This window comes from Hypomesus nipponensis, chromosome 7 (assembly GCF_054491055.1).
Source record: "Hypomesus nipponensis isolate SF chromosome 7, ASM5449105v1, whole genome shotgun sequence".
Lineage (NCBI taxonomy): Eukaryota > Metazoa > Chordata > Actinopteri > Osmeriformes > Osmeridae > Hypomesus > Hypomesus nipponensis.
In genome coordinates, this window is record NC_140367.1 from 15,826,048 (window position 1) to 15,970,226 (window position 144,179).

The 144,179-nt window shown below is 39.2% G+C and overlaps 1 protein-coding gene and 1 pseudogene across 4 annotated transcripts; both read left to right on the forward strand.

The window, feature by feature from the left end:
- The first annotated feature begins 2,632 nt into the window (after positions 1 to 2,632).
- pwp1 (PWP1 homolog, endonuclein) lies at positions 2,633 to 113,219 on the forward strand. Of its 4 annotated transcripts, XM_084702011.1 has the most exons (15): positions 2,633 to 2,830; positions 31,557 to 31,615; positions 33,443 to 33,621; positions 33,907 to 33,992; positions 49,920 to 50,016; positions 50,123 to 50,227; positions 64,446 to 64,576; positions 64,712 to 64,779; positions 70,677 to 70,773; positions 75,272 to 75,333; positions 94,320 to 94,431; positions 94,542 to 94,632; positions 94,761 to 94,882; positions 112,449 to 112,554; positions 112,675 to 113,219. In XM_084702011.1, the coding sequence occupies exons 1-15, from the start codon at positions 2,765 to 2,767 to the stop codon at positions 112,767 to 112,769; spliced, it is 1,476 nt and encodes a 491-aa protein (XP_084558137.1). In that variant the 5' UTR covers positions 2,633 to 2,764; the 3' UTR covers positions 112,770 to 113,219. The 4 variants fall into 4 exon arrangements, with proteins under 4 accessions (XP_084558137.1, XP_084558139.1, XP_084558140.1 ...); XM_084702013.1 differs by lacking the exons at positions 112,449 to 112,554; positions 112,675 to 113,219 and adding an exon at positions 106,781 to 106,911; XM_084702012.1 differs by lacking the exons at positions 2,633 to 2,830; positions 31,557 to 31,615 and adding an exon at positions 32,865 to 32,890.
- On the forward strand, positions 109,622 to 109,734 carry LOC146277300 (U6 spliceosomal RNA; annotated as a pseudogene).
- Positions 113,220 to 144,179: the final 30,960 nt, after the last annotated feature.

Consider the following 144,179-nt stretch of genomic DNA (forward strand, 5'->3'; position numbering starts at 1 on the left):
AGATTTTACAATAGCATTGCTCCTTAGTAGTTACTTTATGTTACAACATTTTTTTTTACCTTCGATTGTCTAATATAGAAGGATTGGCAAGATATTTATGCGCTAGATAGCATTTTTGAAAATGTGTCGGCCATCTTGGAATTTCGAAAGTTTTGTTTCACTTAGAACAACTGGCCAATGGGTAGCAGTGTATGGGATGATGCAAAAGCGTCCACTAGAGTGGCTGATCTGCAACTAAACCACCAAAACCCATGCATATACAAGAAACAGAGTTTTGAATAGCTGTCCACTGTAGTGACCGCTATGCACCAGGGGGGTATTCGCCGTAGCTCGCTAAGCAGTTTAGCGAGCTAATTTTCAGGCTAAGATAAAACACGCCCCTATTTTTGGTTCGTGGAAGCAAGTTTAGATAAATCACCATAGTAACATATCAATTAGCACTAACCTGCTCGAGAGCAGGCTAACGTAAGTGTAGCTGGATAAGCTTGCCACACCCCCGGAAAATAATTGGCAGCTCCCTTTTTGATATCAGGTAAAATGGGCCATTTAAGGTTTGGGGGTCCCAGCCCTGACAAGTAACAGGGGATTTGATTGCATTATGGTTGCTATGGTGGACGGGCCAATAATTCAAACAAGACTGCACCAGAAAGCTGCATGGTAAGTAGCCTGGCATACCAAATCTTTTTTTTTACATGCACGTAAAAAAACTATGCATATCTGTCTTGATGGCATCAATCACATATAATGTTGTTAGTTTGGTATATGAACATATTTTTTGAAAAAGTGATGTTTTTCTTGGTGGTCCAATTTACCTTAACCCACTGAGGTAAAATGGGCAACATGGTTTCAGATAAAATGGGCCATCATCTGTGTCACTCACTAACACACATACACATGTGTTGGAGTGTGTGTGTGTGTGTGTGTGAGGGTGTGTGTGTGTGTGTCACACCATGACCCCCCCAACAGTAATAATGGTAGTAGATATTTTATGTACAGTGAGTATGGCGAAGGAGAAGGAAGCGAGAGGAGAGGAGAAAGGGAGAAGGAAAGAGAGAGAAAAGAGAGTAGGAGCAAGGACCAGAGAGGAAAGAAAGGATACAAAGATAAAACAGGGATGGAAAGGAAGGCCAAACAATTACAATCTGTGGAAAGAGGAGAGGATGAAGGGGGCCTTAGATGAATACATGGAGGGAGAGAAGAAAGGAATTACAGTGAGTGTGCACCTCTTATCAAGAGCATGGGGTGTGCCGCAATCAACACTGCAAAGACGCATCAGTGGAAAGGTGACTGGCAGTGAACATGTGTCAGGGCAGAAGCCCAACCTTCCACAGGAGGCAGAAAGGGAGTGTCCGGCAAGTGGCTTTTGATTTTGCAACCAAGAACAACATATCTGGTTTCTCCAAGACAGCAGGGAGGGCAGGATATTACTGGTTTAAGAACTTTCTAAAGCACAACCCAGAGCTTGGGATGTGCAAGCCAGAGGTCCTGTCAGCACGGGCTGCTCGATTCAACAAAGAGGTGGTTAGCCAGTGGTTTAACCAGTATGAGAGCTTTTTGGTCAAGCTGGGTATTGAGGGCACACCGTCACATATATATGGAACTGTGATGAGTCTGGGCTTCAGGATCGTAAAAAAAAAAAAAAATTATGGCACATATGAATATGTTTGTTTAATGCAGTTTAGATGTTTTGTGGCTGTATAAGCAACTGTGTTTTAAAATTAAAATTGATGATAAATTACTATTTCCCTTTGCTGTTTCACTGGCCCATTTTACCTGAAACTGCTTGTGCCAAAAAAGTTGGCACAGCTGATGTTTCAACATTTCACATTTAAAGAAATGTGATCTGATTGATTGGGGTGTAATAAGGCACTAAAGATGAGCCTATAGCCTACATTTACCAAAATACGCATTTAGTTTATCAGCAATTTTTTTTGCCAAGATGCCTGTCTTGCTCTGGCAGCGGTGGCGGTGTTTGTCTTGGCAAAGATAATATACTTATTGTCTTCGTAGAGACTCATTATAATAGTTTGCTCAGATGGCGAGAATATCACCGCTCTCTCTTTCGTCTTTTCCGCCATTATACCGTTAGAAAATCACGGTTTTGGTGATCGACCTTTGCTGCCTTTTGAAGTAGGGCGTGCTCGTGCACTTGCCCTGATAAGTTTAGCCTGATAGAAATTAACCACATGATTTTGATGCGGATCAGCCGTCGACGAACCGATATTTGCGGCTCTAAGTTAGCTCGCTAATGTTAACGGGCTAAAGGGACAAATGATTATCTTAGCTTCAACCCTTACGACGAACGGGCCCCAGAGGATTAATAAATAAATACAATAATATTTGATAAAAAATATCAGACAGTCCCTAGAAATAACTAGTGAATTCCACTAGATAATGCTATACTACATTTACTTGCAACTGAGTTTATAAAACAAACCCATTGCAGACTTTAATGCCGGGATTGACATAACATTAAAACTTAACTAGATTTGTGGCCAAAGACTGAATGATATGTTGGACATATCAACAGTGATAGCAAATAAATACGTTGGAAATGTTCTGTTTTCTGATCAGGCAAATGCTTTGTAAATTGTTCGATGACGTTATGACGATGCGACATCGCGTGGCTGCTACATCGAACTGGTAGGTCCCAAACACGTGGATGCATGCGGATGTTTTCACATCTCCAAGAATACCTTGTTTGTACATGGTGTAATTGTACATTGTATCGATTTGATTTGTTTTACGTGGAAACGGATCAAGAATGAGCTCCCAGATTACATGTGTTGGGTGGGTAATGCGAGGAGTGTCCAAAAACACACCAGATAAAGTAAGTTACAACAGTATTTTACTAGCTCAGCTATGCTAACATGTCAACAAGACACGCCGTTTTAAACAACAGCTTGTTAACTGTATGATGTCTCCAAGTGTTACATTACATATTCTTATACATTCTTACATTACATAAAAATAAATTGATTTCTAGATATCCTAAATTGAATTTTGTAACAACAAACAAATTTCGTTCTGTCAATAATCGATTAATATTTACCCAGCTAGAAATTGTACGGTCCCAGAACTTCCCCGCTGGTGTAAAGGACCCTTGCTTTGTACGTTCCCAGAACGTCCCCGGATGGTCCCAATGTGGAGTTCTTTAAAGCAGTGGTTCCCAACCCTGGTCCTCAGGACATCCCTGTCCTGCTTATGACCATTCATTTGAATCAAGCAGGGAAACATAAAAATAATGCAGGACAGGTGTGCCCTGGGGACCAGGGTTGGGAACCACTGCTTTAAAGGGTAGGGTGATTTGTGGGACTTTCAGGACGTTCTGGGATCTTTACGTATACAACTATTTGTATATACAACTATTTACTAGTTTTATAACTTTTGGCACAGTTCCTATCAGAACAAACCTCTCTCTTCCTCTTTCTGGGGGCTCCTGTCAACTTCTGTTTCATCTGCCTGGCCCTCATTGTGTGCCACTTGTCACTTGCCTGACAAAAATCTGTATAATTGAGACTGGCTGCTAGATTTCCTTTTCCAATTTAAGTAAGACACAGGTAAACTAAAGTAACAAATAGAGTTACGCTATAGTATTCACCTTATTCTCAGGGGGTCTACTGTAGAAATGATTACGGGTGCAACCTCCGGTTGCGGAAGTTGTGGTTTGTTGTACGTTAGTCCCAGCCAGCCGTCAACAATTATTCTTTCTAAATTAATTAGTGTGTTTGCTGCAAGCAAAAACACTATTGTTATTCTGCATACTTATTGTGAGAATGCTGTTCAGCATTGGTATCAAAACGTTCAGCTCCGTCAGGAGATGTGTGCTTTGACATTTCTCACTTTTATGCTTCTTAAAATAAGGTTTTTGTGCAAATTGTTCTCCCATTAAAAGTAATGGTAAATCCTTTCAAATCATTAAAAAAAATCTTCCTCCTCTTTCAAACTTAACTACTTCAGCATACTTTCAGCTAGAGACACCATTCAACCTTTAAAATGTTCACAAGACATTCCGCTATTCCCAAATGATTCAGCTTTTTCAAGTATTCAGCCAATTTTTAATGATGACAGTTTGAAATACATGAAAATGTTTGCTCCTTCTTGATTTTTATGCATGGGCAGCCAGCAGAGTGCCACTCTGCTGGCTGCTCTTTTTCTAATATTCAACTAAATAGTCAAACAAATTCCTCTACCGTTCACACTTCACCCTACTTGCCTCGGGGGGAATGTCCCTGTACTAACTGTAAGTCGCTCTGGATAAGAGCGTCTGCTAAATGACTAAATGCTTCAGGGAACACATTTCACCTTTTTACATTCTTTGCTCAGGTGGCCTTTGAATAAGCAACCAAAGCAGAGCCCATTTTTCTTCAAGAATGTCACTCTCTCTTTGTGTGGCTTCTCTCTAATTCTATGACATTCTTGAAGTGTGTGGTTCCTTTCACAAAATATGGATTTATAAAGGCACATTTGAATGACACATCAGTCTTTGACTTGATGTGTCATTCAAATCACCTTGATCATTACTATCTTCAACTTGTTCCACTTTAGTAGCAAAGCTACTTCCTTGCGTCACCTCTTTCCTGTACTTGCTTCCTTTTTGACTCTTCTTAGTGATTTTATTTTTGTTTACTGACAGGTTAAGATCTCCAAAAATGTAAATGTACTAAAGAGCTCAAATTTACAGATTTTCAGCTATGAGCCTTGAAGCGAGAGCAGCCTTTCAAATTCTCTCACTAACTTCAATGGAGAGGTGGGTAAAATTTGTCAGAAAAAGCCGAAAGGAACAAGATTTTGAAACTGCCGATAGTCATATTTCTGACCACACAGACATATAAAGGACATCTCTGGTTTCGGCAGAGTCTTGGGTCTTGGAAAATATCCTTATTTTTGGGATTGGACTTATAGTTTTGCGTCTAAGTTAACTTGTTTGAGGTGTGGATGCTAGGTACATTTCTGTTATTCTCGACGAACCAATAAAGTTCATCATTCATCAAACCCGATTATTAGCAATTGTCGGTTTATGCCAATAATACGATTACTCCGTTTACATGTGTAATTAGTTAAGGCCGATATATGCTTCTGCGTTTTTCGAAAAACGGAGACATGGGAACGCCCTCGTCTCCGTGGAACGCCCTCTACGAACTCTCCGTCAGCCCTCGGAGAGCCTCGGAGAGCTTGACGTGCACCTCCTGAATTTTCTAACTATCCATCGTAATTTCTGAGAGCTACGGAGACCCCCTTGGCTGTGATTGGTCAGTATTAAGAGCTGCTTGCGTCAGGGGTGGGGTTGCCGTGATAAACAGGACGAACAGAATTGACCGCCATTGCTGTACGTTTTTACAATTCATATTTCAGCTAAACGGTACATGTAAATCAGCATCTGAATTAAAATGTGACGAGAAAGGGGCAGTGAAGTTGCTGAAAATGTGCATATTTTATTGATTAAACGGCTAATTTGTAAATTTCCTCCGACTTCTTGGTAACCTATGTAAATAAACACTTGACGACATCTAACAAAAAAACGTTGCGCCACCTACTCTGCTGGCGGTGAATTGTTTTCAGCACCCACAGCCTACGGAGAACCATGAATGCTGTCTATCCGTGTAGCGTGTATGAAATGTGGGTAATATTGTCATGAATTCAGAACAGAAGACAGATTGAAGATAGACTATTTTGTTTAAAAGTTATGACCATTGAAGTGATGAGTGGGATAACGCAATTCCAAGCTAGCGCGATGCCTCTCCATAACTAAAAACGGTTCTGCTTTTTTCCACAATTGGCCAAACAAGGTATGTACATTGAGTTTAAAGTGTACATAATCTAGCTAGATAATTTTTCTTTAAGCAAGTTTCACAGAAATCTGAAAAAAATCGAGGCTCAACACTGTAATAGCTGACCGTCACGAACAGCCAAACGGGTTCACGAACAAATGCTTCGTAACTGAAAGGTTTTTACTTTTAATTGACGGTATTGAACACAGATGTTAAGAAACTTGTCTTTACTCTAAGTATCTTCTCAGTTTTCAATTTGAAGCAGCAAATCTTATACAGTAGGAATTCTCCCATGACATCCACTCGCTCCACTTGTTTTCTCAGTCCACCATACATTAGACAAGCTAATTTTTGAGCACTTTCAAGACAGGATACAGGCCATGTTAGAGTTGATAAAAATATACATAATTGTGTGGGCAATGTAGAACAGCAGACAGATTTGAAATATGATCTTTTGTTTTAAAGTTATGGCCATTCTTCTGATGAGTGCTTACGAGGCTAGCTACGACTGTCATCATAGCTGCCATAGAACGGTGAAACTAGCTATGTCTATCATTCATTACCTACAAACAAATGCTTCGTAACAGTATTGACTTTTTATCGGCGATAACGACAACTAGGGCTGTCCCCATTTAGTCGACTAGTCGATTTTCTGGTCGATATGCTCTTTGTCGACTACAATTTTTTTTATTCAAGCTGCCATATTGCAGTGTGAGATCTGATTCCCGCTTGTGTCATCATTGCTGAATTAACCAAATGCTCAACAGAAATTGTACATTATATTATATAAGACAAATAATCAAACTCTAAAAATATATAATTTAAAAGAAAAGGTGTTACTGTTTTCCCTTTCGTTAATCTACCAAAGTTTTGGTTTGGTATTTTGCACGAGCACAGAACTACAAACTCTGCCATAGCCTACTCTGTCAGTGTTATTAGTCAACATGGCAAAGTAATCTGTGGTATGGCAGCATTTCATTAAAGTACATTTACAAAGTATCGGGTGACTCGAAAAACGTTGAAGGCAAACTCTGCCAACAACGCTTTATTTTTCATAGTTCAACGTCGAATATGATGTAGCCTACCACCTGAAAAACGTAAGTTGGTCTAGCCCTACATTGCTCATGCTAACGCCCTGGGTTGAAAAAGGATTATGCCTATTAGAAGAATCACATCCAAATCGAATGACATTATCTTCTCCGGCCAAGACAACAACATTTTTCTCTGTTGCAACGTTCCCCACTCAGCTTCTACGTAAGTTCGCATGCTGCAAGTTCAGGCAGTGATAAGCGCGCTCTGATGATTTGCATGTGAAACAAGCAATATCTTTAATTTGTAGTACATTGTAAGAGATACTAAATACCATCGGCATTTGGTTACAACAGGACTGGTGATACGAGTCTTATTATTAGTAGGCTATTAGCGGCTGAATCTGCAATGTCCAGCAGCCATTGAGTCAGATCGCGAAAATGTTTATACGTTTTTTTTTTCTTAAGCGTTTTCAAAGTTCGATTAGTCGATTTTCAGTCGTTTTTGTCGAGTCTTGGTCGACCAAAGAAAATCTTAGTCGGGGACAGCCCTAATGACAACATAGGTTAAGGAACTTGTCTTTAATCAAAAGATCGTCTCCGTTTTCAAATTGAAGCAGTATCTAGCTTACTGTAGGAAATCTCCCATTGCATCCTCTCTCTAGCTTCTTTGGCTAAAGTCTGATGCCAGATGGACGACGATGACGATGCATGCTTTATTCACGCCTACGGTGTTACTGTAATACAGTCTGTAAAAATACCACTTTGACAAACTTACAAGAAATTATCCGCTGGTTAGATATAGCATGATCTTATTTACCACCCAGAATAGTTCCACTTTTTTTGCAGCATCATTCTGAGTTAGAGTTGCTAGCTTTTGCAGTTGCACAGCAAAGTCATGTAATGTGACGAGATTGAATTTAAAATGATAAACTCACCAGGGACAACGACAACATTGGAAACCCTGTACCACAGATTTTTTTTTTTATGTCATCTTTAAATTCAGTGTCTGAACAGGACTGGTGACAGTTTCTTCTCCACCTTGAACCTGAAACCTAGGTTCTAGGTTTGCTGACAATGACCAACCGTTGCTACGTTATAAGAAACAAGGAACCAATGCGATTGGCCAACGCTCTTCATCATTATATTTAAGAGCTAGAAACACTGTTCTATTGTTCAAACTGTATTTCTGTTTGTACATCTTTCAATTATTAATAGTTTTCAGTATCTGAATGGGTTTTATTCACCAAGAAACTTCAAACAGACGTGGAAGTAGAAGTGCACCATCATTGTCTTTGGCAGGTTGAATTTGTTCAGCTGCCGTAGGAAGTACATCCTCTGTTGTGCTTTCTTAGTGAGGGAGCTGATGTTCAGTTCCCAATCGTGGCAGAACTCCAGTGTTGACTGGGGTTGCACAGGGTAATGGGGGTGACTGTCTTTAGAGCATAACGTAACACTTTAACATTTATGAAATTAAATAAGATTTTCTTTCAAGATTTTTTTCATCACTCTTTTTTTCAACCGGTAGAAAAGATTGCAATGCATAACAATGACAGATATGCCTTTAACACTTTGTCTCACCATTTTGGTTTCAAAGCAACTTTTTTTTTCACTTTCATACTGCTGACGTACTTTTGTCTGCTATGATATCGGTGGGATCCAAGTGTTCATATAGGAATTTTTGTGGGTTAGTAGTGCCCTGGTCCAGCAACACATGAGCACCCAGCCGTTTGTATTTCCCCTGAAGATGAAACTAAAACCCAGGACCGGTGATGTGGGACTTTGAGACTCTGACTAGGCTGTATGTCTGCTATAAGGTAGACAAGGTTGTGTCCCAACTCCTTTATCAAAACGCGACCAACTTTATTGCTGTGGAGGTAGCTAGCTACTGATAAGACTCAGAGCTTTTCAGGTTATTCATCGCTTCACCGTCCGTAGCAACAGAGTTAATACAGTAGCTAACCTTGGCTAACCTTGGCTGACCTCAACTCCCTATGGGAGTTGAATCTGCGTGCGCGATGCCGTTTGTCTCAAAAACGTGGAGTGGAATTCTATTGCTATGGGTATTCTCCCTACTGATAAAGTGGAACGGATTTGATTGTAAAGCAATGGAAAGATCGCTGGACTAGTAGACCATTCATGCACTAATATTTTGATCGCAAAAGTGGGGGGGGGGCGTGACCCTAAGTTACATTGCGGCGACGCCCATGGGCATATTCATTTTTCAACCCAGCGCGTGAGCGAAGTAGGACTAGGCCAACTTACGTTTTTCAGGTGGTAGGCTACATCATATTCGACGTTGAACTATGAAAAATAAACCATTGTTGGCAGATTTTGCATTCAACATTTTTCGAATCACCCGGTACTATGTAAATGTACTTTAATGAAAGGCTGCCATACCACAGATTTTTTGCCATTTTGCCTAATAACACAGACAAAGTAGGTTATGGCAGAGTTTGTAGTTCGGCAGCCAATTGTGGTCGTGCCGTGTGCAAAATACCAAAACAAAGCACAGATTGACGAAAGGGAAAACAGTAGGGCTGCCACTAACGACTTTTTCTATTGATTAATCTGTAGACTAGTTTTTTATTTATTTTGAAAACAACAAACTGTATATCATCGACAAACAATCAAAGGCTTACCAATTAAAGTGCAAAACTGTAGGTTTAAACTATCAACTCCAAAGTTAAATATAGCTGCAAGCAGCGATGCGGGTTCCTCCGCAAAATCGCAAAATATTATAAACATATACACTGCAGAAGATCAAGACTTTGGACAACAAGAGAGCAAAACGACTTCATGTTTGGCCACCATTGATTGCAGATTCTCAGTCAACGCACAACTAACTGAAATCATGTGATCAACTGGGCAAGACAGCGTTCATATTCAGCTTCTTGCAAGAAGAGCTCGTAGCGGTTCAGCAGCCGACTCTCTAGTCCCATTAAACTATACAACATACACAATCAGGGTGACCAACAAGATTATATTAACTAACCAACATAAAAATTACAAACATCTAAATGAACAAACACAACAAGTGAAATCCCTCGCAAGGCTGTTGTAACCAAACTATTTTCCACAAGTCTTTGCATTTTTGGACATGCCGCACTGCATGCTGGGTACCCAAGGGTGCTGACGCTGATTATCTGGCTGTGCTCCGGACAAAGGTTAAGAAAAGTTTGACATTTCAAGGTGAAATTGCATGAAATTGTGCATGGTATTTCAGAATGATGTCTGCCTGTTTAACTAAACAAGTAATCAAAATTATGACAGGCCAAAAGACTGTGCCTGGATTCAAACCTGTGGCATTACGCTTTACAGTACAACGCTTCAACCCATTGAGCTACCCGCAAGGCTGAGAAATTCAGATAAGTTTCTGTCCCCCCCCAAAAAAGATGTATATCCTGTAGCATGGCTTGTTCGATTCGGCCAAGCTTAAACAGCTGTAATTCAATGATTTTTTGACATATCAAGGTCAAATTGCGCATGGTACTTCAGAACGATGTCATCTTGTTTAACTAAACATGTATTCAAATTTAAGACAGATCAGTGTTGCTGGATTTGAACCTACGACCTTGTACTTTGCAGGTCACCGTTCCAGCTCGTTGAGCTATTTTCAGTGTTGAGTATTGGCATGTTCAGTTACTGAACAAAAAAAAGCTGTTTCTCCAATGGCAAGCATTGTCAGATTTGGTCCAAGTTCAAACAGCTGTAATTCAGTCATATTTTGACATATCAAGGTGATATTGTCTATGGTACTTCATGGGCGTGTCACCTTAAAGCCTATTAGGTTTGAAAACCCATCATTCAAAATGAACTTTGATTTAGTGACACAAACATATTGAGGCAATGTGGAAATTTACATAAATACACCCCTTTCAGCTATTTAGTATTTTATTCAATTGCTATAAGTAACATTTTTAAATACGTCAATGATGCATATCTGTACAAAATCATATCTGTAAAAAAAAAAACATATCTGTAAAAGTTAATTAGACCTTTGGTTCAAGAGAAGAGGAATTTTGAAGGTTTTCCGAAATTATCACTGTATAGGAAAATCGATCAGGCGGACCTTACGGCTCCTTGAGGCTTTTTTGTTCGCCATGAGAAATAAGGCATGCACACCAAGTTTCAGAAGAATTTGAGCAATGGGGTGGAAATGCTATCACTTAGAAAATCGGACGTTTGGGCGTCGCCTGTGGTGCCCCCTATGATCTGATGTGGGCCAGTCTGTGTTTGGGCTGTAGTTGTGGCATGTATCAATATGCCAAATTTCAAAACTTTTTACCAATGTGTTCATGAGATAAATTACTAGAATAATAATAATAATACTAATACCAACAAACACAATAGGGTCCTCCTGACGGAGGAACCCTAATTAAAATATTTAGATAAGGTACATAACATCCCAACATACACAAACACACACCCCTTTTAAACCACAAACTCCAAGGTGCTGGTTCTGGGCTGGTGCTTATGCCAGTTCAGTAATGATTCGATATTGATACTCGCAGGGATGGGCAAAAATACATTAAAATGTATTTTGATACAAAATACCCCTCAAGTAAATGTATTAAAATTAAATACAAAATACTGGTGCCAGAAAATGTAACAGAATACAATACGTATTTTGTATTTAAAATATAGGAAATACTTTTTCTGGATTTTCCGTTTTCTAACAATTTGGTATAGCAGAGCTTTCAGGTTTGGGCTATATAATGTACACAAAGCTCTGGTAAACCCCACAAAAAGAAAGAACAGTCACAGAATGTCAGTGTTACTAAGCCAAGCTATTAAAAGACAACAACTTGATTGATTATGTTACATAATCAATACATACACATAGTTTATGTGTGTATATATATTTTTATTAATGGGACTTTACAGCCCATAAACGTACAAACGTTTATATATTTATTCATTCAATATTGTCTCAAAATGATCTCATAATGTCTTGTTATCTCATCTCATCTTGTGTGGTTTTTTAAAGCTTATAATGAAGAGTTGTTGAAAATTCAAAATTTTCTCTCAAGCTTTCGTCCATGCCAAAATCCATGTGTGTTTTCCCATAGGCATAGGGGAGTGTGTGTCTATGTTATCCACACTACCTGCCCCTCCAGAGGGATGCTAACACAATAGCAGTTAGGGCTGCACGATTAAGGCCAAAATGATAATCACGATTAATTTGATCAATATTGAGATCACGATTAATTATCACGATTATTTGTTGATTATAACCTACTCAAATTTTATTGTCACAATACATTGTACTTGCATAATGGATGTGTATAAAACTCATAATATATAATAAATAAAAAACAAATACGGCAGGGCTCAGCATTAAGGCTTGTCCGCTTGTCCGGGAAAAGTGGATTTTTTTGTAGGTTAAGTGGAAGAGAAATGTACTTGCCCCACTGGACAAGTTAAAACTCACACAAAATAAAATGCCACGTTACTTTATCTTTTGTTCCACTCATTACGTTTATTTTACCGATTTTATTTAACCGAATTCTGCATGAGCAAAACACAGATCTGTGTTCGCTCGAGTGGCATAGTCCCAAGATCTCTACAGACCTTGCAGCTAATTTAATGCTCAACAATTGAACGGGGGCTTATTACTTGAAAGAGGAATTATTTACTGTGTCGTCTCAGTTACACTGGGGCTTTGGAAAACTGTGCCAAGCTCAAATAGGCTAATGGCTAGTAGAACATAACATTTCAGAATAATTTCAGTAAATCAAGCAGTGCTGCAAGACCCAGTTAAAAGTTATGCAGCTAGCAAACGTTAGCTAGCATCGCTAACGACATTGGCTAACTCAACTTCGGTAGGCTATCCTCTGAATTTGCAAGCTATCTAAACTTATACTGTATCTAAAACAAGGCTTTAGGGATTAGCGAAGGCAGGTCACAGGTAGTTTTTTTTGTTTTCTTTGTTAAGATAGCAGCCTTATGACCGACTTCTATCTGGTGCGGAATTTTCCTCACGTTACTCTGTCTGTAACTGTCTACATCTAGAAATTGAGCTGTATGGTGCAGGGAACAACTATGACTGGCTCATGGAGGCACGTGAACAGACATTAGGTGTATTCGACTCCACGCAGCGCTGCAGACTGCAGATTGGAGAAAGAGTTTACCATAGCCCAATACATAAAATGACAAATTTTCCGACTTAAGGAGCCGTTTATAACTCCTCCCCGACAGCAAGCGGCAACTCTCGCTGGTCGTTTCATGCAGCCACAGCCGATGTCGAACGCAGCTATTGGTTTACGGAGCGCTAGATTGGCTTTGCAAAAAAAACGTTGATAGGGAGCGTTCTATGAACGGAATGACGCATTTTAAACATCGCTCTATCACACGAATTTGATAGTGGGAAGCCAAAATAGTGATCGTGATTAAAATTTGATTAATCGTGCAGCCCTAATAGCAGTGTTGCATAATTCCTTGATAAAGTCCACTACTGCACCTGGAGAGAGGACCCTCCACCTGACGAGTCACACAGACTCTCCCTCACACACACAAACACACACACACACACACACTGAGGCATCAGAGGATGAGTAGGCACTCACTCACTCACTCTCACACAAACACTCACACTCACACACTCACTCACTCACTCACTCACTCAACAGGTAACTTAACAAGTGAGTTGAGACCCAACCACTGAGTAGCCAGTTTAGTTGCCTTTAAGAACAACTACATTTACATTACATTTACATTTAGTCATTTAGCAGACGCTCTTATCCAGAGCGACTTACAGTAAGTACAGGGACATTCCCCCCGAGGCAAGTAGGGTGAAGTGCCTTGCCCAAGGACACAACGTCTTTTGGCACGGCGGGGAATCTATCCGGCAATCTTCTGATTACTAGCCCGACTCCCTCAGCCAACTGACTCCCTACTAACTAACTTTTCCAATATTTCTGGGGTTAACCGCCTCCTGTGTGGATTGAATATTATTCCTGCAAACGAGAACAGTCTCTCAACCGGAGCTGAAGAGGGGAGGATTGTGTCCAATCGAACAAAAAGGAGCTTGATAAGTGGGTACTGGTACTGCTGATGAGAGAGCAGGTCTTTTCTGGTGTCCTCCAGAAAACAAGGGTCTCTAACTCAGCTTTGATCTGAAGACTGAACTCGTGAACCGTTTTTTGATTAGTCGAGAAAGTATTTAGAGTATTTTAAATACAAAATTACTCCACTTTAAAGTATTTTGTTACAAATTACATTAGATTTGTATCGACCCTATCAAATACAAATTACAAAATACTCAAAAGTCTTGAAATGTGTATTTCAAATACAAATATAGCTGCAAGCAGCAATGTGGTGGCCAAGCAGTCAAATGACCCATAAAACACTTAAGAAATCCTCAGAACAGGGTTCCGAGTGCATGCAGCAAGTTTGGTGTGAATCCATCAAAGATTTGCTGAGATACGACCCAACTTCCTGGTGGCTGGCTTAATTGCACATTTTGACTGCCTGTACCGGGCAAACGGTCCTGAAAATCAAAAAAATCATGTGAAGCTCTTTGTGAGGCTTGGTCTGAAGATACTCTCTGCCAAATTTGGTGAAGATTGGACAACATGTGTAAGAGAAGTAAAGAAAAAACGTTTTTCAATTGATTCAAAATGGCGGCCGGATCAATTCGGCTATTATCACAAGTTATCATGTATCACATACGGGATGTCCCAAAATATCATGAGACAAAGGAATCACTTAATAAAAGCAAACAAATCAACAGTTATTGGCCAAAACACATTTTTACTTCCTGCGACCACGCCCAGTAATCACATGACACCAAATTGATTGGACAGCCTCAGAAGAGGGTTCCGAGTCATAATATTAAGTTTGGTGTTGATTTCTCAAAGATTAGCTGAGATATGACCCAACTTCCTGTTTGGTTGCTTTGTTGCCGATTTTGATTGGCTGTACCGGACAAACGGTTTTGAAAATCAAATATCCTTTGATAACTTCTGTGAGGGTTGGTCTGATGATAATGTGTGCCAATTCTGGGGAAGATTTGACAAAAATAGAAGTAGTTGAAGCGAAAAAACGTGTTTCCTTAAAATTCAAAATGGTGGAAAATCTATATAACCGGAAATTGACGTCATATGGTGTGTTGAACTCGTCTTGATCCAGGGAATCCAATGGTACCTCATTTTTGAAAATGGGACATACGGTTCAAAAGTTACGTGTGTAAACACAAGTCCAACTTTGACCAGTTGGTGGCGCTAGAGTGCTCCAATGAGAGACATGAAACTTGGTGAATATAAAGAGGGAACTGTGTTTAATAAGTGTGCCAAATTTCACAACTTTTTACCATACGGTTCTAGGGGCTGCCATAGACTCCAATGACAGAAGAAGTGTAATAATAAATATAGCTGCAAGCAGCAATGGAGGGGCCAAGCAGTCCAGAGCAGGACATGGCCTCCATAGCACTTGCGCAACAATTAAGTCACAACAACCTGTTGCACTCATGCAACACACCAAGTTTGGTTGAAATATCTGTTTGCGTTCCAAAGTACTGAGTGTTTAAAGTGTTTTTTTCTGGTATAACACCACAGGCCTCCTCTGCTCCTCTTGGGAACGATGGAACCCAAGTTCGGTGACAATCGCTAAAATGGTTGCTGAGTTACGCTCTAACGTGTCTTTTGTGGCTTCGCCGCCGCCTTTGATCGGCTCTACCGAACAAACGGTTTCGAAAATTTGAAAATCCATCAGACACCTTTGTGAAGCTTGGTCTGAAGATCATCTGTGCCAAATTTAGTAAACATTGGACAAAATTTGGGGCGTGTAAAAGGTTTTTACACTTTTCCATGAAATCCAAAATGGCGGCCGCGTCAATTCGGTTGTTATGAAATATTATCGATGGTCAAGCTTGATATCTCACAAGACATCAACAGATAAAGAAATTACTTTATTAAGGTAAACACTTCAACAGTTATTAGCCAAAACACGTTTATGCTTCCGGCCACGCCCCCTTTAAGTCACATGACACCATTTTTGGAGGACATCCTTAGAATAAAGTTCTGAGTAGGCCTACCAACTTTGGTGTCACTGCCTCAAAGAACTGCTGAGATATGGCTTCACTTCCTGCTTGGCGGCTTTTCTGCAGAATTTGATTGGCTGTACCGGACAAACGGTTTTGAAAATTAAATATCCTTCGATAAATTTTGTGAAGCTTGGTCTGAAGATCATGTCTGGGAGTTTTGAAGAAGATTTGACAAAATTTGTAGGAAGAGTAGGCTTTTAAAGGTTTTTGATAAAACCGGAAATAGCGGAAAATCTATATAACCGGAAATTGACGCCATGGTGTGCATTGCACTCGGCTTGATCCAGGGAATCCAATGGTACCTCATTTTTGAAAATGGGACATACGGTTCAAAAGTTGCGTGTGTAAACACAACTCCAACTTTGACCCGTTGGTGGCGCTAGAGTGCCGAAGCATGGGACATGAAACTTTGTGAATTGGACCAGGGGACTGTCCCCAATGAGTGTGCCAAATTTCAAAACTTTCGACCAAGCGCTTATGGGGGCTGCCATAGACACCCATGGCGGAAGAATAATAATAAATATAACTGCAAGCAGTAATGGCGGATTCCTCCAAACATTGCGAACCATTGAAAAATGTATATTCTTGACAAATTGTAACTGTATAGAAAAATCTATGCTGCAGAATTACCAATGGGATACCAAATCTGAAATGCAATACCATCAAGATCCACAAGGGCCTTTATTTCAAGCCAAGAAGTGAAGGGAGGGGGCTTGGTGAGCCTATCCATTCCAGAAAGCCTTGTATCTCTGTGCTTTAGGGCGTGGCCTGTAGCGCCACCTATGGGTAATGGTGGGCCATTTGTGGTGTGGTAGTTACTCTTGGCCTATACTATCAATGTTTCAGGAATTTTATAACTTTTTACCATTGCATACTAAATCGGAAATGCAATACCAACAAGATCCACATGGGCCTTTGCTAAAGACCAAGGAATGAGTGGGGGCTTGGTCAGCCCACACTCTCCTGAAATGTTGCGTGTGCGTCTTGGCCGTGCGTGTGTCAAGGGAAGGCTGAGTGTGTGTGAGATTTTGGAGCACGCGCGGGGAGGAGCAAGGGAGACATTCATTGGAAATTTGCCTAGAAATTAGCCAAGCAAGCATGTTTCAAATATTCACCAAAAATCGACCTTTCATCTTACAGTCAACTTTTTCACAGATTTGTGTTATGAACATTCTCAAGAGTTTTCATATGAACTTGTGATTGAATCAGAGTATCAGTTTTTGACTGGCTGATGTGTAAAGCATAATTTTAGCGTTAGCAATAAGTTCAATTTGATTTATATCAATCATTTTTAGAGATATGAATTTGCCTTTGCACATGGTAACATGTTGTAGTGTCTTCCTCCGATCTACCAAGTTTAGTGTTGATATCTCAAAGATTTGCTGAGACATGACTTCACATCCTGTTTGGCGGCTTTTCTGATGAATTTGATTGGCTGTACCGGACAGACGGTTATGAGGATCAAAATTCCTTTGATAACTTTTGTGAGGCTTGGTTTGAAGATCATCTCTGGTGATTTTGAAGAATATATGACAAAAATTGTAGGAGCAGTAGGCTTTCAAAGGTTTTTGATAAAACCGGAAATGGCGGGAAATCTATATAACCGGAAATTAACGCCATGGTGTGCGTTGAACTCGGCTTGATCCAGGGAATCCAATGGTACCTCATTTTTGAAAATGAGTCATACGGTTCAAAAGTTGCGTGTGTAAACACAAGTCCAACTTTGACCCATTGGTGGCGCTAGAGTGGTCTAATGGGAGACATGAAACTTGGTGTAGGTATAGAAGAAACTGTCCTTAATGAGTGTGCCAAATTTCACAAAAAGTTGTCGATGGGGTCTAGGGGCTGCCATTGACTCCCATGGTACAAGAATTACAAATAATAAAACCACCAATAACAATAGGTTTCCTCCTTACGGAGGAATCCTAAATATAACTGCAAGCAGTAATGGCGGATTCCTCCAAACACTGCGAACCATTGAAAAATGTTTATTTTTGACAAATTGTAACTGTATAGAAAAATGTATGCTGCAGAATTACCAATGGCATACCAAATCTGAAATGCAATACCATCAAGATCCACAAGGGCCTTTATTTCAAGCCAGTAAGTGAAGGAAGGGGGCTTGGTGAGCTTATCCATTCCAGAAAGCCTTGTATCTTTATGCATTAAGGCGTGGCCTGTAGCGCCACCTATGGGTAATGGTGGACCATTTGTGGTGTGGTAGTTACTCTTGGCCTATACTATTAATGTTTCAGGATTTTAAAAACTTTTTACCATTGCATATAAAATCGGAAATGCAATACCAACAGGATCCACATGGGCTTTGGGTAAAGTGTGGTAGTTACTCTTGGCCTGTACTGTCAATGTGTCAGGATTTGGAGACCTTTTTACTATTGCATACAAAGTAGGAAATGCAATGACACCAAGGTCCTCAAGGGCCTATGCTGATATTCAAGGAATGAGTGGGGGCTTGGTCAGCCCACACAGTCCTGATATGTTGCGTGTGTGTCTTGCCAAGCCCGCGCGTGTCAAGGGAAGAATGAGTGTCTGAGAATTTGGAGCATGCGCGGGGAGGAGCAGGGGACACATTTCATTGTAAATTTCCCTAGAAATTAGCCAAGCATGCATGTTTCAAAGATTCACCAAAAATCGACCTTTCATCTTAGAGTCAACTTTTTCTCAGATTTGTGTACTAAACATTCTCAAGAGTCTTCATATGAACTTGTTTGACTGGCTTACGTGTAAAGCATTGCGAACCATTGAAAAATGTATATTCTTGACAAATTGTAACTGTATAGAAAAATCAATGCTGCAGAATTTCCAATGGGATACCAAATCTGAAATGCAATAACATCAACATCCACAAGGGCCTTTATTTCAAGCCAAGAAGTGAAGCGCTTTAATCTTCACAAGAAGTGAAGTGCTTTGTGCTTTAGGGCGTGGCCTGTAGCGACACCTATTGGTAATGGTGGGCCATTTGTGGTGTGGTAGTTACTCTTGGCCTATACTATCAATGTTTCAGGATGTTTTTAACTTTTTACCATTGCATACAAAATCGGAAATGCAATACCAACAAGATCCACATGGGCTTTTGTTAAAGTGTTGTTGTTACTCTTGGCCTTTACTATCAATGTTTCAGGATTTGGATAACTTTTTACCATGGCAAACAAAATCTGAAATGCAATACCATCAAGATCCACATGGCCTTTGCAAAAGACCAAGGAACACTCTCCTGAAATGTTGCGTGTGCGTCTTGCCAAGCCCGCGCGTGTGTCAAGGGAAGACCTATGGGTAATAGTGGGCCATTTGTGGTGTGGTAGTTACTCTTGGTCTATACTATCAATGTTTCAGGATTTTTATAACTTTTTACCATTGTATACAAAATCGGAAAAGCAATACCAACAAGATCCACATGGGCTTTTTGTTAAAGTGTTTCTTTGCCTATACTATCTATGTTTCAGGATTTTGAGACCTTTTTACCATTGCATACAAAATCGGAAATGCAATACCATCAAGAGCCACATGGGCCTTTTTTTCAAGCCAATAAGTGAAGGGAGGGGGCTTGGTGAGCCTATCCATTCCAGAAAGCCTTGTATATTTGTGCTTTTTGGCGTGGCCTGTAGCGCCACCTATGGGTAATGGTGGGCCATTTGTGGTGTGGTAGTTACTCTTGGTCTATACTATCAATGTTTCAGGATTTTTATAACTTTTTACCATTGCATACAAAATCGGAAATGCAATACCAACAAGATCCACATGGGCTTTTGTTAAAGTGTTTCTCGGCCTACACTATCAATGTTTCAGGATTTGAGACCTTTTTACCATTGCATACAAAATCGGAAATGCAATACCATCAAGAGCCACATGGGCCTTTGCTAAAGACCAAGGAATGAGTGGGGGCTTGGTCAGCCCACACTCTCCTGAAATGTTGCGTGTGCGTCTTGGCCGCGCGTGTGTCAAGGGAAGGCTGAGTGTGTGTGAGATTTTGGAGCACGCGCGGGGAGGAGCAAGGGAGACATTCATTGGAAATTTGCCTAGAAATTAGCCAAGCAAGCATGTTTCAAATATTCACCAAAAATCGACCTTTCATCTTACAGTCAACTTTTTCACAGATTTGTGTTATGAACATTCTCAAGAGTTTTCATATGAACTTGTGATTGAATCAGAGTATCAGTTTTTGAATGGCTGATGTGTAAAGCATAATTTTAGCGTTAGCGATAAGTTCAATTTGCTTTATATCAATCATTTTTTGAGATATGAATTTGCCTTTGCACATGGTAACATGTTGTAGTGTCTTCCTCCGATCTACCAAGTTTAGTGTTGATATCTCAAAGATTTGCTGAGACATGACTTCACATCCTGTTTGGCGGCTTTTCTGATGAATTTGATTGGCTGTACCGGACAGACGGTTATGAGGATCAAAATTCCTTTGATAACTTTTGTGAGGCTTGGTCTGAAGATCATCTCTGGTGATTTTGAAGAAGATATGACAAAAATTGTAGGAGGAGTAGGCTTTCAAAGGTTTTTGATAAAACCGGAAATGGCGGGAAATCTATATAACCGGAAATTAACGCCATGGTGTGCGTTGAACTCGGCTTGATCCAGGGAATCCAATGGTACCTCATTTTTGAAAATGAGTCATACGGTTCAAAAGTTGCGTGTGTAAACACAAGTCCAACTTTGACCCATTGGTGGCGCTAGAGTGGTCTAATGGGAGACATGAAACTTGGTGTAGGTATAGAAGAAACTGTCCTTAATGAGTGTGCCAAATTTCACAAAAAGTTGTCGATGGGGTCTAGGGGCTGCCATTGACTCCCATGGTACAAGAATTACAAATAATAAAACCACCAATAACAATAGGTTTCCTCCTTACGGAGGAATCCTAATAATACTACCCATTACAATAGGTGCCTCGCAGCTTCGCTGCTTGGGCCCTAATAATACTACCAATTACAATAGGTGCCTCGCAGCTTCGCTGCTTGGCCCCTAATAATAATAATACTACCAATTACAATAGGTGCCTCGCAGCTTCGCTGCTTGGCCCCTAATAATAATACTACCAATTACAATAGGTGCCTCGCAGCTTCGCTGCTTGGCCCCTAATAATACTACCAATTACAATAGGTGCCTCGCAGCTTCGCTGCTTGGCCCCTAATAATAAGAAAAGGTAGAATCACTTATGTGGCTTCGCCGCTTCGCGGCTTGGCCACCAATAATAAGAAAAGGTAGAATCACTTATGCGGCTTGGCCGCTTCGCGGCTTGGCCACCAATTAATTTAAATACTGCCCATCTCTGGATACTCGCCAATTATCTAAGAACCAGGTAGTGTACATTTACCACACACTAGAGCCGGAGTAGGGCTAACGTCTTTAAATCACTTAATACGCCTCCATTGTCCTAGCAACGCGTCATGGTTACGGATAACAAGTTAGCTAAATAGCAAGAGCTAACCTAGAGAGCCATCCTATCAACCAATGTAGAATAAACCCAGATTCTAACCTACCTAAACATTTATTCAATGGAAACTCTAAGATAGCAGGCAGGCGACTTTATAGCTTTAATAATGCGTGTATTTAGCAGCTACAATGACAACATATATTAAAAAGGCTCTCCCTAATAAACATGAATTGACAACACCAGACAACGGTGGTTTTGCCTTTTCTGGCAGTCAATCATCCAGTATAGTACCTGTATGTATTCTTTTCAGGTGCTCGTGCATAGTGCAAGTGCTGCTGTGGTATGCCATTGCAACTTTGCACAGTGTACAAACCACCTTATTGTTTGGTGATAGCGTCAAAGTATTCCCATACTTTTGAAGCCTCGGGTATTTGGGGACTCGGGTTTTGGAACCAAGTCGGACTCTGCTGCAGCTGCCATGATATTTGAGCGTTGACTGGAGCCGACCAATTACATTTGTTACAATGAATTGAATGTTTTTTTTGTATTTTTTAATAATAATAATAAAAAAAGATGCTTGATTTAAAATATTGATGTCGACGCATTTTCAGAATCGCGGCAGCCCTAGAAAACAGTAACACCTTTTCTTTTAAATTATTTATTTTTAGAGTTGCTTTATTTGTCTTGAATAAGATAATCTACAATTTCTGTAGAACATTTAGTTAATTCAGCAATGATGACACAATCGGGAATCAGATCTCACACTGCCATAGGGCAGCTCAACTAAAAAAATCTTAGTCGACCAAGAGCATATCGTCCAGAAAATTGACTCGTCGACTGAGTGGGGACAGCCCTAGTGGATATGGAGTATATCTTACCTCTCCATCATCACGACCTCTGCTGTTATCTTCATTAATATCATGTCCTTGGTGCCGTTGTGTTCCAAGAAAGCCAGGTCTTAAAAACGTGGATCAAGTGCTGCAACATAGTAGAGGAGGTCTTGGAGATATGTGTAGCGACCATCAAAGTCCTGTCTGAATCGCACCTTCATCAGAGACATTACCAGTATATCGTTCTCATCTGGCTGGTAATTCCTCTGCAGGTTGGCCTGGATTGCGCAGATCATTGAGATGGTGGGAGGTTTTTCCTCACTGAGGAGTGTGATTGCACTTTCAGAGGGGACATCAATTTGATGACCTCTGGGATCAGTGTCATGTCTTCCTCTGTCAGGCTGGCTAATCCTTCTTCCCTCTTTATCTTCCTTGATAGTAGGGTGTTCAACCTAGCAGGCTGCTGCTCCCAAAAATGCTCCAACATGTCAAGGGAACTGTTCCATCTTGGACGTCATGGACTAGCTTGTGATTTGGCATGTGTAACCGGGCCTGCATTTCACATAGAACCTCAGTTGCTTGTGTGCTTCTGTGAAAAAAAGTAGTCATCTTCCTCACTTTCGCCAGAAGCTCTGACACCCTGTCCACCTTCATGGATATTTGTGAGGCCAGATCTAGTGTGTGTGAAATGCGTCGCACATGGGGGCCAGTATCATGTTTTTTGCATTATCCATGACCAATGCTGGGTTCCTGTCTTTGATCTGAGTAAAACTGCTAGATTATTCCCTGTGTGAGCCCCGTTGAACGTGGTTTTGCAACACCCACTCGTCATCAATGTAGTGTGCCGTGACTCTTATCTTGGTTTAACCAAGTTTCAGTTAAAAACAAAAACGGGTGGGGGCGGGGTTACCGTGACCCACAAGACACAAGCGGTTCTTACTTTAGACCGGAAATGTTCATGATAGTTTGTGCGATAGACTAATGCGTTAGTCGAGAAGGGAGAACAGAGTAACACGCAGGATTTCTTTTTTTTTTTTTTTTAAGGCGGCAGGCGTGTTGCTTAGCCTTAACTGAAAAGTACTGCGGGAAACCTTGGTCTTATTGAATTTCCCATCTTTCTTCGAAATTCCAACTTGGCATGAAACTTGGCTGAGAGACTTTATGAGAATCGGCCACTGACAGCAGTGGAGATGAGAGCGCGCAAAACAGTTGAAGAGGAGGAATCCATCTAAATATACAATTATTGGTCACATTTCTAAATACTGAAGGTGTTCGTCTACACATAATAAATCGTGTTATACCGATGCAAAGATGTTAGAAACGATGCATCGCAATTTCATCCCACATTGTATCCAGTGCACACTTTTGATCCTGGCAATTGCATCGTGAGCTTTTATGAACCGGTGAATCTTACCATCCCTAGAATATATTTTTCAAGGAGAAAAACTGCTATGTATTTTGTGTTATGAGCAAAAGCTACAGCTAAAAACAATGTTTTTACATTGTTACATCGTAGTTACAACTGGCCCTTTGAGGGCAACCATAATGTGGCCCTCGGTGAAAATGAGTTTGACACCCCTGCTCTAATACATTCATGCAAATGATTATGTAGCCTTTGTTTGTCTGCTGTTTCCTATGTTATCAAATGCATATGTTATGTTAATCAATATGTATCATATTGGTTCTGTCTTAAATTGTCTTACCACCACAAACATCTACACATTTTGTTCAAACATGAACAATGGTTGAGCCAGTTGTCATAATTGTAGGCCTAATTCACCATACAGCGCTTGCATGTACAGTTCTGCCTAGGGGTGTTTGCTATGTTTTCTTTAACATACCTTCAACATACCATACGATAACAGACCAAAGAAACTACATTTGTACGAACATTGTTCCTGTTTAAGTGAATTTGCTTTTAACCATTGTGTTATGTTCGGGTCATTCTGACCCATCAGTCATTGTGACCCACCGCCGTTGCCTACCTGCCAACCTGCACACATTTTGTGTACCAACTACGCAATTCTTGGTCAAAATACGCAGGTACGAAATGCTAGCTGAAACTACGCAAAACAAATCAATCAATATTCTCATCATAGCCTGACGTTGTCATACTCATAATTTTAGTCAGAATATGAGTCTGAAAACTCTCCGTTGGGCTGTGACTACGGGGCGTGTTTCAACCAAACTCGTAAAACAAATGCCTCTACGCTCAATTGGATAGACCTACAACCAGTCAGAGCAACGTAATATGTTGTTTGTTGAAAACGAATTTAACCCAAGGGCTCTTTCGTGACGTTGTTGATTACGTTACTGTAGATCATTTGTCCATCATCGTATAAAGCCCGTCCTGGCAATTTCATTGGTCCGCCCAGATCCTGGTTTTATGTAGTTGTTCCCAATACGAGACCCTCCAGACCCAACTTCCCAACCAAATTTTTTTGTGGGCGGGGAGAAGTTGGGATGGCAGCCAGGCTACTCTCATTACTGTCAATGTTACAAAAAGTTCTGTTGATTTTAATGGGCCACCCCAACGTTCGCAAGTCAGTAATTTTTTTGATTCACTGCTGCGAAAAAGTAATGACCGCTGTCATTGGCAACGGGTATTGTGCTTCTAATTGTGGTCGATTCACATATTTAATATCATTCCACAAGTAGTCCTGGGGCCGGTTGCACAAAGCACCTTAAGTTAAGATTTTCCTTAAAGACAGAGTTAAGGTTTCCTTAAAATATAATCGGTTGCACAAAGCACCCTTAAGTATTTTCCTTAAGGTTTCCTTACATGTTCCCTTAAGTATTTAAGGTTGTCTCCTTAACATCGTCTTATACTTAAGGAATCCCTTAAGGAGCGTTGCACGAAAGACCTTAGCAAACAAAGTAAGGAAGAAAACTTAAGGTACCTCTGACTTATTCTTTACTGCAACATGGCTGCGTTTATGGAGATAAATAAACCCATCCCACACCTATGGCACTCTGTTAAGCTACTGTGCTGCAGTCTAAACATGAATAGCTACTATTTATGCGTCGGCTACTGCTGTAAATAAAGTAGCTATAATATAAATATAGTATAGACTCACGCCGGTAAATGCAGTGTAACTGTTGATCTCATTTTACATTTACATTACATTTATTCATTTAGCAGACGCTTTTATCCAAAGCGACTTCCAAGAGAGAGCTTTACAAAAGAGCATAGGTCACTGAACATAACAACGAGATTGTCCCAAACATTGCAAGTAGCCAAAAAACATGAAGCATACATTGTGAAAAAGCTAAACAAGTGCCAAAAGGGAAGACCCATAAGAGCATGCAGTTATACAAGTTACAAATTAAAACAACATGAACCACAAAAGTGCAGGACTGTACCTGTAGAAGACAATCAACAGTAACATATTTCACAGCGAGTACAAGACTTAGCTTTGTTATATCTAACCTAAAAGAGCAATGAGTCACTTAATAAGAGTCATTGTGATCCTGGAGGAAACTAACTAACAAGTCCAGCCAAGCATTCTTAAGTGCCGTTGTACTCCCGGAACAAGTGCGTCTTGAGCCTTTTCTTGAAGGTGGGGAGACAGTCAGTGTCCCTGATGGAGGTGGGGAGCTGGTTCCACCATTGGGGGGCCAGGCAGGAGAAGAGCTTGTGTTGGGACGGGGCAGTCTTGAGCGGTGGGACCACCAGACGGTGGTCTGAAGAAGACTGTAGGTCTTTTTGATCTTTTTGATCTAGTTAGCTACCTAAGAAGTACTGTAGACTAGCGCTCACTTTTTAAAAACGTTAGGCTACTGAGTAGCAACAAGACCTATGCTATGAGTGAAGTTGATATCTCCTGTTTTATTGGACTCCCTCCTGAAATTGGTTATCTCATATTTGGACATAACAGTCAAGTTATCATAGCTAACTCTGGTATATATTTTTTATTTCTTGAACTGACCACTTCACCAAACTTGCTGGTTTATTTTTGATGCAATTTCGATGCAATTTTGTCCTACAATCGTACGTTTCCCAAAAAAGTTTTTTGTTTGCAGTTATTTGTGGATCCAATTTACGTTTTAGTATGCGCTTTCTTTTTTGTATCCCTGAAGAAGCACAATATTTTCCTCCTCTGACCAATTTGGTTTTCTTGCCTTCTTTTCGTAGGCCTATAAGCTAGCTACTAGCTACCTCTAGCTAAGAAGGTGATGCACTAGATACAACCAAACAACGCGGTCACCGTGGAAATGGTCGAATTTTACTGCTGTAAAATCACGTTAAATGTAGTAAATCCCTTAACGTTTCACCTTAGCTAAGGAAATCATTTAAGGGATTCTGTGCAACCCCCTTAAGAAAATCCCTTAGCTAAGGAGAAATTTACCCTTAAGTGTCATACTTAAGGAAAAAACGTAAGGTGTTTTGTGCAACCGGCCCCTGTCATTTAGCGCAACAGAAAGTCATTGGAACTTCAAGTAGGCTAACGCTGCATTGCTGAGGTACAGGTACAAGTGGGGGAGTAATAATCAATTACATAAATTTGACTGTAATGTTAAAATATACAATGTTAAAACGTATTCAATAACTTTGAGATGATCAATTTAATTAATTTCAATATCCTTATGAGATACATTGTGTTTATAAACAGTTAGCCGTCGTATCTACGATAGCTATCGTACGATGTGATTAGCCTTGTTACGAGACGGCTACGGTGAGAATAACTGATGGAGTAGGCTAATTTAAACAAAACGCTCCACGCTCTAACTTTGAATCGCTTTGTTGGAGCAAAGTCCCCATTACAAAAGTGTTTGACTACAGACTGCTAGCAAAGCTAATCATTTCTACTATTGCACCAGTCCACAGAACAGTCTTGCATGTTACCTCAGGTATAACATAATTATGACGTCAGATGACGAGAGCAGCCGATCAAAAAAGAAGCGAGTCCATGGCCCACAGAAGTTCCTGGCTAAATATCAGGAGCAATGGCTGTGCCTCCGCCCCTCAAAACTGCTGCACCATGCATTTTGCACATGTGCAATTATGATGTCGACATTAGCCACCAAGGAGCTTCAGGTCATATTTATTTCTACTTTTATGTGGATCCCTGTGCATGTAATTTCTTTGTGCACATAATTTCTTTGCTGTTAATCACTTTGAGCTGCAATTTTTTTATTGAATGTGCTATACAAATAAAGTTTATTATTATTATTCATAATAATAATTTCCAAACCTTTAGTTACAAAAGCTTACATTCTTAGATCATTTTTCAGTTGATACTTTCTTGTCATTATGCCTATATGATGTGTGCTTATATACTGTAAACTGATTCAATTAGGGTTTTTTTGCAGACTGTCGACGCCACGTGGGGGGGGGGGGGAAGATGCAGTCCGTATTATAAACTAATTCTTCCTGCAAGCACAATATTTTAGACCAATTCAGGCAGAAACTCTTATCACCTCATTCATTGTAGAACACAATTTGCCATTATCTGCTGCAGATCACGCCGGACCACTAATTCGGAAGATGTTTCGCGATTGTGAGATAGCCAAACAGTATGCCCCCCCCCCCCCACTAAAATGTTTTTAATCTCACCATGTCCAGTATTCTGAATTCAAAACATTTATTCAAAAATGTTTTGGCCAAGCGGAGCCAGCCAGTCCTGTGTACGTATAGTTAGCCATGTGTGCCAAACAGAAACGTTGAGAAGTCAAGGGCTCGCAAGCGAAAGCAGAGTGTATCATTCACACACTTTGGGTTCACATCCAAAAAGTTGGCATTCAGAGATGAAGAAGAGGCACCGAATGGCAATGCTGTTGCAGCTAGCACGGTGGGCCCACTCACTACCAGAACAGAGGATTCTCTCCCACCCAGTGATTCCGCAGAAGAACGTTTGGTTGAGGCCGAGTGCTCCGAATCGCATCGCATCAACCCCAAAATGTACATTCATTAGCAGGGCACTGTGGTGGCATATACGGGGGGCGGTTCTGGTGGGCCGGGCTGAATCAAAGTCCAGGGCCTATTTTTACTCCCAGTCCGTCCCTGCCTACTGCATAAAGAGCAAATTTAGATCGGTATTGCGCAACAGTCGCGAGATTGGGAAAAATATTGACAGGTATTTTGCACACAGAGGATGGCTGTGCCCGAACAAAGACAGCCTCCATAGTGAAAACGCTGGTCAGGAATGTCGATGAGTGCATTACAGAGGCAATGAAGCGGTCTCCATATAGCCTTGCTACAGATGGGAGCACAGATATGGAGGACATAAAACTGTACCCCATTGTTGTAAAGATTTTTGATGCCAGTCTTGGGAAGGTAGTTGTGATGTTGCTCAAAATTTGTGAATCCAGACAGTCTACTGGGAGAGCAATATTTGAATTGCTTGATGGTGAACATACCATGGTCAAATTGTGTCAGCTTTCCAGCTGACAATGCAGCAGTTATGCAAGGTTTGGGGAAAGGCTTAGCGGCTTTTTTGAAGGCACAAAATCCACACATCTACCTAGTTGGTTGTGCTTGTCACCCGATACACCTAGCTGCAGAGAGGGCATCCAGGCAGCTTAGTGTTAATATTGAAGACTTCCTCATCACCATTTATTATTCTATCTGGACAAAAGCAGCAAGAGAAAGTCAAGTCTACGTGACATACAGATCATGTGTGATACAGATGTGAGGAAAATCCTAAAGCTGTCCTCCACAAGATGGTTGTCTCTGGGGCAGTGTGTTAACCGTCTACAGCAATAGTGGGATCCGCTTACGGTTTTCTTTGAAAATGAGGTGGATACAGGAAAGAAAAAGAAGACAAAACCCTCAGTTTCCTCCAAGCAGCCCATGCCTCTATCTGGCCCTACCCAGAAGCCTTAATGCCCCACCCTCCACCAGCATGCCAGCTACAGAGTTTGACATGTCCAGATTCCTTTTCAAGCAAAATGAAATTGGAAAGAGAGCTGCAAAAGAAAAAACAAACCCCCAAAGAACCAAGAAAGAAGAGAAAAAGTATCTAACAAAACCTGAGAAGGTACTTCAGTTCCTCACCAACCCCTTGTCAAAGGTGTATTCACTCTCTCTGAAGAGCCATACCTATTTTTGACATCGGCAACCAAACACTTAAAAAAAAAAAGGAGCCATGCATTCAGATCCTGCTTCCAACTGCAACTGCAAAAGGTATTGCTTTCATTCTGTAAGGCTGAGCATGTCATCACTATGATTAAATAATTTGGTAAAGGTATCAAGCCATACCCTATACAGCCCAGGGGAAAATCAGGTGCCTGATGAGGAACTTTCAATTGGTCAGGACACCCAAACCTTCATCTAAAGCCAGGGTAACCTGGAGCTGAAGCCGTTCTTCAAAGATGTGAGAATTTTTTTCATCTGTAGCTGACTACATGGTTGCCAAATTTCCATTTGGCGACGAGCTGCTTATGCATGCTGTTGTGGCAGACATAGCTAACAGGCAGTGAAATTCCGTTCTCTCCAGTTTTTGTCAACCACTTTCCTACTATTCTGCCTGAAGAAGTCACTGTGGATGTATCAAACAACCAGCTTTGAGGAGAGCATCCTCAGCAAGCACACTGATGAGGCGAGACATTGACCTGTTGAAGAGAGGAGGCAAGGAGGTCTTCTCCAACCTGTCAGCAGTTATGCTTGGGATATTTGTTGTCTTCCATAGCAATGCTGATTGCGAGAGAATTTTCAGTCTGAGCACTGAAATGATAAGTGCCTTGGTGACCAGAAAGGTTAGCATGGCTGCAAAGGGGTATGTCTGTCACATGGAAGGCTTCAGCGATGCTCTGCTCAAAAAGGCCAAGTGAGCCAGCTATGAGGCAAAGCAGTCAAGATCAAGTGTCACTGCAACTAGATAGGGAATATACTTTAATGGGAGCTTTTTTTTCCATCCCAAGTTGAAATTCTAAATGTGCAAAATGTAAAGATCTCTATTCATTAAAGGAATTGTTGTCAAGAATGTATGATTGTATTGTTTTCTTCATAGCTGATTTATTATGTTGAATAACTGGATGATATGGCGGTGAGTAGAGAAATGACAGTGTGCAAACTGAAACTCTCCTGGTACTCAAACGTTGGGAGGTCTGGTATTGCGACAACTTAACTGCATACTTAAACAAAGTGAAGCATTTTCTTTTAACCGTTGGGTTGTTTCAGACCCCCCATATTGCGAAGGTGAAAAGAAAATGATTTTTATTAGTTTTTGTATTTGGTAAAATTGGGTAAACGCAACAATGGTTCGTTATGAAGCTAGGGTCATGTGACCCGAAGGCAGCACAAGGGTTAAATAACAGTAGGCTATAGGGTACCCTAGGGGTGGGCAATATGGCCAAAATCTTCTATAGCGGTATGAGTAATTTTTATCACGGTTACTGTATATATCACGGTATAGTAATTGTTCTGTAAATTCAATTAAGAAATGGTACAAAATAACCATATCATACTTCATTACAAACAAAAACAACTGCCTCACATGAGACAACACTTTAGTTAAAAACAAGACTCAAAAAAGTTACGAGTACGAGCGTTCCGATTGGCTGATGCGCAGTCATGCCATCCGCGTGGTGACCTACTCACAGCTCAATATGGATCCGTAATGCCCTCAGATGAAAATATCAAAATGAGCAAAAACGATCAAAGTTTTACTATTCACATCTAACTTCGGTTTTGGCGTATTAACCTTGTTAAAGCTCGGTCAATATGTTAAAGCCTCAGTTTGATATTTCCCTGCATGACCACACTCTCAGTTAGTAAGTAGTTAGCCTTCACTAGCCATCCTAGATCAACAATGCTAGCAACACCACGAGTGTAATTTTACAACAATAATATTACAGCAGGAGACATACAATTTGAACAACAAATCAAATTGGTTACCTGCAGAATGGGTCATCAAATATATAATAAATCAGCATCGGCATGAATGTGGTCCGCTTCGACTAAATAAACTCCACGTCTAAAATTCCGTCAGACCAACGCAAATGTGCTTCAAGAAGATAACAAAAATAGCAAATCAAGTAAAAGTTAAACTACAATGCTAAATATTGCAAGAATGCGATATATATGATGGCTTATATACAATATAACAACCAGACATTTCATTGACACATGTAATACAAAAATATAGTATAAAAGTATACCGCGGTTGAAACAGTATAGCCAAATCTCTCCCAGTAGGCACATTTCTACCGTTGCACGGTATAAACTGTCATACCGCCCAGCCCTAGGGTACCCAAAAACGTATTTATGAATTACCAATTGAAAGGTTGTTCAGCAAGTGATGATGCCTAAAGCAAACAAAAATCTCATCCTTGTCTTTTTAGGCGTTGTGACTTTGTGTAGTCCATGGCTCTGATGTCATCTACATGGCAACAGTTGTAGTTATATTTTGACATACCAAAATGTCATTTTTACTAGTGAAAACTGCATCGCCACTAGGCTTGCCATACAGTCTGTAATGATGCATTTTTTATTCATATCGGTCACTGTGTCAAACAACTAATGACACACTATTGTAACAGGTGGAGTTGAGCAAAGAGGAATTGCAACGCATCATAACTGAAGCAAAAGAACAGCTTGGGTATGTAGCTCTTATGTAAACAGTATATACACTCATCAGCCATAACATTATGACCACCGACATGGCATTAAAGTTAATATTTTGTCCTATAGTTGTGATAGAAACAGAAACAATGGGCAAACATAAGGAATTGAGTGATTTTGACAAGGGCTCAATTGTGATGGCTAGACGACTGGGTCAGAGCATCTCCAAAACTGCAATCTGCAGAGGTCAGTACCTATCAAAAGTGGTCCAAGGAAGGAAAAGCGGTGAACCGGCGATAGGGTCATGGGAGACCATGGCTCATTGATGCACATGAGGAGCGAAGGCTGGCTGGTGTCGTTCGATCCAACAGACGAGCTACTGTAGCTCACATGGCTGACAACGTTCATGCTGGTTCTGATAAAGGTGTCAGAACACACAGTGCATCAGAGCTCCGGCGTTGCTCTGTGAAGAGGAAAACCTTTCAGAAGGACAACCATCTCTCCAGCACTCCACCAATCAGGCCTGCATGGTAGAGTGGCCAGACGGAAGCCACTCCTCAGTAAAAGGCACATGACAGCCCACTTGGAGTTTGCCAAAAGTCAATTGAAGCACTCTCAGGACTCACAGGTCAGGATTGAGGGAAAGATGAATGAAAGGCAATTTACAAAGACATCCTTGATGTAAACCTGCTCCAGAGCGCTCTGGACCTCAAACTGGGGCAAAGGTTCATCTTCCAACAAGACAACAACCCTAAGCACACAGCCAAGATAACAAAGGAGTGGCTTCGGGACAACTCTGTGAATGTCCTTGAGTGGCCCAGCCAGAGCCCAGACGTGAACCCAATTAAACATCTCTGGAGAGGTCTGAAAATGGTGTGCACCGACAATCCCCATCAAACCCGATGGAGCTTGAGAGGTCCTGTAAAGAAGAATGGGAGAAACTGTCCAAAAATAGGTGTGCTAAGTAGTTATATTTTTGTTTGGAATTTTTGCAAATTATTAAATATTTAACAAACCTTTTTTATTTTGTCATTGTGGGGTATTGTGTGTAGAACTTTAAGGGGAAAAAGGTAATTTAATCCAATTTGGAATAAAGCTGTCACATAAAATGTGGAAAAAGTGAAGAGCTGTGAATCATTTCTGGATCTACTGTATGGGGCTGCTTACCCACTGCTGAAAGCGCCTACAATGGACATGCGAGTATCACCTGGTCTGACAAATCATGTTTTATTTTACATCATGTGGATGGCTGGGTGCCTGTGCGTCACATACCTGGAGAACACATGGTACAAGGATGGACTATGGGAAGAAGGTATACCAGCGGAGGCAGTGTGATGCTGTGTAATACATGCAATCCTGCAATACATGTGGATGTTACTGTACCTAAGCATTGTTGCAGACCATGTACACCCTTTCACGGAAACGGTATTCCCGAATGACAGTGGCATCTCTCAGCAGGATAATGCGCCCTGCCACTAAGCATAAAGAGTTCAATGTATTGACTTGGCCTTCCAAATTCCCCAGATCTCAATCCAATCAAGCATTTGTAGGATGGGCTGGACAAACAAGTGTGATCTATGTACGCCCCACCTTCAAAACTTACACGGCTTAAAGGATCTCTTCTAAACTCCTGGTGCCAGTACCACAGCACACCGAGGTCTAGTGGAGTCCATGTCTTGACGGGTCTGGGCTGTTTTGGCTGTGAAAGGGGGACCTACACAGTATTAGGCAGGTGGTCATGATGTTATGGCTGATAGGTGTATCTTCTCATGTAGTTCTTTTTGACTGAGTAAAACATCACTGTTAATTGTATTTACTCTTCACCTTATAACCTCAAATACATATGTACATTCTCTATTCTTAGTGAACGTAGGGATGAAGAAGAGGAGGAAGATGATGAGGGTATGGCCAGTGGGCAGGAGACGAGTGACGAGGCAGAGGCTGCCCGAAAACAGGAACCAGAACAGGATGAGAATGAAGCAGGAAGGGAAGAAGATGAGTTAGCGGAGTATGGCTTGGACAAATATGATGAGGAGGACACAGGTAAGAGTGGTTATAATATTATGGTCTGATTCTAGCCGGTAATGCAAAGAGTTTTTCTTTGCATTACAAGAAAGTGTACTTTCTGTCCCTCTGTCTTTTTTTATTTGAATTAATATATATTTTTAAAGACACCTTTGTGTCTTTAACACAAAACAAGCTATATTCTGTGTGCTATTGCTAATAGGTTGATAATTTATCAATATGCTAAGAGAAATTTGTCACACAGAACCCTGCATTGTTTGTATCATCTTATTGTACTCTGTATTTGATTTTAATATGGTACAGTTACTTCCAACCTGGGTGACAGTCTGGCTGGACTTACAGTGTTTAGCACAAATGAAGAGGACCCTTACATTACCATCAAAGACACGGTGAAAAAACGTTTTTGTCTTGTTTATAAGAATGCACCTAATAGTGTAAATCTTGGTCTGAAGCACTTGCGAATTAGCGGTATTTGCTAATACAAGGGGTATTTGTAAGAAATGTGGTAATACGCCTATAGATTAAAGGCTTTGGGTTATAGTAGTTATCGAGGCCAATTAACAGCATTGATATTGTTCTATTCAACTGACGGTGTAACCCACCAGTGGTCGCTCTTTATTCTAAAAACTGAAAATTTAATTGAATGATATGTTAAGTACCTTAATGTATTTGTTTAACGTAAACTTTTGAACGTTGAAAAAACCATGTCTAGGAAGCAAGTCTTTGTTATGCAACTTTCTCTGCGCCATTTTTTAAGCCCAAAGTCACTGGGTGTAGCTTCACTACTCCAGTAATCTTGATGACACAAGCAGTCAGATGGTTATCAATTTGATTTCGCTGGAAAGGGAGAACATTTTCTCTTTGGGGACCACAACGACATCTTGATTGATCTCGCCTTGGGTGCCAGATTTGTTATGCCAGGAGGTATATCTCAACCGCCCTGGGGACACAGTTCTTGAATTGCTCCAGTAGCATCAACTCTTTTAGTTGCTCAAAATCGTAGGTTTCTGTGGCCTTCAACCAGCCTTCGCACGCTACCCCTAATTTCCTACACAAATAAAGGTGAGACTCACGCTTCTTACGTCACACTGAGCGAAACTGCTGCCGGTCGGCCTCTGGAACGCCACCATAGGCAGTCAGAATAGCCTTTTCCAAGGTCTCATACTCCAACCGCAGGCGAGGATCCAAGGCTGCAAAAGCCACTTGTGCCTTGCCCTTCAACACACTGCACCAGCAGAGGCCATTTAGCTTCGGGCCAATCGCATTCCCGAGTCACAACTTCAAAAGCCACAAAAAAAGTGTCCACATCTTCCTCTGAGAACATTGGTACATGGGTAGGGCGGAGCGGACAACAAAACAGTGCTCCAAAGAGGCACCCCCCTTGTGGCCTTCTATCATCCCAACTCCAACTGGGCCAACAGCTCCCTAGATTCCTGCCCCTCCCTTTAAGCACAAAGGTCCCAGGCAGCAACCAGACCAATTCACACAGTCCAAGACTGAGTCCAGGATGTCAAGACATAAAACCTGGATAAATTATAACCTCCACTTCCAAGTACAGAGTAACTGCCGTCAAAAATACTCAAACTCAATCACCTTACCGGCTACTAACACTCATCTAGCATGACTTGCTCCTGACTTCACCACCTAGGTCCGCTACCAGGGATGTAGTGGGGGCTAAACGCACATAAACGCCGTTTACGCACCTCCCGAAATTCGGAAATAGCGTTTATCCATCTCTAAATTGCGGAAATTGCGTTTATCCACCTCTAAATAGCGTTTATGCGCATTTACGCACATGTAAGTTCCCTGCGCCTCGTATTCTGCCGTTGGAATAATCCAAAATAAATTTGGTGTAATTTGCAAACACCAAAGACTAAATTTAATATTGTTTAACATATAAACGCTGTAGTCTGAATAATTTCATCTGTGCTGTATATGGTCTGTGACCCTCCAATCAATGCGGTGCAGCTGCGGTGGCGACACCAATCAGGATCCACAAAGTATGAACACATACACACGTTGTGGATGTCTACCTCAGGGGTTTTCAACTGGTTTTGTCCTAGGGACCACCATTCTTACTAGAAAGTAATCCGCGGCCCACTGATGTGCATGCGCGCGCCTACGTGTGTGTGTGCGTGTGGATAGAAGGAAGTTTTAACAATTAACAACATTAATTAGCCATGGTTATCAGGCAATTTTTGAAGTGACCATCGAGTGCTCCCACTCCCACAGATGCCTGCAAAAGGCCTCAAGTACAGATTAATATCAATTCACGTTTGTAAACGTTGTTTTGGTTTGCTCAACATCGCTTTAAGACAGGGACAAACTGCTAGCCTGCTATTAATAATGTGCTTTGAAATACGATGATGCAGATACAAGCCAACATTACCGGTTCCATCTAGATAGGCCTAATGAAACGTAATAATAAATAAATAAACAGTGTTCTCATGCCTCTGTAAAGGGGCTGAAATGCGTCTGTCTCAAGGTCAATGCATGTCGTTTTTTGGCGACCGTACGTTCGCTACTTGGTAAGCAAAATAGATACGGACACACGTGAAAGCTCATCTCGGGGAGAGGGGGGCGTCTCTGGGAATCTCACTCCAAACTTGACGACCCTGTAAATAAATAAATAATACAATTTATAGTTTACCCACCTCTAATTTTAACATTACACCACTGTCCGCTACCTAGCAACAAGCCTGACAAAACAAACGGAGCTGTAGCAAAAAATGCTGTTCTAGTCATAATAAATAGCCTACCTGTTAGCTAATATAATTACCCAAACAGCTAGATAGCCATTGATGCGGGTGGCCTCTTGGTTACCTGAGGAGTGAGTTTCACCGATATACACCGGCTACATCTATGAACTATGAACTTGTTCTGAGCAGGTGTTGTCAGTGAACAGGCTGTAAAACTGTTGGTTAAGGGACTCGTGAAAAACTGATGCTAATTATCTGGGAAACATTTTAACAGCAGTCAAGTTGTCATTGTTTGTTTCAAACAAGTTGTGAATTTGTTGTAACATTTAAAACAGGATATCATGACTGTGCTCAAAGTGATGCTCGAGCTCCAGCGGTTTGCTTGTTAGGTGAACAAAACCTTCGGAAGACTTAGCAGAATCACGAAAAAATATCCTTTTTTTCCATTGGTTGCTGCATTAAATCTTACCCAGATATAATGGTGCTTTTTTCAATTGACTATTGTGTAGACCCTTTCTTTTTTTTGACTGGTTGATAAGTGGCAGGCTCGACTAAGAATTCCAGGGTAGACGCGTTTGACTGCCGGTTCCATAGTGAGAGTGGCGCGGACAGAGGAATTTTGGTTGGGTCCTGCGGCATATTAAATATATTATATAAAAAAAAAAAAAATCTGCGTGAGAAATACAATGTGTGGCGGGAGGGCGTGGCAAAAGACCGAAATGAGTGACTGTCACTCTCAATGCGTGACAGTTGAGAGCCCTGGATCAGTATATATGTACATAAAGCACGGCGTTACACAAGGACAGGTGGACAGGCAGTGGGGAAACAGAAACCCAGGAGACAACTGGTCGGCATTGATGGATTACATCTGTCCACAACAAACTGATGTTCCCCCGTCTTTGTCATCTGGGAGTTCGAAAGGGCTAAACACCTCCCCATGATTACTTGGGTTCCAATCAGGACACAGGGCGTAGTCCCATTCCCCTTTCCATCACCACCATGTGCAAGGCCGCCGCGCTACTTAAGTGTTACACTTAAAAGTTACTTCCGAGAAAGGAATATGAACCATCCCTCTAACACCCTGCCACTAGGTGTACACGTAACAATATTATGTGTACACAGTTAGAAGCACACTGGATCTTCAGATGTGCAATGACCTATGGAGCGATGGGCTCAGACTGCATATACTGTACAACAATCTTTTGAGTGTCCAATTAAAATATCAGGTAACATTTGTCACTTGAAAGCGTTGAGTCATTTAAATGATGAATCATAAGATGGCTAGTGTCTCCCTTTGTTTTCTTCCCCCCAAAAGCCATGCGGTCTCACATTAGCAGAACTCAAGTGCGCAGACATTGAGTCAACGCTGTCCAAGCAGAAATTATCTCCCGTGTTGTGGCTTCTTGGCCTCTGTTTTAATTCTCGCTTGCAGCTGACTTTGTACGCAAGGACTTTTTATAGAATTATAATTATATATTTACTGTAGGAATTATACATTATACAATCATGCACGAGTGGCAGTTATATCTGCATGTGTGAAATATAATTACTGTCCTTGCTATCAGTGAGGCATACTATTGTTATGTAATGTATATTTGTTATTACAATATATTACAATAGCGTTGCTATGACTTTGGAAAATGTTCAGTTGCTTGGTTTAGGAAATATTTTTCTGGCAGAAAATACTGCTAGCTTGCTATTGCCAGCATATGATGTCACAAAATAGTTTGTTGTTAGTAACGGTGCCGACAAGTCTGGTGGTTTATGGGGGGTGATAAGTGCCTTCGTACACCTGAACAGCATTCCATGTAGACAAGCTTTGCCCACAATGTCTGTGTCATCTCAGCCTTTTTATCAGTTCTTTTTTTCATTTCCTTTTTATTACCCCCAAGGGGGGTGATGGAGGGGACGTAGTGCGTGTGGGAACTTTGATAGCGCCAACATTACCTTTGTAAACATTGCATTAGCGCGTGTGACGGTGTGACCCGTCTGCAAAGCTAACAATCACTGCCACCTCTACGTCTGCAAAGCTAACAATCAATGCCACCGCTACGTCGCTATGTCTGCAATCACTGCCACCACTACACCAGACGTCTGCAAAGCAAACAATCACTGCCACCACTACGTGGCTATGTCTGCAATCACTGCCACCGCTACACCATACGTCTGCCATAATGTGGTATATTAGCTATAAACCGGTATCAAGTCGGCAACAGTAGGCTAAGTGGCTGGCTAGCTATTAATGGGGAAAATAATAACAGTTTGGCTATTTCATCGAGCTAGTGTTGGGCTGTAGGCTATTGGCAGAGACCTGAACAGCCAAACTTGTTTTGTCACTGACTGGTCATTGAAACAAGTCGGTTGTGGTTTGATTTAATATTGAAGATAGTGCTGTCAGTTAAACGCGTTATTAACGGCGTTAACGCCAACCCATTTTAACGGTGTCATTTTTTTTATTGAAAGATTAACGTTCTTTTTGGCCTAGCAAAGTTTGTCGTTGTTTTCACATGCTGTTGCAACAATTACTGACGTTAGAAAAAATACCACACCACAACAGATGTAGCTAGACCAGAAACAAAAAACAGGCACGCCGCACACACTTGTTTGGGCTTGCGAGCTGGCTAAGGAGTAGTTGGCTAACGTTACGTTTTGAGTGGATGGCGAGCGCGAGACGCCGAAATGTTTGCCAATAACATTCTGAATGAAAAGTTTACGCTTAAAAAGTTGCCAAATGGTTCCATTTAGGGCTGCAACAACGATTATTATAGTAATCAATTAATCTATCGATTCTTTTTTCGCTTAATTGATGAATCGGATAAAAACACAAAACTAAAATTAACAATTGACTTGAATTATGTTTCCTTTTCACTACACAAACAAAATCAACAAGCAACAGAGAAAAAAAATTTAAACAAACATCGTACACCATACAAAGCAGAGAAAAAAATGATAAATATAAATAAATATAAACACCCTCACACCATGACCGCCGTCCCACCACGAACCCCCTCCCTTCCCTTGCCATAACTGACCCGTCCCTCCCTAGGAGTGCATTTTATCCGGGTCTCAATTGGATTCTCTTTCGAGATGAGAGACCAAAGGCTGCCAAATTTTCTGAAAGTCTCTCAGCTTGTCTTTCCAAATGAATCTAATTCTCTCCAAATGCAAAGTATCTGTCAAGTCAGTCAGCCAGTGTTTGAAGAAAGGAGCGTCTTTCTCTTTCCAGAGAAGTAAGATATTTCTTTTGCAGTTGCAATAACGCCATATGCCAGAAGACGCTGTTGTGCTACATTTAGCTTCCTTAGCTCTGTAGATATTCCCAAAATTATTAAAATAGGGTCTGGCTCTATCTGAATCTCCAAGATTGAAGAGAAAAACTTAAATATTTTGCCCCAATAATCTTGAAGTTTGGGGCAAAAAGCATAACTATGTGGTAGCCTCCACTGACTAAAATTCATCACACAGGTGAAAACAAATTTGTCAGTTTTGTCGTGGAGGAGTGTAGCTTGTGCAGAATTTTAAATTGTATTAAACAGTGACAGCTAGCCTGAAGTTGTCATACTCATTATTCTAGTCAGAATATGAGGCTGAAACCTCTCTGTTGGGCTGTGAGTATGGGGTGTGTTTCAACCAAACTCGTAAATAAAAGCCTCTTCGCTCAATTGCATATACCTTCAACCAATGAGAGCAATGCAGTATGTTGTTTGTTGAAAACAAATTCAACCCAAGCGCTCTTTGGTGACGTGGTTGATTACGTTACTGTTGATCATCTGTCCATCATCGTATAAAGCCTGCCCTGACAATATTATTGGTTTGAACAGCTCCTGTTACACACACTGACAGTTTTTCCCAAAACAAGCAACCCCAGACCCAACCTCCCGACCAAATTTTTTGTGTGGGCGGGGCTAAGTTGGGCTGGCAGCCAGGCTAAGTGACGGCATTAATGGAACAGTCATGGATGAACTCCAAACTCATACGTCAGGAAGTATAACAGCCCCAATCTATTTTTCCCACTCCTCTTTTATTTTCATACAGTTGTAAAATTATGTAACGTGTTAGCAAACAGTTTAACTCTTAGATGCGTGAGTTCTAAATATTTCCTACGATCCCCACAGCGTGTTATTTTTCCGAAACAGAAGCTACCTTCTGTTACCTAGCAACCTAGCATAATACTCGTAGCAATCCTACTACCTGCTAATGTCACTTGATAGCCTCCTCATTGTACATTTTGAAGCCATACTACAGCTTTTGTCATATAGTTTTTGTCTATCAGAAAATTGTCAGTTGGAATGTTCAAAATCACACATGTGCGACGTTACATTGTGAGACTGTGAGGCATTTTAACGATCACATATGTGCGACGCTACTCAGTAATGGCTTAATAAAACTTGAGTTTGTCTGCCTCTGCCTTCTCAAGTTAGGAAGATGTGTTCTGACATTTGAATAACTGATTCTTTGGCGTGTTATATCTTTTGTGGAGTGGTTGGAAAGAAGCAAAAGTTCCTTTATGTACAGGTTGCCAAAATTACTAATTCCTATTTGCTTCCAGGTATTAAATGGCCCATCCAGAACAGAGGGAGTTAAGGAGGGGTTTGCTGCTATAGGTAGCAAAAAAATGAATAAACCCAGTTTGGTCAGGGTGTACCAGCTTACCCATAAAAGCATTACGTTTTCTGGCCAGTCTCTTGGCCAGAATTTTCTGATCTGTATTTAGCAGTTGGGACACTTGTGTTTGTCCCCGGCTGTGAAACAATTCTGTTAGATGTCAGGGAGATTGACTTGTCAATATCTGACTCCAATTTAGAAATGTGCAAGTACAATACTTCCTGGCACAATGATAGTTTATCATCTAAATAATAAGATAAATATAATGAAATATAATCAAATTAGGGCTGTCGAAATTAACGCGATCTCACTTTAACACAAAAAAACTGCAGGTTTCTTTTTGACCCTGGGAATCACCTGTCGTCACATGACTTTGACTGCCGACAGTAGCTGAATGATGGAGAGAGAGCTTTTAGATGGGAAGTTCCATTTCCATGAGAACTCATTCTGCACTTCACTCTTAGTATTTTGAGTTGTAAATGAGCAGCAACAAATGTATGCTTTTAAATCAATTTATAAATAATAAGTATGCATTTTTATATAAAATATACATAAATATCAGTTGTAAAAATGTCAGTAAAAAACTGCAAACACACCCTACAATTTCCCCAGAAATTGTACTCTGTAGTTTAAGATGTAGCAATGTAGTTTATCTTGTAAAGCAGATAATGTAACTAATAAAATCATTTTTGCATGTATTCAAACATGCGTCTAATGAATCATTAGCCGATAAAGTCACCAATGAGAATTGACAATGTATGTAAGGCGAATTAGTGGATACTCGAACTATAGTTTGCTATCAGTATGTCTATAGAAGGAGCTATTGAATTGTCTCAAACATTCAAGGGTCTGATAGATCCAGTTATCCTGGCAAAACAGTTATTATTCTTTATTTATTGACAGGGCACAGTCCAAGTATTGCAAAAATGAGTGTAGCCTATTAGTTTTGAACTTCTAAGCTAGAAGCTACAATCTCTGTTTGCTGTCCCGTTTATCAATCTCAAATATTTGCTCCCTGAACCAAAAATTGGACTGTGGCTTGTGTACATCAACACGAAATGGGGCTAAAACTCTATGCTAGTTTCTAATTAGACTACTGCTCATCACTGATGGAGTTTATGACTGTTGTGTTCACACAACTGAACTGTTGAGAACTGTTGAGACCAAATGCATTGATTCACTAGGCAATCGATCATGAGGGGGGATGGGATTGCATCTTTCAAAGATGCGTCCATGGGTTACCAGTTCCAAAAAGTCCTGTGAACAATGCAGTAGGCTAGCCAAGATTAGCCTATTTATTCTATTTAGTCAGATTAAATTTGGGGACAAAATTAGATGTAATGGGAACAAAACGTAGGCTATGATCTGTCAGGCTAGTTGTAGATAGGCCGCCTATTGATTAATCCAATGCAACTCTCATTTTACATGCGCAACTGCCCTTGCGTAACCCGCCACCTACACTTAAAACTGGAGTCCCAATGTTACAGTAATACAATAGCCTACATAAAACAAAAATACATATTCTCAACCAGTTTGATATTATTTCTGATCTATCATCCTCTGTGTCTTGTCATTCCGAAAGTTCAATTGAATAGGCTAACATCAAGTAAGCCCTATAGCCTAGAATTTCTAAACAATTCAGTCTAATTTTTACTGTGTTCTGACAATAAATGAAGAACATTACATGTTTTGCCAGTATAACTGGATCTAATTATACCATTGATGTGTTTGTTTATACTTTTGACTGGGGACAACAACTTGTTCTTGTCAGCCGACTATAAAATGTTGATATGTCGGGCTACAAGACCATTTACATTTACATTTTAGTCATTTAGCAGACGCTCTTATCCAGAGCGACTTACAGAAAGTACAGGGACATTCCCCCCGAGGCAAGTAGGGCCTTGGCCAAGGACACACTGTCATTTTGCTTAGCTGGGAATCGAACCAGCAACCTTCTGATTACGAGCCCGATTTCTTAACCGCTCAGCCATCTGACTCCCCGTCCAGACCAACTGCAGTCAAGCCTAACCCGCATTGTGTTAGACATTCTTTAGCCAATAAATAACATTTTGCTGAATGATTGAAGGGCTAGACAAGCGAACACTCCAATAAAATAATCACCAACTCAGGGTTCCCGCGGGGTCTTAAAAAGTCTTAAGTCTTAAATTCGGAACTTTAAATTTAAGGCCTCAAAACGTCCATATTTTCATCCGAGGTCTTAAATTGCATTTAGTCTGCTCTTAAAAAGGTTTTACCCTCATTAATTTCCAGAAACACAGGCTGCAGAAAGTTATTACAAGGTAGCAAAAAAGGATTGAGTCGTAGCCCACAAAGCAAGTTTTTTTCTACAAACAAAACCAGCATAACGCTGCCCTCAGAACGTTGGTTCGGTGTGTTGTATTTCTTTCTGGAGGATAAACTATTGGTGTTGGTACGTACTCGGTGATAAAACTACAAATCCTGTGAAATGTAATACCTGCATGCGAAATACATCTGCACTTCCTCAGAGTTTGTTAAAATTCGGCTATGTGAGGAAAATGCGTTCAACATGGACTGACTTCGTGCAGCGCCGCAGCCAGGTGCAGACGACGCCAGCGCTGCATGAAGTCGAACGCACCTATGGCTAGATCACAGCGATTTCCGCTGTGGGTCACAAGCAGTACCCAGCTCCAGGTACGAGGCTCGCTGTAAACTTTTCCCCTAAAATATTCAATTTGGTTACTAATGTGATTGCTTTATCTGTAAATTAAATGTATGCTTTTTTAATTTTTTTATTCCATTCGTAGAAATGACATGTTTTTTTCAGAATGTCTTTTGATTTAAATATTTTTTGGGTAATGCGTTGTGTAGGTCTTAAATTTCAATCTTTATGGTTAAAATGTCTTAAAAAGGTCTTATATTTGACTTACTTTCAATAATTAAATACAAGTCAAACTTGGAATAGTTTAGCCTTTTAGCTTTTTAAAACATCTTAGCTTTTTAAAACAGCCTACTAATACTTAACATTTTAGTAACATGTAACCTTCTTTACTCTTAGTTACCAAACAATATGTGCATAACACAAAAGCTTAACAAAGTTAAACATGACATCAAAGGATTCTAAAGTACGCAGCGGTAGCATGTCTTCCTGCAATCTAGTTTGCAATAATTTTTTTAAGCTCACCTTCAGACACTTTCTGCACTGGTGATGTAAGATCAAGTTTTGCCCGAGTAACAGGTGTTGCTGAGGTGTTATCTGTCGATGCCAAAGTAAATTCCTTGTCTGTGCAAACTTTCATGGCGATAAAAACCCTTTCTGATTCTGATGAACATGGATCACTCAAAAGTGTTTGCCAATGCTGCCTTGTGAGGTGCTTCAATACTTGTCCTAGCCGCAGCCGCATATCGTTTTTTCTCCCCAGGACATGGCTTGCACTTTACATTAATGTTCTTGTCAATCTCAACCTGTGACAAAAAGGTGAAGTACTTGGAATATTTCCATTTGGTAAAACAGCCAGAGCTACTTGCTTCGGCCGAGTCCGACATCTTCCACTTCAAAACGCTAGAGCCCGCGCTTATGCAGCAAAAACACACGTCTCCCGTGCAACTGCAGCTAGCTAACAACTTTAAAGAGGCAACTTTTACCCTAAGATGATAAATTTAGATTTTAATTCAATATTGATTTATACGGAACTGTTTGACTAATTTACAGTATGTAATGCAAGTACATTACAAGTAACTAATTAAATTACCTAAAAATGAACATTAATCCCATACTTTACTTTTTCAGTGGATAAGTAATTTAATTACAGTAATGCGTTACGTAGTATGCGTTACACCCAACACTGGTTATAATGTTAGGAAGGAAATAAGAAAAGGGGGACTTTGATTGTGAAGGAAGTTGTGGAGTACATGCATGGTGGTGTCTTTTGAAAGGTGACACTAAAGTTCTTTGAAATGGAAAGTTTTTATTTACGCTTAAATTTTGTTTTGCATACCGATGCCTGCAGATGACTGTAGAGTTTTTTTGGGGGGTACTTTTGTGCAACGTTCAATTGCTTTAAAGTATTGAAACCGATGTCACCAATACACTTTGTGGCCTTCTGTTGGAAAGTTACTGTTCAATGGCATAATTGTTTAAGGCCCCGTCACACCATAACGTTCTGGTCAAAGTTCTCTGAACGTTCTAATCGTTCAATTTCGAGCGTTCTAGGGCGAGGTGGACACATCTGGCGTGTGACGAGGTGGACACATCGTGTCATGCCGCCTAGATGACATAAGGGTGCGAGGGGGGCTTCTACTAGCGAGTGAGTTGTTCACTACAAAGCAAACGATGAATAACAACCAAGTAACGCTAGGATAACAACTGACTAACAATAGCTAAACGTGTGCAACGTTAGTCAAAGGTTCCACAAACGTTCTGTAGTGTTATCCAGTGTTTAAAATTAAACGTTGAAGAAAGCTGGTCGCCATGAGAACTTTTTTGCATGTTCAAAACTTTTTTTTGAGATCAGCATTCTCCGCCGATCACCGACGATTACCAGCGGCACCAGTGTCCACACAACGCTCTTCTGGCGCTATACCAGTGACCATGGATGATTACCAACGTTTCCTCTAACGTCATAGAACGTCGACCAGAACGTTACGGTGTGACGGGGCCTTTGCTTACAGCTTTAAGTTTTACTTCAGTTTTAAAACTAAAACTCTGTCAAGTATATCGCTGTCATAGAGTTGCTGTATTTATCTTAGCTGTAGCAGCTAGGGATGGGCGTGGTTAATCGAATATCCGGATATCCTAAAGTAAGTTAGTATTCGAATACTTTTTTCGAATACTTATGAGCGTAGTTTAATAAAAAAAAAATGTTTTTATGAAAAACCGTTGCGTCGTGTTGTGAATTCTAATAGTTGTGATGTTAGAAATGATGAAAACCATAAAAAAAGGTAGGCTACGCCTGCGTTCTGCTGCGAGTCTCCTTTCATTTCATTTGGCGTACAAGAAGCATTGTGTCCTGGCTAAGCAGTAGGATACCTCGCAGCAACCTCAGTTCATGCAGTTTTTTCTCCGCCGGCCTGCTCATAAATCGACTCATTTTCCTGAATAAAAATGCATATGGCTAATGCAGTTGTGGCTTATTTATTTTCTTACCACTAGCCATGTAGAGCTAGCGTAGAGCTGTTGCTCTTTGCGCTTTATCGCAGAGCATTTTCAATATGCAACGGGCGTGACAAGGGGTGAAAATGCTGTGCGACACAACGCAAAGCGGGACAGGTGGTAACCTTGGTGTCAAGGGGCAGGATGACTGTGAATTCAATCATATATTGACATACCAAGGTGAAATTGTTTATGGTACTTCACAGTGATGTTGTCAAAATTATATTAGATTTATTGACACAAACATATTGAGGCAATGTGGATATTTACATAAATACACTTCTTTCAGCCATTTTGTATAGAATTTCTTATTCAATTTGACCCTGTATAAAAACATGTATTCTACACATCTGGAACAAATTTCAAGTCGATTGGATCTTTGGTTCATAAGGAGAAGGGTTTTGAAGGTTGTAACAAATTTAGACAGTACAAGAAAATTCATTAGTCTGACAATATGGGTCCTTGAGGTTTTTCTGTTCCCCATGAGAAATAAGGCATGTATACCAATTTTCAGGCATTTTGGGGTAATGGGGCGCTGGGGAAATCACGTAGACTTTGGGCGTGTTTTATAGTGCAACCTATGGGCGCACATGGGCCACTAGCCGTCTGGGAGTAATGAATGACCTGTTGTATCATTGGGCCAAATTGGAAAAAATCGGGTCCAGGATTTTTTGAGCTATTGGGCCATTTAGCGGAGAAATATAATAATAAGAATACTAACAAAAACAATAAGAAGAATTATAACAAAAACAATAGGTTTCTTCCTACCGGAGGAACTTTAAAAAGAAGGATACTAACAAAAACAATAGGTTTCCTCCTACTGGAGGAACCCTATTAATAATAAGAATACTAACAAGGTTAGGGTTCCTTAAGGTTTAGGTTTCCTCCGGTAGGATAGTAAATAGTTATCAGCCTGGCTTCTTTGCTTGTGGTGTTTCTGCAGCTCTCTGCCATTTCAGGTAAAGCTCCCAGAAGTTAACAAACTATTAAACTAATGTTCCGCTATAGGTGTAGATCTGAATAGTCAAAAGATGCGGTTTCAATATAATTTATTTAGTTTTCACAAATTAAGAATTAACAGAGTACTCTGGACCCGTCATAGTAAAAAATGCAGATGTAACCTACAGGTCGTTCGAGAGAGTGGTGAAGAACAAGCCTTAAACCCTGCCTTATATTAACTTAGAACAAATGGTTATTCCAATGGTCAATCCATCAATATAGCCTCTGTGATTGGTCAGCACTGCTCAGTGACAGTTTGACTCCATACCAAGTGTCCCACAGTTCTTTGATGTCACAGCTCCCTCTCTCAATGAGGAGATGGTTAATGATACACAAACAGGATGTCTGACCTGGCCATCTCCTTGGCCAAAAGGTTAGGTCACCTCGCTCAACTGAGATAACAATCTGCCCCAACCCCCAGACCCAACTAAGAACCTCTGGGTCTTTAGTTAAGTATCATAAATACCTTAAGACAATCTGCTACATCCCTTCTACAGAGTAAACCACACCACAGATCCTCAGTTTCTTACATTCGACTGTCTATAACAAAGGAACTTACTTTTTACTGCTTAAAGAAACATAAATATTGTAACTGTCAAAAAATGCCATTACAAAACCTAAACCGTGCAACGGAACGTAAATCCCAATAGAAGCAACGCAATCGTGACCAAGACAAACATTTTGTCACCGACGTTGTCTATGTAGTCTAAATATTGAGGGATCCTTAGGGGTGGGAAAATAATTAGATATATGTGAGAGAACAAAGGTTGTGCCCTTGCCGAAGGCAAAGCATACCCAATAATAATATATGTGAGAGAGTTGTGCTTGCCAAAGGTGTGAGCACACCCAATAATGTAATTCCGACAATTACATGTAGCTTACAATATAGCGTGGTAGCTGACTTCACCACTGGCAAATTCGCCTTCATCAACCCCAAGTTCGCGAAGTGTAAGAATATTTCGGCATACTGCTCCAGATTTCTACACAATTTAGACACGCGCGGCTTCAATTTTTTACTAGGCTTTGTTTTTTATCTCCTTGTCTATTCTTTGTTTGTCAATGGCTGCACTAGGGGAAGAGGGGGAGGAGGGGGAGAGGGGGCTGGCATGAGTTTTTTGGATTAACGTGGTTAACTGATTAACGTTTGGCTCCACTTCAAATCCTCGCAAAAAGCACAGGACAGCTTTCAGGAGATGACGTGTCTCATCCAATAGTTTGACAGGATCTTTCTACTACCCAGATAGCACTACAGTCTACACTGTAGCATGGAGACAGGTAGAGAGGAAGACTGGGGCACAGACAGAGACAGACAGCCAGAGAGACAGTCGGGCAGGCAGGCAGGCAGAGACAGACATGCAGACAGACAGACATGCAGACAGACAGACAGACAGGCAGGCAGGCAGGCATGCAGACAGGCAGAGACAGACAGACAGTTATACAGACAGACAGACAGACAGTTATACAGACAGACAGGCAGACAGACAGAGCATAATGCAGCATGGCTGTGAGAGGGTTGACTGGCAGATCAATGTCCCAAGAGGGAGAGGGTTGGCATGAAAGGCCTCGTGGCACACACAAACACACACACTCTTTCCCTCTCCCACTGACACACACACACACACCACGGGCCTGTTGCAACCTAATACTATTCCGGAGGAGAAAGACAGAACTGTCAATCACCGCCAGAGGTGGAGTCATGTCTCATCTCCTACTCTCTCTCTCTCACACACAAACACACATAAACACAAACACACACATTTGTGAACACAATTGGTGGTGATGGCCCAGTACAGAAGAATCAGTAAGAGAGCGTGGCAATGATAGACATAGAGTGAGTGTGTGTTAAGTGTGTGTTAGCGTGTCTAGAATAGTGATCAAGCCCATTACTCACACATCCAGTGTGCCATCACTCATCTATAAGGAACAACTTGTTAAGGAACAACTTGTTTAGCATCCGCCACATCTGAGCATCTCAGCGTTGAGATCAAAGACAGCTTTGATTTGGCACAAGAACGCGCACACACGCATACACGCATACACACAAACACTCGTACACAGTCCAGACCAAGTCTTTGTTCACATCCATGGCTACACTGGAACTTTAGATTCAGATCTTCCAAAATATGGAGAGAGAAAAAACAATTATACGTGTGTATTTCGTTTATTTGTTTTGACTGCCAAGCAACAGAAACTTTCGGAAACTTTCGAGTGGAAACATCGGAGATTAATCATGCATGGGCCAGGAGTTAACAAACAAAAAAAGCAGTACTGTCAAAACTGGTCATGGTGGAAAAAAAATGTTTAGCAGACTGTTAGCAGGTAACAGACTGCCACTGTATTTATATGGACTAAATATCCATTTCAAAAAGAGCGAACACGTCTCATGCATATGTAACAAACCATGCTCGGGTTTCCACAACGATGGGAGTCTGACTGCAATTCTCTGAATCTCTCTTACTAATTAAACGCTTCCCTCGAATAAACGGCACCCTTGAATAAATGCTGCATAAAAAAATATCATTGTGTAATAAACACTGCAGTGTTTATTACAAAATGAAATACGGTATATTTTATTGTATATTTCATACTATTTTGTATATTTAGGAGGTTTATTATTTTATTTATATTCTATTTTAGTTTATCATAGATGTAATCTTTGTTCTTACTACTTATATGTTATGTTATGCCAGGTTGCTCTATTTAAATAGGCAGAATGACTCATTACAAGATTGGAGACTTGTGATACTAATTACATAGACTAATTTGGAAGTTTGTAAAACCACTATAATACAATAAATTATTATCTTTCTAAGGAGTACCAACACATATGTCCAGGCCATTTTGGAATATCTTGGTAAAATGAACAATTTTCTTTTTTTCAGGATCAGTATGAGCGAGAGGACTTTCAAATCAAGCCCAATGACAACCTGATTATTACAGGAAGGGCTGAGAAGGACTGCTGCAATCTGGAGGTTCATGGTAACTCAGGAAATTAATTAATTAATCTGCAACCTCTGATGTGCTTTGAATTGTAGGTAATGATGGAGTCAGAGAGTGATAATTGTGGAGTTTTGTTTTACTGCAGTGTATAACTCTGAAGAGGAATCACTATATGTCCATCATGACGTTCTTCTGCCAGCTTATCCACTCTGTGTGGAGTGGTTGAACTTTGACCCTAGTGACGGACCAGGTAAGGCCTTTATTTTTTACAAAGCTGTGATAGTGTCTTCCTCCCCTTTTATGGATTATAACTTTTTGCAAGCTTGCCTCCTAGAATCAAAATGTATTCTGTTGAAAAACCTGCATATTTGCATGTATAGCTTGGATCAGCGTTTTAAGATCTTAAGACTAGAAGCACCAAGCCATTTTTCCCTTTTCAATAACGCAGTGAGGGGTCAAATTGGCCCATGAGTCTACAGACAGGGACGTTGTTACTGACACATAATGGTCACTAGACGGCGCTTCTTGCATGGAGCGAGGCAAGTTTGTTTTCCGACCTTGCCTTTGTCAATCTGTCATCCGTGTTGTTAGTCGGTGAGTATTTAATTAGAACGTTTGTTGTGTAGCCCTTCAATTATTCAGCAACATTAAATTTATCATAAAGGATGTGACACAAGTTGCGGGTTAGACTGCAGTTGGTCAATAAATGTGCAGCCTGACATTGTCAGCCGACAATTGATAATAGGGCTGCAACGATTCGTCGACGTTATTGACAATGTTGACAATAAAAAAATGTTGACAATATTTCTGTTGTCGACAAATCGTTTGATCTCATAGGACCTATTTTAAGTGCCTGCAATAACGTGATTTGACCAGTGCGGCGCTGTAGCGCTAGACTAATGCAGCCCACCCTTATGCTATCCAATAGAAGAAAACAGCGGTAAACATTTTAGGGTGCAAACGGGCCTGAAAAAGTATTGTTGGAAAGTTTCACCAAAGATCCAACTATAAATACTGTAATATGTAATGTGTGCAAGGCGGAACTTGTTTTCCATGGTAGCACAACATGCATGCATGAACATTTTAAAATGAAAGCATCCCCGCACGAGAGATGGAAACGGCAGGGTGAGTGTGCTCAAGCTGGAAGGCTAGTTAGCTACACCAGTTGATAATAACAAATTACGCAGTATTTCACGGATACTAACACCGTAGCAACATGTCCACAGACAGCAGTTAGACAGTTCAGTGTATACGACCATTGTAATGAGAAACAAAAAGCCAGTCCAAAAATTACTGTTACTCACTGTTTTTCATTGAACAGAACCCTGTTGTCTTACAAGAGATATGTTTACATTCCTCCTTTTTTTTGTCTGTAATACAACTGACTTTTGAATTTTTGTTTATTTATCTTTTATATACTATAGCAACATGATTGAAACAATGCTTAGAGAGCATTTTTGATTTAGGTTGGACACAAAAAGAGACGTGATAGCCTGTTCAGTTGGCTCAAAGTGCAATACAAATATTTTTTTCCAAAGCTGAAGTGATTTATTGGTTTTATTTATTAGTTAGAATAACTATAACTCAATGTTTTAACAAATTGCAAAAGCTGAATAATTGTTCAAAGCATTCTGATTAATCAATGAAAAAATAGATGATTAGTCGAATAATCAATCTAATAATCGTTAGATTGGTCGATTATCAAAATAATCGTTTGTTGCAGCCCTAATTGATAATTCATTGTCTCTAGTCAAAAGTAGTAAAGCGACCCGGCCAAGGGAGTTCTGGGTTAGCAGGTCAGCCTGTCAGTAGCATATATTTACACACACAGGTACATCATAAACACTCAAGGGTCTGATAGATCCAGTTATCCTGGCAAAATAATTATTGTCCTTTATATATCGACAGGGCACGGTCCAAGTATTGCAAAAATTAGAGAAGTGTAGCCTATTAGTTTGGAACTTCTAAGGTAGAAGCTACAATCTTTGCTTGTTCTCCTGTTTATCCTGCTCTCAACTGTTTTCTCCCTGAACAATGAATTGGCTTTTTTTATGCCGCCTGATTAAAAAAAAATTCCTAGAGTCTATTTTCAAAATCTGCCAAAGGCTTCATTTCTAACCCTTTGCTGCACCCGACCGGAACCCGAAAAAAAAAATGATATAGAAAGTGGCATAACATTTGAGGGAAACAACATACAGAGACAATTGAACAAATTTTACCACACATTTCTGACCCATATTTTTGACATTTGACAACATATTGACCTAGCCTGGCTGCCAGTCCAATTTAGCCCCGCCCACAGAAAAAATTGGTTGGGAAGTTGGGTCTGGGGTCGCTAGTTTTGGGAAAAAGTATGTCCGAACAGGAGCTGTTCGAACAGGAGCTGTTCGAACCAATCAAATTGTCAGGGTGGGCTTTATACGATGATGGACAGACGATCAACAGGAACGTAATCAACCACATCACCAAAGAGCACTTGGGTTTAATTTATTTTCAACAAACAACATACTACATTGCTCTGATTGGTTGTAGGTATATCCAATTGAGCGAAGAGGCTTCTTGGTACGTGTTCGGTTGAAACACGCCCCATATACACAGCTCAACGGAGAGGTATCAGACTCATTATCTGAGTAGAATTATGAGTATGACAATGTCAGGCTAATATTCACCCTATTTCTGGACAAAAATTGCAAAAAAGGGCAAAAGAAGTGTAGAGGATCAACAATTTTTTTGTTTTCTCAAGCGCATAGTGATTTTTTTTCACACCCTGTTATTTCTTTTTCATTCGCATGTCTATTTTAAGATTAAATTGGGTACCAAGCTGAAATAAGGTCAAAAATGCTTTATTTTTAACCCTTTGCACCAAACCCAAAACATTTAAATATTATATAAAAATCAGAAGAGATCTTCAGTCTATTTCTTCCAGCACTTCATCCTCATCATTACGTTAATACTCTCCATCCTCTTCACCTACAGACAAGCTGTTGTTGTTGGAATCAGCTACCTTGTCAAGAGCTGCCTGCTGTTCTGACTCTGCTCCCTGAGCCAGTACCTCAACAAGAAAAGGAGGGAGGATGGGTCCAATTGACCTATTGATAAGCCCCGTCCCCCTTAGTTACTGTTGCTAACTCGGACAAGCTACCGCAGCTGACCAGAGTTTTAGCCGTAAAAAGGGTCTTCATTATGCAATGAATGGAGGGTTACGTTCAGAATTCAAAAGTAGATATGGTGGATGACAAACTTAAATTGGAGGCAAGAATTTACAGATCTCAATGCAAGAGGGAGAAGCTTCATCTCACTGACTTTCACGAATCGTATCCTGAATCGTGGATATCCAATGCTTGGCAAGACCAGCATTGTTGATGCACCGCAGGGTTAGATTAGCTACATTAATTTACATTCAGTTAATTTAACTAATCTGAATAGGCACTGAGATGTAAACCTGCGTTTATTCATTTATTTACTAGCATTACCCTGTCCCTGACAGGGCAGTGTCCTAACTTTCTAGCTAGTGGATAGCTAGCCAAATGTTATTAGCTAGTTTTAACCAGAGATAACTTGCCTAAGCCTAGCATAATATCAGTGGTGAAAGTAAGCCGGTACTGTCAATGACAATAATGTGATGACATCCTTGTTTATCTCCGTTACATTGAGTTGACTGTGTGGTCGGCCACACAGCTTTATCCACCAGAGACATTTGACCCTGTCTTGTTTTGGTTTGGGAAATGGGATGAAATATACCGTCTGCTCATGATACCTCGTATCAGTGTTGCATCTACCCCATGCACATTGTTTGACATTTGTTTTTACACTTAAATTACAACAAACCCGATAAAACAAGAAAATAATCCCTTTTCCTAATGCTACTCTATGGAGTTGTAAACTGAAGATGTCCGAGTGCAGCTGTTACTAAGCTGCCATTGGCCCGTTTGCGTTCGAGGGGCGGGGCTTGGCGATAGGTCAGTTGTCTAAACAGGTTCCAACACCACTTCCTCTCCTGTCTTCTCCCAGCCCATGCCTGGATCATATGTTTTGGCTTTATTATTGCCTCGTATGTGCCCTTATAGCAGGCAAGTCTGTAGTTTGCTCTCTGTACATGTGGGATGAGACAGACTTTGGGGGGTGGCAGGCGTTCCAGGTCTACTTTTGACAATGTGTCCAGGACTTTGTCAGCACCAACCATTTTTCTCAGCATCTTGGCTCGTACTGCGTCAACTAATGTCATCCGTGCTTGGCCACACATGATGCATGTGAAGCTCTCCATCTCCCGTTGAAGCTCATCTGTGACCAGCCAGTCTGCACCAAGCTGCCTGAAAGCATTTTGGAGTTTAGGATTCTGTTGTAGCTTCTTCAGGGGATTCACCTTTCCTTTTCCTTTTCAAAGCGCTGGTACAGTCCTCCCCAGTAAAGACATAGAATCCTAGCAGGGTGCTACAGTAGTCAGGGCCGATTGATTAATAAAATTCCGTCACATTTATGAGTATGCAATGTTTGCCAGAGCCGTGGTAAAGGTAGATTGAGAGGTTGATCTTGCTGGCATTGTAGAGGAGGATCATTAGAATGTCTGTCAGGTGTCCTCACCACAAAGGACTTGTACCCCCATTTGACAGCCTGGTGGAGGTACAGGACAATGCGGCTGTCTGTCTCCTCCTTGTTGGACCGCAGTACATGGATCTTAGAAGTCTGGACTTCTACAACAAATAAATCAACAAAATATTACTACATAATGTAACAATGAATACATAAGACAACAACTGCATGACTTCAAATGTTTAAGAGACAAAATAGGGTCTGCAATTGTAGGTGTGAAGTCGAGAATATTCTCAATTCCAGAGCCTTTTAATCTACCTATCATTGTAGAGCCAAACATTTTCAAGGAGTGTGTATAGGGTGACTGCTTAAGACCTCTGTCAACTTACCTTTCCATTTGTTGATGTTAGGTCATAGGATTTCCCGTTAACACTGACCACTGCTTTCATACTCTTCTCAATCCGGGATGCTGCCTCATTGCTCCCCCAGACCTTGAGAAGCAGGTCACATAGCTGCTTCTTGTTCATCTTCTTACCAACAGGTTTGTGGGAGGTTGGACATTCTGTGGAAGAGGGCATTGCATTGCCATCCTGTATGTAGTGGGCATCCTTGGGGTAAGGTACTTCTTCATCCCTGTCCTTCAGCAGATGAAGGATGGTGGCCTTATTTGTTTGTGCAAAATAGCCATCAGGAGAGCCAAGGGCATGAACAGGCGAGAGGGGATACCACATGAGTTCCTCAAGGTTGATGGGCATCTCCATAATCTGTGACTTTACAAGTAGCTGATAGGCGAGGTTATTTGGCTCCTGGTACACAAAGAGCTGTAATGCAAAGTAAAGAAATGAGGAAGGCATAAATACAACATACCTTAACAGAAAGTATTCTGCCCGCAACACCTCAACCTCTGGATCAATTGGAGCCCCAGATGCTAGGGAGTACAGTCGGCTTTTGTCAGTGATTCTCCTGGGGTTTGTGAAGCCCTTGATGGCAGCAATGACTCTCTGCACCGCCTCCTCAGACTTTTTTTATCTGGGCAGGCTCCAACTCACGGTGCTTGCCTGCCTTCAGCATACACATACACACATCTCCAGAGTAAGCTCATAGTGCTGAGCTCGGGCAGAGGTTATGCGGCACCACTTCTGGTATGCGCCGCTGTTGTTGAAAGGACCGGGTAGAACACATGCAATGTAGAGAGGGAGAAGTCTATAATGTTATCACAACAACCAACATGAGCTTGTCATTCAATATAGGTGATTATGTTTGTGTTCACACATTGACATACCTGAAGACTTCGCAAACTTCATGAATGTCTCCTCCATGGTCTTGTCCACTGCTGCAAAAGCCCCTGGGACAGGGCTCCAGACTAAACTTTTTTACCAGGAGCACAGTAGCCTCTGACTGAAAATTTTAGGAGCGCAAGCAGAACATTTAGGGGTACATCTTATATTGACCTGCAAGGAATTTATTAATGTAAATAGAGAGGGTACAATTCAATGGCAATTTTAGACCCTTTAGAGTGCTCAAGCAGTGATGCAGCTTGATGCTGGTAGTTCATGAAGAAAGGGACATCCTGAGTTTTTTCATTCAATATTTTACATAATAATACATAAATGTATTAATTGTTATCCAGTGAAATTTGGGATTTATATTAGCAAGGGGATTTACGTTTATCCACATTCTATGGGTAGCCAGCTAGGTAACCATATACAGTAAAGCAACATACAAAACTTGTGAAGTTGTGTCGGAGTTACATTAGCTTTTGTTTTCATTTGTACATCAAAACACTGAGCAACTGTTATGCTTCCTTCGTTTGCAAGCCATGATGTTTCTCGAGGAAAAAACTATATGTCACTCGCACGGTTGTAGCTCAGTTTCTTATGGGCGGGACAGATTCTCGGGACGGGCAAAGCAGAGAAAGGGGAGGTAACCCCCTATTGTAATGTCACAATAGAGGGATTTTCAAAACCGAGCGTTTGAGCTCTTATTTTCTCAAAGGCGGAGAAGAATACCCAGGGCTTGGTTTACACCGATCGAAATTTCTAGCCACTGGGGAAGGCAGGCTAGGGGAACCTCCTAAAGTGAAGTTTTCATGTCATGGGATCTTTAATGGAATCTGCTCACAAATATCCATCATGCTGTATGGTGAACTGGCTGCTTCACAGAGTCTTATATCTCGTATACTGTTTAGATATGATAGCTTCTCGCTCTGCCCCCCCTTGCATGCGTTGAGCGTGGTAAAATTACCATACTCTGAAAGAGTTGAGACATGTAAAATACATGTTAGGGAACAAATCCTCTTTGGAGGCACTTCAGCTGTGTTACAATGTTTAATTTTCCCCATGGTAAGTATGTATGAAATAAAACAAAAACTTAAGCTACCTACCAACTAAGCTACCAACACAGCTAGTCAAGAATACAGATTCGATTTCCGAAAGCCTGTGATTATAATCTGTTGAAAAATTACTTTAAGTTATGACTACAAAGGTATATCTTAACTATAGCTTCAAATACTTACTAAAATTGTTCCAAAAGAGAGAACAATGGGAGATGGCAATCTGCAGGTCCAACCATGACCACCAACTGCCTACTGCAAAGCCCCAAACTGGCAGTTGATGCTCAGTCAACGTTTTTGGTCTTTTGGATTTGTTTTCTGTTGTTTTGTTTACTTTAAAAGTAAAGCTATTTTCAATTTCTTCAGGATAGGTACTGTAAAAGTTTCAAATAAACCCCATTTCAGGCTGCTATTATTACAATAAAAAAAGTTGTCACATTAGCTTTTTTTGCTGTTTTTAACCATAGATGGTCAATAAGTTGTAAATATAACTAATAACGATTTCCATGGGTCAGAATTGTATAAGAAAGGTGTTCATTTGTCTCTAAGTTGTTTACATCAAAAGTTATGTCACTTTATATCATATTTAGATTTTTTGAGTTTGGTGCAAAAGGTAAAAAAATTAAGCATTTTGGACATTATTTCAGCTTGGTACCCAATTTAATCTTAAAATAGACACTTGAATGATAAAGAACTAACAGGTTGTGAAAAATAAAATCCTCTACACATCTTTCGCTATTCTTTGCTATTTTTGTCCAGAAATAGGGTCAATATGTTGTCAAATGTCAAAAATAACCATTCCATTAAATTCCTGGGGTCAGAATTGTATGGGAAATGTGTTCATTTGTCTCTGTATGTTGTTTACTTCAAATGTTATGCCACTTTCTATATAATTTTTTGGGATACGGTCGGGTGCAGCAAAGGGTTAAAAATGAAGCCTTTGAGACATTATTTCAGATTGGTACCTGGCAGATTCTGAAAATAAACACTTTAAGGATTTAAAAAAATGAGGTGGCATAAAAAAGCCCGGGGAGTGCGAGTGGACCCCTATTTCCATCTAGACTAAAAGTAAAGTTCCCTTCAAGAGGTTTCCCAATAGCTTTGTGAACATTGTTGGGTTGTTGAGGCGGGGGATGGGAGTCAATATGTGAAGCTTGTCTGAGAAACAAAGCCTATGTTGAGATAAGAGTTGCAGCTAAAACCCTCCATGTTGAAGGCTCTGAACAGCAGCTCTGGCTATCACAAATGCGATCGGCTTCTGGGAGCGACAAGGAGGTGCTTGACCACAAGGGTTTATTGGCACAGGTGTGTGTAGTGCTTCAACTGAAATGTAGTCATCACTAAGGAGATAGATGCAAGGAGACATGATTGGCTTAAAAAAAATTACCCATAAATGACTATATACAAAACATTTATTAATTAATTAATAAAATTAATAAATACATTTTACCATGAATGGTAGGCAGTATTTAATTAATAATATACATTACAAAACACACTAAGCATTTGAAACCAAGCTTCTGGAAAATATTGGACTAATGAGAGGCCTAAACTTACCTGCCTAAATGGCCTTACCTGAAACACCATAGGACACAAACAGCATTACAGAACACAAGAACATTTAAAAGCAAGCTTGTAAAGTTAGTTACAGTATCTTACAAAAGTGAGTACACCCCTCACATTTTTGTAAATATTGTATTATATATTTTCTAGTGCTGTCAGTTTAACGCGTTATTAACGGCGTTAACGCAAACCCAAATTAACGGCGTCAATTTTCTTATCGCGCAATTAACGCTCTTTTTGGCCTTGCAGACTTTGTGGTTTTTTTCACATGCTGTTGCAAAAATTACCGATTTTAGAAAAACTACAACACCACACCGGATCTAGCTAGACCGGAAACAAAACAACAGGCGCGCCTCAAACACAGCCGGCTAAAGTGAAACAAACACTTGTTTGGCTTGCGAGCCGGCTAAAGAGTAGTAGCAGAGCCCGTTTACGGATATTAGACATTCTCTTGTAGTAGGCTAACGTTACGTTTTGAGTGGATGGCGAGTGCGAGATGCCGAAATGGATGCCAATAAGATTCTGAATGGAGAGTTTACTTTTAAAAAGTTGCCAAATGGTTCCATTGACAAGACCAGTGATCTGTGTGTTTTGTCGTTGTAAACTGAGCTATCATAGCAGCACGTCCAGTCTGAAATACCACTTGATGGCCAAGCACTCAGCTGATGCGAATGCTCCGCCCCCTCATCAAAGCCAGGCGATTGCAATGTTGTTTTCAATAAAAAAAATATTGGCACGAAGCAATCCGAACCACTTTTCCATGTTGATAAGAGCATTAAAATTTGAAAAAAAGAATGTGACAAAAATAAATCAAGGGACATTGAGAATAGATTAAAATGTGCGATTAATTGTGATTAATCGCGAGTTAACTATGACATTAATGCGATTAATCGCGATTAAATATTTTAATCGTTTGACAGCACTAATATTTTCCCGTGACAACACTGAAAAAAATACACTTTGCTGCAATGTAAAGTAGTGAATGAACAGCTTGTATAACAGTGTAAATTTGATGTCCCCTCAAAATAACAGCACACAGCCATTAATGTCCCGCGGGCTTGAGTTTGACGTGTAGTTGAGGGTCATGGTTAAACTGCTTCAGTGATTAAAGCGAATCAATTCGTAATTGGTTGTTACAGCGTCATGTTAAAGTTAATAATCTACAATTCTGAATTAAAGTAGGCATGTATGTGAAGTAATCAGTAATGTAGTACTATTATCATTACATTTACATGTATTCATTTTGCAGACGCTTTTATCAAAAGCGTCTTCCAAGAGAGAGCTTTACAAAAGTGCGCAGGTCAATGATCATAAACAACAAGATAGCCTCAAAACATAGCGGGTGGCCAAAACATGAAGCATACATTGTGAAAAGCAAATAAGTGCAAATGGGAAGAAACATAAGAGCATGTTGTTAAACAAGTTACAATTTGACAACATGAACCTCAAAAAGTGCAAAAGTGTACCCGTAGGATCATACTAGTAGTACTAGTACTAGATACAGCGTCAGTTGACAACATTACGTTAGCTTCTGTACCTACCTGGCCTCTACTGTAGCTCTATCTAACTTAATTTTACAGTGGCTAGTTTAGTTTGTTGGGAACAATACCGCTAAAAGCTAGCTACTTTAAAGATAACAGGTAGTTTGGCAAACTTTTCCTGAGGCAACTGCTCAAGTTGTCTCAAATTGAATGGGTGCTTTCTCCAGACCGCAAGTTGTAGCTCTTTTCATAGATATTCGATAGGATTCAGAGAAGGACTCTTATAAGACCATTTCAGAACAGTCCAATGTTTTGTTCTTTGAGTTTTGGGTCATTTTCCTGTTGGAGGACCCATGCTCCAGAATGCCTTGATAGTTTTCATTGTGCCCTGCACAGATTCAAGGCACCCTGTGCCAGGCTCAGCAAAGCAGTCCCTAAACACAACCGAGCCTCCTCCATGTTTCATTTGTCAACATAAAGCTGATATGACTTGTCAATAAGCTCCAGTTTTGACTCATCTGTCCAAAGGACATTCTCCCAGAAGGATTGTGGCTTTTTGTTTGTGTGCATTTTTTTTTATTCTAGTCTGGCTTTTTCATGTTTTATTTTCAAAATTGAGTCCTCCTGGGTCATCTTCCATGGAGGCCACTTTTGCTCAAATAGCGACAGATGGTGCAATCAGAACTGACATTCCTTCATGTTGTAATTCAGCTTGCATGAATTTAGTACGTATCATTGGTTCAACCCTAATCTATGCGGCATTTGTGGACAAGCAACGTCAGTATGTTGCCATTCAAACCAAAACTAGCTTTAATAATACAGTTAGCACAGTATATGCAAGGAAGTAAATGCTATTGGCTAAATGCACACGACAGTGACAAGTCTTTCAGGGAAGAAATAGGCCAGAAACCTGTTCCATAAAGGCAGCTCAAAAAAGATGGACTTAAAGTCCCAAACTTGACTTGAATTAACCTAACAAGTCGGTTGGGGGTAAAACGGTTCCATGAAGGCCAATTCTAGTTCATGCAATCCGACTAATTCAGGTCAAATTCAATAATTGAAGGTGCACCCTCTTCTTAAGCAACCCGAGAGGTAGAACATGGATCATATCGATCCACCACGGCAAAACGCAAAGTTCACGCCATGTGACTTCTTCCCAAAAGAATGTTCTCTTTAAGCCGCATAATATGACAGCTCCCTCATCCACCACTACATCAAAATGACACTCCTAACTATTATGTAGCTATAATAATTATACTAGGATCATTTAGATTGAGATATATGTATATCAGCCTAAACGTTTGATATCAAAAACTACCATATAGCTATAAGTTTAGCGTTGGCTATGTAGGTTTGTATCATCGTTCATCATTCTTCATCATTGTTTAATGCATTACATTTTTGTATGTTTTATATGTTTTAATTATTTAAGTTGATTACATATTGAACTGATGGTGGTATTAAAAAGGCATCATGCCAGAAAGTCTGTAGTGAATTATTGTTTTCTCGTTGAGTCAGTGTTACAGGAACGTCTGGTTAAGTACCAACATGCGCTAAGCCTGACAGTTAGCCTGCCTCGGACCAGGCTAGTTTCACAACATAAATTTCCATGGTAACTGAGTTTGAACTAAATTGAACGTTAGTTTGCTAGCTAGTGATAGATATCTACATTTACTCTACATAGAATCCTATTCACAATCATGCCATGTTGGGAAGATCACCCAACCTTCTCATAAAAAAATTGCATTTTGTGTGAGAGAACTAACGTAACTGTTAGCTACCGGAAATTGTTGCCTGGCTTATGCAATATGTGGAAGTAATGTGTGCATATAGTGAATTCCCAGCACCACACAGAGCCTCTCCCAAGGAGCAAGAGGTGAATTTAGCAGATGTAGATCAAGTGTACTCATCGACAGGCAGGTGTTGATAACAAGGGCAATATTGAGGAAACTTATGTTGCAAAATATTTGAACTTTTTTCGTTTTGGGGCGGGTGGGTACGTCTGAGGCCCCGCACCTGAGGTCACTGTCTGTTTTGTTATTCTGATTGGCTGTTATATCAAATAAGCATCCAGTCTGGTTAATATTCATCACCCAACATGTTGCCCATCAAGTAGGCCTTGCTCAGAATTTCCAAACAGGCCTCTCATTTTTGTAATACTTGGACTGTGCTCTGACAGGTTTTGCCTGGATAACTGGATCTATCAGAAAATGTGTTTAAGATTCCCCTGTGGGTTTATACTTTTTGACTGGGGACAATGACGTGATCATTGTCAGACGACAATAGAATGCTGATAATGTCTGATTACGCATTTATAGATTAACTGCAGTTTGACCCGCAATATGTGTAACAAATATTATAATAAAAACAATTTTACTGAAAGATTGAAGGCAAGAGCATTTTCCAACCTTCCCCCCTATTTTGACAATCTGAAAGCAAGTATCAAAACGCAAAGGTAACTTTGTGGGCGTGACTTCAGCTTGGTTGTTATTTTGCTGGCGGGATAAATGACTTTGCTCCTGGCGCAAATCTAAAAAGGGTTGGTCTGAAGTAGCTACATTACTAATGGGTGTGGTTTGGGCATAACGTGCAATAAACCAATCAGAGCATCATCTCACATTCCCTTTAAGAGCAGCGCTTGTTCCATGGCGAATTGCTATTATAACGGCGGATTTGCCAGGCGCACGCCTGTGGTTCACAGCCGAGGAGACCGATGTTGTCGTCAGGGCAGTAAAAGATAGAGAAGTGACATTGTATGAGAAAGGCAGAGCAGTTTTCTCATTGCACTAAGTTGCCCACTCATGCTGCTTATTCAAATTATTATTCTTATTTTTACATATTATATATCTTTTTAATTGTTATATTTTTTGTAGTATTTTCAGTATATTTTTTCTAATTGTTTAGTTCTTAGAATTAGTTTAACTAATGTACTTTTGTACTTAATTTATACCCGTATATGTTTATTGTTTTCACCTTCTTGCCACAGTAAATCGCGTATTTGTGTAACATAAGCTTCATGGCGAATAAACCGAATTCTGATTCTGATGGACATGGGAGAAGAAACCTAACCAAATTAGCTTCGGTTAAACTGTCATGGGAGGAAATTGCCACAGTTGTTACAAAAAAAGTTCACATACATATACATTTCTTATGAAAATCTTTTTATAATCATTGAAGAAATGTAACAGCCATAAGTCAAAACAATGTAACGTAGCTTCGCAGAAAGAAGAACCTGGCCTCGCCAGCAGTGCGCACGGACCAAGCTTGCGCCCTTAAAATAGCATCAAAAGACTGTTCCCACCCATCCTTCATCCTCTTTACCCCGTTGCCTTCTGGCAGGCGCTACCGCAGCATCCGGTCGCGCACACGCAGACACTTTATACCCAAGGGCCATCAGGCTTCTGAATGGACACTGATATGGTTATTGATTTACTGCACACTAGTCACTTATACACCGTCACCTTCAGCTACTCTTTGCTCTATCAGTTACATTGCACTACTGTACCTCACTGTACCTTGCCACCAGGCTCCTGTATGGTCATTGACATAGTCACTGATCTGCAAATTTGCACTATTGCACTGTACTCCACTTAGGTTAGAATAGGTTATAGGGTTGAAACAGGTTTTTTTGTGCATTTAGGGTTAGTATAGTGTACTATTTATTGTTATCTGTAATTTAGGAAGTTTTAGTATTAGGGTTAGTATAGTCGATTATTTATTGTTCTGTATATTTAGGAAGTTTCACTTATTTAAGCTCAGCATAGATGTAAATTATGTTCCGTGTACTTATATGTTATGTTATGCCAGGTGCTTGCGTTGTCTTGTCTTAAGAATTTCAGTGCCCAGTCTAACCTTGTGTTGTTCTGTGTACCTGACAAATAAAAGACTAGGAATGACACTTGCGTCGTTGACTAAGTCAATTGCGCTGGGTGCAAGATAGGGCCCCTTGACTTTTGGTCTGTGCAAGAAGCGCCATCTAGCGATAATTACGTATCAGTAACAGCATCTGTCTGAAGATCTGTGTTAAGTCTGTAAGTAAGGAAAATCGTCTCGGTGCTCATTGTGTTAAAAGGTAGATTTTTGTCAGATAAACACCCATATTTTATTTTTTAATTGTTTACTTTATATTTAAAATCAACTAACGAAGTCTGTAACTATTTGTCTTCTACAGTAGGCACAAATAATCCATCTACATTTTTGGGAAGAAATGCATGGACAGACTGCCAGGCAGTCTTTTTTAGTGAACCATTTGCATACTTTGGCAAACATTATGTAGATATTATGATATTCTGGATGTATTTTTCAGCACTGGGTGCATGGTCATGCATTGTGGATCTGAATGGTAGCTCATAGATCAGATTACTATCCTAAAGAATTAAATGTGACTGCCAAAAATGTATCAGATTACAGGATCATGGGATGTTAGATTCTGTAAAATACTATAAAAACCAACCTTAGGATAACATCACTGTCATGGATTATTCTATTATTTTGAATGAATAGCCTTGTTTATTGTTCTTTTTGTGTCTGCTGGCCTCATTGTACCCTGTGGGTTTTTATAGGTAACTATGCTGCTGTTGGAAACATGACACCCCAAATAGATGTATGGGATCTAGATGTGGTGGATTGCCTAGAGCCTGCCTTTAGTCTTGGAAACCAAAAGGCTTCAAAGAAGAAAAAGAAAAACAAAAAGGTATTTTGTTACATATAACACTGAACACTGAGTTTTCCACTTTCATTTTCTATGGAACAGAATCAGAAGAGGTACATTTCCAGTAAAACATTCTTGACACAATAATAGAACACACTTTTATGCTGTCTATTTTAGTCTGCAGCAGAGCCAGTTGAGGGCCATGCAGATGCAGTACTTGACATATCCTGGAACAAACTGGTCAGGTGAGTCACTGCCTTCATCTTTATTGTATCTTCTCTAGGCTTTTGAAACCCCAAGGACAATCAATGCACTTTCATCAGGTTTGTCTATTTCAAAGAATAAGGTTTATTATAAAAAATAAAATACTCCTGATTGTCAGTAGTTTGTTTACTTAGTTTTATTTATTAGCAAACTCAATTAATTTGGTAAACTGGATCAATGTTAGATCTTGGTGGCTAGTTAATTTATAATTTTGCAATTAAATATTTTTTTTAAACGTGTTTTTGAAATGTTCATATTTGGCTACCCTTTGTGAAGTCCTGTCCAAAGAATATGGGGACCGTAGCACCCAGTTTCCAGCCGGCTGGACTACTGTAATGCACTTTTCGCTGGTCTTCCCAAGAAAACCACTGAAAGACTACAGCTCATTCAAAATTCTGCAGCTGGATTATTAACCAAAACTAAAAGGAGAGAACACATTAGTCCTGTCCTAGCTACTTTACACTGGCTCCCTGTTACCTTCAGAATTGACTTTAAGGTCCTATTCCTCACATACAAAGCTCTACACGGACAAGGACCTATCTACATTGCCAACTCTTATGAACTACACACCAGCTAGAACACTGCGATCATCAAATGCAGGCCTATTAGAGGTCACCGGAAGCAGTCATAAGAAGATTGGTGATGCAGCCTGTGCCAATTACGCCCCAAAACTATGGAACAAATTACCCATAAATATCAGGGAAGCAAATACGCTAGACATTCTTAAAAGACAGCTTAAAACCTATTTTTTTTCCTTTTTTCCAAAGCATTTAACAAATTTTTATCTCAGAATGGATTTACAACTTGTAGTAGTTATATTATTGTATTTATAGATTTGCTTTGTATTCCCGCAAAAATTGCGGCTTGTGCTTGACATGCACTATTGCTTATGTGTTACATTATATCTATTTTGTTGAGTTATTGTATTTTGCCACCTACTCTTCTGGCGGTGAATTGTTTTCAGCACCCACAGCCTATGGAGTCTATCCGTCCGTATCCGTGCGCCCGCCCATCCGTAAACGGAGACGCAGAAGCATATTTCGGCCTTTAGAGACCTTTGTGACCAATTTTAGGCAGTGGCATTGAAGTTCAGGTTGGTAGTCAGATAGTTTCACCTATTAAAAGACTTTTAATTTAAGTAAGGGCAGTGCTGAACATGTTCTGTCGCCATTTGGCTTCCGAAACAGCGTTTGGAGTAGTTTTTCTTACCAGTGTGTCTCGCGTACAGCGTTGCAGTTGGCAACACTGGTTTAAAACCACAGGTAATCATTTTTTCCCTAACAAATCGTTTACTTTTAATGTAAAATTAAGATTAGACTTTACGGACGGCATACTGTGTACATTTTCTTAGTATGAGTTTAAGTTAGTTTGTACAAACACAAGAAAATCTTAGTTTTGTCGAATGGCAATGACGTCACCATGTCACTTACATTAAAGACTGTCAGTAACAAATTAACGGAAACTTAAAACAGAACACCCTGCCCAAACAAGTCCAATGACTTAATAACTTTCTTGTAGGCCCATACTATAGCAGTTTGCAGACATACAACACAGATGAGATTCAGGAGTGAATTAGAGATAATGTTAGTGGGAGGGTGTTGCACTTTTCTGCTTCTCTTTTTTGCCACTCCTATGAAAAATGTCTGGGGTGCCAGTGCTTTTGCCTGTTTGCGCCTGCAGTTCTGGGAAGAAAATTGTGACAACAATAATGTTTAATGTAACGGGCATTTCTAACAGTACAACTGGCCCCAGCTTGCCCCCCCATGGTCTCCAACCTCCCCTTGCTGCATTGCAAATCAAGACAAGAGCCTTTTCATAAGGCCCAGAGGCAGACTCATGCTGTCTGAGGCCGTCAAATGTCAGCACTCCTGGAATGCCTCTTGTCCGAAAGTAGACCTACTTGGTTGTATGTGGACAAAGCCGCCCTCTTAAGTGTATTCACTCTTATTTCCATATCTATTGTGGTCTCAAACTAGCATGTGGCCTACACATACAGTTAATTGGAGGCATGGTTCAAAAGAAGATATTTGTACGTTTTTCAAAATGTTCATCGTACATGGCGAACTGTATGGGTCACCACTGTATGATTTCCCATGATAAATAAGGCATGTATAGTTTCCGACATTTTAGACTCATGGAGTGGAAATTAGAATTTGAGAACTGTTTACCATTGCATACAAAATCGGAAATGCAATTACACCAAGGTCCACAAGGGCCTATGCTAAAAACCAAGTAGTGAGGGTGGGGGCCTGGTCAGGCCACAATTTCCAGAAAGGATGTGTGTGCATCTCGCCAAGCTTGCTCGTGTGTTAAGGGGCAGGATGAGTCTGTGAGAATTTTGAGTGTATGCGCTGTGTAGTAATTCAATTTAATTCAATCATATTTTGACATATCAGGCCCACAGACTGTGGCTGGATTTGAACCTATGCACTTACACTTTGTAGGACATGATCCCAGCCCATTGAGCTATTCTCAGTGTCTCAGTGTCAGGAAGGTAACAAGGTCAGTTACTGTATTAATAACAATTAGGGCTGTCAAATAACGCATTAATAACGCGTTAACGCAATCTCATTTTAACGCGATAAGAAAAAAATTGTGCCGTTAACGCAGGTTTCTTTTTTACCCGAAAGTTCCTCTCCAAAAAGTTCTGAGACGGTTCGGTTGACAAAACTAAGGCTCTGTGTACTGATTGTCAGGCTGAGTTTAGTTATCACCGTAGTACTTCCAGCCTAAACTATCACATGCAAGCAAAGCACACAACTAACTGCAGCGTTAGCGGTAGCAGCAGCAGCGGTCTCTCCGGTAATATATGGCAGGCAATACTTGCAAAAGAAGCGAGCAGCTGACTGGGTTCAACAAGATAGAAACTGTATTGTTCAATATTAAGGTAAATCTGTGGTTGCTTAAGTATATGAAGTATGTTTGAGTGAGATTTGAGTATTATGGAGCAGGATATCGTAGGCTATGAGACAACATGTCTTAAGTGTATTTTATATTCCAGAATAAATCTCATTTTGTGGATGTTTATTATACAGCAGTATAGTTTGTGAGTGAATAAAACTCCCTCACAATTTAAGTTGTGTTCCATCTGAAACTGTTATATGGACATTATCATCCAATACATTTCTTCTGTAGCACGCATTGTTAGATTTGGACAAAGTTTAAACCGCTTTAATTCAGTAATCTATTGACATATGAAAGTGAAATTGCTCATGGTATTTCAGAATTATGTCATCTTGAAGCAAATAAGGTTAGAATTTGTTTTTGTCAAAATTATATTTGATTTATTGACGCAAAGATGGCAAAGATTGAGGCAATGTTTACATTTACATAAATACACCCATTTCAGCCATTTTGTATTGCATTTCTTATACTCCACACTGTATGAAGACATGTGTTCTACACATCTGTAACAAATTTCAAGTCTATTGGATCTATGGTTCATGAAGATAATGGTTTTGAAGGTCGTACCAAATTTGGACATCAACCCTTTATGGCCTGAGCCAAAATTCCATTTGCTGGTGAAATATGATATTCTGACTAGAATTAGTCAGGCTATGAGTCTGATACCGCTCCATTTGGCTGTGATTATGGGGCGTGTTTCAACCAAACTCGGAAAAAAAGCTCAATTGGATAGATCTACAACCACTTTTACAGAATCCCGTAGGAAGGACGGCAGAAAAACATTTTCGATCGACAAATGCCTTGATTGCGCTTCTCGGTTCCTCTTTCAAAATTAATGTTGACGTCTTCTAAAACAGACTCGATGGCAGAATCTGCACATCTCAGCTGTCCAGTGGCAGCCATGTTTGTTGAAAACAAATTCAACCCAAACGCTCTTTGGTGATATGGTTGATTACATTACTGTTGATCATCTGTCCATCATTGTATAAAGCCTGCCCTGACAATTTGGAGATTGTCAGGGCAGATTTGTACGAACAGCTCTTGTTCGGGCATAGTATTTCCCCAACGGAGCAAAGCCAGACCGAACTTCCCGACCCCAAAAAATTGTGGGCGGGGTTAAGTTCGGCTGGCACCCAGGCTAGAAATATGATATTCATATGCATATTCATAATTTAGGAATTCATATTGAATCATACACCTTAACTGTTTATACCATATTGAAGAGAAGAACTAGGGGATTTTTGATGTGGATAAATATATGATTACTTAAGGCAAATCATCCATTATCAAAGAGATTTTTTACAGAAATCTTCTCCGTCCACCATACTCCATCAGACAACTTTATTTTCAACCACTTACAAGATAGAGGAAAACTTTGCGCAATGTAGAACAGAAGACATATTAGAAATATCATATTTTGAGTAAAAGTTATGACCATTGTAGTGATTATTTAGCTAGCGCTATGGCTGGATACTCCTCTCCATAACTAAAACATGTTTTACTTTTTTCCACAATCGACCGAATTGGCCAAACAATGTATGTACATTTAGCTTAAAGTAATCCAGCTAGTTAATGTTGTTTTTGTAAGTTCCACACAAATCTGCTAAAATCGAGGCTAAACAGTGCTACTGCTGTCATAGCTGCCTGTCATGAACGGCCAAACCTGTCACACAACTCTTTCCTGAAATAACTCACGTTACTACTACAAACAAATTCTTCATAAGTAAAAAGTTTAGACTTTTAATTGACAATATTGACAACACATAAGAAACTTGTCTTTATTCATATCTCCAATTTCAATTTAAAGCAGTAAATCTAACACTGTAGGTAATCTACCATGGTATCCTCTGGATCTGCCCCGGCAAACAATGGCTGCCGTTGCTGACGATACGATTTATTTTTTTCCTGCCACTAAACCCTTAACAAATCATATGTGCTTTGAGCTTAGGTTGTCATGAGTATCTGGCAGTTTTCAGAAATATAATCGGTATAATCGAATACATTAAGCCGGAAACCATGGGAATTGTTTTCCCATATTTGAATGCTCAGGCAGGAAAGAGGCACAGCAAAATCTATCATGGCAGACCTTATGGGTCCTTGAGACTTTTTTCTTCCCCATGAGAAATAAAGCATGAATACCAATGTTCAGGCATTTTGGAGTAATGGGGGAAAACACGTACACCTTTGGGCGTGGCTTATAGCGCCACCTATGGGCGTATGTGGGCCATTACTGGTCTGGGAGTAGTGAGTGACCTGTTTTATCATTGGGCCAAATTTGAAAAAAATAAATAAATTAAGGACTTTTGAGCTATTGAATTATATCATTTCATGGAGAAATATAATAAGAATAAGAATACTAATGTATGCTACATGTTTGGCCACCCGCAATGTTTGGGGCTATCTCGTTGTTATGATCAGTGACCTATGAAATTTTATAAAACCTTCTTGGAAGTCGCTTTGGATAAAAGCTTCTGCTAAATGCGCAAATGTAAATGTACTAACAAAAACAATAGGTATCCTCCTCCCGGAGGAACCCTAATTAAAGGAATACTAACAAAAACAATAGGTTTCCTCCTACCGGAGGAACCCTAATAATACCACCAATAACAATAGGGTCCTCCTAATGGAGGAATCCTAATTATAACCTTGTGAGAATTTGACCGTGGTTTATAGGGAAACCTGTAACTTGTTCATGCCTATGAACTCAATTTTTACTCAATTGCAACCACATGACCTTTTATATTTGGATCCAATCACTGATTTTCAAATCTTAAAGTTTTGCCTTTCCAAAAACATTTGAAACTATTATATTATCAGTTATGACACTATTCTGGAAGTTGGGTATTTCATGGATTTCTAAATTGGGGCACAACATTTTTTTTTACTTGGAGTATAGCAAAAGGGATGTTGCTTACGATAGTCCAGTAAAAATGTACGTGTTTGTATTTAGCTTCATGCATTCTCTCCCTCTCAGGAATATATTAGCCAGTGGATCGGCTGATGACACAGTCATTCTGTGGGACTTGGCACAATGCAAGCCAGCCACAACTCTACGAAGGCATACTGATAAGGTAGGTGATGCAAGTAAAGCTTTTATGAATAGGGAGAGAACATTGAAACCATGTCAATTTTTGTAGCCCCATTAAGGCTCTCAATATCCTCAATCTAGTGTTGTCACAAAAAACGGTACCCTGGTACCAAGTTGGTACTCGGTACGATACCAAAATTCCTAAAGTACCGGGTTGCACAGTTGGATGCTGAAAAGCACAGTGTTGCCAAAAAAAAGTAGAGAAGTTGCTAAAAGTTGCTAAATCAGTAACCCTTCCTTTTACAGTCCCTTAAGTACTAGGTATTTACATAGAAAGTAAACGGTATGTTTTGTGTTTTATTGGGTATTACCGATTGGTACCAAGGTGGTAAATACCTAGATAATTCGAAGTATTTACCCATTAACTATTTACTAACGTGCTGGTTATTACTGGGTAATTTTCACTGGTCCTAATTAGGTAAAGACAGAAGACAAAACTTAGTATTTACCTGGATACTTATAAATATTACTATTTAAATACCGCTGGTAGTACGTTGGTATCTACAGGAGATATATATGGTAAATTATAATGTGTTATTGGGTAAATACCACTGCTACTAAGTAGGTAAAGACGGCCAAGCTCCAGCAGAATTACAAAAAAAATACTCTACTATTACCCTGCAGTTACCTAAGGTTAATGTCGGTAACAGTCCACATCTAATGAGAATATAAGATAGTACTTTCCAATAAAATACCTTTTCAGATACATTTATCAATGATGGCCTCATTTACTTGGCTGGTATACCTACCTCCGCGGGAAGACTTTTCCTCTACTATCATGATAAATCTTTTTGGATACTGGGTATGTTCCTCCGCATGTTTGGACTATTTACTCAGTAAATAATCTGAAACTGGACTGTAAAAGGAAGCCGTGTTTGTTTCCATGGTGTTACCAGGTTCTTACCATATTCTTTGTGAGCAAATACCACTTTGTCAATGTTACCCTTAGTATGAACTTGTACCTAAAGTTCCAAGGCGATACCAAGTAAAACATGGCTATGTACTCAGTAAGTAATCTAAAACTGGACTGTAAAAGGAAGCCGTGTTTATTACCATGGTGATACCAGGTTCTTACCATATTCTTTGTGAGCGTATACCACTTTGTCAATGTTACCCTTAGTATGAACTTGTACTATATGTTCCAAGGCGATACCAGGTAAAACATAGCTATGTACTCAGTAAGTAATCTGAAACTGGACTGTAAAAGGAAGCCGTGTTTGTTACCATGGTGTTACCGGGCTCTTACCGTACTCTTTGTGAGCGAATACCACTCTGTCAATGTTACCCTTCGTATGAACTTGTAATATACGTTCCAAGGCGATACAAGGTCAAACATGGCTATGTACTCAGTAAGTAATCTGAAACTGGACTGTAAAAGGAAGCCGTGTTTGTTTCCATGGCGTTACCAGTCTCTTACCATATTCTTTTCAACTGTTCATTACCTTTTCCATGCAATAAACACAAGCTTGGATTATGTTACTAAGAAAAACATGACACTTCACTCTGTAAATTGTAACATTATTTTAAATTAGAGCACTGTTTCCATGGCATGACATGAACAAATACAAAGGTTAAATCACAATTGCCCCAAGATGGCAGTCATTTAGTTTTCGGCAGAGGGTCATGCTCCTGGTGCACCGAACACGATAGCGGTGGATATCATCCTCTGGACTGTGAACTACAAGACAGATCATAAAAAGACATGTAAACATGTTAGCAACGTGGCCGAGCAACCAGGCAATGTCGACTGAGGTAGCTGTCTAGCAATGTGCTAACATTAGCTTAACTTTATTTTCAAAATACATGTTATTAGCACAAGATCAAAATACAATCATTTAATATGCATTTCTATACTTTTTCTTGACAAATAAATGATGTAATTAGGCTGTGTTATTTTGTGACTTACCTAGTAATGCAAGACTGCTGCTTGAGTTAGCTCACGAAACCAACCAACCTTCGAAACCACTTATCGATGACAGAAACCTTTCAGAATAAAACCCGGAACTTCCATATATTAGTTGGCAGGTGATTGGATGAACCATCGGTCTATTATCGTCCATTACCTACCAGTAGAACGATGATTGGTCCAGAACAGATTTTGAGGCCAAAATTCGCTTTTTTTAAATCTTTGCTAGCCATTTTAATCTCACAATGCGTGATATCTGCGTCCACGGTTTTTCTCGCTAAGAAAACGAAGTTACTATGTGCTAATACAACTTAAACTCATTGAACATCTGTTTTAGTAGTATGACATTTACAAAAGTATTACTTCAGAGGACGGCTCAAGGCGGTAAAAGCTTAATAAGAAGGTTCCAAAGGGAGAGGCTGCAGGCAAGGAAAAAATGATGCCCAGTGTGCAACAACTTCTAAAGAACCAAAACTACCGCACCCTTAGCTACCACACAGGATACACTCAGGTAAATGTTGCAATCGATTATTCTGTATTCTAAAATAAAATAGGTAGAATCTTAGATATTTGTATACTATGTTTTATGTTACAGGAGCTGTAGAAAGACAAACCATAGGGGCCAAACTAATACTGACGTGTTCTATGGTATATGAAGTTATTGAATTTTGAGTTTTTATATGGAGGTTTGTATAGATTTAACCTTAGTATTTGTTCCTGTTTGGTCAATAATGTTAAAATTTACAGAGTGAAGTGTCATGTTTTCCTTTGAAACATAATCCAAGTTTGTGTTTATTGCATGAAAAGGGAATTAACAGTTGAGAAGGATATGGTAAGAGCCTGGTAACACCATGGAAACAAACACAGCTTCCTTTTACAGTCCAGTTTCAGATTACTTACTGAGTACATAGCCATGTTTTACCTGGTATCACCTTGGAACTTATATTACAAGTTCATACTAAGGGTAACATTGACAAAGTGGTATTCGCTTACAAAGAGTACGGTAAGAGCCCGGTAACACCATGGTAACAAACACGGCTTCCTTTTACAGTCCAGTTTCAGATTACTTACTGAGTACATAGCCATGTTTTACCTGGTATCGCCTTGGAACATATAGTACAAGTTCATACTAAGGGTAACATTGACAAAGTAGTATTCGCTTACAAAGAATACGGTAAGAGGCCAGTAACACCATGGTAACAAACACGGCTTCCTTTTACAGTCCAGTTTCAGATTACTTACTGAGTACATAGCCATGTTTGACCTTGTATCGCCTTGGAACGTATAGTACAAGTTCATACTAAGGGTAACATTGACAAAGTGGTATACGCTCACAAAGAATATGGTAAGAACCTGGTATCACCATGGTAATAAACACGGCTTCCTTTTACAGTCCAGTTTTAGATTACTTACTTAGTGCATAGCCATGTTTTTCTTGGTATCGCCATGGAACTTTAAGTACAAGTTCATACTAAGGGTAACATTGACAAAGTGGTATTCGCTCACAAAGAATATGGTAAGAACCTGGTAACACCATGGAAACAAACACGGCTTCCTTTTACAGTCCAGTTTCAGATTACTTACTGAGTAAATAGTCCAAACATGCGCAGGAACATACCCAGTATCCAAGAAGATTTACCATGATAGTAGAGGAAAACTCTTCCCGCGGAGGTAGGTATACCAGCCAAGTAAATGAGGCCATCATCGATAAATGTATCCGGAAAGGTATTTTATTGGAAAGTACCATCTTATATTTTCATTAGACGTGGACTGTTACTGACATTAACCTTAGGTAACTGCAGGGTAATAGTAGAGTATTTTTTTTGTAATTCTGCTGGAGCTTGGCCGTCTTTACCTACTTAGTAGCAGTGGTATTTACCCAATAACACATTATAATTTACCATATATATCTCCTGTAGATACCAACTTACCACCAGCGATATTTAAATAGTAATATTTATAAGTTTCCAGGTAAATACATTTTGTAATTTAAGTTAATGTTAATCTAAGTTTTGTCTTCTGTCTTTACCTATTAGGACCAGTGAAAATTACCCAGTAATAACCAGCACGTTAGTTAATAGTTAATGGGTAAATACTTCAAATTATCGCTGTATTTACCACCTTGGTACCAATCGGTAATACCCAATAATACAGAAAACATACCCAGTAATTACCAGCACGTTAGTATTTAGTAATGGGTAAATACTTCGAATTATCTAGGTATTTACCACCTTGGTACCAATCGGTAATACCCAATAAAACACAAAACATACCCTTTACTTTCTATGTAAATACCTGGTACTTAAGGGACTGTAAAAGGAAGGGTTACCGCTAAATCTAGCGACAACGTTTTTAAGTTGGCAACACTAGACAAACGGCTAATGTTGCAGGGGCTACACCTTTATTTTGCCTTTAGGCCTACATCCATTGTGATGTTATTAATGCTCTGTTCTGCCGTGCAAAGGCAAAAGACCGTAACTTCAATTTTGTCAAATGATTTTTTTTTTCAGTTTTGGAACAAAATGTTGGTACCGTGACAACTCTACCTCAACCAGTAAACCCAAATCTCTTTCAGGTTCAGACATTGGTGTTTCACCCTTTTGAGGCGCAGACCTTGATTTCGGGATCATATGATAAGTATGTCTCATTGCACCATCCATTTGAATAACGACATGTCACAATTGGTTCTCAAGTTGTTTTCTATAATTGTGTAGAGTAACGTCTCCCAAACAGTTTTGTCTAGCGACAATATTTGAATATAAAAAAATGGCCCAAACTATAGTTGAAGCATTTTACTGTTTCTATTTTTGTTAAAAGCCAGGAAGCTTTTAAGTCAATTGGAAGATATTGAGTATGTAATTATGTTTACATTTACATTTAGTCATTTAGCAGATGTTCACTGTATAAATTATATTTTATAAATTATATTTTATTTATAAATATATGGTCCATACATCAGTGGACTCATTTTCCTAATATTCTGATTAAAGTTTCTGCAGTGGTATAAATGGACCGAATTGAACCTTCTGGTTCTCGAACAAGTAGTTCTGGGTAGTAAAAGTTCCTGTAACTTGCGGTGCAAAAGCAGCTCATTAAGGTTTTCTTCATCATTCTGTTACTTAGTGATTCAATCAGCAGTTTTCTCAGCGTTGTTTCAGATGCCATCCACTACAGATAAGAGAGTAAGAAATAATTGTCAGTAATGTCCCTATTGCAGCATTCCTTGTTATTAAAACTATACAATATAGACACAGGTTTCTTATACATTGGATTCACTCATGGGCATTAAATTAACTGTCAGGAAGTGGGAAAACGAGAGATTTTAAATACTTAATACTGAAATATAGCTGCAAGCAGCGATGCAGGTTCCTCTGCAAAATGGCAAAATATTATAAACATGTACACTGCAGAAGATCGAGACTTGGACAACAAGAGAGCAAAACGACTTCATGTTTGGCCAAAAACTATTCCAGACTCTCAGTCAATGCACAACTAACTAAAGTCATGTGGGCAACTGGCCTACGGCAGCGTTCATATTCAGCTCCTTGCAAGAATAGCCTGTAACGGTTTAGCAGCCGACTCTCTGGTCCCATTAAACTACACAACATACACAATCAGGGTGACCAACAAGATTATATTAACTAACCAACAATAACATTACAAACATCTAATTGAAATATAACTACAAGCAGTAATGGCGGATTCCTCCAAACATTGCGAACCAGAAGGTATCGAGTACACGCAGCAAGTTTGGTGTGAATCTATCAAAGATTTGCTGAAATATGACCCAACTTCCTGTTTGCTGGCTTAATGGCACATTTTGATTGCCTGTAGGGGGCAAACGGTTTCGAAAATAAAAAAACCATGTGAAGCTTGGTCTGAAGATTTTATCTGCCAAACTTGGTGAAGATTGGACAACATTTGTAGGAGGAGTAGAGAAAAAACGTTTTTCAATGAATTCAAAATGGCGGCAGCATCAATTCGGCTATTATCACAAATTATTATGAGTCACACACGGGATGTCCCAAGATATCATGAGACAAAGGAATCACTTAATAAAGGTAAACAAATCAATAGTTATTGGCCAAAACACATTTTTGCTTCCTGCGGCCACGCCCAGTGATCACATGACACCAAATTGTGTGGACATCCTCAGAATAGAGTTCCGAGTCATCCGACCAAGTTTGGTGTTGACATCTCAAAGATTTGCCGAGATTTGATCCAATTTCCTGTTTGGTTGCTTTGTTACCGATTTTGATTGGCTGTAGCGGACAAACGTTTTTGAAAATCCAATATAAAAGTAATGCCTGAGTGAGGGTTGCTCTGAAGATGATGTATGCCAATTCTGGGGAAGATTGAAATAAAATTGTAGGAGGAATAGGCTTTCAAAGGTTTTTTATAAAACCGGAAATAGCGGAAAATCTATATAACCGGAAATCGACGCCATGGTGTGCGTTGAACTCGGCTTGATCCAGGGAATCCAATGGTACCTCATTTTTGAAAATCGGTCATACGGTTCAAAAGTTACATGTGTAAACACAAGTCCAACTTTGACCCGTTGGTGGCGCTAGAGTGGTCTAATGGAAGACATGAAACTTGGTGTAACTGTAGAAGTGACTGTCCTTAATGAGTGTGCCAAATTTCACAAAAAGTTACCATATGGTTCTAGGGGCTGCCATTGACTTCCATGGTACAAGAATACAAAAATAAAAATAAAGAATAAAACTAAATATAGCTGCAAGCAGCAATGGAAGGGGCCAAGCAGTCCAGAGCAGGACATGGCCTCCATAGCACTTGCGCAACAATTAAGTCACAATAACCTGTTGCACTCATTGCAACACACCAAGTTTGGTTGAAATATCTGTTTGCGTTCCAAAGTACTGAGTGTTCAAACTGTTTTTTTAACTGGTATAACACCACAGGCCTCCTCTGCCCCTCGTAGGAACGATGGAACCCAAGTTTGGTGACAATCGCACAAATGGTTGCTGAGTTACGGTCTCACGTGTCTTTTGCGGCTTCGCTGCCGCCTTTGATCGGCTCTACCGAACAAACGGTTTTGAAAATGAAAAATCCATCTGAAACCTTTTTGAAGCTTCGTCTGAAGATAATCTGTGCCAAATTTAGTAAACATTGGACAAAATTTGGGGCGTGTAAAAGGTTTTTACACTTTTCCATTAAATCCAAAATGGCGGCCGCGTCAATTCGGTTGTTATGAAATATTATCGATGGTCAAGCTTGATAACTCATAAGACATCAACAGACAAAGAAATTACTTTTAAGGTAAACACTTAAATAGTTATTAGCCAAAACACGTTTATGCTTCCGGCCACGCCCCCTTTTAGTCACATGACACAATATTTGGAGGACATCCTCAGAATAAGGTTCCGAGTAGGCATACCAAATTTGGTGTCACTGTCTCAAAGAACTGCTGAGATATTACTTCATTTCCTGTTTGGTGGCTTTCCTGATGACTTTGATTGGCTGTCACGGACAAACGGTTGTGGGGATCAAAATGCTCTACCATAACTTTTGTGCGGCTTAGTCTGAAGATCATCTCTGGTAATTTTTAAGAAGATTTGACAAGAATTGTAGGAGTAGGCTTTCAAAGGTTTTTGATAAAACCGGAAATTGACGCCATGGTGTGCATTGAACTCGGCTTGATCCAGGGAATCCAACGGTATGTCATTTTTGAAAATGGGTCATACGGTTCAAAAGTTGCGTGTGTAAACACAAGTCCAACTTTGACCCGTTGGTGGCGCTAGAGTGCCCGAGTATGGGACATGAAACTTTGTGAATTGGACCAGGGGACTGTCCTGGCAAACGGTTTCGAAAATAAAAAAAACATGTGAAGCTTTTGTGAGGCTTGGTCTGAAGGTCATCTCTGGTCATTTTGAAGAAGATTTGACAAAAATTGTAGGAGGAGTAGGCTTTCAAATGTTTTTGATAAAACCGGAAATAGCGGAAAATCTATATAACCGGAAATTGACGCCATAGGGTGTGTTGAACTCGTCTTGATCCAGGGAATCCAATGGTACTACAGTCATACGGTTCAAAAGTTGCGTGTGTAAACACAAGTCCAACTTTGACCCATTGGTGGTGCTAGAGTGGTCTACTGGGAGACATGAAACTTGGTAAGTTTGACCAGGGGACTGTCCTTTATGAGAGTGCCAAATTTCTCAAAGTTATTGAAGGGTTCTAGGGGCTGCCATTGACTTCCATGGTACAAGAATAATAAAACTAACAATAACAATAGGTTTCCTCCTGACGGAGGAATCCTAAATATAACTGCAAGCAGTAATGGCGGATTCCTTCAAACACTGCGAACCATTGAAAAATTGTTATATTTCACAAATTGTAACTGTATAAAAAAATCAATGCTCCAGAATTACCAATGGGATACCAAATCTGAAATGCAATACCATCAAGATCCACAAGGGCTTTATTTCAAGCCAAGAAGTGAAGGGAGGGGGCTTGGTGAGCCTATCCATTTCAGAAAGCCTTGTATCTTTGTGCTTTAGGGCGTGGCCTGTCGCGCCACCTATGGGTAATGGTGGGCCATTTGTGGTATGGTAGTTACTCTTGGTCTATACTATCAAAAAAGCTAGACCAGAGCAAACCCCCCGCTCTCAGGGTACTGAGCTTCAGCTCAGTCATGATGCTGGGGTGAATGTAGGCCTATTTGTAGAGACCAGGGAGACAGACACACCGGCCAGCTGCCCTGATGGGTCCGTGGTAGATCATTAATGCGGGTTGTATCCTACAACGCTCGTGGCCTCCGAGTAGGACATACTGCTGCTGATAGATCAAGACGTTTGGTGGTGGACACATTGCTGGACGAGAGTGACATTGTCTGCCTTCAAGAAACCTGGATGGCCAAGCAAGATCTGGACAAATTGAACACCCTACACAATAACTTTCATGGTGCTGGAGAGTCCATTACCAATCTCAGCATGAGAATGGTTCGTGGGAGGATAGCTGGTGGTGTAGCTATACTGTGGAACATAAAATATGACCCAACGGTAAAGGTGGTGCGGCTTAACGTTGACTGGGCTACTGGGTTGGAGTTTAATCATAATGAAAAGAAATTTACAATTTTAAATGTGTACACACCATATGAATCCTACGACCATGAGAATGCATTTCAGAACAGGTTAGCTTTTATTCAGACCTTCATAGAGGACAATAGTTTATGTTGTGTCCATGTCATGGGTGATTTTAATGCTGACATGTCAGGTAAGTGTTTATTCGCACAACATCTGCAGCAGTTCTGTAATGAAACTAAATTAATTATATCAAGCGTTATTGATTGATACAAGTTTTGCCTATGTAAGTGAATCGTGGCACACAACTTCCTGGCTAGACCATTTAGCAGCACAACATTTAGCTGTGCTGCTAAATGTTGAGAGTGTACTCTTGTTGGCCAACAAGGGTAATGCTGCTCCCTCAAGAAAACTGAACTGGTCAAAATTGACCAAAGAGGTTATGCACAGATATTCTCTATTAACTGACAGCTTACTTAGTGATGTTGAATTGCCTAGGGATGCCCTAATGTGCACGGATATGAGCTGCAAGGATAAACATCATGCTGAAAAGCTCAGTGCCATGTATGATGATATTGTCAAATGTCTTTATGCTTCCAGTGAACCTTTTATTAATCACAAGAGTAAGGTCCCTAACACACGGCCTGGCTGGAATGAGTTTGTGTCTGAGCAACATGCTGCTGCAAGAGAAGCCTTTAGAGTCTGGTCAGAGGCAGGCAGACCCCGACAGGGAGTGCTGCTTGATAAAAAAAAAAACTCACAAATGCTAGATTTAAATATGCACTCGTTTTTTTAAGAGAAATGAAAACACAATGAGAGGAGACTCGCTGGCCAGAAAGATGCAGAATAACAATCCTACTGACTTCTGGAAGGAGGTCAAGATCATAAATAATAACAGAACTCCCCTCCCTTCTGATATCGAGGGGGTCAGTTGTCCATAGAAGATTGCTGACCTATGGCATGAGCACTACAGTAAACTATTTAATTGTGTTAAAAGTAACACAGTAAGAATTAATAATGATATCTCTGCAGACTTGATAGTTGGATCAATAGATATTTATGATGCCATCCACATGCAAGACAACAACAAAGCTTGTGGTATGGATTGCATTTTTGCAGAGCATCTAAAAATGCCAGATATAGACTCAGTCCATTACTACCCATGTGTCTCACTGGAATTATGGTTCATGGTGTTCTACCGAACCCATTGCATAGGCCAGTATCTTGTCTAAAGTGTTTGAGAGAATTATTTTATTGAAATTGGAAATGTATATTCTGACTGCAGACAATCAGTTTGGTTTTAAAAGAAAACATGGTACTGATCTCTGTATCTATGCTCTGAAGGAGATTGTCTCTAGGTACACAAGTCTTAATTCATCTGTATTTTTCTCATGAGTCTTCATATGAACTAGTGATAGTATCAGAGTATCCGTTTTAGACCGGTGGATGTGTAAAGCATTATTTTAGCCTTAGCGATAATTAATTAATAATTAATATAATAATAATTGGATAATTGGATTTGCTTTATATCAGTCATTTTTTGAGATATAAAGTCAATTTTCACATGGTAACATGATGTGGTGTCTTCCACTGATATAGCAACTTTGGTTTTGATATCTCAAAGATTTGCTGAGATTTGATCCAATTTCCTGTTTGGTTGCTTTGTTGCCGAATTTGATTGGCTGTACCGGACAAACGGTTGTGAGGATCAAAATCATTTTCAATAACTTTTGTGAGGCTTGGTCTGAAGATCATCTCTAGTCATTTTAAAGAAGATTTGACAAAAATTGTAGGAGTAGGCTTTCAATTGTTTTTGATAAAACCGGAAATAGCAGAAAATCTATATAACCGGAAATTGACAGTTGATGGTGTGCGTTGAACTCGTCTTGATCCAGGGGAATCCCAACATCTCAACAGTCAAAATTTTTGAAAATGGGTCATACGGTTCAAAAGTTGTGTGTGTAAACATAAGTCCAAATTTGACCCCCCGCTAGAGTGGTCTAATGGGAGACATGAAACTTGGTGTAGGTATAGAAAGAACTGTCCGTAATGAGTGTGCCAAATTTCACAAAAGGTTATCGAAGGGTTCTAGGGGCTGCCATTGACTTCCATGGTACTAGAATAATAATAACTAGAGGGGGTACAATTTCTGGGGAAATTGTAGGGTGTGCTTGCTTGCTTCAGATGCGGGTGGGTCCGTTTTTCCCTTCTAGTGATATTTTCAAGCATTTGTCCTACTCATATTGCATATTTCATTAAGAACACCCCTTGAAACAAGCCACTGTAACAACGTTGTCACTGGCAGTATTTCAGATGGAATTGCGATTCAAATAGTACTGTCTGCTAACTGAAAATAAGCCTCCCAAAACGTAAATAAGTTCGATATTAATTTAGGGGGACATGGCTAATTCAAAAGCAGTTTGCTACAGGCAAGCTAGCTGCCGTTGCTATCCACTCTCCACTGATTTTTTGAAAGCGCAGGAAATTAGAATGTTTCTTTTGTAAGGGATAATTAAGCAATAAGCCCCAAGAGGCCGTGGTTTGCGCTGATTTTAGAACAGGTAAAGGGAGTTGTTAGGCACGACGCGAAGCAGAGTTTTCTCCAGTTTTGTTTCGCCATGAAGGGGCTCATTTCCCCGATAATGACCGGCGTTCTATACATTATCCCGCTTATTACACGGCCAGTGGCGTAACTATAGGGAGTGCAGGGAGTGCAGCTGCACTAGGGCCCGTGGCGAAAGGGGGCCTGTCCTCGATCTCAAGTGAGAACTCAACCTGACAAACTGACCGGGCCCCTCGCTCCGCGTAAATCACAGAAAGGTTAACATAAGATCCAGTCCGATTAATTCGCAAACATTTCTCAATTATGGTTATTCTCATCTGCCCAATAAACATTTTAACAATAGTCAGTCTTAACAACAGCAAATAATTCATTTGGCCTCATTTGCCTTTTGCTGAATGAAACTAATCTCGTTTTTATTAAGAAATATTGTCTGGGTAATATGTTGTCAAGGATTCTATAGCCCACCCACACGTTGTGATCGTTTGCCATCCTGTTGTGTTGCATTGCGTGTTGAGTAATTGCGGTAAGTAGGCTACCCCATCATGCCCTTCTTTCAAAAACACAAAAGTGGCTGCAGGAAGCGGCACAAACGCAAAAAGCAGGATTAAAGGGTGGCAAAGCTGGCAAAATTATCTTCATTTGGATGTGTGGCAAGGTGTTCAAGAGGATGCTACGTCTGACCCCCAGCCCAACAGCAATGAGTGAAACTCAGCCACCAGGGTAGGCTAACGTTTACTGTCTGGTATAGCCTATTGAAAGCATTTAGACATGGCTATTAAACATCATTAAATGCACGTATAGGCATAAGGCAGCAGCCAGGTTAGATATTGAAAACAATGTGCAGGATGTTGTTGGAAAATAGCTAAAGCTAGATAGGCTAAACGTTAAGCTAGCATATACAAAAATAAAATCAAACATTCACCAATCAATTCACAATGTGTATTGTAATAAGCAGTGTTGGGAAAGTTCACTTTCTACATGAACTAGTTCAGTTCATAGTTCATAATTCAAAATGTTGAACTAAGTTCAAAGCTCCAAATAATGAACTAGGTTAGTTCAGTTCTTTTTTTCAATATGTGGCTGCCGTCTGCAATACCGCTCTCTGCCTCTACGCAATTCGGCGTTTTTTCACACTTGCCATGCATAGACAGTAGAAGAAAGAAAGAAGCACACGCAGAAATTGACAGGTTGGGTAACCCTGGACACAAGACTGTTAACGGTGTGTTTTTAGCCTGGAAGTCTCTAGAAATCTGTCACCTTATTAAACAAAATTAAAAAGAGTGAACGTGCCATTCACAGACACCAGAATGAGTGCGTCCACTGCACAGTATCGTTCATCAGGCAGTAGCCTAATACAGTAGGCTACGTTCAGTTCACGTTCACCAAAATTATGAGCGAGTTCATGAACGTGAGATCTCTAAGATCAACACTCAATAATTTTGCCTGACAATAGGTCGGTTAAGGGGCCCGTTGGTGAGATCTGCACTCGGGCCCGCCAAGGCATTGTTACGCCGCTATACACGGCTACTTGCCAACAAAAATAACTTAACACAGGTTGTCTTTTTACAATGTATTTGTTGCCATTCCTTTTCTCATCCCCGTGTCTAGCTGTAGAGAAATAGTTCTCCAAAGACGTTGAACTTCATAGACTTTGAGCATTATTTAGGCTTCAAATCAGCTGACGTCGCTAAGCAACAGAGTACGCTGGGTTTTCGGCTTCAAATCAGCTGACGTCGCTAGAAGCTAGAAGTCGGTGCTCAAACACAACTGACCCTTGTTTTTTCCGGCTAATTAACAAAGCTTCATAAAAACCTTCGCCCTCAACAATACTTAAGGGTAGCATATCCATCTCGATGGACTTGCAGATCCGTTGGGTAATTTTCTCTGCTCGTTGTGCATCGCAGCTCCTCTGTGCTAACACCAAGAGCAGGATGCACCACCACTAACCAGGGTCGGATGTACGTTCTTCAAGTGGTACATCATTTGAGTCGTGGAGGAGTTGTATTTATACTCAGCTTTGCAGTGTTGGCAGTGACGAAAGTAATTTCAAAAAAGTAAAATCAAAATGGTCTCACGCTACACTTCGCCGTGACCTCTTCATGTTTGCTTTTGAAATACATGGAAACTCGCCGGTAACTGAGTAGGCCTGTGGCGTTTTTTTCCAAACATTGGCTTTGTTTGGTAAAATTTTTAATGTGGCAATTGACTGCAAAACCGATTTTACCTTGTCATAGTTGAATAACGACAGTTTGGTGGGTAAAATGAACATACCGTGAATATCAAAGTCCATTGACACCTATTTCCTATTCAAATCTCAAAAAGAAAAAATTTGGCTGTAAAACGCTAGCTTTTCAACAAAGCTACCGGTCCTACATAGGACCGGTGATCGCCCTCTTATTGGCTGTGGTCTGTATCTTTGTCACGCCCCAGAATTTACATCCAGACCAGCCCGAGGTAGCGTCTATATCCGATACTAGTTTAGCTACGCGCTGCTCTGTGTAAGCTACTTATAAGGAATTACAAAGAAGAACGTTTTGAATTATAACAAGGATATTGAAAATGGACCACGGTCGTAAATGCTGTGTTCCAGGCTGTAGCCTACAGGGAAGGCTAACACTCACAGTCTTCCCAAGGAGCCAAACATTCAACAGGCATGGCTGCTGTTGTCTTATGAGAAGATCCCGGCGAAGTTCGACACTCAATCATTCATTTGCTCTGAACATTTCACCCAAGACATTTTTGACAACCTTGGACAATTGCAAGCAGGATTTGCTAGGAAGCTGAACCTGGAAAGAGGTGCTGTTCCGACCGTATGCTCATTGCAACCGCCTATTAGGACAGTATGATGTTGTGCTAACAGTTATTAGCAATGCTAACGTTTCCTGTATAATATAGCATACCAGGTAGAATGCTAAATAAGTTTCTACACACATCAAATGACTCTAGCTAGACTAGCTGTAGTCGGCATTAGAAGGGAAGCTTCCGACAAATAGCCAGAAAACAAACAGCAGTCTGGCTTATTGCTAACGCCTGTCTAGATAATCTATTTGAAAGAACTGGAGAAAGGCAGGTGCTTGATACAGGATACGGTAGCATTGCTAGTAACTGTTACTAGTAACACCTAGACTGTAGGCATGTAAACAAGTTTAGCTTGCTAACGGAAGAGCGTAGAATGTATGATAATTTAGCCTAGTTTATTGGCAATGGGGCTAACGTTGATTCATGTTCCTGACTGTGTTTCATTCAAATAAATAACCTGTGTAATGTAAATCTACAATTCAAGATGCATGTTTGTCCAGATCTTGGTCATGTTATTTTTCAGCAAGTTATTTAGAGCTAGCTAGCTAACTGAAGCCGAGTAGAATCAGGATATGGTTTGGTTGCTAAGCTGTAGCCTAACGTTCTACCCACCCAAGTCAATCCAGTTTGCTTCAACAACAGAAGTGGAAACAAGTAATGTTATCATTTCAAATGATATATAGTCAATCTGTTGAAAACAGTGTTGTGTAGACACAATAGATTTATTTGCACGTTTTTATTTCAAGTCTCCATCTTCGGTGTTTCAGCGGGTGCTGCTGTTGGCTGTGTTGCGTTTTTGCTCCCCAGCTTCACTCGTTGAAAACCAACCAATCAGCACACAGCTCATCTAAATATTAATGAGCATACCATAAAAGGAGAAAAGCTAGTGTTTTTTCCCGGGAACACTTCAGAGGATCTGTCAGTGGGCATAGAACAGCACCCGGGCCATTTTCAACCCAACCAATGTTACATACCCTATTTGGAGACCTTAAGGAACAGTGTGAAATACCCCCAAAAAATAGTCAATTGCCCCTTTAATTGCTGCCACATAGCGAAATCCATTCCTTCAAGACTCGCACTACGCAACAGAACATGCATTAGTTTTATCGATGAACAAATAATATAATCGACAAAATTCTTAACGATCGATAATCAATCGTCGATTAATTATGCCTATCCCTAGTATTTAGTGTGAAATACTCCCACACCTTGGATGACTTGGGTCGTACTGATTTCTCTGCTTCCGCCATGTGTTTCAGAACAACGTTACTCAACAATGTCTCTCCGATGGCCTTTCTTCTACCTCTGCTCCGCGCTCAACTTAACTTTTTTTTTAAATACTCAAACGTCTCTGTGACATACTGAGTGGCGTAATAATCGCGCGACACAACAAATCGATATTGAAATTTGTTGCCAACGCTTTTAATAATCAATTTTAATCGATTCGTTGTTGCAGCCCTAATAATCTGCTAACTGAAAATATGCCCCCAAACAAACAAGCTTGATATGTATTTTGGGGGAACTGGCTAATTCAAAAAAAGTTTACTGGAAGCGATCATCATAAGTAAAAAGCCGAAAGCGACTTTTTGATCTCAGTCTAGAGCCCTGCGTGAAGCCCTGAATTAACCCTAACCCTGAATTGTGCTATGAGCAGCTGTGTCATTGTTGACTGTGTCATTGAAGACAACAACGCACCACAAAAGCTTGAATTTAAATACACTATTTAATTTGATATTACTTACTGTACATCCAAATCAGAAAGGGATTTATTCGCCATGAAAGTTTTCACAGACAAGGAATTTACTTTGGCAGGAAGGTGCATACAATAAACATACAGGAACCTAAAATTAAAATATGTGGACTGTCTATACTAAGGGTACATAAACTAGCAATACTAAGTTGAATTAGAATTAAATAAAATGTACAATAAAATAAAAAATTAGTTGCCAGAAATAAAATATAAGTTGCTAACTTACAATATGAAAATAAAAAAATACAAATATTACAAAAGATATATGCAAGTTTTGAATTGCCTAGTACACTAGCACGTTGTATTATGCATCGTTGCTCACGTGTGTTGACGTTGTGTCGTAGGCTAGCACTGAGTTCCCTGTGGTGTTGTAAACTAGCATTTATGCTAACACACTGTAAACAATGCATCTGGTTCGTCCAATGACATTGTCATGTCCATGTCCAAATAAAATATACTTACTTATTTAACAAAAGGCACTTTTTGCCACAAAAACTGAATTCAAGCCTTAACCGTACAACTTAAATAAAACGTAAACGTAAATAAAAATACAAGCAACGCAATCGCAAACAACACAAACCTTTTGACACCGGTGTTGTCTATGTAGCGCAAATATTGAGGGATCCTTAGCGGTGGGGGAAAAATATATATATGTGTGTGTGTGAGAGAACAATGGTTGTGCTGCTGAAGGCGCGAGCACACCATAGACTTACAGTACCAGTCAAAAATTTGGACACATTTTCCCATGTTTCCAAAATTTTGACTGGTACTATACACACACACACACACAGATACACACACACACAGATACACATACAGATACACACACACACACACACATGCACACACATGCACACACAAGCAAAACACAGGTTGGCAAAGTATCACGTTGTTCACATCACGTACAGTAGTTTGGACACATTTTCCCATTCAATGTGTCCAAACTTTTGACTGGTACTGTACATACAAGTAGACACAGCCAGGCTTCTCTTTCAAGATGGCGTCCCCATTCATTTCTATGAAAAGTGCTCAATGGCGCACGCAGTGAGGCAAGCGAGAGTGCGAAACGGACTGCGCCATCTTTCCAGTTCCGGCTCGTCCGGAATAGTGGCTCGCCTTGTTCCTAGCTCCGAGACTTGTCCATGCTTGCAATTAGCTGTACACGTCATACTTTGCGACAATGAGTCACGAGCGTGTAAGCTAAGGCATTGCAGTGGAGTTAAATGGATACAAGTCCGATCAAGATGCAGATAGCCTACATCAGGTCTCTTCAATTAGTTTGGAGCTGGGGCCGGTTCTTGAAACTGAGGCAAAGTCAGGGGCCAGAGGATATGAGTAATCACTGTAACAAATAAAGAAATTACCCGGTCTTTCTACGAGTCTTTGGATCCTTTTTTCACGTGACCCGCATTTAGTTTTTAGTTTCCTCATTCTCTTTCGCGTGGCCGCTGTTTTAGTAGGACGTGAATGATATTCGCTCAAGTCATCATACTGACTGGTTTTGTTATTTTCACTTTACATTTACACTTACAGTTTAGTGCAGTGTAATTGTTTACCGTGATAATTAAATGCTAGTGTGATAATAAATGACCAAATCATACAAACTGTCATGATACATTATTTTAATTTAGGAATTTCTTTTGAAATAGTATCTTCTGGTGCAAATGTCATGCACCAACCTAAATGAAAATATGATACGTGTTTGCAGTGGACGTATAGCCCCCCCCTCCTCGTTGAAATGAACGAATGACTCGAAAAAAGATTTGTGCATTTTACTGAACGAGATTCAAAGAACCAAATCAGTAAAAGGATCCGAACTTCCCATCACTATCCTACAGTAAACTAATTCTGCATTGCACAAGGTGGAAACAACCTTAGTCTTGTCGAGGTTTCCATTGGGAAGTTAAGGAGTAGCGTCGCACATGTGATTGTTCGAATGCAGGTCTCACAGAGTAACGTCGCTAATATGTGCGATTCTGAAAATTCCAACCCACTATTTTCTGATAGACAAAAACTATATGATAAACGCTATAGTATGGCTTCAAAATGTACAATTAGGAGGCTAACAAGTAACACTAGCGGGTAGTAGCATTGCTACGAGTATCATGATAGGTTGCTAGGTAACGGGAGCCAACTAAAGCTAGCTAGCTTCCGTTTTGGAACTCACTCTGGTGGAAGCGTCGGAAATATTTAGAACTAAAGGTTAAAAATACATTTTCCCTGAAGCAAACCCGGCGGCTTCATAGCTGCATCCATGTTAGCACGTCACATTTGATGTGGTAATTTCATACATAAGGCATACACACAGGTTTGAAGACTCTTTCTTGCCCCCTACAGTGCAATTTGGCTAGGTATACATCCGCTTAAATATCAAGGTGAAAGTCATCATAGCTTGCATAGTATAGACCCAGCTCCCGACCCATCTTTGGGAATAGATTAACAGGGATATTTTATTTTATCGCTGCACGTTAACGCCGATAACGGCCCACCACTAATTATAACATAACAATGCATGACAATTAATGAGATCAAAATGTTTCAAACTGCTTTTAACCATAATTACTGACAGAACAATCACTGTAACAGTCCAATGGTTGACCTCTTTAAACAATAACAGGTTTAAGCAGTTAATCTGCTGTGGCCAAAAGTAGACAAACAATGCAGACACACTGCATTTTGCATATCTGTCTATTCTTATATATGGCCTCAGATACCTCAATATTCAGTCCAACTGAACCAAACCACATCAAGCTAAACATTAAGTGGATAATATAACGTGAATATCACTTAACATCATATTTACATCATACGGTTACAAAAATTAACCTTAATTGCTTGCTTGATAAACATGCCTATTAACTTACATGTAATTTGCCTACATTTGCCATCTAATGAGAAAAATTGCATCTTTTTGATTTGCCAAGAGTGAAGTCAGGTATATAAGTTTTCAGGGCAATACGCATGCAGTTATGTAGATGCTGGTCAGTAAGGGATGTGCAATTGTGAGTTTTAATGGCATTCATGTGTGAGAATTATGACTCACAAGTGTAATTGAACCAAACATTGTCAGAACAAAAAGTGCAAGATCCCTTGAGTGTGGACATTTCTCTCGGCTGACTTCATGGGTCCAGAATTTTTCTAAACTTGCCTGCTGCCATGACTGTTGCAAGTCACCTGATGACTGAATGTCAATGGTTTCCAGTTGTAAAGACCCCTCATCCACAGAGGATAACAGTTATTTTCCTGTCAATGCAAGGTCAGATTGAACGTTCACAGAGAAAGGATCCTTTACAAATGTCATAACTCCACTGGGGATGCTAAAATCATGAAACCTTGTGGCAAAGTTGTTTTTCAACGAGTCAATGAAGCCTCAAATAATTATTGTAATTTGTAGGCCAGAAATCCTCAATGTGGGGAAGTGGAGCATCCTCACAGGACAAAGATCAACAGAGAAAAGTGATAGCTTCCTTTGAAAAGCATGAAGCTTCTTACAAGCGAGAGGCAGTTAGAACCGAACCTGTACTGTACTGTAGCTAGTGGTATGTGCCAGTGGAGCGAGTGGTACGTGACAGTGGCTAGGGGTACGTGCCAGTGCCTCTACTGGCACCTATTGGTATGTGCCAGTGGAGCTAGTGGTACGTGTCAGTAGCTAGTGGTACATGCCAGTGCCTTCGCTGGTACATGACAGTAGCTAGTAGTACATGTCAGTGCCTCTACTGGCACCTAGTGGTACATGCCAGTGGAGTTAATAGGAGGCTCTGGTGGATGAGGCAATGAAGTGATCTAATCTGCGGAGCCACGACTGCCATCCTCGCAGCTAATCTCTGCTCCCTACCGGCCATCGAGGGTGCACCATCAGTCACCAACAGTCACCAACATGTGCGCCAAATCCAGGTTGTTCACTTCAGAGAATAAAAAATGTTGGTGAAAAGAATCTCACCGGTAGTATGTCCCTCCATGGGAATTAGTCCAAGCAGACCCTCACGAAAACATTCCCGATCAAAAAATCGCACAGAGGCACAGCTGTGCAACATCACTGTTATCGGTGGACTCATCCACGGCGAGAGACATCACTTCGGCCTTCCTCAGATTTTCCAAAAGCGTCTTGAAAACGTCCGATGCAAGGGACTCCACTCTCCTCATATTTGATGAGTCAGATATCAGCATTTCCTTGATTGAATCAATGCTTTTTCATGGTTTTCATCTGCTACCAACTCCTCTATGGAGGCTAGCATACAGTCCTTGACCATCTCGGAGTCTGTAAACGGCTTTTTCTTTTTAGCCAATATCCATGCTACTCGTACCGATGCCATCGTTGCTCTCTCTTGATCCGTAGAGGCCCAAAACAAAGATTGACATCTTTGCTCATAACAGGATTTAAGGCTCGTTATCTTCTGCTTCTGAGCAGCAAAGCACAGTGGGAAAGTTACATCAAAATTAGCTTGCACCGTCTTCAAATGGAGAGCCAGCTAAATCCCGTCATGGACGTCCTCGCTAAGGGAGTTAGGCTGCCTGATCTTTGCATGGATGGACGGACGGCAATGCTGTTCAGAGTGCCGTCTCTGAATAGCAGGGACGTCCGTTGCTAGGGGGAGCATAGATCATGGACGGCGATGCTGTTTAGAGTGCCGTGCTTGATTAGCAGGAACGTCCGTCGCTAGTGGGAGCATAGATCATGGACGGCGATGCTGTTCAGAGTGCCGTCCCTGATTAGCATGGACGGCGCTAGCACTTGAATGGTTGAGAAGGACGGCCATGTTTAGAATGCTGTTAAGCTAAACCAGAACTGTCGAAGGCTACCATAGCATGTAGCTAGCTACAGCAACTTTGGATGACTCAATAACTTTTGTCACATTATTTTGTATAAATTGCATTTAAGTGCAGGCTATATATTTACGCCTTTATTTTTTTACATACAAAAGTAGGCCAGTCAACAAAAAAATCTCATGACGATATAGATTTGAAAAACAACCATAATATATTTAGGGTTAGCCTAGATATAGGCTACATACATTTTTATTATTTAGTGAATTGTTAATAAAGACTTGTGTAAAGATGTAAACATTGTGTTATGACCCTTATATATGGCCTTTTTCGATTATTTTTCAGATTTGTTTAAACTGGCAATCTGAGTGAGACTGTGTCTCCATTACACTGTTTTGACGTTAGCCTCAGTCAGACTCGTCGCTCACTGGTAGTGTGCACAATGTTGTATTTCACTCCATTCTACACCAGAAACGTCAGGGAGGACTCTGTTTTGTAGATACGAGCCTGCTGAAGATAGCCAGCATATTGGATTTATTTAACCAAGCCTGTTTCATTTGTCATTTGCCTGAGAAAGCGACCTCCGTTAGCCCGGCTAGTTTTTGGTCAGGCTATTTTAAAGGTATCGGGGTCAAATGACTTTTGTGCATTGACAAGTGAAACGTAAATGTACTTGACCAAAGGACAACTGCCTCAAAAAGTTAATGTCAATCCCTGTAATCCTGTAGATAGAAATATATGATGACCTGATCGACACTCCAAGTGTATTATACCCAGGAGAAGTTTGTATTTTGCAACCGACATGCGCAGTTGAGCCAGCTTGACAGTCGTGTGACTTCTAATATAGGGAGAACTGCCACTCTCGGGAAACTTCCAGGTTCTGAACTGGTTGCAGTTCCATGTGAGGGCGCTAATGAGTGAGTGCAGAATGAATGGAGGTCTATGGAGCTATACCCCTCAAAATCCACTTTTCTCAGGATACATTTTTTTGTCTTGTAATTTGAATTCGAAAGGGGAGGCCAAAAAAATACACACTACTAGCTGTAGTGAACATTTCATTGATGTACGACCAGAGCTACTGCTTTACGGCAAGCTCTGGTCACTTCCTTTTTTCTCTCAAGGCATCGACAACACAGCTGACAGGTTAGGCTTTTTCTGTCAATACACATGCTAGAAAGAGTTTTGGCTTGCTTATGTTGTTGCTAATGTTGCTAATGCTCTGACATTCTGATTCCGCTTCGGATGCCATCAAGCGGGAGCTCTGGTCGTATTAGTCCTTCACTAACCAATCAGCATTCATTAGCAGAATACTAGCGTGTTATGGACAACAATGACTCACCCTGTAAGAAATCAAAAGGACCTAGGTACTCGTTCATTCAACTTTCAACCTATAATCCATGTTGAACATGCAAAAACGAAATCATTGAATCAAGTTGGAGATTTCTCAATGAGCTCCAAGAGTTACCAGTTCTATGAGTTTTTGTCTAATGCTACGAGATATTCAGGCCTTACACTTTGGATGCTACACTATCAAAATTGAACAGCTATGTCAATTTATGATGTTTTAATAACTGTAGACCTTCTGGCTCAATGCTAACTTTACCGTGTAAGATAACATGTCGCCAGATCCATAGTCAAAAATGTCTTTTGCTGGTGCTACAAGACTGCGTATTTTCAAAACTTGACTTGTTGCATAGCATGGCATTGCTACCTATATGCTATTACAATTAATGATATACCCATGTCACTAGGAGGCGCTGATAACAACACAAGAGAAGTAGGAGGGTACAACGGAGGCTCATGTGAACACTTAAATTCTGTTACTGAGTAAAATAATTTGTTACTAAGTCATTACGTGTGTACAAGCTTGCTTTACATTAGTCACACCAGTACACTATATGCAACATAATGTCTAAATCTACTACTTTGTATGGTGAGCTTCTAGTGAGACGTCAAAAGTATGGTTTGTAGTCTGTTAGCACAAACAGTTTAACTTATATTTAAAAAATAAAAGTTCATAGCCTGTTCTCCTTTTCTAAAATGGCCGCAGATGTAGCCAGCAAACAGGGCGACACTGCAGATATAGCCAACAATGTTTTCTGCAATAACACCACCATGGGCTGTATTCTTTGTCAGCTGTACCTAGCAGTTTAAGTATCAAAATTACTTAAAAGCATACACATTTAAATCGAAACAGGAGAGGCAATATGACACCTTTGGAAAACAAAGAAATATGCAAACACATTTGTGCACGTCTGCTACATGCACAGCTGTGGAAAACCTTTAAAAACAAATCATGCATCACAACAAATATTGTTCTTTGTAAAAGACACAAAATAATGTTAAAAACAATCTGTAAAAAAAAATGATTCCTCAGTTCACCTTTCTCTGCAATGTTTAAAACCACTGCTTAGGTGGTGTGGGTTAGAAGATGTGAGGACAATCTTTATGAAACAATTGCTTAAACAGGGGATGATCATACCCCTCCCCTAATGTCAGCATCTAGTCATGAAGGTGCATCAATGGCTGTGTCCAGTGAGAAAGAGGTTATGTTTGGTTAAGTTACTCATAACTATATTCAGCCCTATAGAACAAGCATAGCTAGTTTATTCTCTGTTAACATGTTTGATCAGACAACTGTGTACTACTTGACTGACCCAAAATCTGCTTGTCCTAGACAAACGTTAACCCATCTTCCTCTGTCCAGGTCGTCTATCCTTTACGACTGCCGTAGCCCGGATGATTGCCATCGTACCTGGAGGTTCAGTGGTCAGGTTGAGAGGGTGGTTTGGAATCACTTCTCACCTTGCAACTTTCTGGTAAGTTGATTATGGCTACTATGATAAAAGACAACCTATTAGGTCTATTTGGGTAGCATACATGTGTTTCCAACCCATCCCCAAAATATATACATTACTGTCTCATTCAGGCAAGCACTGAAGATGGGTTTGTTTACTGTTTGGATGCACGCTCAGACAAGCCTGTGTTCACACTGAAGGCACATGATGGAGAAGTATCAGGTACAGGGTGTTTCAAATAATCTTTTATGGCTTGTTTAGTTTTTAAAACAATGCCTTTGGTGGACATAACATGATTTGCTATTGAAACTTTTGGAAAACTCACCCCTAATCTTCTGATGATAATACAGGCTTGAATCTCAGTAGCCAGATAAAAGGATGTCTGGTAACTTCATCTGCAGACAAACATGTGAAAATCTGGGACATCTTGGGGAACAAACCTAATCTGGTTCACTCAAGGGACATGAAGATGGTAAGTCTCAATGTTTACTTGATCAGGGTGGCCGCGGGTCCTTAAAAAGTCTTAAATCACTTTTCCTAAAAATAAGGCCTTAAAAAGTATTAAATTGTCTTATATCATGTCACGGCAAAAATGCAGGCAATCTGTCGAATCAGGTCGAATATTTTTTTTTGTCGGCCATATGCGTTGTCCATGGTTAGGTCAGAGCGTAGCCTACTGCACAGATTTTAATGACGTAAAGCATCTGCAATACAGGTAATACAGCAATGGTTGATAGCCACTCAACTTACAAACATGGGGAAATGAAAGTTCAATTACAAATGGCTTGAAAATAACATTTAGTCAATGTACTTAAACTCAACCGATTATTGTCATTTTACTATACTGTTAATTTTGAACAGACATCAGTGTGTTTATTTGGAAAGATTACTGTATATTTCCAAGTTTGGTCTTAAATTTAAGTTAGAAGTGGTATTAAAAGGTCTTAAAAAGTCATAATTTAAAAAAAAATGTTTATACCTGTAGACACCCTGTTGATTGTCAGTTAATATTATAATATCTTTCTAATAATTACAGGAATCTGTCTGTGTATGTGTACACAAATTAGAATGGGTTTAGTTTCCCACTCTCATCTCAAGAACCAGGCACTCTGCAAAGTTCATATTCTCCATACGTCCTCTTTATAATTCAACAGAGTGCAGTGCCACAATTAATGTTGTTTGGATAAGCATTTTGGCCTTTTTTCAGTTAAGCTTGCTCTCTTCACGTCCCTGTCCTTTCACTCCGATTGGTCCTCTGCAGCGAGTTTGTTACGAATATCCTGAAAATCTCTTATTAAAATCCAAAGGCGTGCGAACTGGACACTGTGCAAAGTTCACATTTTGCAGGTATCCCTTTCATAATCCAGTACAGTACCGTGAATGCGATTAACAAAGGTATTCGCAATTAAATGAAACTAAGCGTGTTAGGGAAAATATGGAAATTCGGTTTAGTTATTTAGAAGCGAATTCACATTTACAACCAATATTCAGATGCTTTCAAAAGGGCTGGCTAGCTAATAGAATGACAATATAAAGTGGATATACTTTCAGTATAGATCAGTGAATTTTGTAACAAAATTCACTTATGTCAAAACTGCCTGCACGTTGCAAATGTACAAGCGCTGTATGGTAAATTAGGCATACAATTATGACAACTGGTTCAACCATCGTGGATTGAATTACTTCTTTTATGAACAAAATGTTTAGATGTTTGTAGTGGTGAGACAGTTTAACAGAACCAATAAAGTACATTTTGATCAACATAACATAAGCAATTTATAGCATAGAAAACTGCAGACTAATGAAAGCTACATAAGCATTTGCATGAATGTAGGCTACCACAGCATTGGCAATTTGACTAGAGTAAATGTGGAGGTTGAACAAGTACTTAAGAGATGACAGACAATTTCAATGATCTGAGAAATATAGGTACCATAACCACTGAGAAGAACTGTCATCACCAGCTTTATCACGGGCACTGCCTAGAAATCTGTGTGCCACCGGCATCATCGCGGGCACTGTGGCTTATCTATAAGTACAGGAATCTGTGTGTGTGTGCCACCATTTTTACACAGGCACTATGCACTAGTATTATTAAAAGGCTTGTTCATTGAAGATATTTATATTGATTTATTTTTTGTATCCATGCCCATGTAGACTAATCCAAACACTTTACAATTCAAAATGCCAACAAAGGACAAAAGGATGCTAGTAGCATTTTCTTCAGTTCATAATGCTTGTAGGTTGCCCTACCTTGTATACTGTCCACTAGTGTTGTACGGTATACTGGTACCGTACAGAGGTACTGGCTTATTAGGAACGGTACAATACTGATATTAAGAGAACTACTTTTCTGCGCCGAAACAGGCATTTGAACCACAGCAATAAAAGCTGTTGGCTACTGTGTCTTCAAGAAAAGCGGACCTGTGTGTGTTGTCACGCCTGTGCCTGCAGCCGGTGTTGGGCCGTAATCTCACTCCCCCACAGAATTCCACTCCCCTACGCGTGAACGCGCACTGCCTTCCTAGCGTATTGCTATGTGTAGATTGGCGAACCGAGTACAATGTTAAGGTTACCTCGGCTTGAGCTTTGAGGAAACTGTCAATAGGCTATTTTATTCATGTTTCATTAAATTATAAGTTATGTTGTGCTGCACTTGAGAGACTATACAATTTGTATGTCGTGCTACATGTAAAATCTGAATTGTCTTACGAAAATAGACTTAATTTTGAGCTGCACTTGAGAAACAATGTTGATGTTGTGCTACACTGTCCTATTATCGGAATGGGGTAATATGTGAATTATGTTGTAGTTGCGACTGCTGTTATGTCACTGTTTGGTAAAAGCGAGCATCCTTCTTTGTATTCATTTGTACGAATCACTTTTAGTAGAACTATTCACTTCTGATTCTTGATTACGTTGTAGGCTTACTTGATAGTATAAGCTACTTACTGAATGCACTATATGCCAATTGTAATAGAATCATCTGGTAAATGAGTATAGCTACATTATTTTACAAATGTATATAAAAAGGTCCCTACTCACAGGTCCCTCCTAGCAGAAGTTATATTTCCCTCTCAGTAAACTACTTGAGTTTTACAAAGCTCTCTTGCAGAGTGTCTTATCTTTTGGTCTTATTTGTGCCTTTGGTAACATGTATATTAAGGATCAGAATAATTTGCAACGAATAGTCTAAACGGTCAGTAAGATCATTGGAGTTGATCAGGTATCTGTAAGCCCAATTGTACAACAATCTTAGTCTTAAAAAGACAGAACAAATTATAAAATATAGCTGCAAGCAGCGATGCGGGTTCCTCCAGAAAAATGACAAAATATTATAAAAATGTAAAATGTTGAAGCAAAACAACTTCATGTTTGGCCAACAACAATAGGCTCAACGGGGATTTGAACTCATGATCATAAGGTTGCAAGTCAGTCTCTCTATCCTCTCTGCTACACACCAACTGTTGAGATTTTATGAATAGAAAGGGTATTACCTTTGGTCAGCTTTGGGACAAAGGTTAAAAAACTGTCTACATTTCAATGTTAAATTGCTTAAAATTGCACATGGTACTATTTCAGAATGATGTCATCTCAAAGCCAATAAGGTTTGAAAAACCATCAGTCAAAATTACATTTGATTTATTGACACAAAGATATTGAGGCAATGTGGACATTACATAAGTACAACCCTTTCAGCCATTTTGTATTGCATTTCTTATTCCAATTCACCCTATATAAACACACATCTGCCCACACACAACTTCCTGGGTACCCAAGGGGCGCCGACGCTGATTATCTAGCTGTGCTCCGACTGTGATTTGAGTATTAGCTTTGGTCAGCTTTGGGACAAAGGTTAAGAAACGGATGACATTTTAAGGTGAAATTGCACATGGTATATCAGAATGATGTCATCCTGTTTAACTAAACAGATAATCAAAATGATGACAGGCCAAAAGACTGCAGCTGGATTTGAACCTGTGATCTTGTTACCCTCAGTGCACTGTCTTAGCCTACTGAGCTATTCTCAATGTTGAGAACTATTGTGGTCAGTTACTGTGTAGAAAAGTAAGCTATTTGTCCTGTGGCAAGCATTATAAGATTTGGCTGAAGTTTAAACAGTTGTAATTCAGTGATCTTTTGAGATATCAAGGCAGGGGCAGGCAGGCAGGGTAGGCCAGCTGGATGAAGCTGTCTTGGGGGCAGGGCTGAAGAGAAGCTGTCCAGATGGAGAGGGGTAGTCCAGCATGGAGTCTGTGTTGCTCCAGCATCCTCTGTTGCATCCTCTGTTACACTCAGCATCCCTTCTTGTTGCTCTCAGCATGGTCTGTTGCACTCTGTTGAGCAGGCCTCTGCATGACCTGTAAAAATGAAGAAAGGGTCCATGTCAGTGGTGAAAAGTTAAGCTTTTTCCATCTACACTTGATACAGACTTCAGTTTTGACTGTGAAATGCAGTGGCAATACTTGAACTTGAATCCAAATGTGTTGGAAACCCATGCAAAGTCACTCAAAACACAGGCTCTAACAAGAGTATTTAGCGAAACCAAAACATGGCTGCCACCTAAGCCTATGCCGACATGTCTTTGGGGAATCGCTTGTTCTCCCAAAAGCTGCTCTCCTCTATCTTTTTGATGAATTTGCCGAAATGCTACATGATTCACTAATTACACAGAGGGAAAAAGCTTACTACTTTTCGAGTCCGGGTTTCCGTCACTTCAAACTCACGATCTAAAGGTCTCAAAGTGCTCAAACCTTCACCATAATTCAAGAATAGTGTACTTTCACAAACCCAATCATTGATTCTAATTCTTCCTTAAATCTTGTGTAAAGCGATACTTCAAATCAAATTTATTTGTATAGCCCTTTTTACACGCAAGCATGTCACAGAGGGCTTCACATACGCCCATAGAACTGCCCCTCAACCAACCTAAACCCTCAAGGAAGACAAGGAAAAACTCCCAGAAATACTCCCAACGGGAGAAAAAATTGAAGAAACCTTGGGAGGAGCAATTCAGAGAGGGATCCCCTCCTCCAGAGACGGTTGGCAAGAGAGAGGAGCAGAACACAAGCTAAACATAGTCATACAGTGTCAATGGGTTTTGAAACACCAAAAATCCATTGTTCGGCTTTATAGACGTTGGATGGGACCTGGAAACTCGCTGTTGGCCGTCATGGAGGCTGGTTTCCGGTTGACGACCTGGTCCAGCGTTGGTAGACCAACGACCAGGCAGGTCCTGACACCACAGGGGATGTGTGGGGGGGACAGAGAGGAGAACAGGGATTAGAGAATGCCAGGAGCAGCTAACAGTTTCAGTCGTAATAGAATGAGATCCCCACCGGTCAAGTGTGGACTAGTGCAGCAATTTAACAAAGCTAAGAGGGTATTTGATGCAGCCCCACACACCAAGACAGCGACAGTCCCCCTTGGTTGGAACATGAAATCTGTTCCGGCGGAAACAACTCTAAAATAGGTTATATTTATACGAATAAGGATGAAAACAACCAGCCCCCCGTTGTCTCCAACTAGTAAACTATAACAATTAAAATATACAGCAACGGAACTATTACAGTAACAATATACAATAACAGGTTTACTTTATTTGTAACATTTAAATGGGCAGTGTGAACATAAGCTAAAATTACAATTTAAAAGTTACATGTGATACACACATAGGCAAACGCACACCCCAGGTTTACATAGAAAGTACACACATTTAACAATCATAGGATTGACTAAACAAGAACGTTTTTAATCTAGTTTTAAATGTCGAAACAGTATCAGCCTCCCTAATTGAGACAGGTAATTTGTTCCAGAGAAGAGGTGCCCTACCTCCAGCAGTTTTTTTCTTAATTTGGGGTATTACCAGATAGCCGGCATCTTGAGATCTTAGAGTCCTTGCGGGGCAATAGGGTACAAGGAGACCGGAGAGGTACAGTGGTGCCAATCCATGTAGAGATTTGTAAGTTAGTAGTAAAACTTTGAAATCAGCTCTGGCTTGGATAGGGAGCCAGTGTAAAGAGATAAGAGTAGAGGTTATATGATCAAACTTTCTTGTTTTTGTCAATAGTCTAGCAGCAGCATTTTGTACCCGCTGTAAATTTTTCAAGTAGGTAATTGGGAGGCCAGAGAACATCACATTGCAGTAGTCCAATCGGGACGTAACAAAAGCATGTATTAGTTTTTCAGCATCATCCTTTGAGAGGAATTTTCGTATTTTGGCAATATTACGTAGATGGAAAAATGCAGTTCTGGTGATTTGTTTAATATGGTACTCAAACGAAAAGTCTGGGTCCAATGTGACTCCTAAATTTTTTACCAACTGGCTTTGAGATACTTTGACACCATCTAAGTTTAAGGTCAGATTGGATAAATTATTTCTGTATTTTTTAGGGCCGAAAATTTGAACCTCGGTTTTATCCGAATTAAGAAGAAGGAAATTTGCTGTCATCCAAGTTCTCAACCCGGAAACACATTTTTCCATAGCATGTGGAAATTCTCCAGGCTTTATGGACATGTATAGCTGAGTATCATCTGCATAACAGTGAAAATTTACTCCAGAGCTTCTAATTATGTTTCCTAAAGGCAACATATAGAGTGAAAATAACAGAGGGCCTAGAACTGAACCCTGTGGTACTCCGTATTTTACAGTAGTGCTCCTGGATGAGCAACCATCATAGTGGACATATTGTGATCTATCAGATAGATACGATCTAAACCACTGAAGTGAAGTACCAGAGATCCCAACATAGTTCTCCATACGCTCCAGGAGAATCTCATGATCCACAGTGTCAAATGCTGCACTAAGGTCTAGAAGAACCAGAACAGAGATAGAGCCCGCGTCAGAGGCTAATAATAGATCATTGACTACCTTAGCTAATGCAGTTTCAGTGCTGTGGTGAAGACGAAATCCAGACTGGAGAGGTTCATAAAGCTGATTTGAGGAGAGGTGCTCAGTTAGCTGTTGTGCCACAGCTTTTTCAAAAATTTTGGAGAGAAATGGCAAATTTGAAATTGGCCTATAGTTGCTAATACAACCTGGATCCAGATTTGGTTTTTTAAGAAGGGGCTTAATAATAGCTTGTTTGAAATTGTCAGGGACTTGTCCAGTTACAATAGATTCATTAATAATACTAAGCATGGGAGGTCCAATAATAGGGAGAAGTTCCCTACAAAGTTTGGCAGGGAGGGGATCAAGAAGGCAGCTGATGGGTTTCGAGGAATCTACCAGCTCGATGAACGCTTCCATAGAAATAGGGTTAAAGTGAGTAAGAGCCTCAACATGCAGCATGCTGGGTATAGAGTCAAATTCCGTGTTGATGGCCACTCCTCCAGGCCTAGTCTGTAGTTTGTCCCTTATTGCATAGATTTTTTGGTCAAAGAAATCTAAGAAATCATTGGGAGAGAGATCTGAACTAACACAGAGTGTACTTTTATTAGTGAGTTTTGCAACAGTATCAAATAGGAACTTTGTGTTGTGTTTGTTCTTACTAATCAATTTCGAGAAATATTCTGATCTGGACCTGATGAGGACTTGCTTGTACTCAATTTGGCTGTCCTTCCAGGCCAAGCGGAAAACCTCCAATTTAGTTTCCATGGAGCCATTTTCTTGTCTTTTCTTTTCCTTGGTTTGAGTGGGGCAACAGAATCTAGGGATAACTGAAGAACCAAATTCAGATCCCTTGTTTTAGCATTTAATGATTTATTTGGGACGTCCAGTGCTTCTAGTGCAGCAGGTAGAATATTAGCCAGTTCCATAGCTGTGTTTGGGGTTATGCAGCGGCTAGTAGAAATATTCTGGGTGCCTCCAAGGCTCTGGCAGAGATCCATTTTAAAGGTAACCAGGCAGTGGTCTGATAATATAGGATTGTGGGGGTGGACAATTATGTCACTAATCTTGATTCCCCGTGTGAGAACTAAATCCAATGTATGCGAGTGAAGATGGGTAGGTTTAGAAACCACCTGAGTGAGACCTGTGGAATCCAATAGAGCAGTTAAGGCCTTACTTAGAGGATCTTTTGGGTCATCCACATGGATGTTAAAATCACCCATAATTAAGACATTATCAGTATATGTCACAAGATCAGCACTAAAATCTGCAAATTCCTCTAGGAAGAGGGAATACGGGCCGGGGGGCCGGTATAGAGTAACTAAACTAAATGAGGGAGGGGGGGCAATAGTAGAAGAATTAGTCCTTTTTAGAGTAGTTGGTGGTTTCATGCAAATTATCTCAAATGATTCAAAGGTATTTACAGATTTTAGGCTAAGGTTGAAGCTAGCTTTATATATCATAGCAACACCGCCACCTTTCTTTGAGACACGAGGGATGTGTGAGTACGCAAAATCCGGAGGCGATGCTTCATTCAGGGAGGAATATTCTTCAGGTTTTAACCAGGTTTCGGTGAGTCCAATCAGGTCCAGGTTGCAATCAGATCATTAATCAAAACGGCCTTTGGGGATAGAGATCTGATGTTTAGGAGCCCAACATTCTAGTATGGGTTTTTGGCAGCTTTAGACGTAGGTAATCCTTCTGAAAAGGTGGCACTGCTATCACAAAACTTAGTAGGAAGAGCAATGGGGGAGCATGGCTGAATACATATCAAATTGGTATAATTCCTAATAATTGAGGGCCGGAATTTGGAAAAATGGCGAGGGACAGACACCGTCTCAATGGGAAAAACAACATCAGCATCCACGCTGGCTACACTACAAGCTGAGCTATCGGGCCCCCAACAGCTCACAACATGCCTATCAACATATCTATCAGACTCTCTAAGAGACTGTGGCCCGGCTTGTTCTAGTGAGTGTCAGGCCTGCTCTAAAATAGCTTCAATATTCCTAGACAAAAGAAAAGCACCTCTCCAGCTAGGATGGAGCCCGTCACTTTTCAACAAGCCAGGTTTGGCCCAGAAACGAGACCAATTATCTACAAATCCTAAACCCTGTTCTGAGCAAAAGCGAGCCAACCAGCGGTTGAGAGAGACAAGCCTGCTGTAGATCTCGTCAGTCCCCCTAACAGGTAGTGGGCCAGAGACTATTACTCGATGCCGACTCATCTTTTGAGCAAGGTCACATGCCCGAGCTATATTAACCTTCGTGACCTCTGACTGCCTCAGCCTTACATCATTGGTGCCGACATGAATGACAATATTCTCATACCTATCATCAGTGCGTGCGCCATGTGCCTTAGCTTGGGCCTTTGCCTTAGCCCTAGTGCTAGCCAGCACCCTAAGATTAGCTTCTATGTCGGTAGCTCTGGCCCCCGGTACACAGTAAACTGTCGCTGGTTGCTCTAATCTAATGTTACGAGTGATGGAGTCACCGATCACTAACGTCTGAGGAGTCCCACTCCCACCATGCTGCAAAGGTGAAACCGGTGGGGCTAAACTTGAGTTCTCCCTCACGCTAGGACTCCCTGTCTGTGATGTTGCGCCAGTCGCATCTAAAGTTACTAGCATACGTTCTTCCTCAAGCGACTGAACGCGACTCTCTAACAGAGTCAACTTATCGAACAAAATGGCACATGTAGGACAAAGTGAGTGGTCGTGACACATTATAGTTAACTTACGTGAATAGTTTATGCAAACCAAGATAATCCGTCAAGAGCGTTGAGTTGGTTAGTTCAACGGGAACAGTAGCGTCGAGCTCCAAGGAAGAAAGCCGCGCCGAGTAAACCTATAACTAGACAGTAGATGTATGGATTAAATCGATACTTGTTAGTACCTTTCAAAATAGGATAAATAGGAGTGTTATTTGGGGACTGAGCTTTACATATAACACCTTGCTGTTATAAACTGTCAATAACAGGTTTAATTCCCTCTTATTTTTCTTTGGATAAAGGATACTGTTTAATGTAAACTGGATAATTACTCATGTTAACCTTAGCTTCATAAATTGGTACAATAATCCCACATGATTGGCATGTAGTGCCCATAGAGTAGAAGGCACCACACATGGTGCACATAATGATATTTTAATATTGCCATCATTACGAATCTGTGGTTTTATGTCAGTCTGTACATCTTTAATAAAGAAGTGAGTAGGTCCCACGACATATGTCCAGATGACACAACTTTTGAGTCTCCTCCTGATCAGGGGATTTCAATAAATATTGATACAAATAATCTAAAATCTAATGGGGGACATCCAAAAAGCTAATTTCTTACTGCACACACAAAGGTCTTGATGTTACCAGAAGTAGTCTTCCACAATAACAGAATCCCATGTTGTGAGATAAATATGTTCCTCGGCACTTCCCGCAAGGTATCTGGATCTACAAGTTCATCTGAAAAAGGAAAATCAAGTGATTTCAGATTAACAATCCTAGCAGCTGCAGTGACATTACAAGAAGCTAATTTCTTAATACCACTAATGATAGATAGTGTTTTGATAAACTCAACTTCTTCTAAAACAGACTTAGCCATGTGGAATGTCTTAACACAACCAGAGAAAAGCTGATATGCGTTATTTGGGGGTATGTGGACCTCGATCCCATCCTGTGAACATAAGATGGTTGCATTCAATTGACTTAATAAGTCTCTTCCCAATAATGCCATTGGAGAAGTTGCACTATCAATGAAAGAATGTAATCCATAATCATCTAAATCAATCTGTATGGAAGTGAAACAGGTAGCTCCAGTCTCAACCAGAAAGGGAATTATTTTTTCCTGCAATACTCAAACTTAATTGTGGTATTTCAGAGGGTTTATCAGAAATATGAAATTGTGGGGCATTAATTATACATTTAACATTGTCCAGATCCTTCGATCTGTGTCACTAATCCCACATCAAGTTAGCAGGTGTATCTGCTTGCTGTGTGGCCTGTGGTACCATGATTGGCCTCTGGGGAGTAGCATTCCATGACTGGGAGGGGCGAATCATCTTGAGCAGGAACACCTCTCTCTTTATCTTGCATTCTTAAGAGATAATCTTTAAACCAAATGACCTTGTCTGCGACAGTAGCGACTCGTCCCTTTATTTCCTTTAAATGGTTTTTGTCCATTCCTATTGAAGTTGGAACTACCTCTATTTGGGGTGGAATTGTTCATGTTAAACGTACATTCCTTTGATCTTCAGAATTTTGATGTACTGCTTCAGTATTGTTAGTCATGGGTAGGTCCATTTGCACTGCCTGAAATCGTGACGATCGAACATTAAACATTCCGACTGCCTCAAGTTCCCTTATTTTCCTCATCAGTCACACTGGACTCAGTGAAAACTAATCTGGTGCAGACAATTTGAGTGTATAGGCCGATCTAGGATCCAATCCATTTAAGAACATACTAACAAAGAAAGTATCTTCAGTGTCGTTAATGTCTAATTTAGTGTCCTCTTTCCACGTTTTTTGAAAGCGATTGGCATATGCAGAAACAGTCTCATCAGATGTATGTTTACAATTTAGTACCTGAGTCATATCACGTTCTTGGAATGCGTGTTTCTGTAAGAATTCAGACACTTCAGCAATGTGGGCTTGTTTATGCGACTGCGTCAACCATGGATGGACATTGTCATCATCTTCAAGTCCGTCAAATTCAATAGATAAAGTTGGTCAAGCTTCTATTAATGTGCCTAACTTTACCTTTGGCATTAATGTAGTTAAAATATAATATAAAAGAATAAACCTGAATGCATCAAAACAGCCGTGTACCAAATTATGAATGCTTTTGGATGTATAAACGGCTTTGGGGCATCCTGCGCAATGCAAGAAACTTCGGATAAAGACAAAGGGCGGTCTAAAACTTTATCCCCAAGAGCCAATAATGGACCCATAAAGGTACCTCGTCCACTATGTTGATGTTCTCTGGCTTTAGTCTGTAGCATATCCAAAATCTCATATTGACATTTTAGCAAACCAGTCTTGGAGATGCATGTCAACACACCATTTATATATTTGGGGGAAATTGGGGATTCTGGATCTAATTTGACATTATGCTTCTTTTTATACGCTTCTACTGCTCCAACAAAAGTGTCCATCAATACACCAGCAAAACGATCAATATAAGCGTCAACAGTTTTCTTCTGTTATCAAGCCACATGTTAATACATTGACCTCGCCATTTTTCCGCTATTCGTCCTGAGATCCCTTTTGGGAAGACATACGTTGCAGTAGCGCGGGGATAAGTCTGTGTTTTAGGCTGTCTGACAAAGCCGGAATCTAAAAACAACCAGTCGTAAATATCATTATTCATCTCATTGTTATAAGCGGGGGGGCCATTGAAATCGGATACATGAGGGTACAGAGAGGTAACAGCGCTTGTGGAGTTTGTGTTTGTACCGGGCTGAGCAGACAGCTCAGGTTGGGAACTATTCTGCTCTATTGCAAAGTTTGTGAATTTCCTTTGCTTCTTTTTCACTTTTCTTTCTTTTCTAGCAATATTAGCTGGCCATTGTTCACCCATCAACAACCCAGGCAATAAAAACTTCTCGCATGTAATCCGTATCCAAATCCGAATTGCTGACAGTTAGATTATCAATAAAATATTTTCAAGCTTGTCTATCAAATTTGCCTTGAGCGGTATTTGTTCGTCTGTCCATTCATACAGATTAGTCAAATAAGGTTCTACATAATAGAATCCGACTTTAGTGAGCATCCATTCCCTTGGGGACATTTCTGTTAAACTCTTATTTGGAACTTGCTTTAAATGTCGATTGGTCTTTAAAATTTTAGACACAACTTACATTCCTTACGGGGCAAATCTTGCTCAGTCTTAAATTTAACTACCAATGGCATATCTGACTTACTGGAATGGCACCCCATGTTTACATGCACTTTAATGATACAATATTGTTAATATATTAATATCCTCAAGTCAAACCTTTTATTTAACTTTAATTGGTTTATTTATATTGAATATTTAATTATATTTTAAGAAGATATTCTTACACTCAGAAATTTAGCACTTGAATGTAAGTTGTTATAATACGTTTTTAGTCCTTGGGAAACATTGCTTGAGTCTTACACTTTAATTCAATGTGTCTTCCAACGTATTACCAATCACGTGCATATCTTCAACCATTAACCAAAGTTTTTATATCGTTCGAACCAGCAACGAGACTTGTTAACGGACTTTACCGTACCGGAAATCCTGCCCTTAAATTACCGACCTTCTAACCAAGTTGTTAGAGGATATTTACGGTCCATACGTCTTATCATGACAACAACAAAAAAACGTCCTTTCACTGCATCATATGACCGACGCAGATACAAAACCATTTAACCAATCAAAAGCCAAGCAGACTAGCCCTTGCTTACGGTCTCTTTCCTGTATCTGTCCCGTAGTCTTCTGTTCCCCACGTTCCGTTCTATTAATTCACTAGACTATCTCAAAGTCGTGCTTCCCGCCTTTCTCCCATACAGAAATCACCATGTCCCCTTAAAAATTGCCCAGGTTCGTTACTCCAGTCAGCCAGTCCTCACAAGTAAGCAGAAGTTAACACAACCATATAATAATGATAATCATAGTCTGCTCATCTGTATTCTTATCTGAAGAATCTTTAGATTATTTTCTGTCGAAGGATGGGCCAAGGAAAGCACCACAATGAAAAAGAGTTGACTTTGTTTATTAAATTGAGCTGCTCGGATCAGCAGACTGAGAAACATGTCTCTCAGATGGACATTATATACATAAGCTGGACCATACACAAATAGTAACCACCAAAACATGTCCTTAAACGGTACACATTCCACAACTTAAGGCACAGGCAAAACAACACACAAATGACGTGGTCATAGCTCATCGTTTATACTATTTTCTGCATGTTGCCCTTTCCGCAGGTTAAAGTGCACATTCTCCAATCTATATGTGTATTGTCACAAGCCTGCTGCGTGAACTCTTGACCACAGCAAGAGACAACCTCACATATGTATAGAAAACCCGCGTATCATGCAACATAATGTCTAAATCGACTACTTGGTATGGTGAACTTGTAGTGAGATATCAAAAGTATGGTTTGGAGTCTGTTAGCACGAACAGTTAAACTTATATTTAAAAAATAAAAGTTTACAGCCTTTTCTCCTATTATAAAATGGCCGCGGGGAAGTTACACGACAGTAAACAAAAGCTGCAAGACACCCAATGCAACTGCCACGAGACACTTGCATACCACTATCAACAGAACAGTAATTGTCATGTGCCAGTAGAGGCACTGGCATGTACCACTAGCTACTGTCACATACCACTCGCTCCACTGGCATGTATCACTCGCTAAAGTACAGTACAGTTTTGGTTCTAACCGCTACTGCGTTCACACGTAGGGGAGTGGAATTCTGGGGGGAGTGAGATTTCGGCCCAACACCGGTGTTTGGAGAATTCAGTTCCCCCTTTAACCATCCACGCGAGTGCACAAAACAATGACATTTTCTCCTGATGCTAGGTAGAGCTGTATGTGATTTGTATCATTGCGTGTGTAGCTTTTGCCGTTTCAGAGTCTGTAACACAACTAATACAGGGCTCCCAAGTCTCACACATTTGCTGTCTCACACATTTCAACCAGTTGACATGCTCTCACGCAACACCTTGTAATTCTCACCCTGAGAAGTAAGGGATAACTTGTCCCACTCTATAAAATTAATGGGCAAGGCGCAGGCATGTGGGGGTAAGAACCCACCCACCTCCAGGTACGCACTAGGATTTATTCCTGAATAGCGCACTTAATAACAGGGTATCCGCGGGGTCTTAAAAAGTATTAAAAGTTGATAAATCCATTTTGGGAAAATTAAGGCCCTTAAAAGGTATTAAAAAAGTATTAATCCTGATTTTATGAGGTATTAAATTTTGTTCAAGCTTTGTCCAAAGAGTTTGACTCCAAAAAGTATGCATGAATATATTTATTTTCCTCGCCCATATTTATAAACTACGACGTGCTTGGTAAGCGAGTCTCATATTTTTGCGAAATGCACAGTGAGGTGATGTTGCCCTCCACATGTCGCAAAACTGACTCCAAATGTAAATTTGCAGACTCCTGGTTAGGGAAGGATGAGTTTATACAATGGCTAAAGCCTGTTGCTGAAAACGACTGTGAAGCTTACTGTGTACATATGGTAAAAAGAAGATTAGCGTAGCCTCGATGGGCATCAAAGCTGTCAAGTCCCATATGCACGGTGCTAGCCACAAGGCCTTTGCTTAATGCCAGTACTGTAGCTTGACAACTTTTAGGTTGATGTTCACAACTTTTTTGTCAGCTTTGTGGTATTAAAAAGCATAAAACAGAGATGCTCGCTACTGCAGCACATCTAATAAAATTGGATCAATACAGAGAAGATTAGCATGGCCCCTGCTATAGCGAAAGGATGACACTCAAATCTGTGAAGCGTTTCATATTCTTTCACACTGACTTTAATGACTTAATGTCTTAAAACTATTTGCATTTTGCACTACATTCAAGTCCTGTAATAATTGTATTTTAGATTGTAAATTGGCAAATTATATTTTATTTTATGGCTACTTTTATTTTATTGTATATTTTATTCCACTTAGTATTGCTAGTTTATGTAATCTTAGTATAGTTAAACCACATATTAAAATGTAAGATTCTTATATGTTTATTGTATGCACCTTCCTGCCAAAGCAAATTCCTTGTCTGTGCAAATTTTCGGGGCGAATAAATCTTGTTGTTCTTCTTGTTCTTGTTCTCGTTCTTCTTGTTCTTCTTCTTCTTGTTCTTCTTCTTGTTCAGAATTTGAGTTGATTTGGTCATATATATGGTACAAATATTGTTATTTGGCAAGTGCATCTCAGGTGATGTTATGGAGTGATCCAAAAGTAATGTAACTAGTAGTGTAACTAGTTACTTTCAGCAGTGAGTGATCTAGTAAAGTAAAGCATTACTTAAAAAATAAAGTAACTAGTAATGTGTAATCTTGTTCTTCTTGTTCTTCTTCTTGTTCTTGTTCAGAATTTGAGTTGATTTGGGCATATATATGGTACATATATAGTTATTTGGCAAGTCAATCTCAGGTGATGTTATGGAGTGATCCAAAAGTAATGTAACTAGTAGTGTAACTAGTTGTTTTCAGCAGTGAGTGATGTAGTAAAGTAAAGCATTACTTAAAAAAACAAGTAATTAGTAATGTGTAGTGCTGTCAGTTTAACGCGTTATTAACGGCGTTAACGCAAACCCAAATTAACGGCGTCAATTATTTTATCGCGCGATTAACGCTCTTTTTGGCCGAGCAAACTTTGTAGGTTTTTTTTTACATGCTGTTGCAACAACTACCGACGTTAGAAATCAGGGGACATTTAGAATAGATAAAAATGTGCGATTAATTGTGATTAATCGCGAGTTAACTATGACATTAATGCGATTAATCGCGATTAAATATTTTAATTGTTTGACAGCACTAGTAATATGTAATCTATTACTTTTTTCGAGTAACTACCCCAACACTGATCACCACTCACTGAACTCAAACGTTCAAATAAACTTTTAATAACATTTTAATAAACCTTGCCTTTGCTTTAATTTATTTATTTGTGTTTTGTTTCTTCCAAGATTATCTGAGTTCTGTTGTATGGTTGTGCTCTCTAGATTTATTTGCAAAGACAAAACCATTGTCAAATTACTCCATTTCAATTAAATCATAAGTATCGTTTCAGTATCGACTACACAGTATCGAAGTCCAAATTAAGATATCCTGACAACATTACTGTCCACCAATAAACTCCCAATTTATATACATTTGTCAGTCTTGAAATGTACCATTCTCTGATAACAAGTCAGTTAGGTATATCTACGGTGGCCTTGAAGTGCAAAACACAACGGCAAATAGCAAAACACAACGGCAAATAGGAAAACACAACGGCAAATAGGAAAACACAACGGCAAATAGGAAAACACAACGGCGAATGCATCTAAACCAGACCAGATAAATTACAGTACAGGAAATGGAAATAGTTCAGCATTTGACTGGGTCTTCGGCAATACACCTTTCAAAAAATCAAACTAAATTCTTAATTTTCACTTAAAAAGTGAACAAAAGACCCGAAGATAATGGAGAGGTGAACAAATAATTTGTTTTCTCTACTGAGCCTATGCAAGTCACGTGAAAAATGAACAATCCTAAGATACAGACAATAGGTGAACAAATCGTTTCTGTTTCCTATATTGAACCTAAACAGTTCACGCAAAAAATGAAGACTCGGAAGACACAATCGAGAGGTGATCATTTGTTTCAGCCTCTGAGCCTATGCAACAGTCCCGATGGCCATGAACAGGCCACAAGAACATGAGGAAATCACTAACTTGTTACTCCCGAGTCATGAGTGAACGAATCCCTAATATTGCACCTTTCAAACACCCTGAAATATGCATCAACGGTTTACCAGCTAAAAAAAAATCCTGTGCACAATGCAATGCCCGAGATTAGCCCATTTTTCTATTTAGTCCGTGGATGTAAAAAAACAAAACTTTTTCTAAATCATCTGTCAGGCTAGTTGTAGTAGATAGATCAAGTAGGCGGCCTATCAAATGCAACTTTCATTTTGCACACATATGCGCTACTGCTAATGTGTAACCCGTGATCCACACTTGGAATTGGAGCCCCAATGTTACAGTAATACATAAAACCACAACAGACATTCTCAACCAGAATGACACTGTCTATTCACTGTCTATTATACATTGTCTTTCTTGTCATTATGATAGGTTGTTACATTGAATAGGCTAAACATAAAGTTTGGTTTACATGTCGTCCATCAAGTAAGCCTATTGCCTAGAATTTCCAAACTAATTATACTTGCCTCTGATTTGTCAGACCATGTCCTGACAGTAAATGAAGAACAATACATGTTTTACCAAGATGACTGCAGTCTAACTAGCAATGTGTGGGACATCCTTTATGCTGTAATAAAATAAAAAGTTCTGAATGATTGAAGGGCAAGACAACAAATGTTCTAATAAAATAATCACTGACTAACAGCACGGAAATTAATGACAGCAAGCTTTCTGCAAGCCTGCTTTTTTTAAATTACATTTGAGTTTTGTGATTAATTGTTTATTATGTGGATATTAAATCACGATGCAAATACCTTTTTTAATAGGGTATACTGTTCTGCGCATCCTGCTGCCCTGATCTGCCTTTTGTGTATGCCTTTGGAGGACAGAAAGATGGCTTGCGAGTTTGGGATATAAGTGATGTGGCTGCAGGTAAATTGTGTATTTTCTTACTGAGAAATAACCAATAGGAATTTTGTTTTTTGGTTTAGTTGGTTTTTGTATTTTTACATGCACATAAAACAGTTACCTTTTTGTGTGTTTTATCTACAGTGGCAGAGGTGTTTGGCAGTCGAGACCGTCTGGTAGTGAATACAGTTTCTGAAGCAGGAAGCAGCAGATCAATGGCAGATATGGAGCTTTCTTAGAGGCACCTTCTTTGGACCAACATCCAATCAACAAGCTAAGAGCGAAACTGTATCCCAACTTAGTGACAGTTTTTAATGCTGTAATTCTTATACTTGGCCCTATATTGCTTGTACCTAAATACCAGAATTGTGAAACCACTCACGGAACAACCCTCCCATAATTTGTTGCCCAGAAATTAGGCAGCACAGATATATAAAGTACTGCATGTCCAAAAATTTCTGAGAGCAAGAGTGTCTTGAGCATAAAGTGTACATCAGTCAGCAGTTGTTAATAGCTTAACTAATTGCAATCAGTGATGAAGTTATCAGAATGTTATTCTAAGTTCTATTTCTAATGAAATCAAAAGCTGTCTTTTTCAAAACAAATTCACTTTAATCATTGAGTAATGCTCCTACCTGGTCTAAATGTGGTCTACCACATTAAATGTGATCAATAAATGTTCTTTGAAATATTTTGTACTTTATTGAATAACATGATATATCTAGGGTTTGGGGCATAATTAACATGCATGGCATTAGGAACTTCATAGAGGCTTCAAATATCTTCAATCGAAAAGTGTATTTTATTGCTGGGATTGATTGCAAAACAATGACCCCATGGGGTTTTCTGAACTGCCCTAGCAACAGGCTCCCCCAATTCTATTCAGAGGAATCATGAGACACTTCGGAAAGTATTTGTCTAATCTGATATTGCCGTATCTCTCCTAGAACTCATGACTTTTTCTGCTTAGAGCAAACAGACTAGAGTTCTTGTGCCGTTAATGCAAGGCCACAGTGCTTCTCAGCTATTTAAACAGACCCTGTTCATCAACTTTGAGTAGAAAGTGTTGACATGTTTTATTTGGCCCAATGTTTGACAAATTAAAGATTCCACCACAGGATCAGCAATACTTTCCCCCAAAATGAGTGTTTTACTTCTTTGAGCAAGACGCACATTTTGACACCTTTCATGTTTACATAGTACAACAAATGGAGGGACAAGTAAGGGTGTCTATTATAATAATAAATAGGAGCAAGCAGCGATGTGGGTTCCTCCGCATGATGGGGAAAATATTATAAAAATGTACATTATAGAAGATCAAGAGATGGACAAAAGAGAGCAAAACTACTTCATGTAGTTGGGCAACAACAGTAAGCTAAGCTGGGGATTTGAACATATGAGAATAGGGTTAAAAGTCAGTCTCTTCATCCTCTCTGCTAGAGTATTAGCTTTGGTCAGCTTTGGGACTAAGGTTAAGAAACGTTTGACATCTCAAGGTAGAATTGCATGAACTTGTGCATGGTACATCAGAATGATGTCACTTTAAGAAGCCAATAAGGTCAAAATTATAATTGATTTATTGACACAAAGATATTGAGGCAATGTGGACATTTAGATAAATACACCCCTTTCAGACATTTAGTATTGCATTTCTCTCATTCCATTTCAGCCTATATAAAGACACATCTGCCCACACACTATCCCCATCTATGCTGTTTCCCTTTCTCCCAGCACAAGTCACGCCAAAGCAGAAATGCTGCAGCAACAGCATGAGATTTAGATGTAGCCCAAAATTTGCCTCCCACAATCAAAACATTACAAGCAACACTGTCGTCAAACTTGATCAAAAACAGCCTGAACACCGCAGATGTTGACACTACCTGAATAGCAGTGTTGTATTATAACGAAGTACAAATACTTTGTTACTGTACTTAAGTCATTATTTTGGATATCTGTACTTTACTTTACTACTTATATTTCTGTTTACTTTTACTTCGCTACATTTTGCAAAGAAAACTGATACTTTTACTCCGATACATTTCCCCTGAAACCTTCGTAACTCGTTACAAAATCGAATCATGTTTAGAAAAAAAAATAATCATGAGAGTGATGACACCAAACGTCGAGGACTGTGGTAGAACACAGACTGCAAGCAGGTTTGGCGAATCAGTGGTCCAAGCGCGCTATGACCGTTTGCAAAAGCCCCGCGCCCTTAGTTACTGTTGCTACGTCTTTTGAACTTGTTCATGCACAACAGTCAGTGTCAGTGATTCTTTTTGGAGTAATATCTTTGCTATATCCTCCAGATCAAGGCAAAATGGACTGCAATATGCAGTGGAAGGATATATCCAAAACATTAAGACCAACAACGAAGGGGACACAACATTAATCAAAGCAAAAGCATATGGTCTCAATCAAAAAATGAGGAACCCCACACTGTAAAACTTTAGTCTCATTTTGTTATGTCCACTTTTTCTTTTTAACTCAACAAGATCTGACAAGTTTAGGATTTTGAACTAAACTATATACATTTTCGAAAGTGAAACCTGCATTACTTCATTGTGTTGACTTTTGCCAGATATGTATGTGTTGATTGAACTTGATCATGTAAGTTGAAAAAAGGCGGGGGTGGGAGCAAGACAAAAAAAAACAGTTGCCGCGTCTTTTGAGTTTGGGAGAAACTGTCGTCTTTTATCAATGGCAAAGATGAAGCATGGACATGAATAATAAAAATACAAAAAGTTATTATACAGTTAAGATAAGTACTGTATTCCAATTTTTACAAAAAAATAGTTGTTGTTTGTGGCAAACAAAAAAGTACTAGTGCCACTGGCGCAGGGATAGGCTACCTGACAACGGCCTGTGAAACGCGGAGTAAGCAACAAACCGTCTTCAATTTTTTCTGATTTACATTACATTACATTTAGTAGACGTTCTTATCCAGAGCGACTTACAGTAAGTCCAGGGACATTCCCCCCGAGGCAAGTAGGGTAAGGTGCCTTGCCCAAGGACACAACGTCATTTGGCTCAGCCGGGAATCAAACTGGCGACCTTCAGATTACTAGCCCGATTCCCTAACCGCTCAGCCACCTGATTCCCCATTTATGAGCGGAGTGCGTGAGGCTGAATTGCTTTGCAAGGAAGTGAGTTCACATATTTTAACGCTAAATCAAAATAATTTTACTTAGGCACAGTAATGTAATAATATTGAGAACATAATATACATCTGCTTTTTAACAGGTCACTGATCATAACAACGAGATAGTCCCAAACATTGCAAGCAGCCAAAACATGAAGCATACATTGTGAAAAAGCTAAACAAGTGCCAAAAGGGAAGACCCATAAGAGCATGTAGTTATACAAGTTACAAATTAAAACAACATGAACCACAAAAGTGCAGGACTGTACCTGTAAAAGAACAATCAACAGTAAAATATTACACAGCAAGTACAAGACTTAACTTCGTTATATCTAACCTACAATAGCAACAAGTCACTCAATAAGAGTCATAGTGATCCTGGAGGAAACTAACAAGTCCAGCCAAGCATTCTTAAGTGCCGTTGTACTCCCGGAACAAGTGCGTCTTGAGCCTTTTCTTGAAGGTGGGGAGACAGTCAGTGTCCCTGATGGAGGTGGGGAGCTGGTTCCACCATTGGGGCGCCAGGCAGGAGAAGAGCTTGTGTTGGGACCGGGCAGTCTTGAGCGGTGGGACCACCAGGCGGTTGTCTGAAGAAGACCGTAGGTGACGGGTGGGGGTGTAAGGTTGCAGGAGATGTAGATGTAGATGGGTGCAGTCCCGTTCACTGCTCGGAAGGTCAGTACCAGGGTCTTGAATTTGATACGGGCGTTGATGGGTAGCCAGTGGAGGGAGATGAGGAGCGGGGTAACATGGGAGCGTCGGGTAGATTGTAGACCAGGCGGGCCGCTGCATTCTGAATCCTCTGAAGAGGGCGGGTTGCACATGCTGGGAGACCAGTGAGCAGCAAGTTGCAGTAGTCCAACTTGGAGAGGACCAGTGCTTGGACTAGCAGCTGGGTGGAGTGCTCAGACAGGTATCTCCTGATTTTTCGGATGTTGTAGAGGGTGAATCTACAAGACCGGGAGACTGCGGCGATGTGGGCCGTGAAGGAGAGCTCGTCATCCATTGTAACCCCAAGGTTCCTGGTAGAGGATGAGGGGTACCCCCGTAATATGAAGTTCTCCTTTGAGTTCCTGCAGAGGGTTCTGCCAAGAATCCATGGGCTCAGAAATAAACTGCTTAGATATCGCCTGTAAACAAATCCCTCATCAGAAACCCCTACTAGGAAGCTGTTATGTTGGACTGTTTAAATATCCCTGCTTTTTCTGTCTTTACAATGGACAAACTTTTTCCTGTTCATATTGTTGGCATTATCTCATGTTTTGCTTACTATCGGCTGACAACATGTGGAGCAATGTGTAATAACACCTGTTTTGATGTTAAGGCATGTTTAAGATGTAGCAATTTGCAACACTGTTCTTATTCATTTCAAGACTTAACCTTAATGTCATTATCTCATATTTGTGCATCGTTATACAACCTCTACCCTTCTGCGTAACACCCAACCCACTGTCTGCGTACCACCCAAACCACTGTCTCCCTGTCTACGACCACCGACCTACTGTCTGCCTATCTGTGTACCACCCAACCCACTGTCTGCGAACCACCCAACCCACTGTCTCCCTGTCTGCGTACCACCCAACCCACTGTCTCCCTGTCAGTGTACCACCCAACCTACCGTCTGCCTGTCTGCGTACCACCCAACCTACTGTCTCCCTGTCTGCATACCACCCAACCTACTGTCTGCCTGTCTGCGTACCATACAACCCACTGTCTCCCTGTCTGCGTACCACCCAACCCACTGTCTCCCTGTCGGTGTACCACCCAACCTACCGTCTGCCTGTCTGCGTACCACCCAACCTACTGTCTGCCTGTCTGCGTACCACCCAACCTACTGTCTCCCTGTCTGCATACCACCCAACCTACTGTCTGCCTGTCTGCGTACCATACAACCCACTGTCTCCCTGTCTGCTTACCACCCAACCCACTGTCTCCCTGTCGGTGTACCACCCAACCTACCGTCTGCCTGTCTGCGTACCACCCAACCTACTGTCTGCCTGTCTGCGTACCACCCAACCTACTGTCTCCCTGTCTACATACCACCCAACCTACTGTCTGCCTGTCTGCGTACCATACAACCCACTGTCTGCCTGTCTGCGTACCACCCAACCTACTGTCTGCCTGTCTGCGTACCATACAACCCACTGTCTGCCTGTCTGCGTACCACCCAACTGCCTGTCTGCCTGTCTGCGTACCACCGCCCAACCCACCTGTGTGTCTTCAATAAGATAAGGGAATTACACTAGTTAAATTAAGTTAAACTCTCCAGCATGTGTCAGTCCCATCTGATATGGATTATGTATCATTGTGAGGTTGATTTGACATGTTGTACTTGTTGAACATGGTTATTTGGGTGTGAAATGTACCAAACCCCTAAGCTTGTGTATGTTTTTCAAATAAATGTGTTCATACAGAAAATGAATGAACTGCAGTAATTCAGTGGTGATAAAAACAAACTTTCAATTATCAGTCAAGATAGCTTATACATGTAAGTTGAAACACATTTGAAATTTAAATCATCTTAACTTGAAATGGAAAATACTATAAATGTGGTTAAGTTGTTTTAAGTTGTTTGTTGTAACTTGAAACTGTAGCTTGAAATAAATGCAAAATATATGTCAGTTAAACTAGGTCAGGGAAGTTTTCTTGCATTGATGAAGTAAAATAATAATTTGTTTCAACTCAAAGTATGAAGTTGAATTAAGTGATGAAAAGTTGAATGAACTAAAAAAGCATTGTTGAGAAAACTAGAACATAGTTGTTGTATCAACTTTATGAACTTTAATTTGAGAGTTGAAACAAAGGCAATTTTCAAATTGAACTGGCATTTTCAAGGCAGCAGGTGGACTTGCATTTGCAAGTTACACTAACATGAAATGTTTTACAGTGCATGATCTCTTCATTTAATGCCACCAGCACAACCTTGTAGACTGTAGTCATGTTCTTTCACTGCTGGGTAAGATCTGTATATAATATTTCAAGATAGCAAATAACCTACAAAGATTATTATTATTCGTTATTCCATCTCTGGCGAGGTATCTAGCTAGCTAACTAGCACGAGCTAGGATGGTGACAATCTAAAGTACAGTACAATAACGTAGCAGTGTGGAGCAAGATAGCTGCTCGTAACGATATTGTTCAAGGGATGTGTGTGCATGTTGCTGAAAGTATTTCAGTCACTGTACTGATAACTTGCTTGTTAAACTGATGATCCTGAGGTAATGCTATGGCTTTGTATCAGATCGCCAGGTTATTGCTCTCAGGTTGTGCCTTATGCATACCTTCTTTAGAAGATGAACAAAACAAAACATTCAGTTATAAGTAATGACTGGGTTGTTACTTTTGGTGCTGCTTTAGTATTGCCTATTGTGTTAAAATTGTGATCAAATAACGCCCAGTTTATAGGTATGCTCATTCTAGTCGGAATAAACTTAATAATTCTCAAAATTCTGACCCTTAGCTTTTTTATTAACAGCATTTACTTGTACTTTTACTTTCAATACTTAAGTACATTTAATATCTGAAAATTACTCTTGATACTTAAGTACAGTAAATATCAGATACTTTTACTCAAGTAGTATTCTAAAAGGTTACTTTTACTTGAGTCATTTTCCAGTAAGGTATCTTTTACTTTTACTCAAGTATGGATTTTGGGTACTTTATACAGCACTGCTGAATAGATCTGTTACAAGAATGAGTCAATCCACAATCAGAAATATCCTAGCAAGAAATTTGGCCAGGACACAGACATCGTTTCACCATGCCGACTCTCTGTTCCCATTAAACTACACAACAGGCACACTCAGGGTGAGCAACAAGTTTATATTAACTAATAAACAGTAACATTACACACATCTAACTGAACAAACACAACAACTGAAATCCCTCGCATGGCTGTTGTAACCAACCTATTTTCTACAAGTCTTGGAGTTTTTTTTACATGCCACACTGCGTGCTGGGTACCCAAGAGCGCTGACGGTGATTATCTAGCTGTTCAACTGCGTGATATGAAGAGATGCTAGTGACGCGTTAAGGTCTCAGAGTTTCCTGCATTAACAAGTTCTGCCCGATTAGCAAACTATTTTTTGTAATGTTTTGTTAGTGATTGAATGGTAATGCAAGCTAGCTAAAAACAATGTTAGTTAGATTGGCTAAACTGGTTTTCATAGCAACAGAAATCAACAAAAGGTTGCATCCAAGATAACAATTTAGCCAAATCTGACTTCAGCTTTGTATACCATAAGTACTGTGTTGTGGTTGTTTGAGTTGAAGCAATAAAAAACTGAAAGTCTGTAAAACGGAATCTAATGGCTACACAAAACACCTTTACCATGTATAAACACCCACAGAAACATGTAATAACAGTTAAAACATCAAGAAAACCATTCAGCCAAAAAGGTACATGCCAATGTAAATGCATGGAAAACGCTATTCAGGAGCTGAAAAGCTCTTTCAAATATTAAAAACTGAAAGTCTTCACAAAACACTTTGACCATGTATAAATACCCACAGAAACATGTTATAACAGTTGAAACATCAAGAAAACCATTCCGCCAGCAGGTATATGCCAAACATTGCATGGAAAACATGCCAAACATTGCATGGAAAACGCTATTCAGGAGCTGAAAAGCACTTTAAAGCAATACAAAACTGAGAGTCTCAAAACGGAATCCTATGGCTAAACATCTTCATAAAACACCTTCACCATGTATAAAAACCCACAGAAACATGTTATAACAGTTAATACATCAAGAAAACCATTCAGCCAGAAGGAACATGCCAAACATTGTAAATGCATGGAAAACGCTATTCAGGAGCTGAAAAGCACTTTAAAGCAAGAGAAAACTGAAAGTCTTCACAAACGGAATCTAATGGCTAACATCTTCACAAAACATCTTAACTATGTATAAACACCCACAGAAACATTATAACAGTTAAAACATCAAGAAAACCAGTCAGCCAGAAGGTATATGCCAAACATTTTAAATGCATGGAAAACGCTATTCAGGAGCTGAAAAGCACTTTAAAGCAATACAAAACTGAGAGTCTCAAAACGGAATCCTATGGCTAAACATCTTCATAAAACACCTTCACCATGTATAAAAACCCACAGAAACATGTTATAACAGTTAATACATCAAGAAAACCATTCAGCCAGAAGGAACATGCCAAACATTGTAAATGCATGGAAAACGCTATTCAGGAGCTGAAAAGCACTTTAAAGCAAGAGAAAACTGAAAGTCTTCACAAACGGAATCTAATGGCTAACATCTTCACAAAACATCTTAACTATGTATAAACACCCACAGAAACATTATAACAGTTAAAACATCAAGAAAACCAGTCAGCCAGAAGGTATATGCCAAACATTTTAAATGCATGGAAAACGCTATTCAGGAGCTGAAAAGCACTTCAAAGGCATAAAAACTGAAAGTATCAAAAACGGAATCTAATGGCTAAACATCTTCACAAATTACATTTACCATGTATAAACACCCACAGATACATGTAATAACAGTTAAAACATCAAGAAAACCATTCAACCAGAAGGTACATGCCAAAAATTGTACATGCATGGAAAACGCTATTCAGGAGCTAAAAAGCACTTTCAAACGTTTAAAACTGAAAGTCTCAAAAACTGAATCTAATGGCTGAACATCTTCACAAAACACCTTCACCATGATAATTACCCACAGAAACATGGTGAAACTGTTAAAACATCAAGAAAACCATTCAGCCAGAAGGTACATGCCAAACATTGTAAATGCATGGAAAACGCTATTCAGGAGCTGAAAAGCACTTTAAAACAATAAAAAACTGAAAGTCTCAAAAACGGAATCTAATGGCTAAACATCTTCAAAAAACACCTTCACCATGATAAACACCCACAGAAACATGGTCAAACTGTTAAAACCAACAAAACCATTCAGCCAGAAGGTACATGACAAACATTGTAAATGCATGGAAAACGCTATTCAGGAGCTGAAATGCACTTTCAAACATTAAAAACTGAAAGTCTTTACAATTTTTTTTACCATGTTTAAACACCCACAGAAACATGTAATAACAGTTAAAACATCAAGAAAACCATTCCGCCAGAAGGTATATGCCAAACATTGCATGGAAAACATGCCAAACATTGCATGGAAAACGCTATTCAGGAGCTAAAAAGCACTTTCAAACATTTTAAACTGAAAGTCTCAAAAACTGAATCTAATGGCTAAACATCTTCACAAAACACCTTCACCATGATAAACACCCACAGAAACATGGTCAAACTGTTAAAACATCAAGAAAACCATTCAGCCAGAAGGTACATGCCAAACATTGTAAATGCATGGAAAACGCTATTCCGGAGCTGAAAAGCACTTTAAAACAATAAAAAACTGAAAGTCTCAAAAACTGAATCTAATGGCTAAACATCTTCACAAAACACCTTCACAATGATAAACACCCACAGAAACATGGTGAAAATGTTAAAACCAACAAAACCATTCAACCAGAAGGTACATGCCAAACATTGTAAATGCATGGAAAACGCTATTCAGGAGCTGAAAAGGACTTTCAAATATTAATAACTGAAAGTCTTTACAATTTTTTTTTGCCATGTTTAAACACCCACAGAAACATGTAATAACAGTTAAAACATCAAGAAAACCATTCCGCCAGCAGGTATATGCCAAACATTGCATGGAAAACATGCCAAACATTGCATGGAAAACGCTATTCAGGAGCTAAAAAGCACTTTCAAACGTTTAAAACTGAAAGTCTCAAAAACTGAATCTAATGGCTGAACATCTTCACAAAACACCTTCACCATGATAATTACCCACAGAAACATGGTGAAACTGTTAAAACATCAAGAAAACCATTCAGCCAGAAGGTACATGCCAAACATTGTAAATGCATGGAAAACGCTATTCAGGAGCTGAAAAGCACTTTAAAACAATAAAAAACTGAAAGTCTCAAAAACGGAATCTAATGGCTAAACATCTTCAAAAAACACCTTCACCATGATAAACACCCACAGAAACATGGTCAAACTGTTAAAACCAACAAAACCATTCAGCCAGAAGGTACATGCCAAACATTGTAAATGCATGGAAAACGCTATTCAGGAGCTGAAAAGGACTTTCAAATATTAATAACTGAAAGTCTTTACAATTTTTTTTTGCCATGTTTAAACACCCACAGAAACATGTAATAACAGTTAAAACATCAAGAAAACCATTCCGCCAGCAGGTATATGCCAAACATTGCATGGAAAACATGCCAAACATTGCATGGAAAACGCTATTCAGGAGCTGAAAAGCACTTTAAAGCAAGAGAAAACTGAAAGTCTTCACAAACGGAATCTAATGGCTAAACATCTTCACAAAACATCTTAACTATGTATAAACACCCACAGAAACATTATAACAGTTAAAACATCAAGAAAACCAGTCAGCCAGAAGGTATATGCCAAACATTTTAAATGCATGGAAAACGCTATTCAGGAGCTGAAAAGCACTTCATAGGCATAAAAACTGAAAGTATCAAAAACGGAATCTAATGGCTAAACATCTTCATAAACACCTTCACCATGTATAAAAACCCACAGAAACATGTTATAACAGTTAATACATCAAGAAAACCATTCAGCCAGAAGGTTCATGCCAAACATTGTAAATGCATGGAAAACGCTATTCAGGAGCTGAAAAGCACTTCATAGGCATAAAAACTGAAAGTCTCAAAAACAGAATCTAATGCCTAAACATCTTCACAAAACACCTTTACCATGTATAAACACCCACAGAAACATGTTATAACAGTTAAATCATCAAGAAAACCATTCCGCCAGAAGGTATATGCCAAACATTGCATGGAAAACATGCCAAACATTGCATGGAAAACGCTATTCAGTAGCTGAAAAGCACTTTAAAGCAATAAAAAACTGAGAGTCTCAAAAACTTAATCTAATGGCTAAACATCTTCAAAAAACACCTTCACCATGATAAACATCCACAGAAACATGGTGAAACTGTTAAAACCAACAAAACCATTCAGCCAGAAGGTACATGCCAAATATTGTAAATGCATGGAAAATGCTATTCAGGAGCTGAAATGCACTTTCAAACATTAAAAACTGAAAGTCTTTACAATTTTTTTTACCATGTTTAAACACCCACAGAAACATGTAATAACAGTTAAAACATCAAGAAAACCATTCCGCCAGAAGGTATATGCCAAACATTGCATGGAAAACATGCCAAACATTGCATGGAAAACGCTATTCAGGAGCTGAAAAGCACTTTCAAACATTTTAAACTGAAAGTCTCAAAAACTGAATCTAATGGCTAAACATCTTCACAAAACACCTTCACCATGATAAACACCCACAGAAACATGGTCAAACTGTTAAAACATCAAGAAAACCATTCAGCCAAAAGGTACATGCCAAACATTGTAAATGCATGGAAAACGCTATTCCGGAGCTGAAAAGCACTTTAAAACAATAAAAAACTGAAAGTCTCAAAAACTGAATCTAATGGCTAAACATCTTCACAAAACACCTTCACAATGATAAACACCCACAGAAACATGGTGAAAATGTTAAAACCAACAAAACCATTCAACCAGAAGGTACATGCCAAACATTGTAAATGCATGGAAAACGCTATTCAGGAGCTGAAAAGGACTTTCAAATATTAATAACTGAAAGTCTTTACAATTTTTTTTTGCCATGTTTAAACACCCACAGAAACATGTAATAACAGTTAAAACATCAAGAAAACCATTCCGCCAGCAGGTATATGCCAAACATTGCATGGAAAACATGCCAAACATTGCATGGAAAACGCTATTCAGGAGCTGAAAAGCACTTTAAAGCAAGAGAAAACTGAAAGTCTTCACAAACGGAATCTAATGGCTAAACATCTTCACAAAACATCTTAACTATGTATAAACACCCACAGAAACATTATAACAGTTAAAACATCAAGAAAACCAGTCAGCCAGAAGGTATATGCCAAACATTTTAAATGCATGGAAAACGCTATTCAGGAGCTGAAAAGCACTTCATAGGCATAAAAACTGAAAGTATCAAAAACGGAATCTAATGGCTAAACATCTTCATAAACACCTTCACCATGTATAAAAACCCACAGAAACATGTTATAACAGTTAATACATCAAGAAAACCATTCAGCCAGAAGGTTCATGCCAAACATTGTAAATGCATGGAAAACGCTATTCAGGAGCTGAAAAGCACTTTAAAGGCATAAAAACTGAAAGTCTCAAAAACAGAATCTAATGCCTAAACATCTTCACAAAACACCTTTACCATGTATAAACACCCACAGAAACATGTTATAACAGTTAAATCATCAAGAAAACCATTCCGACAGAAGGTATATGCCAAACATTGCATGGAAAACATGCCAAACATTGCATGGAAAACGCTATTCAGTAGCTGAAAAGCACTTTAAAGCAATAAAAAACTGAGAGTCTCAAAAACTTAATCTAATGGCTAAACATCTTCAAAAAACACCTTCACCATGATAAACATCCACAGAAACATGGTGAAACTGTTAAAACCAACAAAACCATTCAGCCAGAAGGTACATGCCAAATATTGTAAATGCATGGAAAATGCTATACAGGAGCTGAAAAGCACTTTCAAACATTTAAAACTGAAAGTCTTGACAAAACACTTTGACCATGTATAAACACCCAAAGAAACATGTAATAACAGTTAAAACATCAAGAAAACCATTCAGCCAGAAGGTATATGCCTAACATTGCATGGAAAACATGCCAAACATTGCATAGAAAACGCTATTCGGCAGCTGAAAAGCACTTTAAAGCAATAAAAAGCTGAGAGTCTCAAAAACGGAATCTAATGGCTAAACATCTTCATAAAACACCTTCACCATGTATAAACACCCACAGAAACATTATAACAGTTAAAACATCAAGAAAAACAGTCAGCCAGAAGATACATGTCAAATATTGTAAATGCATGGAAAACTCTATTCAGGAGCTGAAAAGCACTTTAAAGGCATACAAACTGAAAGTCTCAAAAATGGAATCTAATGGCTAAACATCTTCACAAAACACCTTTACCATATATTAACACCCACATATACATGTAATAACAGTTAAAACATCAACAAAACCATTCAGCCAGAAGGTATATGCCAAACATTGCATGGAAAACATGCCAAACATTGCATGGAAAACGCTATTCAGGAGCTGAAAAGCACTTTCAAACATTTTAAACTGAAAGTCTCAAAAACTGAATCTAATGGCTAAACATCTTCACAAAACACCTTCACCATGATAAACACCCACAGAAACATGGTCAAACTGTTAAAACATCAAGAAAACCATTCAGCCAGAAGGTACATGCCAAACATTGTAAATGCATGGAAAACGCTATTCCGGAGCTGAAAAGCACTTTAAAACAATAAAAAACTGAAAGTCTCAAAAACTGAATCTAATGGCTAAACATCTTCACAAAACACCTTCACAATGATAAACACCCACAGAAACATGATGAAAATGTTAAAACCAACAAAACCATTCAACCAGAAGGTACATGCCAAACATTGTAAATGCATGGAAAACGCTATTCAGGAGCTGAAAAGGACTTTCAAATATTAATAACTGAAAGTCTTTACAATTTTTTTTTGCCATGTTTAAACACCCACAGAAACATGTAATAACAGTTAAAACATCAAGAAAACCATTCCGCCAGCAGGTATATGCCAAACATTGCATGGAAAACATGCCAAACATTGCATGGAAAACGCTATTCAGGAGCTGAAAAGCACTTTAAAGCAATAAAGAACTGAGAGTCTCAAAACGGAATCCAATGGCTAAACATCTTCATAAAACACCTTCACCATGTATAAAAACCCACAGAAACATGTTATAACAGTTAATACATCAAGAAAACCATTCAGCCAGAAGGTACATGCCAAACATTGTAAATGCATGGAAAACGCTATTCAGGAGCTGAAAAGCACTTCAAAGCAATACAAAACTGAGAGTCTCAAAACGGAATCCAATGGCTAAACATCTTCACAAAACACCTTTACCATGTATAAACACCCACAGAAACATGTTATAACAGTTAAAACATCAAGAAAACCATTCCGCCAGAAGGTATATGCCAAACATTGCATGGAAAACATGCCAAACATTGCATGGAAAACGCTATTCAGGAGCTGAAAAGCACTTCAAAGCAATACAAAACTGAGAGTCTCAAAACGGAATCCAAAGGCTAAACATCTTCATAAAACACCTTCACCATGTATAAAAACCCACAGAAACATGTTATAACAGTTAATACATCAAGAAAACCATTCAGCCAGAAGGTACATGCCAAACATTGTAAATGCACGGAAAACGCTATTCAGGAGCTGAAAAGCACTTTAAAGCAAGAGAAAACTGAAAGTCTTCACAAACGGAATCTAATGGCTAAACATCTTCACAAAACATCTTAACTATGTATAAACACCCACAGAAACATTATAACAGTTAAAACATCAAGAAAACCAGTCAGCCAGAAGGTATATGCCAAACATTTTAAATGCATGGAAAACGCTATTCAGGAGCTGAAAAGCACTTCATAGGCATAAAAACTGAAAGTATCAAAAACGGAATCTAATGGCTAAACATCTTCATAAACACCTTCACCATGTATAAAAACCCACAGAAACATGTTATAACAGTTAATACATCAAGAAAACCATTCAGCCAGAAGGTTCATGCCAAACATTGTAAATGCATGGAAAACGCTATTCAGGAGCTGAAAAGCACTTTAAAGGCATAAAAACTGAAAGTCTCAAAAACAGAATCTAATGCCTAAACATCTTCACAAAACACCTTTACCATGTATAAACACCCACAGAAACATGTTATAACAGTTAAATCATCAAGAAAACCATTCCGCCAGAAGGTATATGCCAAACATTGCATGGAAAACATGCCAAACATTGCATGGAAAACGCTATTCAGTAGCTGAAAAGCACTTTAAAGCAATAAAAAACTGAGAGTCTCAAAAACTTAATCTAATGGCTAAACATCTTCAAAAAACACCTTCACCATGATAAACATCCACAGAAACATGGTGAAACTGTTAAAACCAACAAAACCATTCAGCCAGAAGGTACATGCCAAATATTGTAAATGCATGGAAAATGCTATACAGGAGCTGAAAAGCACTTTCAAACATTTAAAACTGAAAGTCTTGACAAAACACTTTGACCATGTATAAACACCCAAAGAAACATGTAATAACAGTTAAAACATCAAGAAAACCATTCAGCCAGAAGGTATATGCCTAACATTGCATGGAAAACATGCCAAACATTGCATAGAAAACGCTATTCGGGAGCTGAAAAGCACTTTAAAGCAATAAAAAGCTGAGAGTCTCAAAAACGGAATCTAATGGCTAAACATCTTCATAAAACACCTTCACCATGTATAAACACCCACAGAAACATTATAACAGTTAAAACATCAAGAAAAACAGTCAGCCAGAAGATACATGTCAAATATTGTAAATGCATGGAAAACTCTATTCAGGAGCTGAAAAGCACTTTAAAGGCATACAAACTGAAAGTCTCAAAAATGGAATCTAATGGCTAAACATCTTCACAAAACACCTTTACCATATATTAACACCCACATATACATGTAATAACAGTTAAAACATCAACAAAACCATTCAGCCAGAAGGTATATGCCAAACATTGCATGGAAAACATGCCAAACATTGCATGGAAAACGCTATTCAGGAGCTGAAAAGCACTTTCAAACATTTTAAACTGAAAGTCTCAAAAACTGAATCTAATGGCTAAACATCTTCACAAAACACCTTCACCATGATAAACACCCACAGAAACATGGTCAAACTGTTAAAACATCAAGAAAACCATTCAGCCAGAAGGTACATGCCAAACATTGTAAATGCATGGAAAACGCTATTCAGGAGCTGAAAAGCACTTCAAAGCAATACAAAACTGAGAGTCTCAAAACGGAATCCAATGGCTAAACATCTTCACAAAACACCTTTACCATGTATAAACACCCACAGAAACATGTTATAACAGTTAAAACATCAAGAAAACCATTCCGCCAGAAGGTATATGCCAAACATTGCATGGAAAACGTGCCAAACATTGCATGGAAAACGCTATTCAGGAGCTGAAAAGCACTTCAAAGCAATACAAAACTGAGAGTCTCAAAACGGAATCCAAAGGCTAAACATCTTCATAAAACACCTTCACCATGTATAAAAACCCACAGAAACATGTTATAACAGTTAATACATCAAGAAAACCATTCAGCCAGAAGGTACATGCCAAACATTGTAAATGCACGGAAAACGCTATTCAGGAGCTGAAAAGCACTTTAAAGCAAGAGAAAACTGAAAGTCTTCACAAACGGAATCTAATGGCTAAACATCTTCACAAAACATCTTAACTATGTATAAACACCCACAGAAACATTATAACAGTTAAAACATCAAGAAAACCAGTCAGCCAGAAGGTATATGCCAAACATTTTAAATGCATGGAAAACGCTATTCAGGAGCTGAAAAGCACTTCATAGGCATAAAAACTGAAAGTATCAAAAACGGAATCTAATGGCTAAACATCTTCATAAACACCTTCACCATGTATAAAAACCCACAGAAACATGTTATAACAGTTAATACATCAAGAAAACCATTCAGCCAGAAGGTTCATGCCAAACATTGTAAATGCATGGAAAACGCTATTCAGGAGCTGAAAAGCACTTTAAAGGCATAAAAACTGAAAGTCTCAAAAACAGAATCTAATGCCTAAACATCTTCACAAAACACCTTTACCATGTATAAACACCCACAGAAACATGTTATAACAGTTAAATCATCAAGAAAACCATTCCGCCAGAAGGTATATGCCAAACATTGCATGGAAAACATGCCAAACATTGCATGGAAAACGCTATTCAGTAGCTGAAAAGCACTTTAAAGCAATAAAAAACTGAGAGTCTCAAAAACTTAATCTAATGGCTAAACATCTTCAAAAAACACCTTCACCATGATAAACATCCACAGAAACATGGTGAAACTGTTAAAACCAACAAAACCATTCAGCCAGAAGGTACATGCCAAATATTGTAAATGCATGGAAAATGCTATACAGGAGCTGAAAAGCACTTTCAAACATTTAAAACTGAAAGTCTTGACAAAACACTTTGACCATGTATAAACACCCAAAGAAACATGTAATAACAGTTAAAACATCAAGAAAACCATTCAGCCAGAAGGTATATGCCTAACATTGCATGGAAAACATGCCAAACATTGCATAGAAAACGCTATTCGGGAGCTGAAAAGCACTTTAAAGCAATAAAAAGCTGAGAGTCTCAAAAACGGAATCTAATGGCTAAACATCTTCATAAAACACCTTCACCATGTATAAACACCCACAGAAACATTATAACAGTTAAAACATCAAGAAAAACAGTCAGCCAGAAGATACATGTCAAATATTGTAAATGCATGGAAAACTCTATTCAGGAGCTGAAAAGCATTTTAAAGGCATACAAACTGAAAGTCTCAAAAATGGAATCTAATGGCTAAACATCTTCACAAAACACCTTTACCATATATTAACACCCACATATACATGTAATAACAGTTAAAACATCAACAAAACCATTCAGCCAGAAGGTATATGCCAAACATTGCATGGAAAACATGCCAAACATTGCATGGAAAACGCTATTCAGGAGCTGAAAAGCACTTTCAAACATTTTAAACTGAAAGTCTCAAAAACTGAATCTAATGGCTAAACATCTTCACAAAACACCTTCACCATGATAAACACCCACAGAAACATGGTCAAACTGTTAAAACATCAAGAAAACCATTCAGCCAGAAGGTACATGCCAAACATTGTAAATGCATGGAAAACGCTATTCAGGAGCTGAAAAGCACTTCAAAGCAATACAAAACTGAGAGTCTCAAAACGGAATCCAATGGCTAAACATCTTCACAAAACACCTTTACCATGTATAAACACCCACAGAAACATGTTATAACAGTTAAAACATCAAGAAAACCATTCCGCCAGAAGGTATATGCCAAACATTGCATGGAAAACATGCCAAACATTGCATGGAAAACGCTATTCAGGAGCTGAAAAGCACTTCAAAGCAATACAAAACTGAGAGTCTCAAAACGGAATCCAAAGGCTAAACATCTTCATAAAACACCTTCACCATGTATAAAAACCCACAGAAACATGTTATAACAGTTAATACATCAAGAAAACCATTCAGCCAGAAGGTACATGCCAAACATTGTAAATGCACGGAAAACGCTATTCAGGAGCTGAAAAGCACTTTAAAGCAAGAGAAAACTGAAAGTCTTCACAAACGGAATCTAATGGCTAAACATCTTCACAAAACATCTTAACTATGTATAAACACCCACAGAAACATTATAACAGTTAAAACATCAAGAAAACCAGTCAGCCAGAAGGTATATGCCAAACATTTTAAATGCATGGAAAACGCTATTCAGGAGCTGAAAAGCACTTCATAGGCATAAAAACTGAAAGTATCAAAAACGGAATCTAATGGCTAAACATCTTCATAAACACCTTCACCATGTATAAAAACCCACAGAAACATGTTATAACAGTTAATACATCAAGAAAACCATTCAGCCAGAAGGTTCATGCCAAACATTGTAAATGCATGGAAAACGCTATTCAGGAGCTGAAAAGCACTTTAAAGGCATAAAAACTGAAAGTCTCAAAAACAGAATCTAATGCCTAAACATCTTCACAAAACACCTTTACCATGTATAAACACCCACAGAAACATGTTATAACAGTTAAATCATCAAGAAAACCATTCCGACAGAAGGTATATGCCAAACATTGCATGGAAAACATGCCAAACATTGCATGGAAAACGCTATTCAGTAGCTGAAAAGCACTTTAAAGCAATAAAAAACTGAGAGTCTCAAAAACTTAATCTAATGGCTAAACATCTTCAAAAAACACCTTCACCATGATAAACATCCACAGAAACATGGTGAAACTGTTAAAACCAACAAAACCATTCAGCCAGAAGGTACATGCCAAATATTGTAAATGCATGGAAAATGCTATACAGGAGCTGAAAAGCACTTTCAAACATTAAAAACTGAAAGTCTTGACAAAACACTTTGACCATGTATAAACACCCAAAGAAACATGTAATAACAGTTAAAACATCAAGAAAACCATTCAGCCAGAAGGTATATGCCTAACATTGCATGGAAAACATGCCAAACATTGCATAGAAAACGCTATTCGGCAGCTGAAAAGCACTTTAAAGCAATAAAAAGCTGAGAGTCTCAAAAACGGAATCTAATGGCTAAACATCTTCATAAAACACCTTCACCATGTATAAACACCCACAGAAACATTATAACAGTTAAAACATCAAGAAAAACAGTCAGCCAGAAGATACATGTCAAATATTGTAAATGCATGGAAAACTCTATTCAGGAGCTGAAAAGCACTTTAAAGGCATACAAACTGAAAGTCTCAAAAATGGAATCTAATGGCTAAACATCTTCACAAAACACCTTTACCATATATTAACACCCACATATACATGTAATAACAGTTAAAACATCAACAAAACCATTCAGCCAGAAGGTATATGCCAAACATTGCATGGAAAACATGCCAAACATTGCATGGAAAACGCTATTCAGGAGCTGAAAAGCACTTTCAAACATTTTAAACTGAAAGTCTCAAAAACTGAATCTAATGGCTAAACATCTTCACAAAACACCTTCACCATGATAAACACCCACAGAAACATGGTCAAACTGTTAAAACATCAAGAAAACCATTCAGCCAGAAGGTACATGCCAAACATTGTAAATGCATGGAAAACGCTATTCAGGAGCTGAAAAGCACTTCAAAGCAATACAAAACTGAGAGTCTCAAAACGGAATCCAATGGCTAAACATCTTCACAAAACACCTTTACCATGTATAAACACCCACAGAAACATGTTATAACAGTTAAAACATCAAGAAAACCATTCCGCCAGAAGGTATATGCCAAACATTGCATGGAAAACATGCCAAACATTGCATGGAAAACGCTATTCAGGAGCTGAAAAGCACTTCAAAGCAATACAAAACTGAGAGTCTCAAAACGGAATCCAAAGGCTAAACATCTTCATAAAACACCTTCACCATGTATAAAAACCCACAGAAACATGTTATAACAGTTAATACATCAAGAAAACCATTCAGCCAGAAGGTACATGCCAAACATTGTAAATGCACGGAAAACGCTATTCAGGAGCTGAAAAGCACTTTAAAGCAAGAGAAAACTGAAAGTCTTCACAAACGGAATCTAATGGCTAAACATCTTCACAAAACATCTTAACTATGTATAAACACCCACAGAAACATTATAACAGTTAAAACATCAAGAAAACCAGTCAGCCAGAAGGTATATGCCAAACATTTTAAATGCATGGAAAACGCTATTCAGGAGCTGAAAAGCACTTCATAGGCATAAAAACTGAAAGTATCAAAAACGGAATCTAATGGCTAAACATCTTCATAAACACCTTCACCATGTATAAAAACCCACAGAAACATGTTATAACAGTTAATACATCAAGAAAACCATTCAGCCAGAAGGTTCATGCCAAACATTGTAAATGCATGGAAAACGCTATTCAGGAGCTGAAAAGCACTTTAAAGGCATAAAAACTGAAAGTCTCAAAAACAGAATCTAATGCCTAAACATCTTCACAAAACACCTTTACCATGTATAAACACCCACAGAAACATGTTATAACAGTTAAATCATCAAGAAAACCATTCCGCCAGAAGGTATATGCCAAACATTGCATGGAAAACATGCCAAACATTGCATGGAAAACGCTATTCAGTAGCTGAAAAGCACTTTAAAGCAATAAAAAACTGAGAGTCTCAAAAACTTAATCTAATGGCTAAACATCTTCAAAAAACACCTTCACCATGATAAACATCCACAGAAACATGGTGAAACTGTTAAAACCAACAAAACCATTCAGCCAGAAGGTACATGCCAAATATTGTAAATGCATGGAAAATGCTATACAGGAGCTGAAAAGCACTTTCAAACATTTAAAACTGAAAGTCTTGACAAAACACTTTGACCATGTATAAACACCCAAAGAAACATGTAATAACAGTTAAAACATCAAGAAAACCATTCAGCCAGAAGGTATATGCCTAACATTGCATGGAAAACATGCCAAACATTGCATAGAAAACGCTATTCGGCAGCTGAAAAGCACTTTAAAGCAATAAAAAGCTGAGAGTCTCAAAAACGGAATCTAATGGCTAAACATCTTCATAAAACACCTTCACCATGTATAAACACCCACAGAAACATTATAACAGTTAAAACATCAAGAAAAACAGTCAGCCAGAAGATACATGTCAAATATTGTAAATGCATGGAAAACTCTATTCAGGAGCTGAAAAGCACTTTAAAGGCATACAAACTGAAAGTCTCAAAAATGGAATCTAATGGCTAAACATCTTCACAAAACACCTTTACCATATATTAACACCCACATATACATGTAATAACAGTTAAAACATCAACAAAACCATTCAGCCAGAAGGTATATGCCAAACATTGCATGGAAAACATGCCAAACATTGCATGGAAAACGCTATTCAGGAGCTGAAAAGCACTTTCAAACATTTTAAACTGAAAGTCTCAAAAACTGAATCTAATGGCTAAACATCTTCACAAAACACCTTCACCATGATAAACACCCACAGAAACATGGTCAAACTGTTAAAACATCAAGAAAACCATTCAGCCAGAAGGTACATGCCAAACATTGTAAATGCATGGAAAACGCTATTCAGGAGCTGAAAAGCACTTCAAAGCAATACAAAACTGAGAGTCTCAAAACGGAATCCAATGGCTAAACATCTTCACAAAACACCTTTACCATGTATAAACACCCACAGAAACATGTTATAACAGTTAAAACATCAAGAAAACCATTCCGCCAGAAGGTATATGCCAAACATTGCATGGAAAACATGCCAAACATTGCATGGAAAACGCTATTCAGGAGCTGAAAAGCACTTCAAAGCAATACAAAACTGAGAGTCTCAAAACGGAATCCAAAGGCTAAACATCTTCATAAAACACCTTCACCATGTATAAAAACCCACAGAAACATGTTATAACAGTTAATACATCAAGAAAACCATTCAGCCAGAAGGTACATGCCAAACATTGTAAATGCACGGAAAACGCTATTCAGGAGCTGAAAAGCACTTTAAAGCAAGAGAAAACTGAAAGTCTTCACAAACGGAATCTAATGGCTAAACATCTTCACAAAACATCTTAACTATGTATAAACACCCACAGAAACATTATAACAGTTAAAACATCAAGAAAACCAGTCAGCCAGAAGGTATATGCCAAACATTTTAAATGCATGGAAAACGCTATTCAGGAGCTGAAAAGCACTTCATAGGCATAAAAACTGAAAGTATCAAAAACGGAATCTAATGGCTAAACATCTTCATAAACACCTTCACCATGTATAAAAACCCACAGAAACATGTTATAACAGTTAATACATCAAGAAAACCATTCAGCCAGAAGGTTCATGCCAAACATTGTAAATGCATGGAAAACGCTATTCAGGAGCTGAAAAGCACTTTAAAGGCATAAAAACTGAAAGTCTCAAAAACAGAATCTAATGCCTAAACATCTTCACAAAACACCTTTACCATGTATAAACACCCACAGAAACATGTTATAACAGTTAAATCATCAAGAAAACCATTCCGACAGAAGGTATATGCCAAACATTGCATGGAAAACATGCCAAACATTGCATGGAAAACGCTATTCTGTAGCTGAAAAGCACTTTAAAGCAATAAAAAACTGAGAGTCTCAAAAACTTAATCTAATGGCTAAACATCTTCAAAAAACACCTTCACCATGATAAACATCCACAGAAACATGGTGAAACTGTTAAAACCAACAAAACCATTCAGCCAGAAGGTACATGCCAAATATTGTAAATGCATGGAAAATGCTATACAGGAGCTGAAAAGCACTTTCAAACATTTAAAACTGAAAGTCTTGACAAAACACTTTGACCATGTATAAACACCCAAAGAAACATGTAATAACAGTTAAAACATCAAGAAAACCATTCAGCCAGAAGGTATATGCCTAACATTGCATGGAAAACATGCCAAACATTGCATAGAAAACGCTATTCGGGAGCTGAAAAGCACTTTAAAGCAATAAAAAGCTGAGAGTCTCAAAAACGGAATCTAATGGCTAAACATCTTCATAAAACACCTTCACCATGTATAAACACCCACAGAAACATTATAACAGTTAAAACATCAAGAAAAACAGTCAGCCAGAAGATACATGTCAAATATTGTAAATGCATGGAAAACTCTATTCAGGAGCTGAAAAGCACTTTAAAGGCATACAAACTGAAAGTCTCAAAAATGGAATCTAATGGCTAAACATCTTCACAAAACACCTTTACCATATATTAACACCCACATATACATGTAATAACAGTTAAAACATCAACAAAACCATTCAGCCAGAAGGTATATGCCAAACATTGCATGGAAAACATGCCAAACATTGCATGGAAAACGCTATTCAGGAGCTGAAAAGCACTTTAAAGCAATAAAGAACTGAGAGTCTCAAAACGGAATCTAAAGGCTAAACATCATCAAAAAACACCTTCACCATGTATAAACACCCACAGAAACATGTTCAACACGGAATCTAATGGCTAAACATCTTCACAAAACACCTTTACCATATATTAACACCCACATATACATGTAATAACAGTTAAAACGTTAACAAAACCATTCAGCCAGAAGGTACCTGCCAAACATTGTAAATGCATGGAAAACTCTATTCAGGAGCTGAAAAGCTCTTTAAAACAATAAAAAACTGAAAGTCTCAAAAACTTAATCCAATGGCTAAACATCTTCAAAAAACACCTTCACCATGATAAACACCCACAGAAACATGGTGAAACTGTTAAAACCAACAAAAACATTCAGCCAGAGGGTACATGCCAAACATTGTAAATGCATGGAAAATGCAATACAGGAGCTGAAAAGCACTTTCAAAAATTTAAAACTGAAGGTCTTGACAAAACACTTGGACCATGTATAAACACCCAAAGAAACATGTAATAACAGTTAAAACATCAAGAAAACCATTCAGCCAGAAGGTATATGCCTAACATTGCATGGAAAACATGCCAAACATTGCATGGAAAACGCTATTCAGGAGCCGAAAAGCACTTTAAAGCAATAAAAAACTGAGAGTCTCAAAAACGGAATCTAATGGCTAAACATCTTCATAAAACACCTTCACCATGTATAAACACCCACAGAAACATTATAACAGTTAAAACATCAAGAAAAACAGTCAGCCAGAAGATACATGTCAAATATTGTAAATGCATGGAAAACTCTATTCAGGAGCTGAAAAGCACTTTAAAGGCATACAAACTGAAAGTCTCAAAAATGGAATCTAATGGCTAAACATCTTCACAAAACACCTTTACCATATATTAACACCCACATATATATGTAATAACAGTTAAAACATCAACAAAACCATTCAGCCAGAAGGTATATGCCAAACATTGCATGGAAAACATGCCAAACATTGCATGGAAAACGCTATTCAGGAGCTGAAAAGCACTTTCAAACATTTTAAACTGAAAGTCTCAAAAACTGAATCTAATGGCTAAACATCTTCACAAAACACCTTCACCATGATAAACACCCACAGAAACATGGTCAAACTGTTAAAACATCAAGAAAACCATTCAGCCAGAAGGTACATGCCAAACATTGTAAATGCATGGAAAACGCTATTCAGGAGCTGAAAAGCACTTCAAAGCAATACAAAACTGAGAGTCTCAAAACGGAATCCAATGGCTAAACATCTTCACAAAACACCTTTACCATGTATAAACACCCACAGAAACATGTTATAACAGTTAAAACATCAAGAAAACCATTCCGCCAGAAGGTATATGCCAAACATTGCATGGAAAACATGCCAAACATTGCATGGAAAACGCTATTCAGGAGCTGAAAAGCACTTCAAAGCAATACAAAACTGAGAGTCTCAAAACGGAATCCAAAGGCTAAACATCTTCATAAAACACCTTCACCATGTATAAAAACCCACAGAAACATGTTATAACAGTTAATACATCAAGAAAACCATTCAGCCAGAAGGTACATGCCAAACATTGTAAATGCACGGAAAACGCTATTCAGGAGCTGAAAAGCACTTTAAAGCAAGAGAAAACTGAAAGTCTTTACAAACGGAATCTAATGGCTAAACATCTTCACAAAACATCTTAACTATGTATAAACACCCACAGAAACATTATAACAGTTAAAACATCAAGAAAACCAGTCAGCCAGAAGGTATATGCCAAACATTTTAAATGCATGGAAAACGCTATTCAGGAGCTGAAAAGCACTTCATAGGCATAAAAACTGAAAGTATCAAAAACGGAATCTAATGGCTAAACATCTTCATAAACACCTTCACCATGTATAAAAACCCACAGAAACATGTTATAACAGTTAATACATCAAGAAAACCATTCAGCCAGAAGGTTCATGCCAAACATTGTAAATGCATGGAAAACGCTATTCAGGAGCTGAAAAGCACTTTAAAGGCATAAAAACTGAAAGTCTCAAAAACAGAATCTAATGCCTAAACATCTTCACAAAACACCTTTACCATGTATAAACACCCACAGAAACATGTTATAACAGTTAAATCATCAAGAAAACCATTCCGACAGAAGGTATATGCCAAACATTGCATGGAAAACATGCCAAACATTGCATGGAAAACGCTATTCTGTAGCTGAAAAGCACTTTAAAGCAATAAAAAACTGAGAGTCTCAAAAACTTAATCTAATGGCTAAACATCATCAAAAAACACCTTCACCATGATAAACATCCACAGAAACATGGTGAAACTGTTAAAACCAACAAAACCATTCAGCCAGAAGGTACATGCCAAATATTGTAAATGCATGGAAAATGCTATACAGGAGCTGAAAAGCACTTTCAAACATTTAAAACTGAAAGTCTTGACAAAACACTTTGACCATGTATAAACACCCAAAGAAACATGTAATAACAGTTAAAACATCAAGAAAACCATTCAGCCAGAAGGTATATGCCTAACATTGCATGGAAAACATGCCAAACATTGCATAGAAAACGCTATTCGGGAGCTGAAAAGCACTTTAAAGCAATAAAAAGCTGAGAGTCTCAAAAACGGAATCTAATGGCTAAACATCTTCATAAAACACCTTCACCATGTATAAACACCCACAGAAACATTATAACAGTTAAAACATCAAGAAAAACAGTGAGCCAGAAGATACATGTCAAATATTGTAAATGCATGGAAAACTCTATTCAGGAGCTGAAAAGCACTTTAAAGGCATACAAACTGAAAGTCTCAAAAATGGAATCTAATGGCTAAACATCTTCACAAAACACCTTTACCATATATTAACACCCACATATACATGTAATAACAGTTAAAACATCAACAAAACCATTCAGCCAGAAGGTATATGCCAAACATTGCATGGAAAACATGCCAAACATTGCATGGAAAACGCTATTCAGGAGCTGAAAAGCACTTTAAAGCAATAAAGAACTGAGAGTCTCAAAACGGAATCTAAAGGCTAAACATCATCAAAAAACACCTTCACCATGTATAAACACCCACAGAAACATGTTCAACACGGAATCTAATGGCTAAACATCTTCACAAAACACCTTTACCATATATTAACACCCACATATACATGTAATAACAGTTAAAACGTTAACAAAACCATTCAGCCAGAAGGTACCTGCCAAACATTGTAAATGCATGGAAAACTCTATTCAGGAGCTGAAAAGCTCTTTAAAACAATAAAAAACTGAAAGTCTCAAAAACTTAATCCAATGGCTAAACATCTTCAAAAAACACCTTCACCATGATAAACACCCACAGAAACATGGTGAAACTGTTAAAACCAACAAAAACATTCAGCCAGAGGGTACATGCCAAACATTGTAAATGCATGGAAAATGCAATACAGGAGCTGAAAAGCACTTTCAAAAATTTAAAACTGAAGGTCTTGACAAAACACTTGGACCATGTATAAACACCCAAAGAAACATGTAATAACAGTTAAAACATCAAGAAAACCATTCAGCCAGAAGGTATATGCCTAACATTGCATGGAAAACATGCCAAACATTGCATGGAAAACGCTATTCAGGAGCCGAAAAGCACTTTAAAGCAATAAAAAACTGAGAGTCTCAAAAACGGAATCTAATGGCTAAACATCTTCATAAAACACCTTCACCATGTATAAACACCCACAGAAACATTATAACAGTTAAAACATCAAGAAAACCAGTCAGCCAGAAGGTATATGCCAAACATTTTAAATGCATGGAAAACGCTATTCAGGAGCTGAAAAGCACTTCATAGGCATAAAAACTGAAAGTATCAAAAACGGAATCTAATGGCTAAACATCTTCATAAACACCTTCACCATGTATAAAAACCCACAGAAACATGTTATAACAGTTAATACATCAAGAAAACCATTCAGCCAGAAGGTTCATGCCAAACATTGTAAATGCATGGAAAACGCTATTCAGGAGCTGAAAAGCACTTTAAAGGCATAAAAACTGAAAGTCTCAAAAACAGAATCTAATGCCTAAACATCTTCACAAAACACCTTTACCATGTATAAACACCCACAGAAACATGTTATAACAGTTAAATCATCAAGAAAACCATTCCGACAGAAGGTATATGCCAAACATTGCATGGAAAACATGCCAAACATTGCATGGAAAACGCTATTCTGTAGCTGAAAAGCACTTTAAAGCAATAAAAAACTGAGAGTCTCAAAAACTTAATCTAATGGCTAAACATCTTCAAAAAACACCTTCACCATGATAAACATCCACAGAAACATGGTGAAACTGTTAAAACCAACAAAACCATTCAGCCAGAAGGTACATGCCAAATATTGTAAATGCATGGAAAATGCTATACAGGAGCTGAAAAGCACTTTCAAACATTTAAAACTGAAAGTCTTGACAAAACACTTTGACCATGTATAAACACCCAAAGAAACATGTAATAACAGTTAAAACATCAAGAAAACCATTCAGCCAGAAGGTATATGCCTAACATTGCATGGAAAACATGCCAAACATTGCATAGAAAACGCTATTCGGGAGCTGAAAAGCACTTTAAAGCAATAAAAAGCTGAGAGTCTCAAAAACGGAATCTAATGGCTAAACATCTTCATAAAACACCTTCACCATGTATAAACACCCACAGAAACATTATAACAGTTAAAACATCAAGAAAAACAGTCAGCCAGAAGATACATGTCAAATATTGTAAATGCATGGAAAACTCTATTCAGGAGCTGAAAAGCACTTTAAAGGCATACAAACTGAAAGTCTCAAAAATGGAATCTAATGGCTAAACATCTTCACAAAACACCTTTACCATATATTAACACCCACATATACATGTAATAACAGTTAAAACATCAACAAAACCATTCAGCCAGAAGGTATATGCCAAACATTGCATGGAAAACATGCCAAACATTGCATGGAAAACGCTATTCAGGAGCTGAAAAGCACTTTAAAGCAATAAAGAACTGAGAGTCTCAAAACGGAATCTAAAGGCTAAACATCATCAAAAAACACCTTCACCATGTATAAACACCCACAGAAACATGTTCAACACGGAATCTAATGGCTAAACATCTTCACAAAACACCTTTACCATATATTAACACCCACATATACATGTAATAACAGTTAAAACGTTAACAAAACCATTCAGCCAGAAGGTACCTGCCAAACATTGTAAATGCATGGAAAACTCTATTCAGGAGCTGAAAAGCTCTTTAAAACAATAAAAAACTGAAAGTCTCAAAAACTTAATCCAATGGCTAAACATCTTCAAAAAACACCTTCACCATGATAAACACCCACAGAAACATGGTGAAACTGTTAAAACCAACAAAAACATTCAGCCAGAGGGTACATGCCAAACATTGTAAATGCATGGAAAATGCAATACAGGAGCTGAAAAGCACTTTCAAAAATTTAAAACTGAAGGTCTTGACAAAACACTTGGACCATGTATAAACACCCAAAGAAACATGTAATAACAGTTAAAACATCAAGAAAACCATTCAGCCAGAAGGTATATGCCTAACATTGCATGGAAAACATGCCAAACATTGCATGGAAAACGCTATTCAGGAGCCGAAAAGCACTTTAAAGCAATAAAAAACTGAGAGTCTCAAAAACGGAATCTAATGGCTAAACATCTTCATAAAACACCTTCACCATGTATAAACACCCACAGAAACATTATAACAGTTAAAACATCAAGAAAAACAGTCAGCCAGAAGATACATGTCAAATATTGTAAATGCATGGAAAACTCTATTCAGGAGCTGAAAAGCACTTTAAAGGCATACAAACTGAAAGTCTCAAAAATGGAATCTAATGGCTAAACATCTTCACAAAACACCTTTACCATATATTAACACCCACATATATATGTAATAACAGTTAAAACATCAACAAAACCATTCAGCCAGAAGGTATATGCCAAACATTGCATGGAAAACATGCCAAACATTGCATGGAAAACGCTATTCAGGAGCTGAAAAGCACTTTCAAACATTTTAAACTGAAAGTCTCAAAAACTGAATCTAATGGCTAAACATCTTCACAAAACACCTTCACCATGATAAACACCCACAGAAACATGGTCAAACTGTTAAAACATCAAGAAAACCATTCAGCCAGAAGGTACATGCCAAACATTGTAAATGCATGGAAAACGCTATTCAGGAGCTGAAAAGCACTTCAAAGCAATACAAAACTGAGAGTCTCAAAACGGAATCCAATGGCTAAACATCTTCACAAAACACCTTTACCATGTATAAACACCCACAGAAACATGTTATAACAGTTAAAACATCAAGAAAACCATTCCGCCAGAAGGTATATGCCAAACATTGCATGGAAAACATGCCAAACATTGCATGGAAAACGCTATTCAGGAGCTGAAAAGCACTTCAAAGCAATACAAAACTGAGAGTCTCAAAACGGAATCCAAAGGCTAAACATCTTCATAAAACACCTTCACCATGTATAAAAACCCACAGAAACATGTTATAACAGTTAATACATCAAGAAAACCATTCAGCCAGAAGGTACATGCCAAACATTGTAAATGCACGGAAAACGCTATTCAGGAGCTGAAAAGCACTTTAAAGCAAGAGAAAACTGAAAGTCTTTACAAACGGAATCTAATGGCTAAACATCTTCACAAAACATCTTAACTATGTATAAACACCCACAGAAACATTATAACAGTTAAAACATCAAGAAAACCAGTCAGCCAGAAGGTATATGCCAAACATTTTAAATGCATGGAAAACGCTATTCAGGAGCTGAAAAGCACTTCATAGGCATAAAAACTGAAAGTATCAAAAACGGAATCTAATGGCTAAACATCTTCATAAACACCTTCACCATGTATAAAAACCCACAGAAACATGTTATAACAGTTAATACATCAAGAAAACCATTCAGCCAGAAGGTTCATGCCAAACATTGTAAATGCATGGAAAACGCTATTCAGGAGCTGAAAAGCACTTTAAAGGCATAAAAACTGAAAGTCTCAAAAACAGAATCTAATGCCTAAACATCTTCACAAAACACCTTTACCATGTATAAACACCCACAGAAACATGTTATAACAGTTAAATCATCAAGAAAACCATTCCGACAGAAGGTATATGCCAAACATTGCATGGAAAACATGCCAAACATTGCATGGAAAACGCTATTCTGTAGCTGAAAAGCACTTTAAAGCAATAAAAAACTGAGAGTCTCAAAAACTTAATCTAATGGCTAAACATCATCAAAAAACACCTTCACCATGATAAACATCCACAGAAACATGGTGAAACTGTTAAAACCAACAAAACCATTCAGCCAGAAGGTACATGCCAAATATTGTAAATGCATGGAAAATGCTATACAGGAGCTGAAAAGCACTTTCAAACATTTAAAACTGAAAGTCTTGACAAAACACTTTGACCATGTATAAACACCCAAAGAAACATGTAATAACAGTTAAAACATCAAGAAAACCATTCAGCCAGAAGGTATATGCCTAACATTGCATGGAAAACATGCCAAACATTGCATAGAAAACGCTATTCGGGAGCTGAAAAGCACTTTAAAGCAATAAAAAGCTGAGAGTCTCAAAAACGGAATCTAATGGCTAAACATCTTCATAAAACACCTTCACCATGTATAAACACC

What these genes read in the sequence shown, in the direction of transcription:
- pwp1 (XM_084702011.1), top strand. Translation starts at nt 2,765, where the DNA reads ATGAGCTCCCAGATTACATGTGTTGGGTGGGTAATGCGAGGAGTGTCC. An exon ending in TACGAAGGCATACTGATAAG is followed by an intron (nt 70,774 to 75,271) that starts GTAGGTGATGCA and finishes AATCTCTTTCAG; the next exon opens with GTTCAGACATTGGTGTTTCA. An exon ending in ACTCAAGGGACATGAAGATG is followed by an intron (nt 94,883 to 112,448) that starts GTAAGTCTCAAT and finishes CTTTTTTAATAG; the next exon opens with GGTATACTGTTCTGCGCATC.